The 121896-nt window shown below is 36.5% G+C and overlaps 5 protein-coding genes across 12 annotated transcripts; 2 read left to right on the top strand and 3 right to left on the bottom strand.

The window, feature by feature from the left end:
- Nucleotides 1–747: 747 nt before the first annotated feature.
- Nucleotides 748–29543, bottom strand: LOC763053 (protein tyrosine phosphatase type IVA 1). 3 transcript variants are annotated; one of them, XM_001198915.4, is made up of 5 exons: nt 29419–29543; nt 10376–11306; nt 9337–9429; nt 7847–8052; nt 748–7357 (listed from the first exon to the last, which is right to left on the bottom strand). In XM_001198915.4, the coding sequence occupies exons 2-5, from the start codon at nt 10499–10501 to the stop codon at nt 7243–7245; spliced, it is 540 nt and encodes a 179-aa protein (XP_001198915.2). In that variant the 5' UTR covers nt 10502–11306; nt 29419–29543; the 3' UTR covers nt 748–7242. The 3 variants fall into 3 exon arrangements, with proteins under 3 accessions (XP_001198915.2, XP_030830133.1, XP_011681572.1); XM_030974273.1 differs by lacking the exon at nt 29419–29543 and adding an exon at nt 13080–13285; XM_011683270.2 differs by lacking the exon at nt 29419–29543 and adding an exon at nt 13102–13285.
- Nucleotides 29544–34868: 5325 nt separating this feature from the next.
- LOC115919897 (uncharacterized protein DDB_G0271670-like) lies at nt 34869–35516 on the bottom strand (the record flags this gene model as incomplete). Its single annotated transcript, XM_030974505.1, has 1 exon — nt 34869–35516. A coding segment is annotated over one exon (648 nt), but the record flags the coding sequence as incomplete, so codon positions are not given.
- Nucleotides 35517–35629: 113 nt separating this feature from the next.
- LOC577418 (mRNA-capping enzyme) lies at nt 35630–54487 on the top strand. The gene is made up of 16 exons (XM_030974652.1): nt 35630–35704; nt 37313–37420; nt 37741–37954; nt 39026–39187; nt 40854–40993; nt 41505–41596; nt 42682–42776; nt 43794–43895; nt 46516–46642; nt 48314–48385; nt 49510–49674; nt 51213–51284; nt 51854–51954; nt 52739–52805; nt 53206–53332; nt 53984–54487. Exons 2-16 carry the CDS (start codon nt 37363–37365, stop codon nt 54229–54231), a joined length of 1842 nt encoding a protein of 613 aa, XP_030830512.1. The 5' UTR covers nt 35630–35704; nt 37313–37362; the 3' UTR covers nt 54232–54487.
- Nucleotides 54488–57448: 2961 nt separating this feature from the next.
- On the bottom strand, nt 57449–66467 carry LOC581293 (protein adenylyltransferase SelO). Its single transcript, XM_030974575.1, has 10 exons — nt 66063–66467; nt 64005–64252; nt 63418–63482; nt 62330–62485; nt 61392–61547; nt 60981–61123; nt 60336–60549; nt 59589–59715; nt 58815–59037; nt 57449–58034 (listed from the first exon to the last, which is right to left on the bottom strand). The coding sequence occupies exons 1-10, from the start codon at nt 66346–66348 to the stop codon at nt 57832–57834; spliced, it is 1821 nt and encodes a 606-aa protein (XP_030830435.1). The 5' UTR covers nt 66349–66467; the 3' UTR covers nt 57449–57831.
- Nucleotides 66468–68100: 1633 nt separating this feature from the next.
- LOC577353 (dyslexia-associated protein KIAA0319-like protein) lies at nt 68101–116361 on the top strand. 6 transcript variants are annotated; one of them, XM_030974637.1, is made up of 26 exons: nt 68101–68169; nt 77760–78131; nt 78553–78825; nt 83858–84014; nt 85982–86130; nt 87647–87673; nt 90552–90631; nt 91194–91296; nt 92334–92537; nt 93826–94034; nt 94729–94909; nt 96089–96227; nt 97355–97419; nt 98062–98216; nt 98375–98498; nt 99511–99643; nt 100400–100548; nt 101381–101532; nt 101910–102048; nt 102817–102887; nt 103442–103530; nt 104055–104197; nt 104909–105031; nt 105575–105665; nt 109422–109513; nt 114831–116361. In XM_030974637.1, exons 2-26 carry the CDS (start codon nt 77939–77941, stop codon nt 114998–115000), a joined length of 3411 nt encoding a protein of 1136 aa, XP_030830497.1. In that variant the 5' UTR covers nt 68101–68169; nt 77760–77938; the 3' UTR covers nt 115001–116361. The 6 variants fall into 6 exon arrangements, with proteins under 6 accessions (XP_030830497.1, XP_030830498.1, XP_030830500.1 ...); XM_030974638.1 differs by having other exon boundaries at nt 77756–78131; nt 83858–84013; nt 85984–86130; XM_030974640.1 differs by having other exon boundaries at nt 77756–78131; nt 92334–92384.
- Nucleotides 116362–121896: the final 5535 nt, after the last annotated feature.

The following is a 121896-nucleotide window of genomic DNA, read 5'->3' as shown; positions in this document are numbered from 1 at the left end:
GTTGTTATTATTAATATCATTATCACTGTGTGACCAGTCCCTACATATTGACACATAAACAGGTGATAATGGATGGTAACTATCTGATTTGAGAAACTGGAGGAAAGAACAACACCACGAAACGTACATGTACATCATTTGGGGGAAAGCCTACAATATCATGTATGGTTTGTTTCTAATACAGTTAGGTCAATTAAACTTGAGAGGTTTTATTCATTATCAAACATTGTGATTCTGTGCATACACAGAAAGGGCAATTTTTTCCAGGCCATCTACGGAGCTGTGATTTTTTTTTTGGTGACAAGACCAAAGATTCTAATCATTCTATCAAGAGTTTGAAAATAAGGGATGTTTAGATCTAAAAGATCCATCTCGAAAGACCGGCTGTGTAGAGATGAAGGTGAACTGTTCACCACAACATTTTGGACATGAAAGTTTTGTTGATTTCTTAGCAAGAAACTTTCACAAATGAAGAGAGATTAATCCATAGTTTTACAGCATAAAACACTGTAGGTAATACATTGATCATAGAGTGTGATTAAAAGCCTCACTGAAATGCTTTTAAACAAAATTTCACTCGGGATTGATTTTGTCAAGCAAAATAGTGGAGGTGGTGGGAGGTCAATTTTTTTTTTTTTACAGGATTGCATAAAATTACCGTGGTCTGAAAAATTAACATCCCACAAGAACTCTGAAGAATTAAAACCAACACGACACAAACAACACAAATACATTAACAACAAGAAATTCTCTTTTTTTCCTGTTTTTATTCTCTCAGATGTCCTCATTACTCACATAACATTAATAAAAATCACTTTGTTGAAACAGTCAGATATGGTATCACACAACTAAGTATTTGTTTTACTTCATGACCCTTCAGAGTGCACTTTATTAAGACTGTTTCCAGAGATAAAAATAAGTGAGTAAATTCCACCCCACAAAATGAAAAATAAAAACAAATCATTATATGATACCAAAAATTATATAATCAACATTCACAAATCTGAATTGAAATTCATAAATACTTATTGAATTAACATTTACAATCTGGGCCCAATTATCAATGAATTGGGCATAATGAAAGTGGGAAAAAATACTTCTCTCTCCTAAAGGCATAATTTTGTTAATTGACTGAAGAAAAAAAGTATACAGCACAAATTTGAAGTTGAGCTTCAACAGATGAGATGCTTATACCAGTGCATTTCTTACTTCGGTCAAAACAACCAACAGTTCCATAATTACCATGCTATTCCAGTGCAGACAATAAACATGCAGAATTTAAAAGAAACCTACGAAAACACGTTATACATAGCGCAAGAACAAACTGTTTAATAGTAAAATGCACATTTTGGCAAAGAAAAATCTGCAATTCCAAAATGATGTGTTCAGTAGCCATGTTATATTATCAGACTAGGAATATATTGAGAAAAGCAGACCAATGAATTCGAAACAGAAAGTGTTGATAACACTATATCAATCAGAGTATTGTAATTAGCAACCAAAATGTATGTATGCCATGAAGAACATGGAGAAAGTTAGAATTAAGCTATTAAATGAAAGGAAATATGACACATTTCTAGAGTCAATTATAGTGTCAAAAATTTGGGTTTGTGTTTGTGGCAGTTACCATTCATTTACATTCTTCCAGAAGCCGGTCTGATGCACCAAGAATACTCGATCATTTCCATGAAGTTCTTTTCTTCAATAAATTCAAACTGGCTTCTGGACATTTTGAGGCTCTTGGTTGGCCAGATGCAAACCATTCATAATACCTTGCTCCTAACGTGCAGCACATATCAAATCAAATCTTGTAAGGTTACCCCCCCAAAAAAATGGTTTTAAAAAGAGAGAACAGAGCACAATTCGTTGGTTATAATACTGTATCACAAGAAAATACATACAAGATGATAAAATAAAAATGACAATTTCTAGAGGAGATGAGGCGACGATTTGATCAAAATGTGTGTATAGTGGTGAAAAATGAAATGTAGAAATTATATAGTGAGAAATTCTAACATGTCTTCATACTTGTCTAGCCACTTAAAGCATGGTAAATGTAAATGAAACTACGGCATTGTGGTTTTTTAGCAACTAGTTTTCTAATCAAAGCTTCTGGCAGACTTGAGTTAAGATGGTCCATGATAATTGTGCAAGAGTTGGACATGGGTGTGAGAGTTGGTTGACCTAGGTCAGTGAGCAAGGCTTTGTGTACCCTCGTGAAGTGTTATCACTATGCATCTTGCTTCACTATCATCCTAAGATTAATAGAAACCATTCATTTGGTGAATGAACTAAAAACTTTCATTTGAAACATCAACATTTAAAGCATCTGGATTGCCTATCAAGGCAAAGCAACATTTCATCATTTCTATGCATTCTGATTAACAAGCGTATTACACAAGGGGAAAGCTGTAAGAAAAAACAGTTTCTAGAATAAATACATCAATGATTTTACATTCTTTCCTTTCTAAATATAATTATTAAACACATTTGAATGCCGCATTTTGATAGACACCTTTCGTACATTACATCTTGCTAGTCTGCATAAGACCAATCACAGCAGATGAACATAGTTCTGTTTATTCAATGAATGTGTAGCATTGTCTCTGTATTGCTTTTCAATCATTTCTTTGTTCGTGCATTGTTTCTACATGCAACAACAGCTTTATGGCTCAGGCTTCACTCTAAAGAACAACTTAGAAGGACGATACTAATAGTGATGCTCAATTTCAGAAGCAGAAGGGCACTGGAATTACTAACGTTATCACACACAGTAGGTTAATCATATTCAGCACCCATTCAACTTTTTCTTGTGGCACAGTTTAGCTTTATTTGTTTTTGGAGGGGGGGGGGGAGTTTCTTGTGATAATCATTTATACCCTCCATCAACAAAACTAGGATGATGATAAGGCATATATCTCTTTACATCTTAGAAATGAAAGCCCGCTTTAATAGTCTTTCAAGATCTGAAGGAAAATTTCTAACAAAATTGCATTATCTATGAAGTCAATGACTAGCTCATCAGAAAACAGACGGGACTACTCTTTAGACAGTTGTGATCCGGCGTTACTGAAATCACAGAAGCTTGCGGTGTGTTTTAATTCATCACTTCTAGGTCGTTTTTCTTGAAGACTCCAGAGTGAAGCCTTATTAAAGACAAATGCACCACGTGAGAAAGGTGAAAGAGAATAATCAAAATTACGACTACAAGACATATTATTTGCGCACACACATTTACACAAGATATACAGACATAAATACTTCATTCTTTCTTTATGTTTATGATACTACGTTTTTTTTGTATTTCGCACCAACAATCTGTGAGGTATAAAGTAAATTCATTGTCTCTCTTTGTTGTTGATGCTTCGCCCATGGCTAGTTGAGAGAGATAGTTGCATCACCAGAAGTTGCTACTGATCAATTGGCCAGTTATAATTTCAAGCAGCTCTAGAAGTTCCCGCACATAGATATTGTACATGAGAGGAACTAGTGGGAGCTACATGGTTTCACCTTCATGTATGACCAAGCACCAAGTGTCACAACTATTTCTCTCAACATGCTATGTGCCTATGACTTTGCCGTGCTGTACATCATGGTGCGAGCTCTCAGTCTACAGTGCAGCATATCTTCTTGTAATACAGTTATACAAGTCCATTTCCAATATATATATCTATTCTGAAAATACACACATAAAACGAGAAATAGAAAAACATTGTAGAACAAGATCTACTGCCTTTGGATTAAAAATACAGAAAATGGCATCAATTTCATTCCTTCAAAATTTCTGATTTCCTTTAAGTCACAAAGGACATGATATGCTGTTAAATAGGGGGAGCCAAAACACAGGATTTAGTCTTTCAGTATTAAATGGCTGAGGAAACATAATATGTGAATGGTGATACTTTAAGTGCAATTTGAATGTTTGATGTGAGCCAACAAATTTGATGGGTTTCTTTTCTCCATCTCCCACAAATTCTCAAATTCATTTCCTCCCAAAATACATCCCATCCCCCAAAAAAAGTTTTTGTTAAGACCGATGTCTACTGACTAGCACGTGGAGTTGTGGACAGAGGGTTGGATTTGATATTGAAAGTTTGATAGATATATTACTTGTCCTAAGAATAGCCCCCCCCCCCCCCTCCTACTCCCTTAGAATTTTGCTATGTGAGGATAATGAGGAGGAAGAATGTTGCATGAAATGTCCATTATTAAGACATTCCCAAGGAGAATGTTTTTAAAATATTTTCATCTACAATTCCAGAATACATTTTCCAATGCCATGCATGGCATACTGTTTAGATAATACCTGTTTACAAAATGAATGTCTTTCATTTATCACCATTCAAATATCTTCCTAAACATTCCACCAGAATTTCATGCAAACTTTAAACAATCAGTGTACATTCAAGATAATATGTAGTCACGCCGAGCTGGGTATCAAAAAAATGTTCAAATCATCAATCAATATCAATAAAAGCCACGATACTGGAACCCAAAAATGCAATGCTTATATAAGAAAAGATAAGATATTAAACAACGTTGATTAATGTCATCAAGGTATAAAGCTTCAAAAATCACTACTGCTAATCAAATGACAATAGTATCATAGATGCACAATTTTTAGATTCTATCAAATTATCCGTGTACATTGAAATTTCACACTCCCAATTGACAAATTGGAATCATCACCTCAGCAAGACAAAAATTCCATGAAATAAAAACAGAATCCCACGGCACCAAAGCCACTCCAAATTATCGATTTTAAGATGCCCCTTCACTCACACTTCATTTTTTCCCTTCACTTTAGCTACAGAAGGTCACAACAATGAAACCTGTAGGAAAGCCTATCAATGCTGCCTCCTTCTGCCTGTTAACAGAACAAATGTGTCTTAAGATACATGAAATGTCAATATATCTTGTCATTATTGGAGATACTTTGTTCAATCTAAACAATTTCTTCTCATTAGAACATCAATGTTGCACTCCTTAACCTTACTCATGCCATGTTAGCTGGACTTCCCAAGTCCTGCCTATTCCGATGCATTGCAATTATTGTTCATGTGTGACCAAAAAAGTCATTAGAATTACAGATTTCAAATGAGACATGAAAATGAGAGGGGGAAAAAAGAAACCCCTCAATCGTTGCACAACAACTCACAAACAAACCAAATAATCATCAACAATGCATATCAATTTATCATTAACTTACATACATATCCAAACAAACACACACATTTTGTTTTTTTTGTCTGAGTAGAAATTCAAAAATAGAAGAATTCAATGTCTCTGTGTGGCTTCCGCGTTGGGTAACACAGTGTGTGCTTGCAGACAAGAAACAATGCTTTCTATTTTCCATGTGTATTAGATACCTTGGAACACAAAGCAGATAGATGCAAGACTTGGTCTCGTGTACTGATGGAAGGCATTACTTTTACCGCAATCAAACTTTCACGTAAAGCCTAGCCAAAATTGCCACGTAAAGCCACTTTTCAATACAGGATTGAACACTGCCAGTATCCAGTAGCAATTACAGCATCTAGGTGCAGTTACAGGCGCTACATATTGCTTACTGCTAGAACTAACAAGAATTTCAAAATGTTCACATTTTTACCATGTTGTTGTTGTTGTTGGTTATAATGGCATTTTCCATCGTCGTTGATTTTCGCCATATATAAACTGGCTCTGTGGGGGTGTTTATGTCCCTTTACAAGGCCTTGCAGTGCACTGCCATTACCTGGAAACTACAAAGCTTTACAATTAATTGGCAGATTAAGTGGCTCTGGTGTAGACTAATGACCATACAGGATGTTTACAGTGCCCATAACTTGTTTTTAAATGGCCCTACATGGCCTTTACGACTAGACTTTACATGAAAAACTGACCGTAGCATTTGTTCATTAGTTTGAATGGGCGGGAAGAGAGGTTACGCCCTCCTAATGAATAATGGGCGTGGCCTTCATAAGTGGGTGTGGCCTTGTTTGTTGTGATGTACTCAATAAGGTGTCAAAATGAAGGTTAACTCAAAGTAAGGTTTTGCTTCTCATTATTACCCATTTCAGCCTAAATATGAAAACTTTTGTCATCTTGATTTTGTGCTTCAGAGTACAGTTTTTTCACAAACATGTCTTCAAAGATATTAACATGAAATATTGTCAAATATAAGTTAGCATGTGCAAAATCATAATTACATTTTTTTTTTAAATTCATGAATAATCAAACAATTTTGGATCAAGGTATTTTTTTTAGTCTTTCTTGTGTCGAGACCATATTCAGTTTTATTACAATGAAGCTGAACCACTCTAATAATTTTTAAAGAACACACGAACATTAAAAAAATAATTATTATTGTTATATCTAACCTTTGTAATATGAATTCATAATGCTGTTATTTGAAGAAATTGAAATCAATACTACAGTCCATATCAATGTCTGAGATATTAAACAAAAATAAAAATAAAGCTCTAACCATCTTGATACTTAAGACTTGAAATGCCGATGAGATAAGATCTTAAATGTATTGTATGACACGCTCCCTTTAGATTCAATACCCAAGACGTGATTGAATACTTCTGATGTGATGCGATTGACAGTACCTTTTCCATCAAAATATTCTTGATTGATTCCGACTTTGTGGTGTTTTCTTTGTAATGCACCATTACATCATTAAAACAGTTCCTTTTGAACAGAAAATTTCAGTGAATTCATTCCTTGCAATGCCTTGCATGCCATTTATGACAATAATTTGTTTAGAAAGAATAATCAGAAATTTAATGTTCTGCACAATAAAATGAATTGCATTCCTGGGAGTAAAATTTAGGCTCTAGTAAAAATAGTTTTATTACACCTCTTGGAGGTTAGAAAATAAATTATCATCTTTCTTTTATCCTTAAAGGTAGAAATCCAGAAATTAATTATGCTGCAGACACCAATACACAATCAATTAATAATATATTTCATAAATGCCCGATATGCCTTTATTTTAATTTAAAGAATGCTTTGTAATGGGAATAATGGTGCATTACCTAATCATGCAAAATTCAATACGTGTTTCGATTTCTAAACCCACTACTATGTGTATTGCTAATTCCAAAATGATAACGTCATGCATGTGACCTACAACTACAAATATATGGTTATTAACAGAATATCATTAGTACAGCAAGTTGTCCAGTGGAGGATTGGATGAAGGATGGATGAAGGACTAAATGAGGAGGAGGATGAAGTGGAGATGGAAGGGTCTGTTTACATCAGGCAGCAGCTTTCCCCCTTGCTACCATTCTTGGCTTTCATGCGGAGACGGGGCTTGTAGCGCTCCAGGAAGTGGAGCTGTTTGGCATTGATGGCACCGCGACGCTTCCTGTAAGAGGAACATAAGAACAACATTGCACTCATATATCAAGATCTTTCCACATAAAAACAAAATATTCCCCTTCTATGATTAGTGTTGTATTATTTAACATAACTCTAGTAAATTGTATCTTAATCTTTTACTGCATTTTTATCAAATTTGAACTTGGATAAAATGTCCAATTCTTCAAAAGCACATTTTTAATACATGGCACACTCACACTGCTATATTTCATAAAGTTGTTAAACTGGTTCGGTTATTTCCTGGTTTAACCACTGTATGTTGCTACATAACACAGGTAGAAAACTCTTCAAACTTGCATTATAATTTTCAGCTCCATTAGGCACCCCATCCTCATTTTATCTATCTCTTCGTTAATATATATTTTTTTTTTAAGTATATCACTCAAGAAATTTGTTTTTCTATTTGACGACTGTCTGTTACTATGTTCATTGCTTTTTGGAAGATAAATGAAAACAGCCATGGTCTTAAACTTACTCTCGTACGAACTCTACAGCGTCCTCGTATGTCATGCCAGCTTCCATCAGCGCCAGTGCAACCATAAGGGGAGCGCGGCCTAGTCCAGCCACGCAGTGCACGGCCACGCAGCTCTTGGGCGTTTCCTTGAAGCGCATCTTCAGGAGGGCCAGCCACTGATCAATGATCTCGGACGATGGGACGCCTCCGTCATCAAAGGGCATGTCCTGTGTGTCAAGAAGCAAGCAGGGAGACATATGAAAAATGTAGTTTCCCATCATGACGAACAGCAAATACTGTAAAACCAGAAACTATGTGGCATGATCCTTTGGTTAATTGTTAAGACAGAACATTTCATGGCAAAAAACTTTCGCAAATTGCAACATTTAAGTTTTGACAGTCACAATTTAATAATGCCATGGCATGACATTTTCGTGAATTTGAACCACTCACAAAATTCACAAACATGTCATACATGCGAAAACTTACCATTGATGGTAACTAACATGGAAACCTTGATTTTGATTGGCTGTTGAGCCCTGTTACCAACCATAGTAGTTGCCATTGATGGCAAAGTTACCATCAATGGTAAGATTTATGCATCAGGCGCAGATTTCACTGTAAAACATAAAGCTTTTTCTAATTGTGTGTATCATCTCTGTCATAACAAACATACAAATTCTGATGGCATTTTGAACACAATGCTTTCTTCCCTCCTAAATGAGGGAGTGGCAAGTTTGTATCAATACCCGGCGGAATATACATAATACAGAGTTTAAACCCTTGTCCTTTAAATTAAGAGTGCAAAACACAATCCACAGAAGGGGAAATACCCTTTGCTTTAATATTCCTCTTTATTTCCGTCTATCCTTCATGACAGTGAGTATACATCATACATGTAAAACGTGTCTCTTTCTCAAGCAGGAAATGACCTTCTGATAGTCATGGGTTATTGTGAGGCTATCAAGTGTTCTGCTGTTTGTCGAGTCCAGGAGTTAAAGGTGCGTGTGAACTCCTTAGTGTGAACCCTAGGTTCCGCGGTGTATGTTCCTGTGACAATTGCTCTGCAGTCTATACTTAAACTACCTAAATAGCTAAATTCAACTCTGGACCCGACACTATACCTGACTCTAAACCTAAAGTATAAAGCCAATCATAACCCTAGCCCTAACCCAATTGCTCTGCAGTTGATTCCTACAATACCCAAATACGTAATTTAGACTCTGGACCGAACACTATACCTAAACCCTAGACCTAAAGTAAAAAGCCAATCACTCTGCAGTTGATTCCTACACTTGATTCCTACACTAACCAAATTCCTGACTTCAACTCTATACCTAACCCTAAACCTTGAGTAAAACCTTATCACTTCCTTAACCCTAATGGTTATGTTTGACCAAATAGATCCCAGAGCACAGGTCAGCGGAGCAAATGTCGGAGCACCTGTCAACTGAGCTGAGCAAATGTTGGAGCACCGACTATTGAGCAAGCAGCACACCGGTATTACTCACCATGACCTCGATGTCTTCTTGCTTTAGGACAGCTGCGTCGTATGTAGGCTCACACACTCTAACCACTTCCTTGATCTGACGCTGTTTTAGCTCCTGTTAGGACAAAAATGGGGTAACAAATTTTGTTTAGTTCATGGCAGCAATTTTTTTATTTTGTAGGGGGTAAATTACCTTCAATTACATTTTCCCTCAAGTAATTTATGCTTCATGAGAGCCACTTTAAATCTCCCTTATTGTTTGTTTTGAATGTCATTCTTAAGATCGTACATTTCTGTCTCAAATAGATAAAGGGTTTACAGCCTCTCCAAAGTAACTAGGTTTCAGTCGGCATGACTTAAAAGCACCTCAAAACATCTCTAATTAAAAAAATCCATGTACCGCTACTAATTGCTGCACTCAGACAGAGTTTTTAAACTCTTCATTCCACATCCACAGTAAGCCACAGCCTTCAAATATTTGTTTTTAAAAGTCATCTGCACTTAGCAGACAAACATCTTGGCACCTCAACAATAAAAACATAATGAAGTCAATTAGCATCATATGTGGCATTTGAATGCACTTTAACATTTACAAATCAGCTCATGTTCTGTGTATCATGGATACTGTCTTGTACTATCTGATTTTTGAAAGCCTTGAAAGCCAACGACACACTATGATATGACTGATATCCATTTTTTCTTCTTCTGAGGAAACCACGATTGCAATAGATACATGGAACGATAATTTGAGGGAGGGTCAGAATAATGACTACACGTATGGAAAACAGCTACAGTTTGGTGCATTGCTAACTTTCTTGTCAAAGTAAAGGCAACATTAGCTTCAGGTGTAGACAATCACAAGACTAATCTGATGTTACAGCAATTCAGAGCTGAATACCTTGACATGAAATTTTTGTTTTTTAGGGCACCATTCAGAAGCTCAATCATTACGATTACATATGTGGATGATCACATTAGATTGCAAATTCTTCAAAAAAATCAGGTCACAGTCAAGTCATGTGGTAGACTCGGTCTTCTCCCAACTACCATGAAATATTTACCTGGATGAAATGCTCCACGCCATTCTTATCTGGGTTATGGATGATGAGGAATCTCATGTGCTTGTGTACAATCTCTACAGGAGCAGGACGTACGCTCCGGATAGAACTCATGTTGTGGTTCTTCATGGATGGACGACAATAGAAACAAATGTAAGATGCCCTTTCTCAGGTGGAGAAAGAATCTCTTCCGCTTTGTCTTAGCTCTGTCAGTCCAACTCCAGTCTTGATTTCTGAACTACCTCAAAATGGGTTCTATTCTTACTAGTCCAGGTGATTGGTTTGTTGGAAGGGGGCAGTGGGCAGTGATCCGTTCGACGATTATACCGGACTACTGATAGGAAATGAAGCTGGTTGGTGAGATGGAAAGAAGGGGAGACAACTCTGAGACAAAATTATGAAGAGGATTTTTTCGTACAAAAAATGAACTTAAGGCTACCGCAGAAAAAACAAGAGGTCCCGCGGCGATTACCGTGCAGGTCTTCTGACTCTCACACACCTTGGAGGCACCTGCCAGTGCAGTTTGCTCTCGACCTGAATCTTACCCCATTCGTGGGTCTGTCCGCGGCAGTGTCGGCAAGCACACGCCGAAGAAACGTGAACGCACCACATAGGCGTAGGAATTGCACGTGTAGTTCACACCCCTGATGTCGGGGGCTAAAAAAGTTCCAGAGACCGTGGGGATGAGATCCAACGAACAACTAGTCCAGCTGATAGCTCTCTCATGCAAAGAGCCTTGGTCTGCTTGACAGGTGAATGCAGTACTCGGAGTTTGATTTCGCTGTGAGCGAGCGAAAGAGGCAAGGACAAGTAGTACTAGTATTCCCCCAACAAGTCTTTCTTTGAGGCTGATACTTTATTTGTGTTGGCTTTGGCAGTATTCTCCAGTGTCCAAGACAGACGCCATAAATGCTTGATTTGAATTAGCTGAATCCTATAGACGGGAGAAAACGAAAGAATGAAAAAGAGGAAGTTAATTTACGAGAAGGCAACACGTTATTTGTTACCATATGTAAACAGTGTAGGTGTACATTGCGTGCCACTTCCAGGAAGCACAATGGTAAATATACATTGCCTGAAGTACTATATTGTAGTTTTGGAAGACCTGTTGAATTTTATTGGATGCAGACAAAGTACAAAGCCTCCTTTTAAAAATTAAGACAATAACAATTTGTTATTAAATAGAGCCAAGATATTTTTTTTTATTAAATACAGTTTATGTTGAATTTTCTTACACTGTATTTCGACAACGAAACTATATTCTTCTTTTTGTTTCATAACGAGAGCGAGTTCATGTGCTTTTCACATGATGATTAAATTTCATACTTGAAAATGTATAAGAAGTAAAACCTTCTTGTACATGTACTTACATAAATACAATATGAAGTTCATTCAATCATGAGGATTTATTTAACTCTCTAAATATCAAATTAAAATGAAACCTAATTTAGCCAACCCTGAGACTATGTTGCACAGTCTGCAGTATTAGTAAATTTAATATAATGGCAATGCATTATTAGTAATGCAACATTGCACAGTGGGTTTGGTAGATGACGTCATGAATGAATAAGCTGGAAAAAAGTGAAGGGAAAACTATAAAAGCTCCCGAAAGAGCCCCCCGAGCTAAACCGACATCCTGCCATGGGCGAACAGCGGGTCACGAATGAGAAGTTTCCAATTTCCTTTGCCAACCGCTCTTCCCTCTCCCTTTCTCGAGAAAACTATTAGAAACTGCCACACAGCAAGTTCTGAACTAATTTGTAATTTCTCATTGTACCTCAATAATTATCCCATAGGATGCTTCCAAATTCAAACTGAGAATGAGACTTTGAAAATATTGTGCCCTTTGGCACACTTCTGAGTTATTTTCAGACTATTTCATTCAGCAAAAATCATTGTTTTACCCAAATATAGAGGGATGAATTCCGGTTTAAGTAATTTAATTGGCTGGAAAACGGAAGATTTGCTTTTTACAAGTTCTGCCAACAAAAAATAGGGAATGACGTTCGAGGTAAATGCACATCCTGACCAATAGATGCAAAAACCAGTATTGGCATTCAATAAAATGATTGCGTAATCTGCACGTTGGGGTAAAAAACATGAAACCTCTCTAGCACACAACAAAAGGCTACAATTAAGGATGAACAAATGTATGCCTGATTTTTGTTATCCCAACCATGCAGATGTTGATAGGGCCATGCTTAATGTTCTGGGATTTAGTACTACTGGGAAGACTATCAACAAATCAATGTAATACTTCAAATGATGAGTAAAATCATTTAAACCATTATATACTATAGTAATATCACGTCTTGAACACACAGAGATATAATATAATATGTACTTATATAAATCAGTTTTTTTAAATAGTTTATAGAGTTATTTTGACTTTCACATAGTTACTTGTTTACATGTACATGTAGTTGTAAATTGTGGTTCAGCAAGTTGTTCACAATTAGACTGTTCTACTACTACTAGAGCTACTGTACATCTTGCTTGTGTACCGGTACATGTACACGTTAGCCTACATGTCAATGTAGGCTACATATGAACATAGTAACATACTAACACTAATACATTATAAAAAGTAATTTGGATACAGATGTAGGTTTATATGAAGGTTACAAATGAACATGTAATACAAGCACACCTAATCTGCAGACATAGACACAGAACACACACACACATACAATTTGACACCAATTACAATTTCCTAATTCCAAACCCACGAAAGCCATTATCTCCTTAGCCTCTTCCCTCCCTGAAGAGCTTCAGGAAACTTGACAAGATCAACAACAGCAGACTCTCACTGTTGCGCCACTTGTTAATAAAGCCCCTGCGCTCTACCATCCTTCAATGAACTCTCTGTGACCTCGTCCCGTCCTGCCTGTACAGAGTGAGATGGCAGTAATGGTCTACTCTTCCCCCCCTTTCCCTTCCAGAACAAAGGTAGATTATCCCCTGCGCACTAGTGTGCATGTACGTATGGTATGGAAGGGGTGAGCAACTGGGGTAATTCTAGGCATACACTGTACATACATGTACATGTACAATACAGCTGTAGTAGTGAGAGCACAGCAGGGTTACCTACGCAATACACATCACAGATTACAGAGTCTATCTACAAAGGAAATGTTCAAGTACATGACCCTTGTCTGTACAGTATACGTACATGAAGATTGTAGGGTCTATTGATTCTCTGAAGGGCAAGACAATGACGGGTCTGGCTGGCATAGAAACAAGTCAATAATCTAACTTGGTAACTCAGCCTACCTGTATCAAATCTGCTGTGTCATTTGCAAAAATCACATGAATTAATGGCATAACAATATAGCAACAACATACATCAGTGAGTGAACAGTAACAAATGTTCAATGCAATGGCTTCCAACTTTTCCAGTAGGCTTTAATACACAGTGTACTTTATGTACAATTCAATAATTTCCTGATGTGCAGTGTAACTTGTGTTGAGAGTCAGAAGGGTATTCACTCTATGTACAAATACATGAGCAGAGCTGCCAACCTCCAGAACAGAAAATCAGTAATCACAAGGCTCAAAATCAGTAATTTGGGGTATAAATCAGTAATTTCTTATGCGGCGCTATGAATCTAAAAAAACGGCACGCCAACACTGCGCGGACGCATGATTATCTGAAATATTGGGTGATTTTACTCACACAAAGATGTTAAATATTGAATTTCAGGTCATCACAACACAGTTTATCATGAAAAATGGCTTCTATTCACAGCACTTGCTACGATAAATCATATTTAATTTATTTAAAAAAATAAAATTAAAAAAAAAATAAAAAAACTTTTTTTTTTTTTAAATCCGTAATTTGAGACAACATTCCGTAATGGTCGTTAATTTCCGTACCAATTACGGGAAATCCGTACTAGTTGGCAGCTCTGCATGAGATAAAGCCCTTATTGCTTTTAGTTTTAAAAGATAGACGAAATTCAAAAGCTTAAAAATGTGAAAGAGATACTTGTTGGCTAAAGTATCAGCAATAAGAATTATTGAAGTTCATTAAACTGGCTTTTTGGCTTCAATCAAATGCTCCAGATCGCAATGCATAATCCTGCATACAGAAGGAGAGATTAACTGCCATATTTCAATTCTGAATGCCCCCAGAATATGCACATACAGTCACTGTAAGAGGCTTACGTCTCAGTCGTCTTGCACTCCACTCCCACACATCTCCTTGGGCTTGGGCTTGGGTGCATGTGAATTTATGTGACTTGGTGATTACATGCACCATGCATGTAATGTGTGGTATCATACATCTTACAGATAAGACTTGCCTCCGACAATTGAAAAGGTCAACCTGCCTACTGGTATATTGGACCAAACATGAACATTATCAACATATGCTATTGACTGTATGTACACCCTCAGGTATCCAAGTTGGCTGGCCTTTACACAATAGACCTGTTCAAATTTGTTTCAATGTTGATGCATTCATGTGAAGCTGTAGTGTAGGCAAGTTCTTTCTTTTCCTTGCGCAGTGTGTTCTATTTTCCCAGACTCTTACCTGAGCTTTGCCAACAGCTTTGGCTACGTGGTCTGGCTCTGTCTGTCCATCAACCTCAAGATATTTTTTTTTTTAATATTTTTTTTTTTTTTACTTGATCATCAGTGAAATCAGAGATGGTGCTATGGGGGGTTGTCATATTCCCCACTCCCATGGAGTAATCATTGATCATCCAAAACATCTCATCATCTTCATCTTGCTACCTCCGAAAATATTTGATTTGCCTCAATGAATTTCATTTATCAACTATTGTTTTCAAATTAATTTTATTTGCAAAATAAGCTTCTCATCTTTTAAGGACCCCGACATACATGTAATTTTCTCTCTTTCTTGTTCTCATTTGATATTTCCTGCTTCTCCTTCCCCTCTCTCGCTCTCTCTCTCTACATCGAGCACAGAGATCACTTATGCCTCGCTGTAAATAGCATTGTACTGGAACATGGACACTTGCATTACATTACTGTTTGAAGTTTAGGGAAGTCCCCCCAATCTATTGCAAATTTACAATCTCTTATAAAGACAGTTCTGACTAGTAATACAATGATATCAGTCTCAAAGCAACAAAGACAAAGCTCAGTCCATTCACAAAGGAATCAATCATAAATAATGAAAAGATATTGATGTATACATGTAGGAACATGTAATACAATTAGATGAAAACTTTATGCAATTCACTTTTGGCCTTCAGTGAGATCAAGCATAGTCTAATTCATCTCTCCCATGTCTCGTATTTCACAACGATTATCCACCGAAGTCCGAAACCTTGACCAAACAATGGCAGATGTGCGTAAAAGAGAAACTGTGCGTGCTGTACATTATCCAACGCTCAAGCCTTCATACTGTCGTGTGGCATGATTAGACCAGCAACAGAAATCAGGTCAATTTGGCATCGCAGATCAAAGCTTTCAAGTACATACTGTAAAAGCAAACAAGAGGGGGGGAGCTCGCTACCAAATGACAAGTCAATTACCCTCTCTCGAGCCGCTGTGATGAGCGGAGCCCAACTGCGCTTGCTTTCAAGAGAAGCGTGCGCATTTTTTGTTTTTGACCTTCTGTGAGGAAACTGCATGCACAGAAGAGGGTAAAAGCCAACTGTCTTAAAATAATGATGGCATCCTAAAATCAATGTGAACTAGGTTCTACCTTAACCAACTTGAACAACTTCATATTACTATTACATTATGAAATTCAGTCAACATTATCATGATTTACAATCAACAAATTTCAACAAATTTGATTGAATATCCAACTCAAAAGACAAACCCAAACAAACAAACAAACAAGGTATCTCCAAGACTTATACTACTATGAGTTCTAACTTCTATAGGCCTATGTGTAGGGCCTACAAGTTCCAAAGTTCCAGTACCATTGTATACATGTACATGTAGGTCTACTTTAATTAATGTGATACATGTATACATGTACTTTATATACCACTCACCTTTTTCCCCTCAAAGTACATTGTTCATGTACGAGAAAATGGGGGGGGGGGGGGGCAAATTTGCCCTCTGAAATACATGTACCCCTGGTAGGAGATAATTTGAAATACAACCATCTTGATTGTTTAATATCAAAGTATCCCATCTTCTTCTTCAGGCTGAATTATTGTTTTCACTGATTTCAAAAGCTCCCGGATAAAAAGAAAACCCTTATAAAAGGGCTGATGGGAACTTGATACAAGTTATTTTTGAATAACTTTTGTAAAATTTGCATAAGACAACATACTCGTACATACTGTACACAAATTTAGCAAACAAAAGGTGTACATGATGTATGCCAAGGAACACATTTGAGTACTGAAGTAATGTTAGTGAGCACAGCCCAAGTTCTATGACCTTCACCAACACAAGGCAATTAACATTGAGAGAATGCATGGCATGGGCTTCTCATCTGACCAGGCTGATTGGAGTGGATGGTTGACCTTTGACCTAAAAACCATAATAAAACCCTTATAACACAACACAACACAAGGTGCTGGCTGCTCTGCCAACTATTCCATGCAATAACATTTCAGCATTGGAATGAAGGGCTGCCAATGGATGAGATTATATCCATTTACACAGGCTTTGTCAATACATAAAACAGTTTGAACAACAGCCATAAATCAAAGGCTCACTCAAGCCAAAGATGAAACACTGGAAGAGAGATTAAACAGGGAAGTGCCAAATGCCAGACAATACTGTGACATTTACTGTACATGTACAGTGTACATGTAATGCTAGAAAGAGGAGAAAAACAAAATCGTCTTTGTAAAAGGTATTGAATCTACATGTACATTGTTCTTTCTTTCACATACCACACAAGCCTACAGTTTGTACATACATGTATTATACTACTGTACTCATTGCATTTTGATATCACTGTTTGTTTGTTGTTTTGGGGGATAGGGCTTATAATTTTGATTTCAGCAATGTCCCATAAATACAGGGAAATGATTCCCTGCAAAAAAAGTATTTTCATGGCAAAGACAGACTTGTGGAGAAACTAAATTTTTTCCCTCCCATATTGACACAATACATGTTATTAACAAGGAAGCACATTACAATACATGCATTTCTTGCCAATTTTCAGAATAGAAGGAACTTTATCTTGGAATCGCAGCAAGAATCACCTTACATGTAGCAAATTGTGCCAAGGGTAACCATATCGTCGGCCGGGTGGGAGAAGGGCGTTAGCGCGCGAGCGACTCGAAAACTACTTTTCAAATTATTCTTATCTAAAGATTAGTTTTATATTCAAACTGCTTTCCATCCCGAAAATTGATTTAAAACATAAAAGACTAATAAAAATGTTGTAGTAGAACACGGCCACAATTTTTTTCTCGGAAATAAGTCAGTTTTATAAAAGTTTGAGGCGATTAAGTGCTAACGCCCTTCTGCTTAAAGTTTCACTATTGACCTGAAATTCGAGCTAACGCCCTTCTGCCAGCCAGGCGACGATATGTACTGGTACTTTTGGATTTCAAAATCATCATGAAATATAAAAAATTGGCGATAAAAAATAACCACTAACCACCTATTACAATCTACCCTCTTAAGATTCATGCAATACACTGTATGCACATGTGCAATACAGTAAATTTTTATAAATCTCCCTTTTTGTTTAATCTTGCAATGGTGTACTGTTGTGCAATAAATCTGACTAGCACCATCGAAGTTGACCCAGCCTATGTTGCACATGACATGTACTAGGCCTGCGCCTGCACATGTACATGAAGCATGTGAGATAATTGATTCACACATTGTGCAATTTTTATTTCCGAAAAAAAGCGTTAGTCATACTTTATCTGCAGAACCCTCCAGGGACAGTTGACTCATTTAAATAAAGTAAACATTCAACTGCACAAACTATCTTCCCCACTTGACAATTGTTTTAAAAGAACACTGGCTTAGAAATTATACTGGCAAATTTCCCCATTTCTTCAAATTCAGGAAACAGAACCTCATTTTGTTACACTTCCAATGCCCTTGCTTGCTGTGGTTCAATTTTAACTCGGTCTTGAAGAGTGTTACTCTTACACGTTGCTGTTGTGTGCTGTCATGGTGATAAGGCTTACATGTACACCCGACCTACAAAAAATTGAGGTTCAATTTTCAAAGGGTTGGACAAAAAAAAAAAGACATCTGTATCCAGTAAAAGAAGCCACGTCAGATTTCATTTCAAGAAGTGTGCCATCATGTCTCCAATTTATAAACAAAATATTAGAAACTCATCAAATCTGGGTACTTTATCTTCCAGCCCATCAGATTTGACATTTGCTTTTTAACAACGCCCTGTAGATTGTACAAAAATACACTCGGATTTGGGGAATCATGTGGCATGTCATGTGAGCATGCACAGCATCATGTAATCATTTTGCATCTTGACCACATGACTACCTACAAATGTACGCATGACATTATCAAATCAATCTAAAGCAAAATAGAGGAAACCTAAAAATAAATAGAGGAAACCTGAAATAATACTACAGGTACATGTAGATAAGAATTTGTGAATTATATAGTCGGAAAGAGTAACATTTTTTAATATTCTACATCATTTTTAATGGTCCATGCACATCTACTGTCTCTATTTACATGTATGTAGCTTTCATTGATGTTTGTTAAACAGATTATCCTTGTTGTCACCCCCATGAACACACAAAAACAGGCTTCCTAATTTCCTTGCTCGAGCTTCGTACCATATATGAGTCATCTACAAAGAATAGAACATCTCTGTGAGACTCTCCATATTATGTACACCAATCACAATTCAGTATAACACCCAGCCTTTGGTCTACATGACTTGTAACATACACTAAGTAGCCTAAATGTACATACAACTCTAAATGTAGTATATATCCCAGTCTCAATTACTGCAAGGGAAGATTTTTCACCCACTTGCAACTAATAAAATTCTTTTTCTTTGGGTTATGTTCATGCACAGCATACTTACTACATATGCACTTTAATTACAACCCTGTAATTACATGTCATTTAAACAAGTGGATCAGCACTGTAGTACATGTAGTTCACTCGTACTTGAATGTTCTAAAACAGTCCTACGGATTCCTACTAGCTAGTTTAATAAAATAAATCAAGTTCTCCCAACAACAAAAAACACATTTTAAAATACATATGCTACATTTAATCTTCATTTTAAATTAAAAAATGAAAATAAAGACAGAATACTGAAAAGAGAATAAATGACCTGTCTGATATTGGTACCCCCCCCCCCTCCCCTCAACAACAGGGTGTGAGCTCTTTGATTGGTCAGGTGGCTGGTCAATAATGCAATCAACATGTACCCTGTACATGGACAATTCATGACTCAACTAGGAAAAGTGGGCCCTCTTCTCTACTGAATGATTTACATGCATATGATTCACCAAATATGGTATATAATGAGCACATTATAGACCTACACATGAAGAGGCCTACTGCCTTCATTTACCGCACATTAATGTTAATCAGGAGGGAATATTTATTCCTTTTTTTTTGTAATGGGGGGCTTGTTTGTAGGCTTGTAGTTATAGGCAAACAACCAGGGGACCAACAGCTTCAATATTTAAAAGTCCTCTCTGAAGGACAATGAGGATTCAAGTTTTACAAGACCATTTTTCTACCACTGAGCTATCATGCCTCCCTGTATGCAATTAGTACAATAAATAATATTTCTTCATTTAATAAAAAATATTTCTTCATTTAATTATAATAATAATCTGTTTTTTTATATAGCGCTCAATACACTGATCCAACGATACAGATATATTATTTAATGAGCAGAAAGGTGATCTTACCTTGCCAAATTAATTATTTCCAGACTTCTACTTGTACTAGCCTTTAACAATATGCAACGAATCCAGTAGTACACATATCACATGTTGTTTGTTTTGTGCAATGAATTGTAACTGTACAAATAAAGTCCTACACAATATACATTTGTAAATGGGTGAAACATGTATGTAAATGTACATTATGTACAGTGTACATGTACATGTATCTACAGTATGCATGTACAATGTACTGGCAACTTCTGATGAATTTCATGCCACTTGATTGAGTAGTTACTCATTGTCTATCTACCGTAATTAACGTTGTATTAAAGGTAAAGACCAGTAATGGTCATGCGATTGCATTGTGAAAGAAACGTTGTGGAATCGATCAGAAAAGGTTGATCATCTAGCATCTAGCATCTGCAAGGTTCTGGAATCATCAAAATGATAAGAAATTTGGCCCATTCTTCGTAAAGTTACAAGCACTATACACAGAAAGATGTATATGGGACTACCCTATCTCTCTCACACGACCATGAGAGAGATAAATTTACCAAATATATGAATTAGTAGGCGGTTTCCCGGCAAATTTTTTATCATCATGTATTAGTCAAAACATATTCTTTCACATGATCGGTAATGAGAGCTTCCATTTCATTTTTTGAAATTGGGGCGTTACCAATACTGGTCTTTACCTTTAACAGCACTTTTTTTGCCGCCGAAAAAAAATTGAAAGTCGGGGTGCGTCTTATACACGGTAAACACAACAAAATAATAATTAAAGTTTCGATTAATGCCCCTCCACCTGGCGCTATACCTGGCAATGTCTCCCAGCTCAGTAATCGGTGTGTTGACTCAACATTCGGAAACTAGAACAACACTCAAATTTGTCCGTCATCTTGGTTAGAAAGTTACACAGACTGTAGGCTAAGGCTACATCAGATAAGGCATTAACTTAAACATGTAAATGGCATTTCTTGACAGATTTACCTGAATTTCATTTCATACTACAAATTGAAAATGAACATAGAATACAATTGGCATCATTCCATATAAAAATTAGGAAATAGTGGTAGATTTTAGCACATGAGGAAGTTTGTCCCTGTCAATAACATTATTGGCTAACTCCCTGTACATTTATAATACAAATTGTAAGTGTCCTTACAAAAAAAAGAGGTCAATCTTTGCCCTCATATTGAGGAGAGCAGTAATATGCTCTACGATCTACCAAGCCCAACAAAGGCTGTGAATTGTGTGTAGGACCACACATTCAGATAAGCATCTGAATACACTGTACACACACAATCTACAATATCAATGGGACTTTAGTTTGGTCTCACTTCATTGCTGCTCACAAGAGGAAGTTCAAAATGTATTTTTATAAAACTATTTTCTTGCTACATACATGTGCATGTACTGTACATGTACAGGCCTTAAATTAATCGACGGCCATCGACGGCCAGGCCGTCGATGCCCCTATGACTGGCCGCGGTGCCCTCCCAAAAAAAGATAAATTCACGGCCAAAAAGGCCGTGCCCTTTTTTTCAAACTGGCCGACGTGCCTTTTTTCCAACTGGACGTGCCCTTTTTTTTTTAAATTTGCGCACATAAAACCACCAATTGCGCTTAAAACTAGACGGCAAGGCGCAAGTGTTTTCCGTGAAAATGCGCCCATAAATTATTAGAACAGAAAAAATACACGAATCACGAACAGTTTGCCGCCCACGAGCTCTCTTCTAGCTTCGTATTTAGTGCTTTAATAAGGCGCAAGTGCCGTGAAAATGCGCCCTTTGTTATTATATAGGCAATGCGCTAGCGCACGTACGTTCATGCGATCGCATGATATGCATATGGTGCATGTTGTTGACGCACGCACGTACGTACGTACAAATCAAAGGCCAGGGTGCATGCAGGATCAAGAAAACAAATCGTCAAATGGAGAAATAAACAAGCATTCAAATAGTCATTAGAGATCTGTCGAGGTTTGTTTGTAGGTCTAGTTTATTATTTTATCTCAAATAGAATTTAGAATTATCTTATTAATAAGTTAAGAACACCTACGATGTTCTCGATCGTAATTACTCTCATTTTGCCACCAGCCGACCTCGCTTCAAAAAGCTACCCCGCCAGCCTCCCAAGACGAACGTTTCGAGTCCCGGTAAAATTACGCGCTGCGAGTCTCCGAGGGTGCATCGGTTTCGCTGGCAAACTTCCAGCCCGACAGCTTCCCACCAAAAGTGGCGAGAGTGTGTGTGCGAGGAACGATTTTGGTTTCGTGAATGCACGTTACGCAACTGAGCTGAGCGTGTCATTTTCAGCTGTCGAATGTCTATAAGGACATTTTTACATCTTATTTCATTAGTTAGGCCTATCTAGACCTTTCTATACAACAGTTAAAAAGATAATTTCTTCAAATTTGCTCCTACTACCGAGAGAGTGGCGGAAGGTTTGTGTGTGAGGTGCGATTTTGATTTGGGATACCCGGCCCGGTAAACTTGCCAAGTCCTTCTGACTTTCGATGTTTGTGAAATTGACAATTTATTTATTCATTTGCTCATCAATATTTTTAGTTACTTTAGAATACTGTTTAATGTGCAAGTTTAATGTTCTTAATCAATCTTTCCTGTTCATATTGTTAAGATTAAAAAGTTATTAAATTGATCGTTCGATCTATTCACATTATGAAATTAACAACCCTCTTTGAACTTATGATTAGATAAGGGGCCTATCTGTTTTTGGAAAATTGCCCCTTGCTCTGGTAAATTCCTGTGGCAAAGGGCGACTTAAAAAAAAATTGCCCCTTGCTCCTGGCTGCTAAATCTAAGGCTTGCGGGCCGCCGCCTTGTTTGTATGTACCGTAGACCTCTATACATTCTGTGAAGAAGCTGGTGCTAAAAGTCATGGGAAATTGATCCCACACAAGTTTCATAAAATACACATGACATCTAACAAAAGTAGAAACAATTTTTTTGGCCTCATACTCGATGCCCTTTTTGTAAAATATTTTGGCCTCGATGCCCTTTTTGTAAAAATATTTTGGCCTTGGTGCCCTTAAAAATATGAGGTACTCGAGGCCAAACTGGCCTTGCCCTAAAAATGACGAAATTTAAGGCCTGCATGTACATGTATAAATTCAATCAGAGTAAATTTGTAATCGTATCAAACACTTGTCTGAGGTCCAAGCAGGGCATTGATTTTTGATACTTTCCACAATTCAAGGTTCAGTTCATTGGGGATAGTTATGAAAATATAATTTCATAAGAGGTCACATGTACTGTAGAGTAGTATTCAGACTCTCAGTGTTAATAAATTTTATTACTATGCAATTTGCATGTACAATCATGTATTTTTTTTAGCAGAATAATATTTGGGAAGGTCATAAGGTCATAAGATGGGAATGAAATACATTTCAAGAACATGTCTATCTGAACTATTTTCATAAATTATACACATGAATATTGAATATGAGAGAGAATTATGAACACATTTCACTTACAGTGTACAGTGTATGTAGTTTTGCAACAAAATATTTTTCTTCTTCTATGAATGCACTTCATGATGTCAATTGATCTACACTTCCAACTTTAGTTATTATGATAACGAGCACTGTTTCAGACATGTAAAGTACTTGTCCAATGCCATGCTCATTAATGAGCTGTACATGTACAGGAAGCATAATAATGACGCATTTAAAGATCCAAGTTCCAGAAAAACATACTCTAATCCATGCATAAAATGTATGAAATATGTGTATGTTTAATTCAGTATCATTCCCTGATGGATAAAGCGAACAAAATACAAATACTAAGCCAGAAAACGTCTCCTGACAACAAAGATGAGACAGCTATTCCATTTCCAGTTTTCCACCCACACAAGATCCTAAAAATAAGTTCTCCATGCAAAAAGGTTTCGGGGTATCAATATGAATGGTTGTAAAAAGCTTTGGGTACTTGCAGATCTACAGTATGTGAGAGTTGAATTGATGGGATACATCTGAAGCTTTGGGCAAATACAAAGTCTGACAATATGATGCCATCTGTCCAGACTACTAACATCCATTTGCTATGATTCTCCCAAATGCCGCATACAAAATCCCCTTCCTTGCATGAAGAACGTTTTGGTTATTGTTTGAATAAAATGGACCAATTTGGTTGCTATACAGTAGCAATGGTTGCTTTATTGCAGTAGAGACATGTATGGTAAGCCCACGTACAAGTAGTGCTTATTATTAATGCATCAACTTCCTCTCATTTAAATGTCATTGAGCTTACGCTCGGCTCTGACTTGCTGTTCATCCTATTAATGGTTCCATCAGGTCTAGTATGTACAGTAGAATCCATTAAAGAGAAATCCATCCTTGATAGAATACTACTTTGAAGAAAATCAGAGAAGTAGACCAAAAATTGAAACATACAAAATATGTAAAAACAAATCTGAAAGAAAAGATATTTATGAAAAAGTGGTTACCTTTTACAAAGTGTTTCTGATTGATTATTTCTTCTAAAATATTTTTCCATGTAAATCTGTGATATTTTAAAAATGAACTACAATTTGTTACTGATATGATCTTTAAATGCATGTTCTTATCATATTTTGAATGACCTAGAATATCATTTTGAAATTCTGCATGTATCTCTTCTTGTATACATGTACATGAGCTACAGTAGGATGTCGATGCAGACAGAAAAGTGAAAGCACTTCCACATAATAACATAACAAAAAAAAAACCCATCCCCCCCCCCCCACACACACACAAATAATAATAATGATAATGATAATAATTTTTTTTTAAATAACATTACAAAATATGTAAAAAAACGACATATGCTATTGCTCACTACATGTACAGTAGGTTCCAAGTTGGTAACAGATTCTATGAAGCAAAAACCTATCAATTTCTGACACAATTGACACATTGCTTTTAAATTAAATGTTGACGGCATAAAACCCTTCTATTTGATAAACGTGACAATCGTAACAGGCCGATTTATATTTCATTTGTAACTATTTTCGGTGAAAGATTCACCTTCCACAAGGGATGAAAATAACAAACAAACAATGCATGTTGATGGCACTTGCAAAGGTCACTCCTACATGTTAAGGTCACTCCTACATGTACATTAAAAGTCACCAGTATCAAAGCACAAAGCAAGTAACTCAAGCCTCATTGAACTTTCATCAATAATTTCCTGTTTGTGAAACCTGAGTTGGGCTGTTCCTTGTTGTTACCATGCTCTTACCTCCCTTCAAGTCAGCTGCCTTGAACTAAATGGCAGCTTGTCTGTTTTACTCTGGGGCACACCATCAAGAAACAATTCATGTATATGTACACTGCACAATTTGAATGGGATAATTTCACTATGCCTCAAACCACCACTGTAGTGTAAATAACGTGGAATTACAATGTACAAAGGGAAAGCAATGCATGAAGCAAGAACAGGCTACGATTTTGTAGTTTTAAAAAAGAGCATTAATATGGAAGCCATGTACATGTACATGTACAGTGTAAATGAAAGGAGTCTCAGTCTACAGAACTCCCAAACCAGAAAATTTGTATTCATAACTGAATGATTTGGTACAGCAAAAGTCATTAGGTACTACTGATTGTCTTCTCCTCACAAATGAACACATGTGGACTAATACTTGTATTTTTACATTGTAGTTTTAGCTAAATTCACATTTTTCCTTAGAATTTATTATGACACATCTTTTGAGAGAATTCTCAAAATATCGTTGACAGATCTCAGTCAAATTTCATTTGCATTCCAAAAAAAAATGTGAATCTCAACGGTCTAATGTTGTCTAACATTTAATGTTCTATTTATCGAGACAATGCCCTCTAATTTGCTCAAAACCCAAATTCAATATGAGACTACCATGTTGTACAATATTTCTTTCTAGGCCTAGAATTTGTTCCATTAAATTTAAGTTTCCATTAGACCCTTAAAAAATCATCTGTAAACTCCGATACAGATTATGCAATATTTGGGCTCCTAATATTGTTGTGCATTGGCTATCATGTACATGTACTTAGCACTTGTTTGCAGACTTCCAGAAGAGTCACACACTGACTTGTAAAACAAAATTTAGGACACACTCTTTAGACTTTACCGTATTTGCCGGCGTAAAGGCCGCACCGCCGCATAGGCCGCACCCCCAACTTTGACATTTCGTAGAGAGAAAAAAAAGAAGAAAAAAAAGAAAAAAAAAAAAACGGACCAAAGAAAATAATCATAATTTTCTCGTAGAACTCTACTTTTCCTACAAACTAATACCAAAATTATCAATCATTTTATAAATTTACAAGAATTTTACCTAAAAAATGATCGTAATTTAGCAAATCTTCATCGATTTTTAGGCAGATTAGCACATTCATTGGACACTAGAGGGCGCTTCGCATGCATACAGAAACATGAATGGCCTGCCATAACCAAGCTGTGGCCATAATGTTATCCGGTCTTACCCCTATCGTACCGCCAAATGGAGAAAATAAACAAGCTTTTGTATTGTTATTAGTGATCTACCGAGGTTAGTTTGTCGCTTTAATTAATTAGATAGTCTCAATTTTAATTCAGAATTATCTTACTGAAAAGTTAAGAACACCGACGATTGCGCTGTGAATCTCCGAAGCTGCGTTGGATTTGTTGCAACTCCCAGCCCGGTAGCTCCCCACCAAAGAGTGTGTGAGCGAGGTATGATTTTGGTTACCGGGCCATGTGCTGTCTAAGCCAAGGACATTTTTACAAGTACGATTTGTAGTACGAGTTTCTGGTCAGTTTTCTTCTTATTTCTTTGGTTGCACAACGATTAAAAAGATAACTTCTTCAAATTTGCTGCTGACGTGGTTCAGACTAGATCTTGTTTGATGTGTTTTCAAGTCAATTTTGTTAATATATCTTTTTGTATGAAGTTGCCTACAAATAATGGACGTGCTGTTTTGACTTGCGATTTTTACTGTTTCGGCGTACACGCCGCACCCCGACTTTTTGATATTTTCTCTTCCAAAAATACTGCGGCCTTTACGCCGGCAAATACGGTACATCAATTCTTAAAACTCTCAGACACCCAACGTACTAAACTCACTACCAAGACCACTAAAAATTGGCACATAAGTGACACCTTAATAGCAGCAAAATCCATTCAATTCAATTCACCGATGTTGGAAAAAATACTTTGAAAATATAAATCAGAAATCTATCATAAATCCTGGTCAACTGCCGTTTGGTATTCCTTGTCACCTTGTGTGTATTTCTTGGTTGCCACAAGTGCTGAGTGAATCACCATGTAAAATTATTTTGTTTGTACAAAAATTTGGTGGTAAAAAAAAACTTGACTTGATCCATATCTTACTCAAGCCCATGTGTTGGACATAGCCTAGGCCTACTAAAGTAAAGAAGAAGATCTAGTGCTGTTTCTTCCTAGACTACCCCAACGATTCTTTCATGTTGTATCGTGGCGAAGAGAAAGTGCGCATGCGCGGTAGCGGCGCAGCAAACTAATGCGTGCATACTTTCTCTTCGCCATGTTGAATTGACGATACAACATGAAATAATCGTTGAAGGATGAAGAATCACCCCCTTTTTCCCCATCGAAGACTTCTTCAAATTATAATTCAAAGTGGCCAGCGAGATGCCCAGAGGAGTCGAGCAACCTAGCAAGTCAAAATTGTAATTAGGCCTACTCCCTTTGTATATGTTGAGATAATGTCACCAACCCGCTGTTTGAATCGTTTTCCTATGCGGCCTCTGAAGCTCCGGCGCCTTTGTCGGAGCTTCCTGGAGTTAGGCCAACGCCAAATGTACAACTAGATCTAGATCTAGATCTAGTAGTCTAGGGTGTCTGATCGCGCACCCAATGTTGTGTGCTAAAACCCTTCCCATAGAGATTGTACGCTTCCCTATGTGGTCTACGTGCATTGCGCGACCATCCAAAATTGGTCAATGATTTTATGAAAAAATTTGAAATTCAAACCTTTATAACAAATGATCCTGAAGGTGAAACTCAATAAATGAGGTGTCATATGAAAGAGCAGGTTTTTCTCCATATTCCCCATCGGGGGCCACCCCCAGAATTCTAAAAATATCTTGGTCAAAATAGCGATTGAAATGTTGTTTGCATCCTAGCTCCAAAATTTGCCACTTTCCTGAGCTGCCGCCCCGCGGCTTAAGCAGGGCTAGACGTAAGGATAATATCCAGATGCTTTTTTTTTTTGCTAGCCCCAAGGGATCATTTGTTATAACAGTTTGAAAATACCCTCCCACATTTTTGGAATCAGCTAATTAGGGAGGCGTGAGCTCCGCTCAGTCCAAACCATGGTTACATCGCGTAACATGTGCGCTTATAGTGAATGAAAGTATGGATGGCCGTTCCCACTATAAACCCCGGAAGTGAATACACGTTGTAGTCAATGGCAATATCGCGGAGACATCTCCGCGATATTGCCATTGACTATAACGTGCATTCACTTCCGGGTTTTTTGTGCGACGAACGCTAACCATACTAGTCAATGGCACGTGCCGCGGAGACAGCGTAGCTCAAGCTTGCAAGTCGCGCATTGGCTGAGCAACTTGCGTACGATATGCATACGCTTGCATATCGCGCGATACAGCTGTTTGGCTAAATTTAGCAAAACAACATAACTCTGCATGTACGTCTTTTTCGTCGATTCTGAGCAAAATGCTATGAATATTTCAGCGTTTTGAAGGGGCTGTATCTTTTGATAGAAACATCGGCGAGACTTGAAATTTGAAATGTATTATTCTGATTACATTTTTAATTCAAATATCAAACAAAAATGGTGAAAAACGATCCCAAATTGAAAATTGAAAAATCGTTCAGACACCCTACTACTAGATCTAGTACAAAGTCGAAAGTTGACTGGGCCAAAAATACTCTGGTTGGTACGGTATCTATTCTAGGGGAATGCATAGGGTCTGTACATTGTACATTCACTAAGAGCATCCTTTTGCTCGTTTTTGACTTTGGGCGGTCATCTCTAACGTTTAGTCAGTGTTGAATGAATCATACAGTCACACAGGATTGCATGTGGATTTTGTAGGAAACACCGGTACAAACCGGTGCTACCGTACTGCATTATCACACAGTAACTTACACTTACAAACGGCATTCATTCAAAATCAATCGAAACCACACATCCCGCATGGCAACGGATTTTATCATTTTATACACCACATTACAAAATAAAATCATCTGCAATTTTTCATAATGACCGTAAAGAATACAAACAAGAATACTCACTTCCGCAGGCTTACACATCAGGCGATAAATAGTGAACCAAACAGGGAGAAAAAAAGTACCAGAAATAATATCCTCTGACTGTGTCTCGTTGACTAAATATCTTCGAATGCGCGCGCGCCCGCGCGGGGTGCGCTGAATTGAAGCTAAGTTCCGTGAAGGGTGTAGCTAGCTGTGTGTGCTGTACTTTGCGCTGCTATATCCCATCCCGTAGAGCTACAGAAGAAAGAAGAAATCAACCCAACAAAGGCTTGTAATAATTGTGGTTGAAAACAGAACAATGAATAAACAGAATGGTGATATACAAAGACGCCCCCCCCCCCACTTTTTCAAGCACCCGAAAAGTGCCCCTTTTACTTTGTAATTAGTGCCCTTTTTTTTACATAGGAATAGTGCCCCTTTTCCTTCGACAAGTTCACTTTTTCCTTTGCAATAAGTGTCCATTTTCCATTCTCATAAGTGCCCTTTTTAATCTCTAGTAAGTGCCCCTTTTCAGGTACCTACGAGAAGTGCCTCTTTTCACTTTTGATTAGTGCCTTCATCACCTTTGATTATTGCCCTAATCAAATCTGAGAGGCGCTTCTTTTACTTTGACAAGTGCCCCTTTGCCTTTGTAATAAGTGCCCCTTCCCCTTTTAATAACTACCCCCATTTTAACTCGGATAAGTGTACCTTATATTTTCACATGTGCCCCTTTTCCTAATGATAAGTGCCCCATTAAAAAAGAGCCCCTTCCCCTTCTTATAAGTGCCCCTTCTCTGGTAAATGACCCTTTTCAGGTACGAGAAGTTACTCCTTTTCCCTTCAGATAAGTGCACCCTTAACCTCCGATAAATTTGATCGGTGCCCATTTTCTTTCAACTAATGCACATTTTCCTTTCCAATAAGTGCCCCTTTTTCTAATGATAAATGCCCCATTAAAAAAGAGCCCCTTCCCCTTCCCCTTCTCATTAGTACCCCTTCTCTGGTAAATGACCCTCTTCATGTACGAGATAATACTTCTTTTCCCTTCAGATAAGTGCCCCCTTAACCTCCGATAAATGCCCCTTTAAACTCTGATCGGTGCCCATTTTCTTTCAACTAATGCACATTTTCCTTTATTATAAGTGCCCCTTTTTCATTCACATAAGTGCCCCCTTTTCATATCTGGTCATTGCCCCTTTTCATGTGCGATAAATGCCTCGTTTCATCTTTGATAATTTCCCTTTTAACAATGATACGTACCCCTTTTCCTTTCTAATAAGGGACCTATCTCCTTTTCATAAATGCCCCTTTTCCGTCGACAAATGCCCATTTCCTATTTTCATGACTGACTTTTCATCCCTGGTGAGTGCCTCTTTTTGAGAGTGTAAGAAGTACCCCATTTTCACCTCTGATAATTACTCTTTGTACTTTGACACATGCTCCTTTTCTTTTCTGATAAGTGTCCCCTTTTTTTCTCTTATCATTAAACTCGAACCAAATTTCAAGCGACTAAGAGCAAATTCTCCCAAATCTCGCCTCGCCACATTCGCCCGCATTTATAGATGATATAAATGATCCTGTTACTTATCAACAGGGGCGTCGATCCCGGGGGGACGGGGGGACACGTCCCCCCCCCCCTCAATTTGTCTTTTTTTTTCTTGGTGCCCCCCACACTTTGGAAGTTGCTATAAGAACTAGCTATTATTATCATTTCAGTAATGCACTGACATTTTAAGTGTATATTTTATTTGAAAAATTAAAACGATAACACAGAAAACATTTTGAAATGCATAATTAGTACTTGCCATTTGTATTTCATTGGTAGATTATGATATACAGGGTCTGAATTACAATTATATTTCGAGTTGTCACTGCCATGTAGGTCAAAGCCGTTGCACTTTATAAAAGTAGCCTTGATTTATTTGATGTATGTGTGTGTTTTTTAAACAAACATGATCGGTAATAATACTGATTAGAAGAAATCTTAAATGTTATGAATAAATCAATAATAATTACTAGTAATACATGATGATCAGTATCTATATCTATATAGTTCAATATTTAAGTAAAGGGATTATATTTATATACTTTCAGTTTGAATTCAGTTTATTCGAAACAAACTTTAACCAAGCGTTATGGTAAGGATTGCTAACAAACATGACAAACTATATTCTTAAACTCGAATCATAATATATGGCCCGCAACTTCCGAGTTATTTCTGATCGAATGTTTTGAGCTTGCTACAAAATGGTGTTCAATTCAATTCAATTCAAATGAACATTAACAGCGCCTGTTAAAACAGGCGCTGATCCTTGGGTGGGCGACGCTCCCGCCCCCAAGTTTTTTTAAAAACAGTAACCACAAATTTACCTTTTTGAGTAAAAAAAAATAAAAATAAAACGATTTTAACTCAATACCCCCTCCCCACCCCCCCCCCCCCCGGTGGAATCTATGATGATTTTCAGTAAAATATTATTAGAAAGTACGGTGCACTAATAGCCTAAATCGCGCAAAAATTAAATTTCCTATTAAAGTGCCTACTCTATTAGGAACTACTCAAAATTAATCACGGACAGGCGCGTACGCAGGGGGGGGGGGGGGGGGGGGGGGGGGGGTTGGGGGTTGAACCCCCCTTTGGTATTTTTTATATGTGTAAACCCCCCTAAAACAAACCTAAACCCCCCCCCCCCCCCTTATTTTTTTTTTTTTTTTAATTTAAAAAAAATAAAAATGGCTGACCTAAAAAAGGTGACCTTCCACCCCCCCCCCAAACGAAGAAAAATGTCAATTTTTTAAATTTCGAGACAAAAAAAAAAGCTTACCCCCCCCCCCCCCCTTGAAAAAATCCCGCGTACGCCCCTGATCACGGATATCATATTATTAAGATACTAAACCCTACTGAGTCACACATTTTTGAAAAATTGTAATTTTAGTCACTTTATGTGTTGGAACAAAATAATGTGAAATTAAGTTGTCCGCCACCGGGTCCGCCACTATAGGCCTACATCACGGAGACAGCTATTACCGATTCATTTGAAGAGCCTATACCCATATGATTACAATTTTCATAAATTCATGACTTCCTTATCTATGATTTTCTCCGATCTCTTAAAAACATTTCACCGGTCTACTTCACTTATTTTTCTGTTTTCCTCTACAGTACTATAGTTTGCAATGAAGGTTGGATTTTCCTTTGACATTCGAAGATAAGGTAGCGCAGATTAGAGAACGCGCGCTCACCAAGGGGAATTTATCGCATTGCATTGTATTGCATACTTGGGGGTGCAACCAAAGACGTTTAAATATAATTCATGTCGTCATTATCCCGGTTGTCACATCTTTCAAGCTTCTTCAACTTTCATTTCCTTACATCATTTTTTGACGAAAATCCCTATATTTTACCTGTGGGATAATTCTAGCTAATAAATCAATATGATATTCAGTGGCGGATTCAGGATCTAGCGCCCGGGGAGCGCGCAAGTCTGAACAAATTTTTTTTAGGGGGCGACCGCTCCCACCGCCCCCCTGTAGTAGGAGTCTCTCTCGAAGTCGTCACATAGGATACAAACTCACAGTTCGTAGGGAAAAAATTGACGGCCGATTGACATTCCGACTTCAAACTTCTGCATATAGTATACGAGGATCGAGCAAGAATGCCGACACAGCTGCCCCGACACAGCAACGTTTCTATGCGTATCTTTCTTGCTCCCTTGACGAGACGACTCCACCCAACAACCCCCTCTCTCTCCTACTACCACCCTCCTCCCTAAGGCTCTTTACCCCTCTCCCTCCTCTCTTTCACCCCGTTTCTTTTGTTTTCCTTTGTTTTTATTTTTTTCCCTTTTCTCCTTTTTTTCCTTTTTTTTCTTCTCCTTGATTTAATCTGCTTCCTTTTTTTCTTTCTTCTCTTTTGTTCTTCTCTTACCCTTCCTATCTTTTCCTTTCTTTCCTTTCTTTTCCTTTTCTTTTTTTTTTTTCTTTCCCTTTTCCTCCTTTTTTCTCTTTTTTCCCGACGGCAGCTCAATTTTACCTACAATATCCTGACCCCACCTTTAGCCACGCCCCTTTGTGCATTTCCATGTAGGCACCACAGCTAGTTAAGGTAAGTATAATAATTCTGCACATAAGGTGATATATAGGGCCAGATTCTTCCCTGGTTTTATGTCTAAATAGCCCCAACTTGCTCCAAAATTTAGAAAAAAGCCAAAGGAAAAATACAAAAGGTATGTGGAATATTTAAGTCTGACATAATTATTATATGATACAAATGGCAAATTTTCTCGCTCTGACGGGCCACTTTGAGCGGCTAAGAATGCAATATTTTTATACTGCACAATTAATTCAAATTTGTCTCAATTTTGGGTGTACGCTCTTACAGTTACAAGCCCTTCCCCGATTATAGCTACTATTTGCTAAGTTTGTTCAACATAATGTCACCCACCCCCCCCCCCGTTAATTTCCAGGCGCAGTTGCCTTGTAAGAGTGTTTTTTTTTTTAAGGGGGTGTGTTTCTTGAATTCATATTTGACTAATAATTGTGCCTCGCTTAAATTCATTTACAATTTGAACTTCTTTAGGGGTAATGGGGTAAAGATTCTTTAATTCTTTTTCGGGGACAGGGTTGGCAATTTCCGGGGGGAGGGGGGGAGATAGTATGAACTACTCGGAATCTGACTGGGAAATACCGGGGAAATATTCATATTTATACCAATATTATCAGTACAGTGGATAATAAGCGATCATGCACTGATGGCAATAAACACTTATTTTGATGAGCAAGATACAACACGATCGAATCTATTAACCAACTCAAGAGCAATTTCAATACCCCAAATTATTGTACATCCTTCTGAAATCATATTTGGATCATATTCGCACATTAAGGTGACACACAATGCTATTGAAATTGCCTGAGGTTGATTTAAACAAAAATATTCGCAACCGATTTCTTTTTGCAACCGCTTTCATACACTTTTGTATAATGGAGAGAGACCCTCGATAAAACAGATTAGTTTTATATTTGTTATGGGAGGGGGGGGGGCGGGGGAATATAGCTACCCCACCACCCATCATACACAATATAAAAGGTAAAACAAAGTTTTGGTATGGGGTCATGGATTTGGTTCAAATACATGTAGCTTGAAAGACCTAGCGTGCCCCCGGAGCGTGCCTTATCTTTTCAAGCAGTTGTATGAACCCCTTCCATCATGACTGTAAAGTTATCTTTTCGTTGTATTTTTGGTTCAATATTGATTCTCGGCTCAATAATGTAAACATTCCAAGTTTATATCTGATTCACTTATTTTATTTATTTTTTTATTTTTTAAAAATTTATTTATTTATTCATTTATTTAACTATTTATTTATTTATTAATTTTTAAAAAATTTATTTAAAATTTTTATTTTTTATTTATCCCCCCCCCCCCATTATTTCCCAGTATTTCGTGTTTTTGTAAAAAAAATTGTATAGGCGGTATTTACCGGTAAATACTAATATTTACCACCCGGTACTTCCCGCCCCCAGGAGCTCCATTTGAATGTTGACTGTTTTCGTCGAATTCCTAAATTGACAACTACATTCATAATAAAACCAAATATAAAATATTTGCGTTGGAAAAGCTTGGAATTAAGAAGAAGACTGAAAAGGAGAAGCAAAGAAGAAGAAGAAGAAGAAGAAGAAGAAGAAGAAGAAGAAGAAGAAGAAGAAGAAGAAGAAGAAGAAGAAGAAGGAGAATAAGATGAAGAAGAAGAAGAAGAAGAAGAAGAAGAAGAAGAAGAAGAAGAAGAAGGAGAATAAGATGAAGGAGAAGAAGAAGAAGAAGAAGAAGAAGAAGAAGAAGGAGAATAAGATGATGAAGAAGAAGAAGAAGAAGAAGAAGAAGAAGAAGAAGAAGAAGAAGGAGAATAAGATGATGAAGAAGAAGAAGAAGAAGAAGAAGAAGAAGAAGAAGAAGAAGAAGAAGAAGAAGAAGAAGAAGAAGGAGAATAAGATGAAGGAGAAGAAGAAGAAGAAGAAGAAGAAGAAGAAGAAGAAGAAGAAGAAGGAGAATAAAATGAAGAAGAAGAAGAAGAAGAAGAAGAAGAAGAAGAAGAAGAAGAAGAAGAAGAAGAAAATGATGAAGAAGAAAATGATGAAGAAGAAGAAAGGGGTAAAGGAAGAGAGGAGGAGGAGTGGCGGGGGAGTTGTGATTTCTATAGAGGAAAAAAGGGAATATTTTTTTACAAATTATATTTTTTTATGAAACTGAAAGATACCATACAAGTCAATGCGAGTTGAAATTTTAGTCTGCCGATAATTCAGAAAAACAAAGAAACAAATTTAGAAGGTAGGCATTACACTATAACATATTTATATGATAAGTGCTATTTAGGCGAAAATATTGACTTGCTGCATGTATAGAATTCTATATTTCATGTTTTGTTATTATTTATTTTTTAAATAGATTTTAATCTGGCCCTACAGTGGATCATGTGAGATGAGCTGAAGAGCTTTCACAAAAGGATATGTCCCATATGTTGGTAATTATGTTGGGTATTTTTATACAACGGGGGTGTATTTTTTGTGACGTATTCTGAAACTATATTGCCTATATTGTCAGTGAAAATTATGTTGATTGGCATATTAAATTGATGAGACAGTAAGTATCGGGACTTATGCATGCAGAATTAGACTCTAACTATTTCTGTGAATAGTGTGAATGTTGTACGCCCACCATGGCCGGCCATGCACCAGTCATCATCAGCATCAGACAGCGGCCGCTTTTGTCTTTTGAAAACTTGAACTGTTTGGGCATTGTTTCACGTAGCCATCATCATAAGTACAAGTTTACAAGGTCACACACATCTCAATGAAATGCATGTTAAACTTAATACAGCCACTTTACCTTTACCTTTACCCGAGATTCTGGAAGAATGCTGTGTTCTCAGCAGTCGGGCTTCCAGTTCAATTTCATTTTCTTCCTTCTCGTAGTTGGGTATCTTCTTGGTAAGTTTGTCTGGCTCAGTTCTGCGTCGGGTATTCTACTCATATGGGGAGCAGAAACGCTTGCTGCAAAGGGTTGTCTGCAAACTTGGATTTCCGGCAGTTTTGTGAAATGCTGCCCTGGCCCCGGTGCTCACTTTGAATCAAAAGCGAGATCGTACTGAATCCACTCCTACAATGCATGAAGTCTAATTGTAAACTCAAAACGGGATGGACCTCATACTAGCTTTAACGTGTAAACCAAAGAATTCATTTTTGAACTTTTAAAATACTCTACTATTACAACATAATATAACATGGACTATCAAATCATGAGGTTGAATCATTTACCATTTTGGTACATGATTATAATACTAAAATGAAAGAAATTTTGTAAACTTACATTTTAAATCTCTTTTCCCTCCTCATTCTCGAGAGACGACTGCTTAGTTACCTCCTCCTGATATCGAATAAAATCAAAAAGCGTGTATTGCGGACACTCTACCAGTGACTTCATTTAAAGCAGTTGCGCAATATCCAATGAGTGGCTGTCTATCTCTCATGTGCAGATAGCCTGCCGCTGACCTGTGTCACTGTTCAGTGACCTGTGTTAACAACCGTTCACAACGATAAACAAATGCGATGTAATCAGGCGTTGAGGTCTCTCTTTATTTTGAAAAAACATCATAAAATTAGAAAATGGCGAATTTTAGCTGAATACAGTTGGCCCAATCTGTAAAAGTAGGCTCAGATATCTGCAAAACCAATGAAATTTGGCGCTTGTTTACAACTGTGACTATATGGACCTGTGACTCTGGCGTGGAGATCCTCATTAAATTCATGCAAGGAATTCACATTATGAATTGATGATGATCATTACTGTTCCTAAGTTCACACACACGCGCTCACACCCCGGCCTACTCATTCTAATTTTTGTTTAATGATTGATAATCCTTTTTGTCATTTCATACAGCAAATCTATGAGAAATTCAAGTGAAATCTACTACTGAGACAAGCTCTGGTATGTTGGCTGTACCAGAACGTTGGTTGAACTGCCCTCGCAAGGGAACCTTGATTGCAGGTAATATATTAATACTACAGTCAAACCTGCTCTAACAACCACCTGTATAGAAAGACCACCTGTCTGTAAAGAGTCTTGGAGTTAGAACATGGTACAACATATTACTCTTGAAGTTAGGATATTGTACAACATAACTCCTGAAATTATAACGTGGTACAATGTACAACGTAACTCTTGAAATTATAATATGGTACAACATAACTCTTGAAATTATAATGTGGTACAACATAATACTTGAAAAGGACAAATAAAAAGGAAAGAAAATATAGTTATCATGACAAGAAAGGAAATGTATATTTCGATCTTCTTCTCTTTCACAGGAAAGTTCCTCCCTTTTAAGACTCCGCTTGGTCCAAAGTACAATGACAGCATTCCTGAAGAGAACCGTTTTGACACTTCCATGTTGTTTGCCTACATGAACTCCAGGCAGGTCAAACTTGGCTGGGTCTTTGACCTCACCAATACAAACAGGTTCTACGATAAGGATGAGATCGAGAAGAATGGAGCCAGACACATCAAGCTGCCATGTAGAGGGTCAGTCAATTTTGCCTAAGAAAAAAAAGTGTTGTATTGCCCTTTGCGACCGACCTAAAAATCTTGAAATCTACGGTCGGAAGTTTTTTTTTGTTTTACCGGTTTTTTGAAAAAAAATTGTATTAAAGCATTCAACACTGAGAAATATCAGCCCATAGAGGAAGTCAAAAAATAGAAAGAAAAAAATCCTGATCCACCGACTCATGTTTTGGCACCTAAAGGGCAATACAACATCTTTCTTTTGTTAGGGCTTATACAAATTAAAAACTCAGTTGTAGAATAGCATTTTCTATGCAATTAACTCATTGGAGTGGGAGTTAATTTCAAGAACAAACAGAAAGCTGAAATCAGACAATATAAGCGGAAGCTAAATGAACAAAGCAGGAAAAAAAATGGACTGTGATTGCCTGCCATTTTTTTTTCTGCACGCTTTGTTTCTTTAGCTTCTGCTTGTATTGCCTGATTTCGGCTTTCTGTTCGTTCTTGCGATATATTCCGATGGGTGCAAGACAAAATGTTATATTCAATTAGTTTGGATGGAACAAATGAAATTAAATGCATTTTTCAAATCTAATGAAAAGAGAGATGCAATTTAGATCAAAATCGGATGAAAATGAATGTAATCTTTTCTAATTGATATGTTGAATGCCCATCAAGGAGTTAGACCACTTTTCATCCAGATCTGCAATAAAGATACCATACTATTCAATCAGAAGAAAGGTGTCTTTACAGCTACCAAGCTTCATATAAAAGAAACAAAAAACTAAATCGTATTATATCACACCCAATCCCAATCCGAGAAGTGATTTGATTTAGTACCTTTTCCTTGCAGTTACAAATTGCTGCACACATCGCTCCAAATATTTTGGTCACCGAAACAATAAAACATTATCTTTAAAAAGACCAGTTGAGCCAATTTGATCCATTGTTCTCTAGCAAAGTAAATGGGATTTCAGATGCTCCTTGAACTGGTCAACAGATGAAACTGTCTTCACAATAACAGATAGCTGTTTCCACAAATACAGTCAAGTCAAGTCAAGTCAAATCCAATGATATTTTTCTTACCCCCAGACGTGGTGAATGCCCTTCCAAAGAACAGACATCCCTCTTCATCCAGATGTGTAGCACCAACTGCAAGAACCCTGATCAGATTATTGGTGTACACTGTACCCATGGTTACAACAGGACTGGTTTTCTTATCTGCGCTTACCTGGTAGAGACCTTGGACTGGAGGTGGGTTTTTTTTACTCATCCTGGGGGGTCTTTCACAAAGATCCTAAATTGAACTTATCACTAAGTTGGACTTATGCACTTGTCATTTGTAAGACGCACCTCTTGACCCCCAGGTATGGTGCGTCATTGTACCGATGTGAGTCGTACATTTTGATACCATGACGCACCTTCCGTCACAGAAAGTGACACACCATTACGTTCCATCGACGCACATTTGAGTCAAACATATGACACACCATTTCATGAAAATGACGAGCCAATGACGCACATTTGAGAAACACTTCTGCTTGGAGAAAGTGACGGTCCCATTGACACACCAAATGACGCAACGTGGTAAAGTGACTTACTATGACGCACATATGGGTCAGTATTGTGACGGACATTTTGCGGCCATGACGGTACTGTGCGTCGCGATTTTGGGGAACATGACGCAACCATGACGCACCATCCCCGGGGGTCAAAAGGTGCGTCTTACAAATGACACCTGCATTAACAATAATGGAAAGCTCTTAGCATCTTTGAAAATATTTTGTAAAAGTTATTTTAAAAGGCATAAAATGTTGATTCGTTCATATTTTCTATTTTCAAGGAGATGTCATTTTATTGATGTGGAATTTATGAAAAGTCTAAAATACTTTTGCTTTTGAATATATTTTATTTTAAGGCTTCAAATGGCTCTCCATAATTTTTAAGTCCTACTTAGAGTAAGTTCGACTTGGATCTTTGTGAAACACTCCCCTAGAAAAGATTTTTCCGTAGAGGCAGATGAATCGGCTATTCATCCTATTGGTTGATTGGAAAAGTTTGTTATTTTTCCTTGGTTTTTTTAATTCTGCAAACCAAATGGCCTGTAAATGTCTATATGAAAGTGTATGAATAGGTATTTCATAATGCAGCAAGTGAGATGATTTTTTATAAGTGTTGGTTATTGCCAATTCGATGATTTAAGTGTCTCTTTTCCAACAAATATTTTATTTACTGAATTAAATAATAGAAATGTTCTCATAATTATTGTGTTCTGATTTTTAACTTCCTTTTCCTTGCACATTTTTGTTATTTATAGCATTCTTTGTAGAATATGAAATGCCATAATTTCCGTTTGAACTTATAATCCTCTACCAATTCTAAAATTTATGTGAAGCTCAACAGAATCCTTGCTTTAGGTTAGTCATTCTGTCGTGATGGGGAAAAAAACAATAACAAAATCAGGATGAGACATCATTCTGCATTATGGGAGCAGGGGGGTGTTTCATAAAGCTGTTCGTAAAGTTACGCATGACTTTACGAACGACTTGTATATGAAAAGCCAAATGGGATGCTCAATCATTATTAACTGCATTAACTAAAGTTGAAATGTGTAGATATAGATTAACATTCTTGTTATAACAAACATTTTTAATGCAAAGTATATTTTTTGCCATAATTTAATTGAGGTTATTGAAAATATCAGAAAAAAATTTGGGTATCCTATCTGGCACTCCATACACAAGTCGTTTGTAAAGTCATGCGTAACTTTACGAACAGCTTTATGAAACACCCCTCAGTTCTGAGTCTGAATACAGATGACAAGAGATAACCAAACCAATAGGGACCTCCTTTGAAAATTGTTTTACTGTTTCATATTAATGAGACCCAGTATTAAAAGTTGTTGTTCTTTGCCCGACAGTGTGGATGCGGCAGTGAGTCTGTTTGCCCAGGGCAGGCCTCCAGGCATCTACAAAGGAGACTACATCCAAGAGCTTTTTGATCGCTATGGCGATGTCTCGGAAGCTCCTCCCCCTCCTGACCTGCCCGATTGGTGTGTTGGTGAGTTAAGCATGAAAAAAGTTAGTTTGGTTGTGCAGGTTTTTTCTCAGTATATAGCATGTGATATTGCTTCCATCTTTTAGGAATCAAGGAGAATTATAACAAAATAAAAACAGGTAAACACTCCACGTTCCAATAACCATTACAGTGCAGTGTAAGAATACTAGATGTAGTTAAAGGCTATGAGGTGTTGTGGTCGAGTGGATACGTCACCGGATTGTCGATCGAGTCCCGCCGAGGCACTAATGTTTTTTGGCAAGACATTGATCTACATTTGCCACTCTTAACCCAGGTGATGTAAATGGGTAGCTGGTAGGATTATTCCTTGAAATGCACTGTGCGCTAATAACGACTGCCGGAGCTAAAGCTAGGGGAATAATTTCCAAAGCTCTTTGGAAGCGCATAGAGATGTTATTTCATAACGTATTATGCGCTATACAAGAATTGAATATTATTATTATTATTATGAACAATTCCTTTTGAACTCCAGATATGTTTTCAAACTTTTCAGGAGCTGATGACAGAGATGACGATGAAATTGCAGCTTCTTCCAAGAAACAGGGAGGAGGAGGAGGCAGAAATAAAAACCAACAAGATAAGCAGGTTAGTTTAGAAACAAAAGAAGTAATCTGATTCCCCATCTAGACTTTAAAATCATTCATGTTATTAGATTGTATTCATAAAGGAAGAAAACTTTATAATGTATCACCGAAAAGGGAATTTTTGCTAATATAAGTAGTACCATGTCTTTATACAGTATTCCAAATATTACCTCTGTAAAGAGAATTTTGCAAAGCGACTTTCGAGAAGATAACTTGGTGCATCCATACGTGCTTTCTAAAATTAGGTCTTCCAGCCAGAACCCAAAGTTCAACTTGGGTTCCATTTGTGCTGATTTATGTTTTTCCTCATTTCCTTCATATTCCTTATCTGTAGGCCCATGGAAAACCAGTTAAAACAAATTGAGGTTGTTTTATACATTCTAGCTGTGCACAATTGTTTTTTGAATTGATTGGTACACTTTCAGCTTGGTTTTACTTTTTTTTCCCTACTTATTTATAGACAGCAAAATGTCAGTGATTATTTTTTTTGAACAAATCACTGTGATTCTTTAACAAAACACATATATATGAAATGGATCCAACAAAGATAAACATCGTGAGGAAGTAGCAGATCTCCTGATACATGTCGATTTAATCATCTCTTTTAAATACTATTTGTAGTGTCATTTCTCTGTACAACATATGCTTTACATTTGTGTTTGAAGATTTCTTATAATTGTTCTTTCAACCGTCTTTTTGTTTGTCAGGTCAATGTACTGTTCAATGCTATATTCATTCCACCTTAAAATTGTATTTTCTCTATTCTGCATCTCTACAATTATGTTGTATTTGTTTGAATCGTGTTATTTACTGTTATACATTTACAATTATATTATTCACATATCCTTACCAAGTTTTAGAATTTGTTAAGTATGTTAAAATTGACGTGTCCCGATTATAGTTTCTTGAGAATGTGACAAATCCAAAGCTTACATCAGAAGGCCCTAATTCAAACTGTCCAACTTTCATCCTTGAGTTACAAAAAACATCAAATTTACAAGGGGCATGAATAATTAAGTTGTTAACTGTATTTGAAAAAGTAGTGTTTTTACAAAGATTTGTTGTTTGTTTTGGTTGATACATTAGTTTGTGGAGGGAGTAAAAGGTGTGACAGTTGTGACAGATTTCCAGAAAGCCAACCATCTCAGAAGAAAAGTGGAGCAAATGGTCGGATGGAAAAGGTAAGGTTTACATTGCTGTTTTTTCAGTGAATTAAATCCTATTCCATGCTTTAAAACAAACTTTTGACTACTGACACTACTGACTACATATGCAGAGCTCCACACTTACCTTTTTTAAACCTGTCTATAGCCACCGCCAAATGGTCTTTGTAAACAGGTGGTCACTAAAGCAGGTTTGACTCTGACACTACTGACTACATATATTCAGAGCTCTACACTAACCCTTTTCAAATCTGTCTATAGCCACCGCCAAATGGTCTTTGTAAACAGGTGGTCACTAAAGCAGGTTTGACTCTGACACTACTGACTACATATATGCAGAGCTCTACACTAACCTTTTTCAAACCTGTCTATAGCGACCACCAAATGGAAACGCAAAAAGTGGTCTTTGTAGACAGGTTCCTTTAGTACATGTTTCAATGAGAAACCATTTCCAAGGTAAACAAAACATGTGATCTTTGTAGACAGGTGGTCGCTAAAGCAGGTTCGACTGAACTGACACTACTAACTACATATGTAGAGCTCTACACTAACCTTTTTCTTAGGGTCTGGAGCAAAGTACTTAATGGGGGGGGGGGGGGGGCTTGGTTTAGTATAAAAATTTTTACAATTTGGGCAGTCCAGTGTAAAACTTTGGAGATCTGTGTACAATGAATCTCTGATAAGGTTTAGGCATTAGTGCATATACCGTTTTCTGAGTTTGTGTCATTCAGTATAGATGTAAAATTGATTATTTGATGACAATTCTGTGCATCACAACAAGCCTGAGACAGGTGAAAATTGTAACTTCTCTTGTAGCCTTGTAGTTATTATATGTATTATATATCGGGATTTCTCCTAACAGTTTCTCACAAAACTTTGATTTCACTACAATTACTAAACGATCATGAGATAAGAGACTATCACCCTTGTGGAAGGCATGAAACATCCAACCCCAGAGCTTGGAAAAACAGACGTTATATTATGATGATGACAATTACATGTACAACCCTTTAAAACTGATGTTTGATTTTACAGACAAGAGTTCCCAGGCAGTCAACCTGTTTCCATGGATAGGAACAACATCAACTTCCTGAAGAAGAATTACTACTGGGTCAGCTGGAAAGCAGATGGGATAAGGTAAACCTCCGGGAATGTGGAAGAGAATGAAACTTTCATAGTGTAACATACCTGCCAACCCCTCCGAATAATCCAGAATATTCTGAGTAATATTTTGATTTTTCAAAATTTCTATTAAAAAAAAAAATTAATTTTATGTTTAAGCCAAGTTAAGCTTTTTATGCCTCCGCCACCGAAGGTGGTGCCGGAGGCATCATGTTTTCGGGTTGTCCGTCCGTACGTCCGTACGTCCGTACGTCCATCCGTCCGTACGTCCGTCCATACGTCCGTACGTCCATCCGTCCGTACGTCCGTCCGTACGTCCGTACGTCCGTCCCGTTTGACCGTTATCACAATATCTCAAGAACCATTTAAGATTTAAACTTAAGACTCTGGAATAGTATTTATCACCATAGGAAGACGATCTGATTAGATTTTGGAGTACGTAGGTCAAAGGTCACAGGTCACAGAGGTCAACTTATGAAATTCCTTGTATTGAGTTTGTTAGCGCGATATCTCAAGAACCATTTGAGATTTAAACTTCAAACTTAAGGATAGTATGTATCACCATAGGAAGACGATCTGATTAGATTTTGGAGCACGTATGTCAAAGGTCAAGGGTCACAGAGGTCAACTTATGAAATTCCATACATTGAGATTGTTATCATGATATCTCAAGAACCACTGGAGATTTAAACTTCAAACTTAGTGATAGTGTGTATCACTATAGGAAAACAATCTGATTACATTTTGGAGCACGTAGGTCAAAGGTCAAGGGTCATAGAGGTCAACTTATGAAATTCCATACATTGAGATTGTTATCATGATATCTCAAGAACCACTGGAGATGTAAAAACTTCAAACTTAAGGATAGTATGTATCACCATAGGAAGACGATCTGATTAGATTTTGGAGCACGTAGGTCAAAGGTCAAGGGTCACAGAGGTCAACTTATGAAATTCCATACATTGAGATTGTTATCATAATATCTCAAGAACCACTGGAGATTTAAACTTCAAACTTAATGATAGTGTGTATCACCATAGGAAGACAATCTGATTAGATTTTGGAGTAGTAGGTCAAAGGTCAAGGGTCACAGAGGTCAACTTATGAAATTCCATACATTGAGATCGTTATCGCGATATCTCAAGAACCACTGGAGAATTTTCACTTCAAACTTAATGATAGTATGTATCACCATATCATAATATCTCAAGAACCACTGGAGATTTAAACTTCAAACTTAATGATAGTGTGTATCACAATAGGAAGACAATCTGATTAGATTTTGGAGCACGTAAGTCAAAGGTCAAGGGTCACAGAGGTCAACTTATGAAATTCCATACATTGAGATTGTTATCATGATATCTCAAGAACCACTGGAGATTTAAACTGCAAACTTGTTTAAATTGCTCTATGGCGGAGGCATCATTTTCGACTGCGCGCAGTCAAAATTCCATCTAGTTTTATTATGTGCCAGGATTTGAGAGTTCCTGTGTTGCATGTGTGGAATGGCTGCATGATTGAGCAGCGAATTTGTATTAATTTTTTTTTTACAGATTTACTGCATATTGCCAATTACACTTCCGCTTCAAGTCCGATTTCTTATTTTTGAAAGCATACCGTGCTAAAAATTCCTAATTCTTTTTTTTCAAATGTTGGCAGGTATGGTGTAAGCAGAAAAAGTATTGAGTACTGAAAGTTAGCAAAACTTTGGACAGTCATGAAAGTTCTCTTGAACAAGTAAAAATCATGTCATGAAATCAATTACTTATTTTGATTTTATGACTAGATTCATTCCGGTGGTTTTTTTTTCTTTACAGAATAAAGATTGACTCTTTGCGCTCCATAAATCCTTTCTGAATTAATGAATATAAGCTGTAGTATTGGCACACACATGAAAACATAAAGAACCATGAGAATTATTTTCTTTTTACACTTTCTGGGGACATGATGTTTATTATTTATTTATACTGTTGAGGGGAGATTTATCTTTTTGATAGAGCTTTAGTACTTCCATGAATGATGGGCATTAGTAGTTTGAGCAAAAGCATTTATGAGCGAGAAGCAAAGAACAACAAAAGAGAAAAAACCCACATCAGTCAAGCTACTTCATGTATGTTCTTTTTAGGTGACGGTATGTATTTGTTGTCTATTGTGACTCTTTCATGAACAAGCGGCATTTTCAGTAGAAGCTTAGAAAATGCTTAAAGGCATTGTTTATCAATGTTAAATCTGAGATGCATGGCCCTATCTGTTCTTTAGTGTCTGTGATATGGTGAAATATTGAAGCCCTAACAATATTGCGCTTCAAAATGATCATGAAGTGCCTCAAAAAAGTAAAAATCTTTGAGTGACCGGTTTTTCCACAATAGACTGTAGTGTTATAAAAAACGTTAGGAAAACAAATGTTTAAATTTTGATTTCTAATCATAAATAACTTGATAATCAGACAGGCGATCGGCTTGTAAAAGTCATGGGGTCCTGACTGACCTAAAGGTTTATAATCATCATTGCAGCATGAGCTAAATCCAGGATTTTGTTTCAGAATCTGAGACAAAGATACCCAATCCCTTTAAGAAGTTGTAGAGAAACTAAACTACCAAAAATTAACCCAATTCATCCATTTTCCCTTTTCAAGGTACATGATGTTAATAGATGGTCCAGGAGAGGTGTATCTCTTTGATAGAGATCACGTTGTCTTCTCAGCTCCTCATCTCTCATTCCCAAATCGTAAGGGACCTCACAGAGATACCCTTGTAGATGGGGTGAGTATGTTATTATTATTATTATCATTATTACTTATACCATGCTTTTCCATTAAAGACCGTCAATACTACTGGGCCAGAAGGGATTAGACCACACAGCGAGGTCACTGACAGGTGGCTATCTCATTAACTCAGCTCTCAACTAACATAAGAAAAAGAGGATCATGGGGGACCAACAGGCACTGATTGGGGAAGTTTTCTATATAGAGGGAGCAAGTAGCTACAAGTAGGACAGTGGGGCTTTAAGGCCCAAGGCACTTACCATGAATAAAAATAAAAATAACATAAACACCTTAAAACTACAAACTGCAAAAAAGATGTGTTTTTAAGGCCTTTCTGAAGGTAATAACTGATGGAGACTGCCTAATTCTAAGTGGTAGATCATTCCAGTATTTTGGAGCAGATACAGTAAATGTCCTATCACCTGCTAATGTGCGGGTAACTGAATATGTGGTACGGAGAGGATCCCTGGCTGACCTCAATGCCTTGGCAGGTGTATATAAATTCAAACAGTTATCTAGATATTGTGGAGCTTGATTATTTTGTATTTTCAAGATAAAGAAGAGTAATTAAAAAATTATTCTTTTTTCAAAGGAAGCCAGTGTAATGATCTCAAGAGTGACTGAGATGGATGGTCCCTGAAATATCAATCGGGCTGCCCAATTTTGTAGCCGTATCACTCATATCGGTTTAGCAAGACATCAATCTACATTTGCCTCTCTCAACCCATGTCATTTGAATCGATACCAGTAGGCAAAGTTTCTAAAATGCCATGGCACCTTAACAAGGCAGCCAGGCTACAGCTAGCTAATAATTTTCAAAGCTCTTTGGAAGTGCATAGAGATGTGTATGTATAACGTGATGTGAGGTTTACAGGAGTGGATGATTTTGATTGTTCAGCATTATTTCTTTATTCTTAAGGGTAAATACATACATGAACTGTAACGGTCAAGCACATGACACAACGGTGCAAGTGTAATATTTTCCCTAGTTGATAGGATTTTATTTAATTTTTTTTCATTGAATAAACATTTTATTTGATTTCTTTTGTATTACAGATGAAAATCGGACAGATTTTTTCCAGATCTTATTTCAAAATACCATGCGTGTAGATTTCAATTAAAATAAGAACTTCTATGTGCTGTGTATTCACAGAAACTATTCCATGGGTGCTTTGATGATGCTCAGGGCGATTATACAGCTTCATGCTTTTACAGTATCAGTTAGTTAAAAATTCAAAATTCAATTTTATTTCACATCTCTTTAAAATCACATCAAAAGATATACAAACAAATCAGTATAAATTAAATAATATAAATATAAAAACATTCATTGACATGGTACTATGGAAGAGAGATGGAGGGTGATGGATGCGAGGGATCAACAAAGGCCATTGGCCTGTCAAGGCTGATCCCCTATATTACCACCCTTCAAGAGAAATACATTATACAATATATAAAACATAAAAAACAATCAAACAAACAGAAAATATAACAGAGCATAATCACATAAAAAACACAACATAACTATTTACATAAATCACATGAAAGGCAATTAGATCAAATAAAACTACTCATTATTAAGAAGATAATTGAGAAAGTTAGCTTTCCTCATATCTGTAAATGCAGGGGTATCTCATTTGTATCACCACTGTTTAACTATATTCTACAGGAGATGATTATCGACACAGTGGACGGCAAATCCGTAGCAAGATATCTCATCTATGACATCATCAAATATTGGGTGAGTTGAAGTTTGATCCAAAATTCCATATTTCTCTTGCCTAGTCATGGTAGATTAAATGGCTCTTTTGAACAGCAATCACAAAATTAAAGGTAAAGACCAGTATTGGAAATGCCCCAATTTCAAAAAATGAAATGGAAGCTCTTATTACCAATCATGTAAAAGAATATGTTTTGAATAATACATGATGATAACAATTTTGCCAGGAAACCGCCTACTAATTGATATATTTGGTAAATTAGTTTATCTATTGGGATGTGAGAGATAAAGCACATGTCACGCACGTGTGCGTAGTCCCATATACATCTTACAGTGCTTGTAACTTTATGAAGACTGGGCCAAATTTCTTATAATTTTGATGATTCCAGATTCCAGAACCTTGCAGTACATCTATGCTAGATGATCAACCTTTTCTGATCGATTCCACGTTTCTTTCACAATGCAATCGCATGACCATAACTGATCTTTATCTTTAAGTTAGTTCTATGGCAGATGAATTTAATATTTTTTTTCTTCTCCAAACAAACGTCAGAAAATTCAACACAATCATAAACAGTGACAGTCAATACTGATGTCAGTCATTCAGATGAAGTAGTACCCCAATCAGAAATTAAATGGGCATTGATTAAATTGAAGTTGAATTGAAATTGATTTGAATATGATTTGGATTGCATTAGAGAATATTTGAATGGACTTTATCTACATTTTGAATTTTAATTGACTTCATTGGACAGATGAAATGGAACTTGATTTAGATTATATGAAATTGGATTACCTGTATATTGAACTAAACTGAACAAAACTAAATTGGAACTGAATTAAACTGAATTGAATCAAACTGAACTGATTAACTGACGCGATGTCACAAAAATGTATAAAATGTGTATTTCGCCAATTTTAATAATAATAATAATAATAATAATATCGAATATTTAGGAGCGCTAAAAACACTAAGTACCATAGCGCTTCCAAATACAAATATATGAAAAGAGGACAAAAATGTACAGTCTCACAGGAAGTATATCACATAGATCATTGGGGGAAAAGGTGAGTTTTGAGGAATCTTTTGAAGGTGGCAAGACAGATACTTCAAACAAATTATTTTGATCATCATTATCGTGCAGGGCAAACCAGTAGGTGGATGCGACTTTGGTTGGAGGAGACGATGTATCCAAGATGAGATCATAGCACCTAGAGAGGTTGAGTTGCAGAAAGGCTCCATCGATAGGATGCGAGAACCTTTCGGCATCAGAGAGAAACCCTTCTGGGATATAACCTCGTCTAAGAAGGTAGGTCGGTTAGGTGACATTGGGTTAGCAGAGCAAAGAGCTGTGTGTTAAATTGTTTTTCAGTTTTTGTCTCGACTGCGTAGCAAAAAGCGAGACATAGGCGCCGCTTTTTCGGTGACGGCGACGGCGGCGGCGTCAACATTAAAAACTTAACCTAAGTTTAAGATTTTGAATTTTTAGGATAATTTTGAAAGTATAAGTTCTCATTCAACCTCACGTTAAGTTTTTGAATTTTTAATATAATTTTGAAAGTATAAGTCCTTATTTAATGAATTATCAAGTATCCCCAATTATGTAAGTAAAATTTCAGGTCACTAAGTTAAGGTCAAAGGTCATTTCAGGTCAACAAACTGAGACTCTTTTGTGGCATCAACATCAAGATTTTGAATTTTTAGCATAATTTCAAAAGTGTTTGTTCATATTCCATGAAACTTGTACACAAGGATTATCAAGTATCACAAAGCTTATGACACAAATTCCAGGTCACAAAGTCTAAGTCAAATGTCATTTTAGGTCAGTATGTGAGGATTAATAAATCAATTTTTGTTATTTTTTCATATTCCATTAAAGTTATTAATCTTGGTACAGATCATAGTAAATAATTCTTCCGATGACTCTTGGCCAATATTCACTTCAAAATGCTGATTATATTCAGAGGATTTCATGGGGGGGGGGGGGGCATGCTAATGGGCCACCCTGCCTATGAATAATGTCCCAACCTCAATTTTTCATCATATTGAATTGCGTAATGCAGGCGAGACCGCCGAGAGCATTTTCCCTTTTTTTTACCTATACCATTTCAGAGTTTTCTAAAGGTCTATTTATAAACAAATTGCTTTTCCTCCTCAAATTGGCAATCATTATTTCTTTTTTCCACTCTTCCATAGTTTACCTTTAATGAAATTGTGAGTGAAAAACAAAGGTGTATCTTGGTATAATCTACAAGCCTTTAGATTTGGTGATGCTGCCTCAAGTTTTCAGTCTTTTATAGGGTCAAAGGTCATATTTGTATAGATGTCTTGTGTGCACCCTAGTGTGCTGTCCTACGTACTGCCACATTTCTTTCAAATGTTGTATGGAGGTGTGTCGTAGTAAAATCTAGACATCTTAAGTGTTTGGTGATGCTGCTATTAGTCTTGACAATGGGTCGAGCCACTAGTGGCGATCTCTACGTCATCCTTTTGTTTCATGGAGGGGAGAGGGGAGAGGTGATCTTTGTCCCTCCTTCGAACATAAGGATGACACAAAAATCACTGCCAGTGCTGTGGGATACATTCGCACTGCGCGGCAATGGAGATTTGCATTATTTCTAGTTAATATTATTATTTTAGCTCTGTCATTAATTAAACTGTTCTCCTGAGAAGCCACGCAAAATGACAATCACTTTTTTCTATGAGATATAAATGATTCTGAGGTCAATACAGATGTAGTACATCTGAAGTAGTTACTTCAGAATATTCAATGTGTTATCTTGTAACCAGTTTGTTCTGGAATAACTTAGTCCAAATTTCTGTGTAATGGTTCTTACTACCTTTTAGATACTTGATGGAAGCTTCAGCCAAGAACTGATGCATGAGACAGATGGACTCATATTTCAACCGCACAAAGATGTAAGCGCAATTTTGATTGCTTTGTAAAAAGATCAATATAAATGACTTCAATTAAATTAGTTGTGGATCATATTCTGCTACCAGGAGTGCACTAAATGAAATTTTAAAGATTCAGTTCAATATTTTGTAAATGTTTTCATTCATATTGTTATGTACGTGCATGAGAAAAACATGATACTAAGTTAAAAATAAAAAAAAAATCATTGTTGGCCGTTTTCTATATTGTGAAGTATGTTCATGAAGTGCAATCAGAAAGCAACAACGATCCTATGGTTATCTACAACTTAATTTTGAGAATTTTTTCTTCTTTGTTTTTTGTTGCTATTGCTTCGTCTAAAGAAATGAGGGAGTGGGAGTAATAGCGCCATTTTTCTGGAAGATGCAATTGGCTCTCCATGTTTCAGGGTTGCCAGTTTTCAGGCAATAGAATGAACTGATGAATTCAGGCCCTGGCAAGTTATTTTCAGACCATAGTTTAGGATTTTTTGTGTACAAAATAGCTCATTCTAGGTGATTTTCAGGCCCTCTGATCAATTCTAACTGGCATCCCTGATGTTTATTTTACACAGCCGTACATACCAGGACGATGTGACTTGATACTGAAGTGGAAGCCACCCAGTCTAAACTCTGTTGACTTCAGAATCAAGGTGACCGTTGTCAAGAGAGAAGGGTAAGTACAGTAGATCTAGGAGGGCCGTTGCCATCAATTTTCTCCCTGTGAATGTTTTCTGCCATGACTTACATGAAGGCAAGCACATACCTCTCTGTTTTCTGTTTTCTCCATTATGATTTTTCTGTAATGGTCATTCAATGAATTAAAGCCCCATTGCACTAGTTTGGCCAGGAAGGATTAGATCTCCCTGCATCGTCACTGACAGGTGGTTATCTCATCAACTCAGCTCTCAATTAATATAAGAAAGAGAGGATCATAGGGGACCAATGGTCACCAATTAGGCATTGTTTGCTATATAGAGGGCGCAAGTAGCTATAAGTAGTGCAGCTGAGCCCTTAAGTGATTTTTTGTTTTTTTGTTGAAATCAGAATCTACAGAAACATCTAAAGACTATCTTTCATACCCTTTTTAAACCTTACAGTGATGGTTTTATCAAAAAGAAGGGTATAGAATAGCAGATTTAAAGCAATTTTGATACCACTTTACTTTTTTTTTCAGGTAAGATAAATAATAGTAATATACCGGAACCTGGTTCATGTTGTAGAACTTTAAAGACAATATGGCACCAGAGCTCATTTAAGTCATGTATGCACAGTTGCATCAAAGAGAAATAGTTTGAGAACACTCAAGTTTGTCTTTACAACTCAAAAGCACCCTAATATACATAGGCTAGACTGGCGATGTGTGCATAAGATCCCATATAAAGACATTTTGTTTGGCTATAGCTATGTTTTATTTTCATGGATGACCCTGGAGCCTGTGTCTTTATCCTTGCATTCAGGTGCATCCCAGAGACGCTTGGTCTGCTCTTTGTCGGGGGTCAACAGCAACCCTTTGGACAAATGAAGGTCAGTCTTTAATACTCGGTCAAATCTATCATTCTTACTCCACTTCCATAGGTTTCCATTATGTTGTGCTTAGATAAGTTCATTATGATAGGAAAAGTGAAGTTCCGAAATTTATCTGGAACACTTCTCAAGCTACACATACAATATCGCATTTAAGTGTACTTTCCATTTTAAGTGTTCTTTAGATCAATTTAAACAAAGGTCATTAATTGATATAATGACAGTGATTTCAAATTAAGATTATTTTCACTTTTATAACTTTATCAGAACTCAGTATTACATTTGTTTCATCTTTGAATACTTAAAATTGGTAAGAATGAATTGCATTATATGCTAATTCTGAATATAATTTTTTTTTTAAAGTAAAAACCTGACAAATCTTCATTTTCCTTGAGCGCAGATCACCAAGGACCTGAAGCAGTATGACAATAAGATCATTGAGTGTTCCTACAACAACAAGAAAGGTTGGCAGTTTATGAGAGAGAGGACGGACAAGAGCTTTCCCAACGGCTACAAGACAGCCGTCGGTAGGTTACACTATGACTACTTCTCCCATTTGCTCCAGACCGTCACAATGATTTGATTGCTCCTAGCTTCATTTTGTCCGGGATATAGGGCTAGTTTTGGGGTTGCAGTTGGTTTTATTTTAGGGGTAGAGTTAAGCTACGGTCACAAAGGTTTGTACGAATCTCCCTGTTTTTCCATTGTCTTCCAGAATTTCCATTGTCTGAAAATCGTTCGTACGGCGTTCGTAACAGTACGTAATAGCATTTGTGACCGAGGCTTTAGGAATTGAGTTTGGAAAGGGGTTGAAGTTAAGAATTTGGTTATTGTAGGACATTGACTAGGTAGCAGTTGTTGCAAGGGCACGTTTTATACAACTTGTATTATCACATTTTTATTCCAATGAAGTACATCATGTCTAGGTGGTCAAAATTATCATGACAGATTCAGTACTTGCTCCTACCTCACTGTCTATTTTCAGAGCAATATTTGTTTTATTCGATTTTGCATATTTTTCTCCGAAGACAAGATGGGGAGACCCGATCTAGAAGAGTTTCTTTGATTGAGTGAGACTTTGGGAGAGTATTCAAGGGGCATATTTAAATGAGGGAAAGGATTGTTTCAGAGTTACAGAGCAGTACAAATGTAATACTATGTTGTCTCTTCATCCCCAGCCGTGTGTCAGAGTATACAAAATCCAGTCACCAAGGATTTCCTGATGAACTTCATCGACAAGGAAGCCATCAAACCTTCCAGCAACAAACGTCCTGCAGACAACAGCAGCAGCAGCAGTAGTAGTCCTCGGCCCCCTCCCGCCAAGCAGCAGAGGACAGACAGCCACCCACCTTCCTCCCTGGCCAGCGGACCAGGCAGGCCATCAAGCTCCCTCATGCCTCCTCCTCCAGCTCCACTCCATCACTGAGAGAGGGAATGTTTTTTTAAATTTCTTTGAGAAAAAGGACTCAATTTGACAATGAAGCTGGTTGATTTCTTGGCGGTGACGAGACAGGAACCATTATTCGGCCTCTCTCTGTACCATGAGATTTGCAAAGCCCGCAAGCTTGCTCATGCCTCGTCATGCGTTGGCTCTACGGTCATCAGAAAGGAGGGGGAAGGAAGGGAGAGAGAGATGAGAGAGAGAGATGAGAGAGAGAGATGAGAGAGAGAGAGACGAGAGAGAGAGACGAGAGAGAGATGAGAGAGAGAGAGACGAGAGAGAGAGAGACGAGAGAGAGATGAGAGAGAGAGATAAGAGAGAGAGAGACGAGAGAGAGATGAGAGAGAGAGAGACGAGAGAGAGATGAGAGAGAGAGATGAGAGAGAGAGAGACGAGAGAGAGATGAGAGAGAGAGAGATGAGAGAGAGAGAGATGAGAGAGAGATGAGAGAGAGAGAGAGATGAGAGAGAGAGAGATGAGAGAGAGAGATGAGAGAGAGAGATGAGAGAGAGAGAGATGAGAGAGAGAGAGACGAGAGAGAGATGAGAGAGAGAGAGATGAGAGAGAGAGAGATGAGAGAGAGAGAGATGAGAGAGAGAGACGAGAGAGAGATGAGATTGACAGAGAGAGACGAGCAGCGTGAAAGGGAGTTAGAGAGAGATTTGTTATAGTTTGGGAGAACATACTTTGTTTAGAGAGACTGGTCAAATGTAGCACCAACCAGGAATCATGAGCCGTTTTACTACAGGATTTACCAAGTCACTGTTTAGACTGTTGTCGTGACATAAGTGTAATTTCCTTTTACCAGCGATTCCTGTGCCAAAGGTAGAACAAACATATGCCGTCATTTTTTACCTTGAGGGAGAAAGGGAGTTGAAATCTTTGATATTTGCTTTCTTGGTTTTTTTTAATTCTTGCATAAGTTATCAGTTTGAGATGCTGTTCACCAGTTTGTAGATACTATCTATACATGAGCAGGATGAAGGTCATTTGTACAAAAACTTGTGAAAGTTACTAAAATCATTCATTTTTATAATCTGCACCAACAGTACATTCAGTTATTCGCAGGTGGAAATATTCTTTTCAAGAGGGCAAACAAAAAGGTGTCATGAAGCACCTCCCTTTCTTTGCCAGTGACAATTCTAAAACGCTCCAAGTGGGACTTTTCCATTTTCGACAGATCTGTGAATATTTGGGGTCATTTGTATCATGTGCTACCTACGAACTGGTCTGTTGAGATGCTTCATGCTATTGCCAACATACACTGTACATTCAACAGCAATGATCTTTATAAGGATTTATTACCTGTTCATTGTGCAATACTTCAATACTATATTTTGCATTTATATTTGGTGCAGTGCGTAGCTTGTGATAAATGTACATCAAGTTAATCAGAAGTTTTAAGGATAACTCTTTCGATGTTCTGAAATTAGATAAACTGCAAGATAGAAAGAAGTATGCATTTAAACAGTAAACAAGTTTGGCGCCACCACTTTTGGTTTGTTGATATGGATTCTGAAATATCTATGTTGACTATATGGACATGTTTGTACATTTCACCCAGCTTTAAGACAAGAAAAGATTTCAGAGCATTGTCAGAAAATAGAGCTTAAGAGTAAAGAAACCTTGCTGTAAATGTTCATGAATCTGTGCGCATATGCAACTCTAGTACTACATGTACTTGCAAAGTTTTTTTAATCATAACAAATTTTCTTATAAAGGTTCCAGAAGTCCATCCTGATATTAGCTGGTATTAATAAAAGGAGAAACGTAAAGAAACTGGACAAACATGAAGAATGTCATGAATTTTAGAAAGATGTCATAACCAACTTGCTATTAATATTGGCTTTCCTTGTAAATTTGAGCTTTTGTTAATTATCCCGCTATGTTTAAACCTAATCATGAAATATGGTACACACTAGAAAAGTGTTTTCACGTTTTCTGGTTCTCTCTTCTCTCCCTCATTCCTTTCTTGCTCTTCTCTTCCTCATTCCTTTCTTGCTCTTCTCTTCCTCATTCTTTTCACGTTCTTTCTTTTATCTCTACTTTCTTGACATTCTCTCCCACATCTCTTTTTCATTATATTTTGTTCTTCTATACCCCCCTCTCTCTTTTTCTCTCGCTTTCTCTCCCTCTACTCCTCTGTCTCTCTCGATCTCCTTCCCTCTCCCCCTGTCTCTCTCTCTCTACTCTCACTCTCTCTCTATATACATGTACATTGCAGCTTTGTCACAGGCTTGTTTGTTATAGCAACACTTTGGATGATGTATGCAGGAAAAAACAAAATGGATAACTATAACATTGGTACAAACATAGTTGGTTTTTTGGAAAAAAAGTAACAGAGGATTGGAATATGATATGTCATAAGTTTAGTGGAAATTTGATACAGGTATATTTGTACAGTAACAGAATTGTAAATAAAGTGATTTGTTCTATGAAGCTACCTATGGAATCTATAGGTGACATATTTATGAAACCAGGATTGAAAGTAAATGTTTCTTTCTGATGAATAAATATGCTGTGATTATTTTGATCTCACTGAATCGTGTTGTATTAGTCTGTGTATTTTCAAACTACACTGTATATGATTATGGGTATACTTTATGAGCAGTGACACTTCAAACGAAAAATCAATAATACACAAGAAAGGTTTTGTTATAAAAAGTTATTACCTTTAATCCATGATAAATATACATTGAAGGCACTCAACACATTTGATCCTCTCATACGGTTATTGTGTAATAATCTCTCTCTTTACTTTTTACCCTGTACTCCAGTAGTGCACTGAAGTTATTCAAAGTACATGTAAGTGGGTGCATGGGTCGTCATTTCCATGTCCAGAAAGTCATAAGTCGCTGACACCAGACTTGGTGGAAATACCAATAATGGGTATTCTAGTCTGCACACAGCAAACCTGTTGGGTCTTTGGGTGATGCAATTGTCAGATAAGGACTTAACCATATGGGGGAATATACAGAGCATTATATAAAGTTTGTTTGTCATAAAGGCTAATCCTAGTGATTGGCACCATCTGTTATTAGGTAAACACCTGAATGGTGACAAATCCCCTATAATAGCCCACTTTTATGTGTCTTTAAGTCCCCAGTGCACTACTTGTAGCTACTTGCGCCCTCTATGTAGCACACAATGCCTAATCGGTGACCATTGGTTTCCCAGGGTCCCCTTTTTCTTATGTTAATTGAGAGCTGATTTGATGAGATAACCACCTGTCGGTGACCATACAGGGAGGTGTAATCCCTCCTGGCCAAATTAGTGCAGAGGGGCTTTAAAAGAGAATACACAATCATTCTCTATCCACTTTTCTTTCTCTTTCTCTCTCTCTCTCTCTCTCTCTCTACCCCTCCCTCTCCCTCCCTCTCACTCTACCTCTTCCCCTACCCTATTACATGTACATTGTACGATAAAAACCTATATCTATACCGACACATACCCATCATATCTATTTCTCCCCCTTCTCTCTATCTATCTCTCTCCCTCTCTGTGTGTATCTCTCGCTCTCTCTCTCTCTCTCTCCTCCTCTCTCTTTCTCTTTCTCTCTCTCTCTCTCTTTACAACTCTTTTTCATCATGATGAACAGCTGACCCTAATATCTCTAGCCCAGTGTGGGGGTCTGTTGGCGTAGCCCCTTTCGTCTGCTTCGGGTTGATTTTCAAACGGTCTTTTCAGAATCTTCAGTAGATCCTTGACGGTCGTAAAGTCCCCCCTCCCTGCATCTTCAATGGCTGCTTGAGCCATCCAGTTTCTTAAAATATAGTTGGGGTTTACAGCTGTAAATAAAAAGAAGAAAGATCCAGTATGTTTATCCTGTAAATTTTGGTGACAAAATTTGATGAAATGCATGAACAGAAAGCTTTAAAGTCACTCCACAGTCCGAGTCCAATTTTGTGGCGGTATTCGAATATAAATAATTTTTGTTTACATTAATTTGGTAAATCTAGTGAAATATAAACAAAACTTTATTCCCCTTTGAAAATTAGAAAAAATGATATGCAGGTGGTGCCAGAGATATGAAATTTTAGAATTGTCATACAGTCAGTATAAGTACATTTATTTCCTTCCTTGTACCTTGCTATTGTGATAAATGTACATGGATAACATATCAAGAAGTGTTTGGCATGTTCAGACTTTAAATTTAGGTAGCATTATGATTCAACAAGATGAAGAGTAGTTATGAAACCTTACCAGTATTATTTTTTTTTTACCACAGGTCGGTTAGAGCTTCCCAGAGCTAAATCAATGACTGATCTCGTTAATTTTTTTCTTTCTTTTCGGTCAATATATAAAGTGTACTATCATTAAAGCCCATCTGCACTAGTTTGGACAAGAGGGATTATACCTTCCTGTGTGGTCACTGGCAGGTTGTTATCTCATCAAATCAGCTCTCACTTATATAAGAAAAAGGGGATCATGGGGAACAACGGGTACTGCTTAGGCATTGTTTTCTATATACAGGGAGCAAGCTAGATACAAGTAGTACAGTGGGGCTTTAAATAGATTCCAAAATTGTTTTGCAAACCGAAATATATCTTGGGAAAATATCAACTCACCATTCATCCTTGCTCTCCTCCTTAAGTCCTCTTCTTCATCTAAGGCTTCTTGTCTCTCCGCATACATCCTGGCCCATTCTTGAAACATCTCGTGTCTGCTCAGGTCTGTCAATGCCCACAGCTTGGTGGCAGCATCCTGTGTGGATGATCGTAACATTGCCATGGAGATGACCCCGAGCTGCCTGAAGGTCGTGGTGAAGTCAGAATGAGTGTCCTCCATCATCTGCATAGAAGATTGAAAGGAATAACAAAAACAATGTGATGATGATGGTGATGGCGACTGTTTGAAGGGTGAAAATGGTAATGATGATTGTCATTTATGTGATAATGATGGGCGACTGTTTGAAAGGCGACAAGATAATAAAAATAATTGCAAAGGTGATCGTTATGTAGGTGATGACAAGTTAATTAAAAGCTGCTGCAAATTCACACTATATGGTAACAAATATTCTCATTAGATGCCTTTGAAACTTAAACAAACTTGTGTGATGCATGCAAGCATAGCACCCTTTCACATAGATAAAAGGGCTATCTTCTAATCATTGGCGAAAATCAGCCAACGACGATGGAAAACGCCATAAAAACCAACAACAACAACTGTGTTACTATTAAGAGCATCCAGATGTATCGAAACGGTCTTATATTGACAAATTTTGTGTAGTGGTAATCTATTTAGATTTTGTAGAATCATGATAATGTCTCCCTATATCTATAGCCCAAAGTGCACAAAATGAATGCGGCAAGCTGGTTCTGATTAGTCTAGCTATTGCTTACCTGTAATAACATTGCCACTATATATTCATCTTGTTCCTCTGCTCCGATCAATCCAAGTTTCTTTCTGAACAGCTCCATAAATCTTGCCTTGTAGATGTCCACATAACCAGAAGTGATTATAGGTAACCTGAACAATATGACAGACAAGTCATTAAAAAAAGATATGGCCTGGTTGGATATATAAAATAATTCTAAATAATGAATTTGACGGAATGAATATACGCATGAGCATTAGTTTGGTAAATGATCCGACATGAAAATAAAGTAATTTTTATGCATTCGGGCAGGGGTATAGACAAGCAGTGACAAGAAATATTGCATTCTTGAGTAGGAGGAGTGCATGGGAGGGGCACTCTGGTATTAATATTACATCCCATTCATTAATCATAGAGGTATATATTCACAGTAGTACTTGTGACAGGGGACACTTGCTATGTACAGTGTAGTTCAATGAAAAGGGGCATTCTCGGTAGTATTTGGAAAAGTAGCAGGCTCTCTACCCTTCCATGTATGTGGTACCCCCACTGCTTGACAAGTCAAACATTTACTTTTTAAACCGAAAAAGACACTACATTGGTATCTGAATCTGAACTATTTTTTTCTACAACATTCATCTCAGCTCAATGGGCAAAAGATTCATTACGACAAGGATTCACCATCCCTAATTGTCACCTAATTGTCACAAAGCAAAACTAAAGTTAGAATCCATCACAAAGTAAATTGTAGAATGAGCAGGTTTAGCCATACTGTTTTCTCTGAGGCAATGTCAGTAGAGGAGCCAGAGCATCCGCTAACTTCCGCATGTTGAACAGTCCCACTTCAGGCTGCTTCTCGTAACTATAGCGACCCTCATCATCTGAGGTGTTTGGTATATACTGAGGATCGTAGGCATCCAAGAAACCAAACGGACCGTAGTCGATGGTGATGGATAGAAGACTGAAGTTGTCTGTATTCATTACACCTGAAATGTGTAAAGAGAAACAAATATGAATGAAAACGTGTATCAAAATAGTCATTTGAAAGATCAAAGAAATGACTGAAAATCAACAATACAGTTATATCGGGGATCGAACCACGACCTTTGAATTTCAAGTGAAGTGCTTAAACCACTCAACTACGACACAGAGTGAGAGAAAGGTTTGAAACTTGGCACAAATAAATAATTTAACTTAATATGAATACACCTGTGAAACTGATTAAATCAAAGTTGATATTGTAATTATTATAATCAAGTATACACTATTACAATCATATTATAAAAATCCTGCATTTATTATCCACAATTCACCTTTAGAGTGAGAGGTATGTAGGTTTAGCAGAGTCATCAATTTCTCTTATGAGGACACTGAAGAGGTATAAACTAATGGCAGATAAACACCAAACCATTCTTACCATGAGCGAAACCTATGGATTGCCATTTTGCTATCATGTATGCTGTCTTGTTGATGATTTCAGAATAGAAAGCGAGGTAGCGATCATCGTCTTCTGAATCGATCTCCTTGAAGTGGTGCTTGATGATAAAGTCTACCAGAGATCTGAATTAATTGGAAACAAAATGGTTTATTCTGAGGTCATTTTGAAATATGGATTGACTGGGTATAAAAATACACAACACAAAATTTGTACACTAAGATATAAACACAGCCAAATGGAATAATGATATTACGATGTTCACAAAAAAATATTAGGATCCTTATAATCTGTAATGTTAAAATAATATTACAGAATTTCACTTTTACTGGAAGCCCACTGTGACACAATGCCTATATATCAACACTTTCTACAACACTCTAAAATCCACACCTAAGTAAGTCGATTTCTCGATTCTTGGCTAGAATCTCCAGAGATCCTATTCGGAACCACGAGGGCGCCAGTCTCAGAACCACAGCTGCCTTCTCCTGTCTGGGGTTCCCGTCATAGAACTGGTCTCTCCATATCGGGTCCTCACTCACAACAAGACTGCAAGGGAGATTGAAGAATCTTGTAATAATATTTGTTGACCTACCGGTAACAGGCATTCTTATCCAGTCAACATTAAAAACGAAACATATGTGTGTATTGTATAATCATGTTAAGAAGACATAAAACCATTCCTCAAACCATATCAGACATTGACATAGTTAGGATTCAGCAGCACTTAATTGAAAGAAAAAAAATGATTTCACATTAAGCTGGCTTCTACAGAAATAATATCAGAGTCAATTTCCATGAACATGCCTGTGTAAGTTGGTTCTGCTCGCTATTTATAAGGACCGCTATTAATAAAAGACCGCGCTATTCATTTAGTGGCGCGTTGTGAATGGCGGTCCTTATGAATAGCGGTTCTTATGGATAGCGAGCTTGACCCGTGTAAGTATGAGTAGGTTGATTATTTTAGCCATACATTTACATCATTTTTACCTTTACTTACAGTGTATTCAAGCCATTTTTTAAAACTTCCCATCAAGAGTATTCTTTTTCTTCTTCTATATACCTCTCATCCTTTTCCCATCAATCTTCCCTGTCAATACCAGATTCTCTAAACCTCCGTTAACTCCTAAGAACTACTCGTATTTCTTTACAGGAGTATAATATTGAAAGCTGATTTTTTTTTTCTTATTCTAAATCCAATATACCAGTAGCCTATGCAACCCAAATATACAGAGCAAAACATTTTTGGAAATCGGTCCCCTTTGAATAAATGTTGAACACATCTTTCTACTTAGCATTTGCATGATGGTGTGTATATTATATATCTTTACCTTAAAGCTCTAGATGTTGATACTCCTAGATAGAACATAGCTTCTGAGCCTAGGAATTCCCTCACCGATGACCGAAGCACCGCTCGACCATCGCCACGTCTGGAATATGGTGTCTTACCAGAACCTTTCAGCTGCAGCTCCCATCTTTCTCCATTCCTAATTAATGAAAATAAATGATTAAAGATCGCGATTAAAAAACACTTTCTATGAGAGAGAGAGAGAGAGAGAGACAGAGAGAGAGAGAGAGAGAGACACAGAGAGAGAGAGAGAGTAGATTCTTGTAGTCTATACTGGCTTTGGTCTAGGATGGAACAAACAGCTAGGGAACTGTCATAGTTGATCTTTAATTGTCACATACTGTACATGTGTCATACACAGAATACATGGTAAGATAATATTGAATCATATAAATCTATCTTAATCATTATATTAGACCGGGGTGTCACAATCAGCCAATTATCAGTCACTGCTTTATATAATAACAATAATAATAACAATATTTATAAAGCGCAACATAACCATCTCTAGAGATGCTCAAGGTGCATACAAATAATTTCAATTAATATTCAACATACTTAAGATTAAAGAAATATTAAATGTTAATAACTTACATTAGATCACACAACTTCATGGTGCCATGGTACATATAATGTGACACAGTGTGATTATTTGTTTTGCATGCATTGTATAAAAAGAATAGTGAAATTTAACAATATGCATTAAGCATCAGGTGAGTTTTAAGCCCAGTTTTGAAAGTAGAAAGAGTGTTGGGCGTCTGAATAGAAAAAGGTAACTTATTCCACAAAGAAGGAGCTGCTGATGCAAATGCTCTATCCCCCAATTTCTTTTGGTACATATTTCTTTAAGCCTAACATTATATACCCATACATGCCAACATTTGAAAATCAGAAATCTGTACAAATTATGCTATTTAAAAAAAAAAGAGGAACAATCCTAACTCTCCTATTCAATACTACAGACAAATTTGTACAGGAAGAGGAACACCTGCATTAAAATGATAATTATCTTCTCCCAAAAAGAGGAATGTTCCTCTTTAATCTGAACAGTTGGCATGTATGTATACCTACCTATTGATATATTCACCAAGAAGATGAGCTCTCCCATCTCCCAGCTGTCCAGACCAGCCCCCAAACTAGATTGGATAGATACAAAAGAATTTTACACTTTAGTTCCAGTAATTCTGCGGTTAGACGCAAATGTTATCCAGCAAATTCTAGCCTAACTAATCATTGACTAAAGAGACCTATTAATGCCCAGTAACAGTAAACACTAACAAATGTTGGTTGCCATGAAGGCTACATTATGGAAGGAATGTTCGGTCTAGATCATTAAACTAAGATTTAAAACTAAGAGGTTTAATGTTTTCCCCATCCCTCGAATACATAGACGTATGGGCATATTTTTGTCTAAGGGCCATGAGAGCCTCTTGCCTCAAAAATATATATCAATATCTCAAATATTGTGAGCGAGCCAGCGAGCGAGAAAAAGAAAAAAAATTACACTACATGAAATGTTTAATCATATATCCCCCCTCGTAGCTACGCCATTGTCTTCGGTGATGAAAAAAGGAAGCAAACAGATTTGGATGCTTGAGGTATCAAGAGGATCTCAGGATCTCAAGAATTATGAAAGAAAAAGAAAAAAATGTTTTTACCTGATGTCCCCCATATCGATGGGCTAGAGGGATAGATCCATCAAGGAATGTGTTTCCAGCAACAAAAGCCACAAAAGGTTCAGTCTCTGTCACAGATGGGTGCAGGTCTAACAGACCGGTTAACACATCTTCTGAATAAGCCACAAGCTTCGCCTTGTACCTGAGTGGAGTTGGGAGGACCTGAGAGAAGATAACATTCTGTACCTGTCTCACATAGTTCTCCTTGATGGGGTCGATTGGGAACGTCTCTAAAAATTGAAGAGAGATTGAAGGGATAATTATACTTAATAATTTTTTTCTTCTCACTTAATAATAATTAAAAAAACAGAGACTATACTGATAGTTGCTTTACAAATATATTGCATGTATAACTCACATTGCTTTTGCTTACAATTATCAATACCATCATCAATACTATCATTGACATATCATAACTGATCATCACCAGCACCACCTTCACCATCAATAACTCATAACAAACCATGTATCTTATTTATTAATTACTAACTACATTACTGTTTAAAAATAAAAATCCTTTTATGACATTTTAACTGGAAATTGCCCAACTACTTTCACTGGATAGCTTGAAATTAAAACGGATACACAGAAAAAATTGCCAATCATTATTGCATCTTACTAGTTGATCTACATGTACATTTATATGATATTCTCGTTAGGGCCACTACACTCTCATAACATGGATTAAAATAAATTGCATGTCAAATGAAAGCTCATGATCTCAAGAAAGTGAAACGTGTCATACATCTTTTCCCCCAAAATAAATATGCACAATCAGACACTTACAATTGAATCTTGGTGCCTCCGAACAAACGAAACCGAACGCATACAAACTGGATGCTTCGATGATACGTATATAGCAATTGAAGCAATGCCACTTCTGGATTCACACAACGCCATTAACACAAGCTAGACGATCGATGGCAGCCATATTATCATCAATGTTAATGATTTAATTATCATTCATAAAATGAGTGAAATTAGGCCAGACAGTAACTTTATGACATTGTCAAAAAGATCCATGTTTACTCATGAAAACGCCAACTGAAATCCTAAAATGATTGTAATTTCTAATTAAAAACACGTATTTTACATGTTGACAATGTTTGATCGTGAGTGGGTAGATTCCACCGAGGTAATCATCGCGAATTAAGAACTTGTTTACTAGACAAGACAGCATGCAGAGATAGCAGTCGGAAGCCGGTGGAGAAGACATGTTATAGGAGTAATTTCGATCGAAAAAGGCTAAAATAGGTAATATTTACAACAAAGATTGTTGTGAAATTTGTTTCAAGAAGCCTCTACTGACCAATATACTACAAAAAAAAAAAACACTGAGCGATGTTTTATTTGATGTGATTTTGAGCATGAATGCATGACGGACAGGCAATAGCGATCGGAAATACATATTGTGTTAATTTTCAATGATTTCTTTCATCTGTATAATTTCTTCCGTCAGTTTTATAAGCAACATTATCCTTTCTTATTTCTTAGTTTCTCTTTATCTAATTCAAAGAACATACATCATTGCATAGAAATTTAAACAATCAAAACATGCAACAAACTTAGAGCAAATTAAGCCATATACTATAGTGCAGGTAACGAGCTTTTGTTTATGTTTTGGGGACATGCTACAATTGCCTACGTCACATTATTTTGGTCGTTTTATTGGGCGATAAAATGAATTATGAATTATTTTTTGTTTTTACGTCTTAATTATTTACAAATCTGAAATAATTTCTTCCAAATTCTTAAGGTCATAAGCTTTCAATTGATATAATAGCTATAGTTTACATAATAGAATGGCTGCTTTGATTGGAGAAAAAACAACACAGAAATCGTATCATCATCATCACCACTACCATCATCATCTTAATTCATCATCATCATCACCATCATCATCGTCAGCATCATCACCACCACCACCACCATGCCATCATCATAATCATCCATTATCATAATCATATGTCTATATCGTCGATCGATGATCGATTGATGATCATTATCATTTTATGAAAGTTTATATTAATATATACGCACCAAACAGCTGATGTTTACTGGGGAAACGCCATTGAGAAACACTGGAAAAAAGGGAGTTGAGACTTTTCTGCTTGTTCTGGTTGTAAATTGCTCCAGGTTCTAGATGGTTATGTTCTTCAGCTTCGAGTTCTAGTTCAAAGAGCTCATCTTCTTTAAGGCAAAACTGATCTGTTGATTCGAAGTACACCTGCTTGTTGCAATTTTGATGCCTAACTTTCTGATTACTGCAACATTTAATCGAACATAACAATAGTATACTTACTACAGTAATCAGATATCTCTTCATTTTGATTACTGACTGTATCTAACGCACGCGTACATACTAATGCACTTGCAATGGCCATAGACCAATCAATGGATCTATCAGTAGACTTACTCCACGTACATGTAGGCGGGCGCTTGGGTTATGGGGAAAATCCCCTCCTAAAGTAGTCTGATTTCAGACCCGCTTTTTCTCTTGCTATTATAGACACACGGATTCATTGTAGTGGCGGCAACTATTCAGTTACAATCCAAAATTATCAAGAATGTGATATTGATATACAATTAATTTCTGTAAAAATTCTTGTGCAAATCATGATGCCGAATATGATTCATGACCATGAAAATAATTATTTCAATAAGAAGGAGAGAAGAAATCAAGATGATAATGATGATGTTGAATATTTACTACACCGGCAGCGGCCTTTTGCCTTTCCTGCACACTCTACCACTATTATTCCACCCTGGCTATTTAGTCGAAGATGTCAAGATCCAAGATGATGAAAATGATGCAGATAGGCCTATTTATGCATGGTAGGCCTATGCTGAGGATGAAGAAGTTAAACTCAGGAGCGGGTTTATAATTGTGTAAAAGAGGGGACAATGTTATATTGTTTGATTTATATTTCTATTTTCTTACAAGGTACTGTATATCTTTTGTTCGTTTTTAGCCTGGGGGGGGGGGGGGAGGGGAAGTACTCAGATTTGGTTTGAACAGGGGTGTGCCGCTCAAGCCTCGAAACCCTTACCCATTTTAAAGGGTCGATTGGGGGGATTTTTCCAGAAGTAAAGCCCATTTCTCACTATTTTGAAAAAGTGGACCCGTGTTTAGGGATATTTTTGTTAAACATGGGACCGGCATGTTTAGAGATTTTTGTGAAAAAGTGACCCATTAGAACGGCACACCCCCGTATGTCTTGATATGTGAGAACTCCCACAACCTCCCCCCCCCCCCCTTGGATTTTTAGACTTGTTTACTAAATGTATGTAAAATACAGGTATCTAAGGGGGAGGGGCGCAGCATGTACAGTCTGGTTGTGGCCCCTTAATTTGCCAGTGGTAGTCCTATACTGTTTATGAGGTTCATTATACAAAATGCCTCAAATCCATTATTTGCATAAAATTTCTATTGGTTATATATTTACATGATATATTGTTTGTGCAAATTTGAGGGGGGGGGGGTTCAAATATTTGTTTTCCCTAGAAAGTAGTCTTTAGTTGTTATTTGTTAGTTTATGATTTTAAAAAAAGGGCTGATCAATGTTTGCTCTTTTAGGCAGTATCTTTTATATTTCATTTTAATGACATGGTTGCTGGGGGCACCTGCAAGCTCTTTATATATTTATAGGCCTTCACGGCCTTGGAGGCTCAGCACAAGGATGCAGGCGCAGATCCAGGATTTCTCAAGGGGCCCATTTTTTTTTTTTTTTTTTTGCTCCCGAAAATTTGAAATTTTGCACCCCCCCTTGAGCGCCAGGGGGGGGGCCATCCCCCCAAAACGCTTTTGTTTTTTCCCCAGGGCGGGGGGCCCGGGCCCCCCCCCCCTGGATCCGCCACTGCAAGGATACATAGCTACATTTTAGGTACCCGTCTGCAGGAGACTTAATTCACCCTCTCTAGACTATATATTTATCAATTTCGGGAAATGCTATTCACGGTCTTGGCCACTGGACCCGTGAAAAGATTGATTCTAAAACGCCAGTTTCATTAGACTACGGTAATTTCTGTGGCGAAATTTCTCAAAAACTCCTGTAAACTACAACTACTAAAGGATCTACATTAGTACAGCTGGTAGTGGTAGTGCACACGACGAACGAAAACAAGAACTGTTTCTGGCTTCTAGCAGGTAAATTTACTTACTTTAGTGTAATGAATGTGGATTGATACATTTTTGAAAACTATCCTGTTCAAATGTTACCATGAAAATTTGGAAAAGCCGCTGCGAAAAATGTATTTGTGTGTATTCATTGGCCCTATAAATTCTATCGTACACGTCATTGAGATGAATGTCATTTGGCTAGAGTCGCAAGTCTGCTCGTGATGCTATGATTGAGTGCATGCAGCATGCAGTTGCGTCCCCGGTATTTTTGTGAGGTGATCATACATGATGTACAGTATGTGAGAAGAAAGACCAGTGGCATTATTGTGTACATGAGTGATGAATGCATATTATTTTTTGCAGCTGTAGATCTGCTGCCAGAGTCAGAAGAATGTTGTAATACTGAGTGACAATAATGTCGATGACACATAACCTCGTCTGGTTATTCAGTGAAAAAGTCAAATGATGTCCATATGTCAATAAAGACGTGTGGTCATCAAAAATTGGATTTTGTAATTTTTAAGAAAAAGGGTTTTAAAAAGTTATGTTCTTAATCTTTCCGAATTGAATCGTTTATCAATATCCTGGCAATATCATTCTTATGCAATAAACGGTGGTATTTTTTGCTGGAATGGTTTTAGTCACATCAGGAAATCATCCTCATTCAATGCTAAACAACCAGATAGATTACCACCCAAGACGAAAATCCAATTGAAACCAATTGAACCCCAATTGAATTTTCAATTGGTTTTAATTGGGTCTCAAGAGGTTCTAATTTTAACAGGTTTCAATAGGACTTTAATAGGACTTCAGTTGGTTTCGATTAGTCCAGATTGGCCTTATCGGACAAATTGGCCTAGACCAATTATAATGTACATGTAGGTTGCATTATAATCCAAGGTGGCGGCCCGCATGTTTTGCCTCTGCTCTTAGACCAATATTATTTATTTCAAAGTCATGAAAAGGCACTAAATATCAAGAAACATGGTCTACAACATCTCCAAATGACAAAATAATCCCAGCCATGAATTTTTTTTTGAGCATTTGATAGCCAAAACTTGAAAATTTTCGTCATATAAAAAAAAAAAAAAAAAAAATCAGCCGATTTTTTGTCGCTCTTCCGATCCGATACCGATCAAAGGTGCGAGGGTGTCGCTCCGATTTTCCGATGTTGATATATTTGGATGCCCCTGTGGAAATATTATATGCACTAAAAAATTTAGCCCCTAAACTACTTCTGCTTTCGAGAAAAATTTAATATTAAACTTTACTGGTGCTCCCAGTAAATTTTAATACATTCCAAATAGCGCCTACGGCCGTACAAAGGTAGCTGCGACCATGAAAATCTTAGAATATGTAGTTGTGATATATAATTTCGGAAAGGGAACAACTAATCAGTAGATTTTAGACAAGAAACATTGTTTTATAGCTTAATTGACCTCGAGAGGGAGCTATATAACATAAAGAGTTTATTAATTACAATTTCATAACTTTAGACTCGATTTCAACCGCGACAACAATCACTGAATATTGTAGGACCGCATATGCGTCCAATATATTCATTTGAACCAAATTCATGACCCCATACAAACTTTGTATTACCTTTAACTACACTGTATATTGATGGTGTCCCTAAAGAATTTCAATCTGTAAGTGTATTCAGAAGGAATAAACATTTGAATTAATCATTGAATTACTTAATATGAGACTTATACTGTTTTCACACTGGCAATATTTTGCTTAACCCCGTACTATAGGTGGGGTTAAGGGGGGTCTTAGCCCCACCTATAGTACGGGGTTAAGCCTATTCCACCTTCTGTTCAGACTGGCTTTTACCAAAGTGGGCTAAAGTTGGCTAACCCCACCTATAGTACGGGGTTAACTAACCCTGCAAAATAGCAGGGCTAACTCCGCAATTGTGGTGCTAACTCCTGCTAACCCCGCAATTGCGGTGCCAAGCAAATGAATGAGAACAGAAACGAAAAATAGTCCGGTACTACGCAATGGAGCGTATCGCAGCTGGCCAGATGCGAAGTATGTCCAATCATAACATTCACGATATCCGGGGTTAACGATTTGCAGTGAGAACAGCGTGAATTTTCTTATTCCGGAATAGGCGCTAGTACGGGACTAAAAACAGCGTGTGTGAAAAGCCAAAAAAAATAGTCCGGGGCTAAGCAAAGTACGGGGTTAAGCAAAACCAGTGTGAAAAGAGTTTTATTGTGTGATCTTCTTGTTGAACAGGGTGACATGGCTGCCTCGGTTTGTGAACTTACCTTATTTTTTCTTGGATTTTGATGGAATATTGACTTTGTCGCACCTACATGTACAGTACTTTTTAGAGTATAAGGAGTAATGTACCTGTAAATTATTTCGGGAATATAAAGAAAATCCTTGTTAAGTTTGAAGTCAAATCATAGGAACATAAACATAGGGACTCTAAATTCAACATTTAGTGTACATACATGTACATGTACATGTACAGTGTATTTAGTTTTAATATTTGAAATTGTACTCATTAGGAGTCATAACTGCCAAAACTCATATTCCTGAACTACGACAATTCCCCCACCCATCCTTTGGGATAATTACTGCTTAACCATATTCAAGCTTATCTGGAGTGCAATGAAAATATCTATTTATTCTCATTAGTTTATCATCCATTACCAGTACAGCTGTAGGTGTTGTTTTTTTATAGAAAGAAAAAATAGAAAAATACTACTTTACTCTGAAAAGCATGATTTACAATTAATATTTCTTTGCCAAGTACTAAATATTCAGTTATTAATTTATACCAAAATAATTTGGCAGCGATCACTTACTTGCAGTCAAGAACATGCAATGTAAGATTTGATTGGTTCTGTTAGAATGTATTTCCAGCATTTAATACAATTTCTAAATGTTCTTTTGAATGTACTAAAATATTACTAGAAAAATATCCATATATGAAAACTTAAGAAGTGGGTCAAAAGTATATGTCATGTGTTTATGGGCATTTGCTTTGTTTTTCATGGATAACACAATATTAATGTATACTTGATTCTAGCCATTTTCCCATTGACATCATAACATGTACATGTGATACATGTGTATCGATGTCTGTCATTTAGGAAGTATTACAAAGGACTAAGAAAGAGAGAGAAACAGAGAAAAAAGAAAGACACAGAACTAAAGAGGGGAGAGAGAGATAGTACTGTGGAAATACACATGTACACAACTACATTGTGCATACCGGTACATGATTACATGATTACATGTACCCGAGCCAGACCTACATTAATGTACAGCCTACTGAGCCTACATGTAGACATAATGGTGGCTTATGAGATTCTCAGATCCTACAGCACATAGCATGATAATCTAATAATCTTGTATTAGTTATTTAATGGTGTTTGAAATGTCATATCTATTGTGTACTTGTAGCGTTGACAATGACACAACACTCTAGGTCAAACTTGTTAACCATTGGGTGAGTCATTCACTGAGCATAAAGCTTGTAGGCCTATAAGATGGTAAATATTGACCTTTTCTTCTAGTAGGAGATGCACAATGGTATGTTATTTTAAGCTTTGAAGGTGATCTTTATTTGTTTTATCAAGCTGAATAAAAACAAGGTGCGTCTAAAATATATTACAAATCCTCATATTTCATACCACTATCTCTACACAGAAGGTCATGATAGAACAATGATGCAATCATAGGTATACAGTACATGTACATGTACATGTAGGACAATCTATTAGTAATATAAATACAATAAATGTTTTGCAAATCACATATTTTCCTCAAACTTATGTAGCAAATACATGTAGGTAAATACCTCTTCAAACTTTAAGATGAAAGTTAATTGGATTCTTTGAATAGACTTTTTGCTTGTAACTTCCTTTACAAGGCATTCTAGACTTTTTATTATTCCTCACATAACGATTAGGATTAGACTGAAAATCCTTGTTATGGAGATGGAACAAAAATACAGCTAAGCCAATGCTTTGAGCTCCTTGTGTGTAGTGCTAGTGGCTTATGGTTCTATATCATGTCCGTGGTGTAGCCATGATGATTAGTTTTTCATGCATGAAGCTCTATTCAGGAGTCCAGGGGTTCCCAATAATTCATGTTTTTCTCATGCAGTTTGTGTTTATTTCCGTTCTTCTGATCCTTCTGTGTATCTGAAATATACATGTATGGGCAAAACATAAAGTTTTCAATGTCATTTTCTTTGCAAGAAGACCACTTCTTCATTCATTTTTTCCTCTCTTGTTCTCCTTCTTCTTCTCCTTCTTCTCCTTCTTCTCCTTCTTATTCTCCTTCGTTTCCTTCTTCTTTTCCTTCTTTTCCTTCTTCTCCTTGTTTTTGTTGTTGTTGTTATTCTTTCTCTTTCTCTTTCTCTTCCTTTTTTTTCTTCTTTCTTTTTTTCTTCTTCTTCTGCTTCCTCTTTCTCTTCTTTTATCCTTTTCTTTTTCTCCTTCTCTTCTTTCTCATTCTTTTCCTTCTCAGTTCTGCTCCTTTGTCATCTCCTTTTTATACTCTTCTTCTTCCAAACTTATCGACCCACTGAAACGACAAGTAAGGATGACACATTGACATACATGTAGGTCATATACATGTAAGTACAGTTATAACGGGAGGTGTTCCCATTTGAAAATCAGTGTTTATATACTTTTGAAAGAAATTAAAGCTACCGGTTCATGTATCTAAATACTGAAAATATTATTTCAAGGTATAACTACATATGTAGAGATGTAGTTCCTGTACAAAACAGTATTAAAACACTGAAAATTCTTTGGAAAACTATTTTAAAATCCTATTTTGAAATTTGCTTCATGTACACATGTCAGTTGCTGCCTTGTCTTTTTACAAAACATTTCAAAATAGGATTTTAAAATAGTTTTCCAAAGAGTATTCAGTGTTACCTTTTGTTTCCCTGCTATCATAATTTGTAGGGAATCTCAGCAGCTGACAATTTATCTCTTATGTAATCTCTGATAAATGATTTATTCTAAATTTAAACTGAATGCACATTTGAAATTCCGGGTACCTGGATTTGACATGAATAGGGTGTATCTTCTTTTGTACCATATTACAATTGAGATAACCCAATTTGTGCTATGTACAATGCACTACATGTTGTATCTTCCCATTACCCCACAGAAAATTGTTCAATGTCTACATGTAAAAGCTATAATGAAATCCACAGTTTCACTGACTGTACATGTAATGTCAAATTATCCTTGAATTCACCTTAACACATCATACATATGTATGTTAGTTTGTCAGGCATACCTCAGGTAAACTTTCATTATCCAGGGCATATTTGGTTCAATGAAAACATTGGAATAGAATTTGAATGCATTGTTGATACAGGTATATAGCGATATGTACTTTGATATTGCTGCTATCGTACCTGTTATAATTTGTACCGGTAATGCATTAATTTTTTTTTTTTTACCCATTGTAGCCCCATTGCTATTTATACAAACCTTCCTCTTTACATGGCCGGTATGCGTCTGTCTGAGTACATGTACTTGAGTCTTGGAGTCATAATAAGTGCATTTAGTTTCCATCCATTGATGCTTGAATTGCACCTGTGTGTCCTACATGTATAACTGCATTTATATCATGGGGCACTGGGCATACACTACTTTGTACTTTAGGATTGCAGTTAGTAGCTTTTACATGTAGTTTAGTCCTCCTGTTTGCAAGAAAATACAGATTTTGTACAGTTTTTGGTTTTAATTGGATGTACATGCATCATTCTGCGTAATTTCACAGATACTCATGCATACTGGGTATGATTTATTATGAAATAAACAAATATATAAATACATACAGAAATACACAAAATAATGGTAATTTCGAGGACCCATACATTGCAAAGGATGGATATTATATACATGAGGAATGCATAATAGCATTGACACGCAAGTAATGTTTGCCTATATATTTCCAATGAATTTAGCTTCCTGCTGATTTCTTGGATGAGAATTTTGGGAATCATAATGCACTCACTCTAATTGCTCTCTCTTTTGAGTGCAGAGACTAGAGAAAAACTAATGTATAAATGTGCATCCATATAATTGATCTGTTAATTTTAGAATGCTTCTGGTATTTGATGACCATAAGTCATAATGATCGATAATGGACTTTGGTTGATTATCAGTGTAGATAGGATTTTAATGGATTTATTATTACCAAAGCCATGACATTTGAACATGCATCATTAAACAAAAGTGAACAAGCGAAATTTGTGAATTGGTTGTGAGGATAAAGTTTCCTTCACACATTTATGCATATAATAGGCATGGAAGCATCAAGCTTCTCCACTTCTTTAATACAATATTTGTGAACACCCTGTACATGTATTTACATTTAAATGATGTACATGTACGTATTGAATCAAGGATTTACTGCATGTGGGCAACTTTTAGGCAAGTATTAGAATCCTTTTAATTTGTGGCAAGAAAAATTGTACAAAGTATTGTTTTTTAAGAGGTAGGCTACATGTATACTTGTAGGTATACAAAGACAAATGATAATGATAATGATGTTTTTTACCTAGAAATGATTGATAAATATTTAGAATGTCAAAAGCTTTAATGTGAAATTTCAGCTAATTTATTATTTTTTAAACAGAGAGAGAGAGAGAGAGAGAGAGAGAGCCGGATACATGTAGAAGAAAGAGACTAAGTTGTAGTTATACTGTAATATGCAGTTGATTGTATTTTGACATTTGAAGTGTGTGCATTGAACAACTCTATGTACATTTGTCGGTAGTACTCATAATGCAATAAAGAACAAAGAAGGGATAAAATGCCTGCATGCAGTAGTTATTTACTGTGTAATGTCTTATCTTGAGAGCCTAGAATATCCCCTAAAGAACCTTTGATATTTCAGACTTTTCGTAAATTGTTTGTTCTCAGAGCCCCAGAGACGTCATTTCTTGAGCTACAGTGTAAATGTAAATGATTGTTTAGTATTTCTTTTGGAGCTTGTTCTCATGGCGGTCTGATTGTACTTGTGATAGTTGTGGTCTATGGACTCTGTATGATATACACTCTTGCCTACTGCCTAAAAGGTTTTGGCACTTCGATTCGGGCAGGGGCATTGGAAGGAGTCCATTGACTGATCAGGAGCTACCTGTAGTTTCTTTGTTTCAGCGTCCATTGCAAAGTTTCCGGTCGCTATCGGGCAGGTGTCGGGCGGCTATCAGGCGCAACTCGAACTACGGTTATTGGAAAGCGGGTGCGGCTCGAAATGCTTCAGCTAAGCGTTTCAGGCTTTTGGCCATCCCGATGCCAAAACCTAATAGGCAGTTTCATGTACTGTATGTAGTGTCTTTAAGTTTATTGGCTTTTTTTCAAATCAACTACACTGGCAGAGGTTGAGTTGAAGGAGCACATGTATGCTTTCCTGGCTCAAAACCCAATCTGGCAAATATTAAATTAGAAAGGAGGGTGTTCTTCCTTTAGGTACATGTCAGAGAATTAATTTGTAATATAATGATACAAGGAATTAAAACATAAAAACACTTGTTATTCTCAGAGAATATTTTAGTTTAAAAAAACGGCCTAAATTGTGGTGACCCTTTAACTGTTTCATTTTTGGGTCGTCACACATTTTGTTCTCCCCCTTCCTCCAACCACCCCCTCCACCACCATACCCCCCCCCCCCCCCCACCACCCCCCCCCCCCCCCCCCCCCCCCCTCCACCCTCTGGATTCTGGATAACATCACTCTATACATATCGTGCTGAGCTGAGTGCCTTTTGAGTGCCAATTGAAATGCACTTTAGGCTGTTGTGTTGACTGAGAAATAATAATTATGTACTGTACAAGTAGTGTATACTGTATTGCTGTAGACAGATTTTCAAGGAAAAGTCTATCCTGATATAATCCACTTCAGAGATATATCGCTCACAATGTACCAATGGCCCCCAAATATCCACTGATCTTTTACATATTTTGTGTGCATTTTAGAATATAATCACTGCCAAAGTAATGGAGGCCGTGCTTCATGAATATCTTTTGTTTGCCTAGCTCTTGAATAGAATACTTCCACCTGTGTATCATCATGTATCATGGTGCGTAAATGAAAAATGATTACATAAATGTCATGAACATGTGTCCAGTACCGTAGTCATCTCCATGGGTTTTACAGTTTTGTACAAATGACATTTATCTGCCCATGCGCAAAGAGAATCTCCAACGTGGCTTATTAAAGGCTGCACAGGTGTAGCTTGGCAAATACTGGTTAACGCCATTTATGTCTTCTTTTAAACAACTGCACGTAAACGAATAGACTTGATTAACGGTAGTCAGCTACTTGATCTCTACATGCATGGTCAGCGTCAGCGAAACAGACTGAAGTTCCCCTCATGCCTCGGTTTCACATATTTGTTGCACTCGCGTGATTTCTGCGACTGTGTCGTCCGTAGTTGTATTATACCCGATTTGCCCCGGGTCAGGCCACGGGAAAGACACATAGTCTCGTCATATCTACACTCCCTTTGAAAAGAAAAGAAATTCCTTGTGAAAAAATTACACATGGCACATATTCCCTCCATGTGTTTGGAAAAATTTAGAAAAAATATTTAGTAAAAGTTTAGGAAATTTTTAAAGAAAGATAAGAAACATGAGCAAATTGTACACTGTGATTTAATTTGTGTGCACTACTTTCATTTTATTCCTGGGAAATGGATGAAATGATAAATTCATTTCATGAGGAGATACGTGTACATAATCTAGGGCACAGGTTAAGTGAAATATATTCTGCGGAGACATTTTTTTTTTACATTCTACATGTATATTATGAAAGGCTTGAAAATGATGCACAGACTTGCCAATCTGTGTTTTATTGATTTGATTGTTTACAACAACTCAAATCGTACTAACTCATCTATTTCTCAGACTTTTTTCTTGTCAGTTACTATACAAACCACATTTTTTATCAAGGTGAGCTTCCCCTTATGGTGTGCATTACCCTGCATTGTTATGAACACTGAAGTAGAGGTTACCTAAAAGTACATATACATGTATACATGTGCACATAGATAGTCAATGTTGAAATCATTTAGATGCTTCATGTACATGTATACATGTGCACATAGATAGTCAATGTTAAAATCATTTAGATGCTTCATGTCGGCCACTTATCCCTCCGTGCATGCACTGTACTTCACTCTTTTGGTTTAATATTCAATGCCGTTTATATTTGTATGCCTGGATGTTATTTATTATATTGAGATACAGTGTGTTCTCTGTCAATGTTAACATTAAATTTCTCACCATTTATTCTCCCCCTCTCTCTCTCTCTCTCTCTCCTCATTTTCATTCTTCAAATTCTACAATTTTTCCCATCTTCTTCATCATTTTCATCCTTCTCCTCCTTCTTCCCCTACTCCTCCTCTCCCTGTTCTCCTTTTCTTCTCCTCCTGATTCATCTCCTCGTAATTCATCATCATTATCTTTATTTCTTCTTCTTCTACTTCTTCTCCTTCTTCTCCTTCCTCTTCCTCTTCCTCTTCCTCTTCCCCCTCCTCCTCCTCTTCCTCCTCCTCCTCCTCCTCCCCCTCCCTCTCCCCCTCCCTCCCCTGTTTTGTTCTGTACCTTCTTGTACAGGCAGGCTTTAATTAGAATCAACCCTTCACTCTGGTTTCAACAAGACAAGAAGCTCAGCTTCACGCCGCCGACCTAACCATGTGCTGCAATATCTGAATAACATGAGGCAAACAAATCAAGCCATCTTCTAATAACTCATCGATTTAACGCAATCTGATCTTGGAACTCGATGCAGACTGAAAAATGAAATCTCTAGCTGTGTACGAACAGTGCTTGTGTAAATCACGAACAGTGGCAACGCAAAAGATGGAGGGTATAAGGAGAAAATGTTGTGGATGTTCATCAAGGGCTACTGGTTTGACCTTGGACTGGAGGTCATATTGGGGTCAAAAGGTCACAATTCTTGTATTCATGATGGTGCTATCGATTTTACCAAGTAAGTACAAAGATTTTTATTATATTTTTCTTCTAAAATGTATGTATTATTTGTGGTGTATGACTATGGGAGGTAATTTTAAACCCATTGCCAATAGGAACTGGGTGGCTCATGTATTAAAGCTTTTGGGATTGAGAGAATTCAGAAGTCATTTAAGGTTCAGTGTTTGAGATTTGTCTCTTTTTTTCTATGTTTTAAAATAGTAATGTATGTTGGAATCTATAGTTGGCACGCTTTAAATGAATAATCTATGTTGATTTTGATTAAATTTGTTAGTATGATTTTCTGCATTTGGAATTTTTCAAAAGATCATTAAAAAAAAGATATTTTCCACTCGATTCAAATCATGTGACATACTTTTTTAAACAAAAATATCTCTCCCTTTAACTTTTTTTTTTTTTATCTGTTTGTCTCCTCACAGATTCCATTGATGGGTCATGCATAGCAGGAGAAAAAAAGGAAGGCTATGTACCCAGCGATGTGAATACATTAAACACCTACAATCCCCATTCAGAGATTTACTCGTTGGATGAATGCATTGACTTTTGTTGCCGTTCAGATGCGTGTGATATGGCATGGATGGTAGAGGATAGCTGTTATTCTGTGCAATGCGTCAGTGAGGAAACGTGCCAGTTCCGAGAAAGCACAGAATTGCAGAGGGACTTCGTGGTAGTCAAAATTACCCACCAACTAGGTAATCAATTTCTTTGATATATTACTTCTCTTTTTGGAGTATGATTTTAAAAAGATTGTTCAAGTTCGCCCATCTCTATGACCCGTTCTCATTCACTTCGTTGGAGCGGTCTAACTAAGACCCGTTCCTCAGGAGCGGTTCTTAGGTGAGTGAGAACGGTCAAAGTGGTCCAGGAAGTGGACTTCTGGACCGCTCCAGAAGACCACCTCCGGAGGTGGTCTTGAGGAACGGGTCTTATTAAGAGCGGTTTGGACCGCTCTAACGTGCAATGTGAACGGAAGCGTACTTTGAGCGGAAGTGAGCTAGTGACGTTCCGTGCGAAACGTGTAGAACGGTACATAAGGTTTGTATTCCGCGCGCAAAAAAATTGACCTGCTGAACTGAGCTGCCATAGCAACAAGACCACTTTGACTCGTGGAGCTGTTTGAGCCATAAAAAACTGCTCGGAGTGTGAACGCTCACAAACCGCTCCTCAAGACCCGTTCCTCTGGAGCGGTCTAACTAAGACCACTTTCAAAGTGAGTGAGAACGGGGTCTATGAGCATTACCGATACAAACAATGGAAGCTCACAATGCAGTGCCGCCATCAGCGGCTATACCGCGCCAGTAGTATCCGGTGTGCACGCTGCCGCGCCATATCTGCTGGAGCTAGAGGCGATCGCAATGGGTGGTATGATCTGTCTAGCATATTGAGAAGATGAGGAAGACCAAAGGTGTTGTGGAAGGATATGGTAAAGACTAAAGAAGGAATGCAATAAGGTTGCTCTCAATTGTGAGGAGAAATGTGCAGAACAGGAAGAAATGGAGAGAATGTCATCACAGAATGAAAGTCAAAAGTCAGGTACCCCATGTAACTTGTAAAGTTGTAAAAAGGAAACTGCTGTCATGAATAATGATGATGAAATAGCAAAGAATTTCATTTCGTTTATTTCATTTCGTTTATTTCCATTTCCAACAAAATAAATAAAGTACATAGGATTGCATTGTACATAGTAAAACAATGAAACTTAACAATATATTTGTAATTGGTCCACAGTGTACAATAGGCATATAAAACAGGTTGGTCATGGAGGGGCCTCCTGAAAAGCTGGGCTTGTAGATTGCAGCCCCCTATAACTTATAGTTGCAAAAATAGTATATCAATAATAAAGGAACGCACAAATACATAAACCAATTAAACATAACATAGAAGGAGTGAAAGGGACAGGGAAAGAAGGGAGACAATGAGAGAGGGCAGGGCTCTTACCTACCTATCATGTATAACACACACAACACAACACGGGCCGACTGGAATACGAATGGCCGGTACAAAATGAATCAAAATATCCAAATGTATTTCATTGAATTAAATAAATTTAAAGAGAGAGAGCTAACGCTTGATAATTACACAAAAAATATTTCTTTAATTTGAATTTAAAAGAATTTAAACTGGGGGCATTCTTGATGCTAACATCGAGAGTGGTCCATAGCTTCGGGCCTGCGTAAGTGAATATGGATTTAGCAAGTATAGTTCTAGTTAATGGCAGATGAAATTCGTCAGATTGGCGCGTAGGGTATTTGTGTATTGTTTTATTTTTGATGAATATTACATTGAAGGCTGATGGTAGCCTATTATTATTTAACTGGTACATAACTGGTACATAAACATAAATTTAGGAGTATCATGGGTTCTAATTCAATGGAAATTTGTATAAAAAAAGAGCCCCTGTCTTTACTAAAATTGATACCAGTAATCAAGTGTTTTCTATGACAGTTATATCATACAGTTACATTATTTATATTCTAATATGAATTCTGTTGATTTAATGGGAAGTATTACCAGCAGTAGTGATTTTTACTTTGCAACCTACACCCGTATTAAGTGCAAACAAGCTGAAGTCCCACAATCTGCCTGCCTGCCTGGGAAATCACAGCTGTGAGATTGGCCATATGGCTCATGAAATTCGACCTTCCAACAGCGGTCTACCACCATTTCTATTTCGTGAAAGCTCTTGATGGACTTCAATCAATCATGTTCATGTGCTTGGGTGATAAGCTTACAATTGGCTTTATCTAAATTTATTTTAACACATCCGGTGTTACATGTGTGATTGAAATAGTTGGTGTGATTGGACATGTACATGAACATTAGTGCTTGTTCAAGTAATTTTGCCAAATTCGGCCCCCAACCTAATTCCTACAATATGTGTATTTTTATAGAAAGTTTGGATGTTGCATTAATTCCCATTCTTTTCTAAAGTGTGTGTCAAAATATTATATCTTATTCATTTTATCTTTGAAAGTAATTTTACAAGCGTTATAATAATTGCGATTTTCAATCTTTTCCATAAACCAATCAATTCAATTCAATCCAATCATGTTTGTTTATTACTGACACGTGATCGATATTGATTTTTCTATTTTCTTGAGGAATCAGTGATTTTAATCTCTCTTGTACATAATGTAAAAAAGCTGTCATATTTATACTCATATTTTATCTCAGAGTTCTATCAAATCATTGTATCCCCATGATACATGTAGTATCAACTCACAATGATTGGAAAAATGAAGACATACATGTACATCTGTACAAGTACATGTATTGTACGATGTAGATACATGTATTTATGATAATATTAATAATATTTGGTTCTTGTATAGTGCATATCACATTATATAACGTCTCTCGGAAATCTTTGGAAATTATTACCCTAGCTTTAGCTCTGGCAGCCATTATCACCGCACAGTGCTGTGCATGTCAAGGAATAATCCTACCTAGAACCCATTTACCTCACCTGGGTCGAGTCTGGCAAACGTAGATTAATGTCTTGCCAAAGGACATTAGTGCCGCGGTGGGACTCGCACCGCGAACCTTGTAATCGACAGTTCGGTGACAAATCCACTCGACCACGACACCTCTACCTTTATCTTCCTGCATCTCACAAATCGTATACATGTCATACTTGTACATGCACATGTACATCTGTACATGTACCTGTATCTGTTGTAGACCTGCACTATTATTGTACATCAGCTGGCATATTGGAAGTGGGCTATTATGTGATATACATGTATATCAAGATCAAATATTTGTTTGATATTTAGTTCGTTTGTAATCATTTATATTGTTCTCCCTGTACCATGAAGGATGTAAATATACTGGTATCAGGGAATGTTTACATTTCAGAACAAAATTTAAGCTTTGTTTAATACCACATGCTGCCTCACAAAGAATACTATTGACATTATTCATTAAAGCAAACTTCATTCTCTAGACAGTAAACAGTATGTTTGTACAAACAAGGACATGTACATGTACATGTACAGTGTAGGCATATGTTTACAATGTTTTCAATTCCCAAATTGATACCCATTTTTGTTGTTGGTGTATTCATGTTAAAGAAATCTTTTTTATAAGTCCACTATCAGCTGTTATATGTTATAAAAAACATTCCAAATTGCTAGATAGTAATATGATAAATTTTGGTTCTCCAGACATCCTAAATGTAGGTTGGTGTTTTTTGTTGTGCTGTAGACAATGATTCAGTTTACACTTCAAAACAAAGGAAAACTATGTTAACATACCCTACGTTTAGATCAAAGTTTTTTCTGTCAAAATGTGTGATATTAGAGAGAGCTACATGTACATGTACATGTACATGTATAGGGCTGAGCTTTTGTAACTTGCGAGCTTTCTCATTTTATGTCAGTCAGTTTGAAACAGTGGCTGATCTAAGGTGGGGGCATGGGGGCCCCGGGCCCCCATTCCAGACAACTAAAATAGGTTGTTTTAAAGATGATAATGACAATTTTACCTTTTAAAAAAGAAGAAGGGCCCCAACCCCTTGGAAGAAAAAGTAGCTATTTTATTTTTGTTTTACTCAAGGGGGGGGGGGGGGGGGGGGTGTTGCGTAAAAAATAAAAAAATAGTGCTTACTTCTCCGGGATTCTCTGAATAGATTATGTACCAACATCCAGAAGGGAATGTATCCCGGGCCATAACGACTGCCAGTATACCGTATTTGCCGGCGATAAGGCCGTACCGCCGCATAGGCCGCAACCCCAACTTTGACATTTCGTAGAGAAAAAAAAAAAAAAAGAATAATTGTAATTTTCTTGTAGAACTCTATTTTTCCTACAAACTAATACCAAAATTATCAATCATTTCATAAATTTACAGGAAGTTTACCTAAAAAAATGATCGTAATTTAGAAAATCTTCATCGAATTTTAGGCAGATTAGCACATTCATGGGACACTAAGAGGGCACTTCGCATGCATACAGAAACCTGAATGGCCATCTTTAGCTTGCATGCAGTGAGTCGGCACTAATAATGTTATCCGGTCTTACCCCTATCGTACTACCGTCAAATGGAGAAAATAAACAAGCTTTTGTATTGTTATTAGAGATCTACCGAGGTTAGTTTGTCACTTTAATTAATTAGATAGTCTCAATTATAATTTAGAATTATCTTACTGAAAAGTTAAGAACACCGACGATTGCGCGCTGTGAATCTCTGAAGGTGCGTTGGATTTGTTGGCAACTCCCAGCCCCAAAGCTCCCCACCACAGAGTGAGTGAGCGAGGTATGATTTTGGTTACTAACCCGTGCGCTGTCTAAGGACATTTTTACAAGTACGAATTTTAGTACGAGTTTCTGGTCAGTTTTCTTCTTATTTCTTTGGTTGCACAACGATTAAAAAGATAACTTCTTCAAATTTGCTGCTGACGTGGTTCAGACTAGATCTTGTCCGATGTGTTTTCAAGTAAATTTTGTTAATATATTTTTTTGTATGAAGTTGCCTACAAATAATGGACGTGCTGTTTTGACTTGCGATTTTTACTGTTTCGGCGTAAAGGCCGCACCCAAACTTTTTGATATTTTCTCTTCCAAAAATACTGCGGCCTTTACGCCGGCAAATACGGTAATGATATCTGCAAGAGGGACCAAACACGTGGAGGGAATATGTGCCATGTGTTTGTTTCACAAAGAATTTCTTAGCTTGACAGGATTTTGTCTTCTTCTCCCTCTCTGTGTTCTCATTTCCAAATAGATTATGTGCCAACGTCCAGTAGGGAGTGTATCCCGGGCTACGATGACTGCCAAGACAATGAGATGTGTAGGAGGGATCAGACGAATGGAAGGAATATGTGCGTGTGTCAAGTTGGTTACACACAAGATGTATATGGGGACTGTGTCTACGATGATAGTGAGTTGTAATTGCATCTAGAAAATCAAACCTGAAAGCAATAAGATTATTATGATTTGTAAGATAAAAATATTGTCAAAAAACCTGCATGTATTACACATACAGTGTACCGTATTTGCTGGCGTAAAGGCCCCAGTATTTTTGGAATGTCAAAGTTGGGGGTGCAGCCTATGCGGCGCTGCGGCCTTATCGCCGGCAAATACGGTAGGTGTCATGCAAACCACAAGGTCATAAATGCAAACAAAAAGTGATTACATGTAAAGCTGTTTATTGTACATTTGAATCTTAAAAGTGCTGGTTGGTATTTGAACATGGCCATGAAAGTAATCGAATTGGCTTATGATATAAAACAAACAAAAAAACATCTGTGAATTTTTGCAAGAAAAATAATTTTTCTTTTTTTTTTTAATTAAAAAAAAAAAAAAAAATTGTAATCATAAAAAGTACACTTCTTTTTTCAATGACGTAAATTAATATTCTACTCAGACCCTGGTACAAAACAACCATAATATCATAGCTTTCATCATAACCTGAAGAGTAATTATAAACTGATGCTTCTCAACACCTTTTGGATTAATTTTCTTTCTTATCACATATTTTCAAAAGTTAATTTAATAATCAAACTATTGAAAAGTCTCATAGTACCTGTAAACATTTACAGATCTGAAAGCAACAAGATTACTATGACTTGTAAGATAAAAAGATTCCCTTTTGTGGGGTAGTCACAAACCTATTAATTATTCTGATGGTACCTGTAAACACATACAGACTTTTGAAATACTATCCGATTGCAGTACGATGCACAGGTGATATTGATCAAATATACCATGCACTGAGAGGCTCCGGTTGAAATTATCGATTCTCTGGGTTAACTGGCATAGCCCTACAGGTACTTTCCTAAGGGTACAGTCCCAAAGAAAAATGGTCACTTTGTCAGTCACTGAAGTTCCCAGATTTTACCTGTGCCTCAAAAAAGAGTGCATGGTATATTTGATTTATATCTCTCTGAAAACTATTTGGGTATTCACAATGGCACAAAATACACTCGGCTACGCCTCATGAATTTTATTATACAAAATAATACACATATGTGAGTGCGTTATGGTCAATGCAGCACATGAGGGTATTCACTATGTTGCAATAAAATTCATGAGGCGTAGCCAAGTGTATTTTGTGCCATTGTGAATTCCCCAATAGCGCTGCATCACCACAACGTCACGAACGAAAACCTGTGTATTATTTGTTTTATAAAATGGGTCTACTATCAAATCTTAACAGGGCGATAACACTGTAAACCTGCAATCTTCATAACAAATGATGTGTCACACAGACGATTGCGGCAGCAGTGGACTTGTAAACAGACTGTGCAGTTCATGGTGCGATTTCTCGTAAACATGCATTGAATCAAACGCGGACGTGCATTATGCCTAATTGTTGCACCGTTTTTTGCAAGGTTGTTATCACCAAAATGCACTCCCTGTGTGCGTATGGTAAAAGTTAATGCACACACACATGATCCATTTTGATGCTTCTCATTGGCTACATTCTTGAACCCATTTTATATACACCATAGTGAATACCCTCATGCGTTGCATCGACCATAACGCACTCACACCTGTGTATTATTTGTATACTATCACATGAGTCATCTGTGGCCAATCCTTCCAAGATAATTTTTTTTATTTGGGATATTATTCTATTTAGTTTGTATGAAATACTTTGTGTGAAGTACTTAATTTAGAAACATACATACGAAAATTGACATTTATATAGCGCCTTTACATAAACATGCTCAAAGCACTTTACCTTATTAAATAAAACTGAATAATTACTTTGCTCTCCAAGCGCATACATGGGACTAGATCGTTTGAATATACCATTTGTTGATACAAGGTGTGCACCATCTCCTCATACCTATATTTCAAAATCGATTCAGAATTCCTTTGACAATAATTCTTCTCTTCTTGCAGGATACGACAGCAGACCGCAGACATCCCAGCCTCAGCATCAGCCAGGGAAGCTAGACAACCTTCAGCTGTGCAGCAGCGACAGTGATTGCAAACTAGACGAGTTCTGTTTCGGTCTGAAACTGTACGACGATGGCATATGTGCCTCAGGTAGGAACGAGCACATGGCATGCCAATGAAACCATGCATACATGATACGGGGAGTGTTTCACAAAGACTAAGATTGACTTTAAGTTGGACTTAACTATGGCAAGCCGTTCATGCCACTATTTGCTCTCACCATTTACTGGCATTGGTCTCTGAAGGGACGTATAAATCGTGGTCACAAATCTACAGAATTTACATTTTTTGATAGTTCATTATTGAAGGAAAAAATATCATCTAAAGATCATAATGGTGAAAGCAAACAGTGGCATGAACGGCCTGCCATAGTTAAGTCCAACTTAAAGTCGATCTTAGTCTTTGTGAAACACCCCCCACGGATAGTTTTGGTTGATCACAGCCTAGAAAAATCTAAATGCCTTGACCAAGGTGTGCTTTTATTTGAGGCTGGATAGTGATGATAATGTGTGCCCAGTGTAAGGAGACACATTTACATGCACTCAACAGGCCTGATAATTACCCAATTTATTCCCCCCCCCCCCTCGATTTTACCCCTATTTTCCCCTAATCTTCTTACTCAAAAGGGGGGAATGTCGTTAGATGCCAATTTTTTTCACTCAAGGGGGGGGGGGGGTGGTTGGTTTCTTTATAGAATCATTTTGTTAGACGTCCTTCTTACAATCTGCCTAGGTTTTCTTCATAACAAGATTCTGACAATAAGCTAGTATTCTTGGAAGGGGAAAATGGCAAGGAATATCCAAAATGAATAGTAAACATAGAAATACAGCTGGTAAGTTGATTGGATATATGTGTCATATTCATTCTTTTTCAAGTGCAATATCTTGAGATGAAATCAATGCCCCTCTAAAACAGGTCTCAAAGCTAAGATTGTATGTTTTTTTATGTTTGCATTTCTCATGGCAAATATATGCATTTATATGTACCTAAAGTGCCTGATTGTTGTCTATGTCTTCTGAATCTAATTTTTGTAATTTTCTCCTCTTTTTTTTTTATCATTCTCAAATTGAACTGAAAATTTGGGAGAGAATCCTCTTCATCATTTCATGAAAGTTTAAGAAAAAAAATAATAATAGCAAAAATATCACTCAAATCCATATTTCTCTGATTATTCCTGTTTTCCTGTAATTCCTGTAATTGTAAACGATTTTACACTGTAGTTATATATATAGGCCTATTGTATATGAGAAGACACATAATGTTACCAATGGTTAGTCTTTGAAATCTAGCACTATCAATTGGGGGATTCACTTCTACATGTACCGGTATGTACATTTACTAATTGAAATAAGTAACTTGGAATTGATATTTTCACTTTTATATGTATCAAAGCTGAATTACCAAAAGATTTTCATTAAAAATGAGCCTCAATTAAAATATTTTCCTCTGTAGGCTTTGGAAGATTTTGCATGACAGCATGTATTTATTTTTGATAAACCATAAATCATATCTGTGTGTCTTGAACAGTGTACAGTGTACGTGTAGTATCTTTTTATATGAATATTCAGTGTATGAAAAGAATATTTCCTTCATTTCTGAATTCTAGCTTCGCATTTAAAAAGAATACGTAAAGGTAATGATGATATCTATCTTTGATTGCATGACGCTTTAACTATGACTTTCTACTTGTGTTGCTTCTGTTGATGTTTGTGCCTTAAATTTGCTTCAACTCTCTGCATCATTGCATGGAAAATATGATTATCTTTATGAGTTTCCAGAGAGATGGTCAAGCAGGCTTATACAAGCCTGCATTTCATAATTAATGCATTTATTTATCCTCTAAATGATCTAGGTATCACTTTCAGTGCAATGAGACATACACATGCATCTTTTATACATGAAACTGCATTCAAACTTACATATTGAAATGTGCTGTGATATTCCAGTCACACCGATGGACTATTTCAACACACCAGCAATAGACTGTTCAGACAAAATATCACATGACTCAAAATAGCACATGGCTCAAAATAACAATTTTTTAAATTTTTTTTTTTTTGGAGGGGGGGGGGGGGTTAGGGGGTTTAGTTGGGGAGGATTTTTTGTTATCAGTGTGGCAGTGTGACTGTGGTTTCACATTTTTTTAGTTTGGACTTCAATTTTTATATATTGAAGGCGATGATAGATACTCACTACAAGTATTTTATTTAGAAACTTTTTTGCAGCACCACCAACATTTTGAACTACCGCCTGGCACCAGTGCTAAACCCTGTGAATTTCCCTCTGTTTATCATAAACCCTTATTTCTTTCTGATTATTTGCACATTATTCAGCAGTAGCGAAACCATAACTTTGTAACTTGCTTCCACTCCCAATCATATCCCTTCTCTGCGTGTTGAATATATATTCCGACATCATACGTGGCAGGTTTTTATTGACTTTATTGTGTCAGCTTTAACAAAATTGCGAACACTAGAAATCTGGAACTTCAAAGTACAAAGTTTTATTACTGATACACATTCATACAAAAATGTGGTTCTTTTGTAAAATTTTAGACACCGAAGTGCATGATCATCAGCAAAACCATATAAAAACGTGTTACTGTTTTGTTCTATATGACACTTATCATGTATTTATAAGCCCAACACGTTCAGAGTATATGAAGTATAATGTAGACCATATTTCATTTCATGTGCACCAAGTCAATTTTTTTTTAATATATTTTTTTTAGGAAAAGTGTCTCAAGAAATGTCTCAAGACGAAGTATTAAATGAGATAATATAAATGCATGCTGGGGAGTGTTTCACAAAAGTTGTCACAGTGACAAATGACAAGTTTTGTTATAAGCTACTGAAATCCTTGCTTCTGATTGGTTATCAGCATATTTGTCACTGATATTTGTCATTTGTCATTGAAAAAAGGCTTTGTGAAACAGGCCCCTGGTCTTTCACCTCAGTACTGAATCAAAGATTTTAAAACTTTCAATCAATAATTTGTATTGATTACCTCTTCCCCACCCCCTCCCCAAAATAAACAATAAATTTAATTATATTAGCGGCATTGTAGATTTTGTGTGTTTCAGGTTTTACAATTGGTATTATACGCTTGCATGTCTGCTGATAAAGCCATCTCCAATTTTAACAGCTCTAGGAAATCAAAATGTTTGGTGTTTTTTTTAATTGGATTGTCTTTGATATTTAAAGATTAAGAGCACGCACACACCATTCAGTTTTCTAAAGATTGCAAAGTACACAGCAGCTAAACCTTATTTTCTCTTAGACTTTGATAAGTGAAAGAATGACATACTGTACTTACAGTACGTAATACAGGTTTTATTACTATATCTTGCAGTATCACAACTCCACGCGTATGTCATTAAGCTATAGTGTAGTTGAGCTAGCTCAGATTCCCTTTCAAATTATTTGGCTATTTTCCAATTATTTTTTATCATTGAAGCGATAAAACAGATATTTGTTTTCATGACACAAAGGATGCTCTATCACAATGTAATCCTTTTAAACAATCTAGACAGAAGTAATTGCAGGCAAATATATGTATGTTGATATGCATGCAGAATTTAACCATTGCATTGGGCTGTAAAAAACAAAGAGTAGTGACATAAAAATCAATATGTTATTATTACTACCGTTACAATATTTAATTCAAAATTTTCTATTTTTTACACGATGCCTTCTCGTTGGTATTGTACCAGTCTGTAAATAAAGGTACAATAAATCATTTATCTATATAAATGGTAAATGTTATTGTTATGAAACCTGCATGTGAAACAAAATAAACTCTACCATCTCAATGCAGTTTCTGGCAGCTAAAATGAGAATGTCATTATGATAATCATGCTTTTCTATGTTTTTTTTATGAGCCCTTGCTTGCATTGCACTCACATTTACTGACGTGTTTGTTTTGTTTGATTGTTTGTTTGTTTTTATTTCTGCGTTTTCAAAATAGAACATAATCATATAATGTTCATAAAGTAACAGTTATTTCTTCATTTTACATCTTTATACATTTTTAAGAACATTAAATAAGATGCATATAAACACAAAGATAAATTACAGAAAACGCAGGAGACCGCCATCATAAGCGGTAAGCTTGAAATCGATGTTTGCATGTTTGCATGTTTGTTAAACCCCATTTTGATTATGTTTGTCTGAGTGACCGAGTTATTTGCTACAACCGTTTATAATGTAAAGCATATATAAAAAGTTGTTTAGTAGAAATATTCAGTAAATTAATATCTTGCTTACTGGTGTACAAAATATTGTTAATGAAGTTTAAAACAGCAATTAATACAATATTTAGTACAGATAAACTAATCAGTTGTCTCTGTATTTTTTCCCTTTTAACAAAATGCTGTACCGGTATTCAAATTTATGGACACACAATTTGTATACCATCTCCACTCGCAAACAAACAATGCTGAGCAAAATTCCATCCAGATTTTAAATTGTAATTCTGTGACTTGAACATCTGCTGTCTTTCTTCCATAACAGATACTTTGCGAAGTGTGGACTCCACGCAACCTCCTGTACCTGCACAGACGACAAGACCTGATCTCCTTTTAACTAGCACTGTAAGTACATGCATCAATAGATTACCGTTAATTATCATTTGGAAAACAGAGACATTTAAAACTCTTGTCAACCTTATGTGTAAAGATCAGTTAGCGTAAAGAAGGAAAGAAGAAAAATCATCATTATGTATGTTGACAGGTAAGTCTGTAACGTATGATGTTAATGTTATCAGTATCAAAAACATTCTTAATACTCTTGAAAATCAGTATTAATCTTTCAGCGATGTTTGCTTTTACATTCTATAACAAATTGATAAACAACTTGATGACTTTGATCAAATCTTAAAAACAGTCAAACCTGCTTTAGTGACCACCTGTCTGCAAAGACCACCTGTCTACAAAGGCTACATTTGTTGTTTCCCTTGATAATGGTTTCTCATTGAATCATGTACTAAAGGAACCGGTCTACAAAGACCACCTGCCTACAAAGGCCACTTTTTGTATTTCTCTTGGGTGGTCGCTGGTTTGACTGTACATGATTTTTACATGCACCTTTGACAGGCTTTTAATCAGGTTTTATGTTGTTCAGATATACATTTTCCGTTTATATTTTACTTTACAGACACCACCACAAACAGAAGTAGAAGAGGAAGTCACAGATAGTCTGATGACCCCATCTTTAGTAGAGGTGCCTGTCAAGAAGGATGGCAGTGATACAACCAATGGTATGTAAGCTGTGATAGTGCACCAGTCTTTGTCACTACATGTCACAGCAAATGGTTACATGAGAGAAACTATACTGAAATCCAACCGTTCCATACTCTCATGAACAATAAAAAACAATAGAATTGAAAGACATGTACAGAAGATTTAAAACCATATCCATCAACTTCTTGCATACATTTATATATGTTTCAAATTTTTGTCCCCGAAAGATATTCCATTGTCTTTTTTAATATTGATTATATTACTACAAAATGTTTGTAAATTACCTAAATGAAAATGATGATTTTCAATAGAGACGATGATAAAAGGTGAGGGGGGAGGAGGTGTTGCCTTGCAGTCCTTGTCATTCTTTGTCAGGAGTTCAAAATATGTTTGTGTATAAAGATTAAGTTAGATGGTTCTTAAAGCCCCACTGCACTACTTATAGCTACTTGCACCCTCTATAAAGAAAACAATGCCTAATCGGTGCATGTTGGTCCCCCATGATCCCTTTTTCTTATGTTAATTGAGAGCTGATTTGATGAGATAACCACTTGTCAGTGACCTTGCAGGGAGGTCTAATCCCCCTAGCCAAATTAGTGCAGAAGGGCTTTAATGGAGAGATCCAGTCTGATGTCAAGTAATTTTGAATGAAATTTGGAAAAATCACAGAAATAGCCCAACCTTTTGAGAAAAGGAAAGTTAATTTTCAATTTTTTTTTTAAAATAGAAAAATGTACATTTATTACATAAATTGTAAAAGACAAATGTAGAATACGTCAGAGAGGAAATCATTGAGTTGCGAATTGCGTAGTGATCTACAAAACTATTGAAATTTTAATTTTCTTATTCCTCATCAGAATTTTTTTCAAATTTCACTGATCTGCTTCTCTTGATTTTTCTGCAGTTTTTTAATCAATGTGTTGTCGGTGTCGGGATATTCTTCCAAAATAACATACACAGAATAAGAAAGCTAGCACTTCATTTCTCACCTGTACTAAAACTTGACCTTCTCACTATACCCCCCCCCCCTTCCCCCAATCTCTTCTTCTTGCAGGTACCGAGGTATCAAGTGGTGTAGCAGAGGGGTCTATGAACACCTCTGACGGTAACAAACAAACCTCTGATTCCGCCCCCTCCTTGCATGATCAAAACCCTGCCACAAACCCCCATGCAAGCGCCACTCTTTCATCTCCTGCAGTACCTGTCACCACTGCTACTCCTACTTCTACTACTTTAGGTAGCGGGGGAACACGCCCCTGTGAGTTTTGTTCCTCTTTTATGTAGCTACTTTTTCCTAATATTCTTTCCAAACATTCAGGGCTTTTTTTTCTATCTTCTAGCTTTTACCCCAAAAGTATTCTTATTTCTAATGTGATTAGTGAAGAAATGGAAATGGCAAAACATTTGTTTTGAAGTAATTTTGTCGTTGTTGTTGCATGTACATGGGTTCTACTCCCTGGTTCTACCGTACTTGTATTTACTTTCATATACCTGTACTGAGCTTAGCATGATGTGCCACTTACAAATATGTTTAAATATGCAAATAAAAAAAAATTGCAGCAGTTCCACCATGCATACAATTGGATGAAAAGTGATTGAATATGTTTAATGTTTGGCAGTGTACAATTATATATCAGTTTTTGCTTGTAAGAATATGCCACAAACCCTTGAACAAAAAGTTTTGTTATGAGGCGGTTCTTTTGGTAATACTTGTATGTATATTTAAATAACCTACAAGCATGTCCTGTTAGCCCACCCTTGTATTTTGTTAACATGACATAAAATATTAAAAGTTCTGAAATTTCCACAGGGCTAGATTTGAAAAACAGAATCAAAGATTGTAGAAACAGATTAATAAATGCCAACCTAAAATCTACTTTAGTTTAATATTCTAGGGTTTTGCCTGTAAGATTAGAGCTGATTTAAACCAATGAAATGCATGCATGCAGCCTGTGTATTCATTTAGTGTGTCTTTGATAGTGCATGAGTATTATTTTTATATTTTTTCCCCAGTGCATGCTACATCACATTTTCTATGCCTTGCATGAGACATAGAGTACATGTATGCCTAGTAGTGTGTTTTGTAAAGGTACAGAGATCACTGATCAAACCCACTTTGGCTTGGCGTCATGTATTTAGGGCCCATGTGGTTAGCAGTTTTATAAGCCTTTTACTGGCTAATATCTCTATTGTCTGATTATAAACAGGTATACATGGTCCTAAATACGGGAATGAAGTCACAACAGATAATATTGTAAACGTTATTTGAACAAAAGCCTTTGCATATCAATGAGTGAAACTTATACATGCCCAGTAATCTAATCTCCCACTGTCCATACGTGTACCGGTGGAAAAAAAATCATACATAGGTGCGGTGAGTCATTGTAGCTCTCGAACAGAGCTCCGGAAAACTTTTTAACTACTTCACACTTAGAAAGAGCTGTGGTGTAAAATAAAGTAATATATAGAACTTGTTATAAAACATCAAGTATACTATAGCAAATCTAGAAAGTATTTTTGACACTGATGTATACCTCCACACACAGTTGTTCAGCTGATAGTTTCGTTGGGTGAGAGCAAATCCCTTCAGCTGCCGGACGAGACTAGCGTGAGTCTGCACGCCTTTGTCCTCCAAGATGACCCTCCGGACGGTCAGCCTTACACGTACCAGTATCAGGTGGTCACTCAGCCGGAGGACAGCTCCGCAGAGATGACCTCCAATGGTCAAGCTGACCCACAAGTTACTATTTCAAATGTGAGTAATAAAGCCTTGCTGATTCCTCATTTTATTTTCTTCCCTTGCCCCCCCCCCTTTATATATCTGGTTTGGGATGCAAAAGCTAGGTAGCTGTCGTGTTAGAAGGTGTGGAGAACATAGCAGTTATTTTTGTCTGTCCATACCTACACATTAGAAGCCTGCTTCAAACATCTAGCACCTTACAACTCAATCTGTTTGTATCATGAAAGTTTCTAGAAACTAAGACAACTATATGGTATGATATAAACTCGGAACTGGTGTTCGAATGGCTTTTTGGAAGTATTATACCTGCACATGCAATGTACAAACTTTGATTCAAAGGTTATAGATAGATACATGTAGATTGACTGAGGAAAAATGGTGTTCAGGGCAGGAATTGCCTCCTACAACCCTACGACCAAACTCATGCAGACCAGAGTTAAAAATGAACAAGGGCTTAGGAAAAGGATCCTCTCAAACTATCATGATGGAATTTCTGAAAATAGATAAAGAATCCCTTTAAAAACCCTCTGTTAGTAGTTATAATGCATGAAATAACCAGACACAGTAGTCTCATCTGATTTTATATCTTTGGAATACACATATACATGCAGCCCTCAAAATTTAATGTCATTCACTATGCTGCCAATCGTGATCTCCACCTTATATCATTATTAACATCCCTTTCTCTCTCTTTCTCTTCTCCCTCTAGTTGATTGCCGGTTTTTACCAGTTCAAAGTGGCTGTGTCCGGATCCAGGTCAGAAGGTACAGGTCAGGTCAATGTGACGGTCAAGCCCCCACCCAGGATCAACCAGCCTCCAGTAGCCATCATACAACCAGCTATGCAGGTGGTACTGCTCCCCAACTCTGCTACCATACTAGATGGATCAGGTAGGTTTCAACACATAATAGTATACAAATATACACTGCCTTGAGAGGTTCTGGTTAAAACTATGCGCAAGAGGTGACTCCAATAGTACTATTTGCTGAGGGGCGCAGCCCCGAAGCAAATGGTACTCTTGGAGTCACCGAGGCACATAGTTTAACCAGAACCTCGAATAGAAGGCATGGTATATTTGTTTTATATCCTGCATCAAAAATTTATTTGAAAAAAAAAAAGAAAAAAAAAAAAACATTTTTGGGAAAATCAAATTTAGAACAAAAAAAATGTCAATTTTTATCTACAAAGATTTAAAATATGTTGTTTTCATTAAATTAAGATTTGAAAAAAAAATTGATTCAATTAAAAAAAAAAAAATTAACATTTTTTTTTCAACTCCCAAATAGTAAACCAAAATAGTACTCTCATATAGTACTTTCTAAAAATAGCTCAAATATTTTTGGTCATGTGACGAGCTCTCAACCAATCAAAAGCCAACAAATTTTTGATGCAGGATATAATAGTTATTAGATTAGAGTGGTAATAATATTGGTAGTGGTAGTACTTGTAGAAGTGGCAGTTGTAGCAGTATTACAGCTAGTGATGGCGTAGAAGTGTAGTAGTCGCGTGGTTTAAGCACTTGACTTGTAATTTGAAGGTCGTGGTTCGATCCCTGACACGGCACTAATGTCCTTTGGCAAGGCATTAATCTTCATTTGCCACACTCGACCCAGGGGAGGTAAATGGGTACCTGGCAGGAATTAATTCCTTGAAATGCTTTATGTGCTGCAATGGCAGCTAGGCTAAAGCTGGGGTAATAATAAATGCGCCTCGGAATAGAATTTCTAGATAGAAGGTGCAATAGAAATGCCTATTATTAGTAGTAGTAGTAGTATTGATATTGAATTTTAGTAGTGTTGGCAACCATGTTCATAGTTCTATTGATGATAATAATGGTGTTAATGGGAGTGATAATAGTTGCAGCAACATCACCGACAATAGTGATGGTGTAATTTGGAACAGTAGAGAGTATGTAATAGTAGTGGTGATAGTGTAGTGGTAGCGGTAACGATTGTAGTAGTGGTAGTGGTATTAATGGTAGTGGTTGTGGTAGCAGCAATAGCAGCAGTGGTCGTAATGGATGAAATTTCAATATTACTTTCATTCTGATGTTTTTTTCCTGTCTGCAGGGAGTACTGACGATGATGAGGACAGAATAGCAAGCTACAGCTGGAATCAGGTCCAAGGACCGCTGAATGATCATCAGATCAGCGGTGAACAGGATACGCTAGAACTCACTGATCTCAAACCAGGCGTCTATCTCATCAGGTAGTTATTCATTCTGTTATTAAGAAGGGGTGGTAGATAAAAGTAGGTCGATGCAGGGTAGAATAGTATACAAATTATACACAGCAGTGAGGGTGTGGAAAATCGTACTAATGCCCAAACAAAATGATGTGTAGTATTTGTTTTATAAGATTATGTTTTATTTTTATATAAAATGATGTTTTATTTTTATATAAAATGATGTTTTATTTTTATATAAAATGATGTTTTATTTTTATATATATAATGATGTTTTATTTTTATATAAAATGATGTTTTATTTTTATATAAAATGATGTTTTATAACATGATTTTACTAATGACCGGTCATTAGAATTGGATAATGACCGGACATTATCCAAACTACGCATTAGGCCATTAAAAAAAATATACATGTTTAGCGTCCCCGCCCGCTTTCTTTTTTGGGGCCGCCTCCTATTTAAAAAAAAATAAAAATTTTGGATTTTTTTTGGATTGAAAAACACTGCTAAAATGGATCAATTTCTGATTTAAAAAAAAAAAAAAAAAAATGTCGGCCGCCATCTTCCTATTTTTTCGAAAAAACAGGACGCTAAACATGTTTTTTTTTTTATTTGGCCTTAGGCAACATAGTGCCTGGTCACGTGTACACTTTCAACCAATCATTTGATTAGGATCCACGTCATCATTTTATAACAAACTACTGTATGACTGGAATCATAGTTGTTTTATCAGTTAGTTATACTGTTATTGGGAAGGGTGGATGATAAAAATACATGAAGATGTTTGCTTCCAGCAATAGCAAGCTACAGCTGGAATTGGGGTCCAAAAACCACTGGATGGTCATGAGATTAGTGTTAACTAGGATATTCTACAACTGACTGTTCTCAAACCAGATTGATACCTATTGAGCTACATAGCTATTATTGAGTAGGGGATGGTAGTGTGTTGGTGGACTAAGAAAGAGGGGGTGGAGAAAAGGAAGGACAGAAGACAAGTAGGAAGAGGACAGAGAGGAGAGAGAAAGGGGGAGGGAGAGAGAGAGGGGGAAGAAGGGAGAGAGAGAGAGACAGGGGAGGGAGAAAGGGAGAGAGAGAGTGTAAGATTTGATTGTAACAAAGATATAATATTTCTCTTTTGTCCCACTACAGGTTGACTGTCACAGATTTTGATGGAGCTTCCAATTCCACCGTAGCAAATGTTACTGTTAAAGAAGGTAATTTTATCATTTCTCATCTCTTCCTTTGTCTGCTTTGTATTTTATCTTCATTTCTCAATGTTTCATCTCTTTTGATATTCCTGTATATACTCCTATCCCTTTCTGTCTGTCAAAATCTCTTGTATTATTTGTAAAAAGTGGATACTACCCTTCCTGTTCACTATTTTCTATAATCTAATATTTGCTCTAGCAACCTTTTTTTCTCAGAGGTATAGGGTTAAAGTCAGGGTTTCAATATTGGGTTTAAATTATATGGTTAGGGTTTGGGTATAAAGATGTAGTTTTCATTCCAGCATTGCAGTTAGAAATTCAGTTTGTGTACGAAATTGACCCTGGAGCAGTTGTCACAGGAACATATCAAGGGTTCAGTGACACAAAGACTTAACTCCATTTTGGCCTTTTTGAGAAAAAATGGTTTATGTGTCACTGAGCACTTGGGCCTTAGGGAGTTGTTTCACTAGCCATTGACTTAAATGGGGTGTTGGGTGGAGTTAAGTCTTTGTGTTTTCTCGAAAGCCCACATTTTTCTGAACATTTTGATATCAAACATGGATTTACTTAATTCACTGAACCCTTGATATGTCATACAAACAAAGTTTTCTGTTTTTGTAACGCTCTTTACTTTTTACTTGTTATTAGAGGAGGACTATAAGCCCCATGCCCAAGCTGGGCCAGATGAAGAGATCAAGCTTCCAGTAGACTTCACCACACTGAATGGCTCTAAGAGCAGTGATGATCATGGTATTACCAGCTATGAGTGGACCAAGATGACCGATAGAGTGGCTGATATGACGGTAAGGGCCTATTCTACAAAATCCTTTTCCTGAACAGGTCTTCCAATATAGAACTTTTTATTTTTATGGTGATGACATCAGTGTCATTGTATGCCTAATCCTGTGATTTTTTTTTTGTAGTCACAGTCACTTTCATAATATTTGTTCACAAATTTTAGGGATCTTCAACCAAAATACTTCATCTAACTGGCCTTGAGGAAGGCACATATGTCTTCAAACTGACCGTCACAGATGTTAAAGGACAAAAAGATTCTGATTCAGCGACTGTCATTGTCAAACCAGGTCAGTAAACTTTCTTTTATATTTTTGCTGTTGTTGTTGTTTCTTTATATTTTGTGAAGGCATATCTGCTGAAATCGATCTCAAAGAGTGTGGTAAGTAATGAAATCTCTTTATTAAAATTAGATACATGTATGATTATTCAATTTAGATGGACAGAAGTAAGATATTTATAATGTAGGGTTTAGTGGCAAATGAAAGAGACGTACAGAAGTAAGGGCGGGGGGGGGGGGGGGGGGGGGGGGGGGGAGTGTGAGAAAGAAATGATAAAGGAATGAATACATTCAATTGTTGGATTTCCCCAAAGAAAAATGAATCTAGATACCCACACAATATGCATTGGAATTGTATCCAGGAACATTATATCACAATTCTTGCTGTTTTTCCTCATACATGTAGTTTGTATTCAAGTTCCATAAATCAATGCAAGAAAATCAAGGTAACATTGATTAACAAATTACCCTTTCTAGTTATTTCTGTAAGGGAGAAGTTTATTTGTAGGTCATTAAACTACCCAGGTATCATTGATTGAGAGGTTGTTCATTACACAGGAAATACCAGCTGTGTGAAATTCACACTAGCAGTATGTTCAACAATAACAAGCTTGGGATATGTACACTTATGGAATTAAGAAATCTACAAGGAAATTATTTCTGGGCCAAAATCTATAAACAAGGAGGAATGTAATTTACAATAAATCAATAGGAGGCTGCCAATTGCAGCTTTTGAGATGCTAGAGTTCAAAAGTTCATGTATAATCTATCCAAGTTCATTGTAAATGAACTCATCAAGATATTATTTTGTTGCGTTTATAAGTTAAAAGTGCTTCATTACGATTGTATTCTGCTTGATTAATAATGATTGCTTAACTGATGTATAAGCATTAATCATACATGTATTTAATTGACATATGTAAAAACAATTAGTAATAATTAATTGAGGCCGTTTTAGCTGTTGCTGAAAATAATTCAAATTTAATTTAATTTATCTTACCCTTTCTTGTTGACTTCATCAGAGCATAATACCCCACCTACCGCCGATGCTGGGCCTAACAAGGAGTTAACACTGCCTTCTGATGCCACGACGCTGGATGGGAGTGGCAGTACAGACGACCAGGGTATTGAGGTCTATCACTGGGAACAAGTCAGGTACCGTAGATGAATTTTTTGTTTTCCAGGCAATTTCTCGATGACATTTATAGCGCAGTGATGTCATCAAATAAAACTTCTCATGGATTCCTTCTATTGTAGGCCTTGTAAATGCCCCATTATTTTTTCTGTAGAACAGTTGCTTTGGCTCAAAATGGTCTTTTGCAGTGACATGTTATTGTTTACTTGGCTGGATCATGTGGAGATATGTGTGCAGTGCTTTGTAACTGCAATTTAAATATGCAAATGTATATCATATAATTATGGATTGGATTGAATTATATTGCATTTACATTTATTATGACTCCTTGTAGACACAGAAAGGAAGCCAAAGTACTTGTTTTGATATTCCATGTTAAGATCTTAAAAGAGAAGCTTGAGTTCTGGGAAAGGTGCAAAGTACATGACATTTTGCTCATTTACTCTGATGTAAACGAATGTGTTTCACTGAAAAGGATTGCTCTTATAGTACTCACATATGTATTTCAAATATGATTAAATCTTCCCAACTGAATACTTAAGTCTGATAACAAGTGTTTGTGTAACCCTTTATACCCATAACTTGGATCAACACATTTTTAATTTTTGGGAGATTTTTAAGGCTAATTTTAATGATTCCATTACCTCGAACATGTAAATACATAATTCTTTCTTTGTAAAACACAATTAAAGCAGTCATAATAAATGATTTCTTCACAATGCTATTGCAAAGCATATACTCAATTTTATCTGTAATCACTTTTTCTATCCACACAGTGGTCCTAGTGATGCTATATTGACCAACCCTGACCAGGCAACAGTAGATGTATCTGGACTAGAGGAAGGAGGTTATGTCTTTAGGTTGACCGTCCAAGATGGTCAAGGTGTATCAGGCACTGCTGACGTCACTGTTGCTGTAAAAAGAGGTACAGATATCATGAAAAGATTGATGGATAGGGGGATATATAGATAGATAAATATGTTGATGGATGTATAGAAAGATAAATAAGAAGATAAATAAGTAGGTAGGGAAAGGAAAATATTGCCATTGCGCATTTAAGAGCAGTGACTCACTGCTCGTAAATGCGCAATGGCCCTACTGAGCGTTTAAAGAGCAGTGCCCGGTCTAGTTAAGGACGTATATCCGTTCACACACAAAATGTCTTGCTCTCTAGATACGGGCTTTGTATCTGCAGCCTGCTTTGACCGGCGTATGAATCACGAATTAGTATCTGTCCAAACATCGTATAAACAACGTTCACAAAGGGAAATTTTCTTTAAAGCTGTTTAATTAAACTAATCAGCTCTAGATACAAGGAATTTTACCCCTGTGTGAAAAGGCGGCTAGATAGATAGATATACAGACAGACAGACAGACAGACAGACAGACAAACAAACAAACAGACAGAGATAGAGATAGATATAGATGGATGGACGGACGGACAGATAGAGATAGATAGATATACAGATACAATGTAGATAGATGGGCAGATTGATACAGAAATAGTTGTAGATGGATAGGTAGGTAGGTATGTTGGTTAGAGAGAGAGATAGGTTGATAGCTGTAGATACATAGATGGACTCAATTGGGGAATTGGTATTCAGATTCAGCGAAATGTAGAGAGGTCGAATATGGACATTCATATCGAGGGTTTTCACAATAATCATGACTATGCATGTATCTTACACAGTGGTTTGTTATTTAAAAGGTTAAGATTACTTTTCAACAAATGTCTTTTAATTTTATTGTTTGAACAGAGAGCAATCAAAAACCAATTGCGAAGATTGGACCAGATCAAGAGATAATACTGCCTTCAACGTCACTGGAGGTCGATGGGTCCCAGTCCACGGACGACAAGGGAATAGTATCCTATCTCTGGACAAGAAGTACTCAAAGTCCAGCTGCTGGGGTAAGGATAACAAATGGTGGTGGTGGTGATGAGGATGACGGTGGTGGTGATGATGATGATGATGATGGTGATGGTGATGATGATGGTGGTGATGGTGATGATGGGTATGATGATGGTGATAATGAAGATGATGATGATGAAGGTGATGATGACGGTGATGATGACGGTGATGATGATGGTGATGATGACGGTGATGATGACGGTGATGATGACGGTGATGGTGATGGTGAGGATGATGATGATGATGATGATGATGATGACGGTGAGGATGATGATGATGAGGGTGATGATGATGATGATGATGATGATGATGATTAACAAAATGGTTTCTGTAATATGCTTGTGTTCAATCATCCTTTTGTTTTTGTTTCATGCAGGTGGTTGTTGGGAACTCCAATCACGAACCAATCCTACGAGTGGTCGACCTTGTCCCCGGCCAGTATAAGTTCACTCTCAATGTGACTGATGCGAAGGGTGCCTTTGGCACAGATACTACCATAATTACAGTCGTGGAAGGTATGTGAACCACCGCATGTTATAGCAAATGCTGAAAATTGATGAAGTCGTGTATTATAAATTTTGTATAAGTTGTGTAATTTTATGTATGATCACCTCGAAGGAAAGTTTCTTTATAGGAAGAACACAATAAATTATATATTTATCTATCTAATGTTCCCATAAAAGCCCTCTAAAAACATGGCCAATGGTTTCAATTGTAAAAATTGTTGTGAAATTGTGCAGAAATGGAATGTGCTCATGATGGTAGTTTAGTCTGCATATATTATGGCATAATAGAAAGTGTAAATAAATTGTCATTGTTTCTTTCCATACAGATGTTAATATATTGCACAATCATTTCATGGCCAATTACAAGGGGTCTATAAAATACAAGCCATGCTGTTTTAATAGACTCCTCCACTATGTTTTACCACTGTGCCAATCTTAAATGATTTATTTAAATACTTATATAATCATTTGTAACATGTTTGGTTTGTATTATGTTATTGAATTTGTATATTGCTTATTCATTTGATTATGTTATATCATGTGGAAAATAAAGAAAAACCTTGAAAACCTTGAAACCTTGATATAAAAAGTCTGAAGCACTACGAATCACTTATTCAAGCAATCTTTGAAATTTAGTTATTCTCAAGTGAGCATGAGCAATGATAAAGAAAGATAATTGATGTTTTTCAAAACACATTGGAATATCATCGTACCATGGATAGTTATCTGATCAAGTGTTATTAACATATTTTCTTGTCTTTTGTTTCCCAACAATAGATCCACATATTCTCTCCCGGGTTCAGATTGTGTTTGATGAAGATATAAGACTATTTACAGAGCAAGATAAGGTAAAGATATCTTTCATAAATACGATTTCTTTATCTGTTAAGTATTGCTTATCGTTTTATAATTCTATGTGCACAGAGCAACAAGTGGCTCTATGGTTTGATGCACACAAACTCCTGGTAAGTTTTTTCCTCCAAACTGGAGTGGATTCTATACAACTTAGTGATATTTGTAAAATCAGGTTTATCTTCACAAACTATAGTTATATCCAACCGTCTGATCTTCTTGGCTTCTACATATGTACCGTTTTTAACTTTAAAGGTCAAATCTCTTTGTGTATACAGTATATTTATGTCTTTGTTTGTGCCATGTTTAATAATGAAAATTGTTGTTCTGGATTTTGCATTCATTCACAACTTTTTACAGTGATGATTAAATAATATGAAGTTCAATTCAACTCAAATATTTGGTGAAACACAGTTATGTTTCTGCAAGATAGCAACATTTGTAATGAAGAATGACAAATGTAACTGTAATTATTATTAAGAATACTACCAAGTGACTCTAAAGTTGATGTTAACTTCAACATGCTGCACTATATATCTTCAATTTACAGAATGACCTGATAATGCCCTTAGCTGTGATGTTAGGGGTCAACAATGGAGATGTGGTCATCCAAAGAATTACACTGACAGACAGTAACATGTAAGTTTTAATACCCTTGCAATTTTTTTGGGGGGCTCTGTAACCCTGATGGGGTTAAGATATTTTGATGATGTACCATCCTCATTTGTGCATGTGTGTATGTGTGTGTGCGTGTGTTTGTAGGGGTGAGCCCAAAAAGCAAAAAGTTAAAGATTGCTGCAAGGGGAGCGGATTCATTATCAAATCTCACTCCTCATGTATAAACCTGTACAGCTATTTCGAATTGCAAGTGTCTTGGTATTCATATGCTAGATTTAAGAAAATTTTACTATAGAATTATGGCACATTCTGTAATGCTTTTTGATAAAAAAGGCAAGTATGTGCTTGCAGATATGTAACCATATTGGGCTGTATGAAGGAAATGGTTCTGTAGTTGAGGACGAATGCCTTACCATAGCTCACTCATGTCAGAATTGTCTTGAAGTTGAACCCAGGACCTTCCGCTATGTAGACCACAACGCTCCCACTGAGCCATTATGCCTTCTTGGCTATGAAACAACCTTTATTGTTTCCCTCCTTTACAGGTTGAAGGCTGAGTTCCTAGCATTCAACAAGACATCTCACAAGCCCCTTCCAGGACCAGAGGTCTTACAGAGATTGAAGAGCAAATACATCATGTCACAATCAGCACTACTCAAACATAGCATCTTAGAATATGACACTGTTGGTAAGACAACACAAAATCATTATGATCCACAAATCTTTCAAGTTCTCAATTTGAATTGAGATTTCTTATCGGGATGGCGTCATTTCAAATAAATACAGTCAAACCTGCTTTAGTGACCACCTGTCTTCAAAGACCACATTTTTGTTTTCCTTAAATAATTTCTCTTTGGAACATGTGCTAAAAGAACCTGTCTACAAAGACCACTTTTTGTGTTTTCCTTTGGCGGTCGCTATAGACAGGTTTGACTGTATTTCCAAAATCTGCAGTAGCATCAGAATCACTTGTAGATGATATTCTAGTGAATACTCTTTAAACGATTTCCCTCCGTTTTGCCGGGGGAGGGGGGTCGTATTTATCCCTCAACTTTTATCAAAAATCTGTTAAAATTTCTTCAAAATACTATTGGAAAAGTTTGCACTAGTGTTGACCATAGAAATTGTTTTCTTTTAGCAATTAACAGGAATACATTTATCAGTATGTTTCCATCAAATTATTTGTAATGTTTGTATGAGGAGGAAAGGAATTTCTATATATGAACACACTTATTTTTGTTGCTCTAGGTTAATGGTTCTTCTTAAAGTCAGTAGATGCAGTAAAATTGGCAATAAATGACTGCATTTGGAATCTCTTTATCTACATACATTCACTAATCTAACTTTTTTCTTATTGGCATTCTGTCCCTATGTCTCCTTATTTTTTTGTCGCACACAGTTTGTCAGAAGAACTGTTCCAATCACGGTCATTGTGATCCGTACACAAAGCGTTGTGTGTGTGAGACATTCTGGATGGAGAATTTCATCCGGGTCAAATTTCAAGATGGAGAAAGTAATTGCGGTGAGTGAGAAGAATAAAAGGCTCAATGCATGTTTGCCAGATTCAAATCAAAGTCAATTTTCCTATGCACAAAATTTTTAATCTTGTAACTTGCACGTGTATCAAAATAATGTAACTAAGTTTTATAACTCTGTTTTTTGCAACTTCATTGTGTAAATGTGATGTACCGGTAATATGATAGTGCTTCCTTGTTTAAAGTAATTTTATTGTCATATTTTCCATAGTATCAATAGTGATATATTGACTGACATCTTTCTTTATTTAATTTTTTTCCTCAATCTTATAATCAAATATATGTTTTTTATTTTTAATGAATCAATATTTTTGTGTGCGTTTGACAGTAATAGACGTTTGATATTTATTTAATATTTATATTGTTGAATAAAGCTTTAGATTTTTCACAAAAGTGTCATATTCTGGTGCTGATATATTGTTTCTTCTCTCCCTCTCTTTCTCTCTCCCTCTACCCCCCTCCCACTCTTTCTCTCTCTTCCCCCTCGCTCTCTCTCTATCTCTCTTTCTGACTTTCTCTTCTCTCTGCAGACTGGAGTATTTTGTATGTAATCATCGTATGTTTTCTGGTGCTGGTAGCTCTGGGCGTCTTTATATGGTTTATAGCCTGCTGCTGTGCAAGGTAAGTTGAAAGCAGAAAACCAAAATTGCATTTTATGAGAGTTTGACGTCCTGTCGCCAATCAGTAAAGGTAAACAGCATTGCTGGTAGACATTGCAGCGATTACATAATATATTTCTTCCGCAACAGTATTATTCCAAACTTTGACTATAACCCAGGAGAGATCGGGTGCCCCCCCCCCCATATTTCCTTCCGAAAATTATCAATTTGTGATTTCATTTCACTTGATTGAAAAGCCCGAGAAAAGTATGAGAATCTTGATAATTACTGTTGACTTCTTTTAGGGGTGGGGGATAGGCCCCACACTTCAAATCCAGTTTTGCAGCTGTTTCGCTGACAATGTAAGTTAGAATAGTTCGATACAACATATTTTCGACCTAAAGTTCAAAGATTCTATTTGTGAGATTGATGCTGTAGGTAGAGAGAAAATTGATTTTCTTTTTTTTTTCTATACATATATAATTTTGGCATTTGGGGAATAGCAAGCTTTTATTTTTGTTTAGACTGTATATCATTTATGACACACTTTGTAACACAAACTTCTGAAGGGTTATATAGTGTATTGTCAAATGGTTGTACATGAGGACATGGGACTAAAAGAGAGTATTCCATTGTAGTTTTTTTATATTCATGTTTTGAGATTGCATTTTTGCTTCATTTTGATCAGTTTATTTCTAGTACATGCATGAAATTTGGATTATATTAACCCAAACGTGATATTGTTATGTGCTTGCATTGGGCTTTGGAGTTGTCTAATATGCTTGATTTAACAGCATCATATTTTGTTTTATTATTTTTTGTCCTTGTTGACTGCTCATAAGAATGCCAATATTATTTTTTCATCTGAATGCAGTAACTGTTCCGTAGATGATTTTGAATATAGAACACATTTCTCCGCTCATGGCATTGATGGAAGAATTATTACTTCTCTAATAAGAAAATTGATTTGAATAACATTAATTGGCGCGCTATCTAAGAAAATCAGCTAAATTTATTATCAAATTAAAAAACGTATTCTAACCTGAAACCAAGTACATAATTGTACATGTATCTTTAGTCTTTAACTTGTAATGTTTTGACACAGAATTTGATTTGACAAACCATTAAAAGTTCTGTTGAAAATCAACAAAAAGTTTTTGCTCAATATTTTTGATAAAAATTTTGAGGATATACATGTAATATTCAAGTTTGACCCATTATTGTACAACATTCTTCATATTCTTATGTAATATCTTTAGAAGGAAGAGATATTCAGACAATTCTTTGAGCGAATTCTTGAGGTACATGTATAGCAATTTTCCATCTCGCATCACTGGTCAAATACAAATGTATCTCTTTATTTAAGCAAACATCACCAATGTCTATGCATGGTGCGCATGTGTTTTCTGTTTTTGCATTTTGGTCAATGTAGTCAAAGAGAATGTGCTTGTACATTTTTCTTTATTTTTGTTTTTCTAGCATGCTTTTATTAGCCTATTTTGTGTTTATTTGTATTCAAAATTATATTGTTAATAAGTAGATAATCTAGCATTTTTATGTTTTACTTTTAATAACACATAAATAATTAAGATGGGAATAGAATTTCTTTTCCCATTTTACTGTGAGACCTAATATTTAAAGAGTTCATGCTTTGTGGAATATCTGAGGCATTATGTAATCAAGGTGGAGCACTTTAAAATGAGTCAATCATGAGCTTATTGTGTAAGTTCTAGATGAAAGATCAATGCTGATTGGCTGTTATTGAAGAGTACCGGTATATATATGCGACAAAGACTTGCTGTGGATCTCTTCAGTGTATATGCATTGCCCAGGAAAGCGGTGTAATGGATTAAGGCAATTTTAGATATTGAAAAAGTACTAACCTCTGTATGAAATAAAACATGTATGCATGATTTTCTGAGATTATGTCCTTTTAAAAATATGAGAACTCTATGACCAAATCCCTAGAGTGATATTTCTGTCTGCAGCTTGTATTTTACTACCATGGTTCCTGTAGATTTGACATTTAATTATTTTCTTTGTTTGCTTGCATGTGTTTTTTGTTGCATGGGCATCATGTATCGTTCTGCAGTGTATTGTAATATCTGCATGTGTTTTGCTTGTTGTTTTTTTCTTCTCAAATTCTAGTTGTATTTTGATGTACACAAAAGTATTTTGTATTTCTTGTCGCTTGTGTTAGGCTGAGGTTAACTAATATTGATAATTCCCATGTCTTGTAGGTTTTCTTTTTTCTGGACAAACTATATCATTGTTCATTTCACTACTCCTTTTCTTTACTCAGCTTTATTTTTGGTCTTTTTATGCTTCCTCTCCTCTCACTCTTTCCCTCCCTCCACCTCCCCCCTCTCTCTTTATCTCTCCCTTTCCCTCTTCCTTTCCCTCTACCTTTCACACTCTCTCTCTCTCTCTATTCTTCTCTCCCTCTCTCTCTATCCTTCTCTTCCTCTCTCTCTATCCTTCTCCCATTCTCCCTCCCCTTACATTCCTTATTTGTCCTCCACCCTTCTCTCTTCTTGCTCCTCCTTGTTCTTGTTGCTCTATTTGGGCATCTGCTTCACTAACGATGTGTATTAACATTCTAATGTCCTGAAATGTACAATGTACTTGAATATTAATTATATAGTCCAAAGCTATGTGTGTACTATTCTGTAATATTTACATGTTCATCGTGGCATATACTTTTCAGCTGTAAGTGGTTATCAGCCAGCCTTCATAACTTTGTTTACATCATGCAAATATTGCCATGTGGAAATCAGAACATAATGAAAAATTAGGAGTAATGTCAGTTGCAGCCAGGCTATTGAACAAAGTAAAGAAACTTCTCTGAAACTGATTTCAGACTTGCTTGATATCAAAATACAGATATCCAGTATTATACATGACTATCCAAGGATTAAGATAAGACTTTAAGAAAGAAGTCTGCTATTTCTAGTGGTAGGTAACCTGAGTGTTAAAGTCGAATCTCTGACTGATACAAGAGCTTGCTACTGGAGCTAGGTGTATAATTATTCATTATTTTGTACATGAATATGATAAATTCAGATGGGTAAGATACTTGTGAGTAGTACTAAACAAATTTGAAGGACCATGTTTTAGACTTCCCTCATTGAAAGAGCTTTTTTTAAAGGTAATATGTCCCATTTGCAGTCAACATCAAATTCTGTAGAACTTTGCAGGAATTATGAATATGTCACGTTTGTCCTATCTGTGGAATTTAAACATTAGCAGTGTCCTAGTATTCAAATTATGCAAGGAAACCTGTTTGCTTTCTAGACTTCACTGTCAGACACTATTGAGTGACTGACCGACTGACACAAAATGAGCTGTAAAAGGGTACATGAGCATTTGTGTACATCAATAACCCACTTCTTGTAAGGGCCAAAAGTAAACTGATTGAATCTTTGCATAGCACAAAACGAACACTATTCGGGACAAGAGTATTTTCTTAAAGGATTGCAATCCCTAAAGTCGATTCAACAACGGTCGTTATTTTCCCACAAAAAGACATTCTCAAGCCCTTCTGTTTTGAGGGAAGTTCTAATTTAGTATTATCTTTCGAATGCAGGCGGAATTCGACCTTTTCATTTTTTGGCCTGCAAATGGGACATACTGTAGTACCTTTAAGAAGAATCCATGTTAGAGACTCACTTTGGCTTGTTGTAATTTCCATGTAACACCTTCCTTGAACAAAATGTGCTTTGTTCATCGATGATGGAAGCGCAACTTTCGAGTTTTCTCTCGCCGTCTTTCTTTGCAGAAGAAAAAAGAGAGGTCGGAGGCGGCATCGCTACACGCTACTAGAAGACGAAGGCAATGACATGATGGAGATGCACCCCAAGCTGGGAAATGGTATGTAGCAGGTCTTTGTTCTGTGTTAACTTGTAGTGTACACTAGGTGTTTATTCTGTGTTGTGTGTTTTATTGGAGTCAATCACAGGTGCTTGATGGTGTAGGGGTATGGTAAAAATTCCAAGAAGACCAGGGGGTGTTTCACAAAGATCCTAAGTTGAACTTAACTCTAAGTTGGACTTAAACACTTTGGAGAGCCATTTGTAGCCTTAAAATAAAATGCATTCAAGAGCAAAAATTGAAGTATTTTAGACTTTTCATAAATTCCACATCACAAACATGAAATCTCCTTGACAATAGAAAATATGAATGATTTTTATCAACATTTTATGCCTTTTAAAATGACTTTAACAAATATTTTTCGAAGATGCTAATTAAATGGCTTTCAATAATTGTTAAGTCCAACTTAGAGATACTGTAAGTTAAACTTAGGATCTTTGTGAGACACCCCTCAGGAAGGCAATGACATGATGGAGATGCATGGGACATGGTTAGTAGCAGGTGTATTTCAGGTGTTGACTGGTGGTGTTCATTAGGTGCTTGGTGTATATTATGTGTTGGATTGGGGTCCATTACAGCTGCGTGGTGTATGTCATGTGTTGACTTGTGGCCGATATGCATTGGTGGAAGACCAAGTGAGCATTGACATGAGGAAGATGTGTCCCAAGATGGGAAGTGGTATGTAAAAGGTGTATATCAGGTGTTGACTCGCGGTTGGTGACAATTAGGTGCATAGTGTACATGAATGTTGTGTGTTGACTTAAAGGGATCGTTTAACAATGTTAAACCTGAGATACACGGCCCTACGTGTTATCAGTGTCTGTGATATGGTGTAATATTGAAGCCCTAAAAAAATTGCGCTTCAAAATGATCAAGAAGTGCCTCAAAAAAGAAAAAATCTTTGAGTGACCAGTTTTACCATACTTGTTTTCCCCAATAGAGTGTAGTGTTATGAAAACCGTCAGGCGAACGGTTTTCAAAATTCGTAATTCCAATCATAAATATCTTGATAATCAGACAGGCGATCGGCTTGTAAAAGTCATTGGGTTCCTGACTGACCTAAAGGTTTATAATTATCATTGCATCATGAGCTAAATCCAGAATTTTATTTCAGAATCTAAGACAAAGTTACCGGATCCCTTTAAGGAGCACATTGTCTGCTTACTGTATATCAGGCGTTGACTTGTGATGTACATTAAGGCACATATTCATACAAACTTAGTAAATCTAGTTGTCAATGTACTATTGAATTCACATTGTAGGTTCGATTCTTCCAATAAAATGCTAGATTTTGGATTTAAATGTACTTCCGATATTGCAATGGTAGTTTGAAGAATGACTGTTTAACACAAGGAAGAATTTATAGTGTAATTGTGTAGGTTTAGTAGGGAATGTCATAAACTTGTGTGAAAGAGATTGACCGTCACTATCTATAATGAGTAGTGCATCTACCTACATGTAATTATGTGTAACAATGAATTATTGAAATTTTCTGTTCTGAAAACAAGGAATTTATTTTTCACAGGAATAGTTGAGGTATACATGTACAAAGGATCATTCTATCATAAGTTTTTGGTGTAATCTTGTAAGTCACTCCTCCTTTACTAACCAATTCATTAGGTAACCATGGAAACGTTCTTGACAAACTAACAGGCAGAGGCAACTCATCAGAAGGACAAGGTACCTGTATTGGTCTAGATCCTGGTCTAAATCCTGGTCTAGATCTTGTACTTCATGGTTTTACCCAGCTAGCTTATCGTTCCTTCTCTCTCTCTCTCTCTCTCTCTTTTTCTTTACCTCATCATCTTTTCCTTACCTCATCATCTTTTCCTTATAGCTTTGTAGAGTTTCTCTCTCCCTATCTTGTGCTATTTCTCTTTAATATGCAGTCTCTCATTCTCCCTCTTTCTCCCACCTCTTTCTTTCTCTCTCTCTCTCCCTTTCTCTTTTGCAGTCTCTATTTCTTTCTATAGCAGTTTTTCTCTTGCAGTCTGTCACCCTCTCCCCACCCCCTTCCCCCCACCCCTCTCCCTCTCTCTATTGTCATTATTTTGCTTTGACTTCACCCTTCCTGTTCATTGTCTCTCTCCTTATCTCACCAATGTCTGTTTTATTTTCTCTGTTCTCTCTACCTTCATGCCCACATTTTATGTGTAGAAGTCTTATTCCTCTCTAGCTCTTTTCACATCTCTCTCTCTAACATGTACAGTGTATTTCATTTGAATTCTTAGGTCACTCTTTCCAATCCTTCCCTTTCTCCCTTTTCATCTGTTTTTGCCTCTTTGCTGTCTTTTCCTATTTTGTTGTGCTCATTGCATACCAGTAGCTCTTCCTTTATCTGACGTTTGTGTCCTGTCTTTGCCTCATCTCTTGGCCTTTCTTGGCTTTTCGTGTGGATCAAGTTCATAAAGCTGTTTTTTTCATTCAAAATTTTTCCAATGAAATGTGATCCTGCACTTTATAACCTCTAGCTCTTCTCCCTTCATTTTTATATCCAACTATTCTCTTCTCATCGGGCTTTCCTTCAAAGCATACAAACACCCTACATTATCATCTATCTAATTCTGATCATTCTGTTGTTCCTCTCGACTATGCTTACCTGAAAAGACCATGCAACGTGCAAGCTCCAAATTGCCTCACTGATTTTTGTTCAATGCAGTCAGTAGCCTCCCCCACCCCGCCCCCGATTCTGTGTCAAAACATATATGTAACAAGCAAAACATATTGATATTATCAGTACATAGCCAATTGTATAAACACTATATGCATGTATACATGTATAACCTTAGTCACCTTACAGCATCTACCAATGACTTTAGCAGCTCCAGTGCATGAGTACTTGATCCTCACCACAAATAGCTACCCCCCCCCCCCCTCTTATGATGGGAAATTAAACAATGATGCGCTAGTGTATAGCAAAATGACAACTGTGGTCAAGATCTTTAACTATTACGGCTAACTTGTCTTCAGTTCTGGAAATAATGGCATGTAGAAAGAAACTGGCTTGAAGTAATTCCAAATTATTTATTATAGAGTTTATGGGTTGCTTGAACCACCAAAATATAAATAAATTAATAATAATATGCTGGAAATTACATTCAGTACAAAGTGTAACTCACCTGATATACACACATGATGTTGTATGTTATGCATGTGGTTGGGATTGCAAGTTTGATTTCCATAATGTCTAAGCTCAATTACACAGCTACATGTATGATACATTTTCTACCAATACAAATAGATGGTGGATATCAGTTACTTATAATCATGAACATGCATTCAGTGAAAGGATTACCAGTGCTCCAGGTTACGTTTGAATGTGGATGGGCTTCTCGATTATAATCATCGAGAATCCAGATCATGTTTATTATTGGGAAGTGTATGAATGTATGAATGTCTGTATGGCTTTTGTTTGGTATGAATTGATGATCTATATTCCTGATTGCAACCTACTAGTAAGTGCTTCCATAATGTGCTCTGAGTATCAGTTTGCATATCTTTCCATTTGTCAAAGCATTTTTTTGTATAGTCAGAAACATATATTGGGAGAGTGATGCAAAATAGTGGTCTTTTGTTATGGATTGTTGACCAATAATGTGCTTCTCGTAAAATCACCCACGTTCAATCAGTGTTTGTGTATACATGTACATGAAGATTCTGTATTTCAAGACTTGTTGAAATGGTTACTAATCTTATCCATTCCTCTCATGTTGAATTGACCCTAATGTTAAAAAAAATGAAAATGACCTTGCAGCTTGCTACCAATGTGTTCAAGATTTTTTTTTTAATTCTTCAAGTTGTAGTATGTTTTATACCAAGATCTGGCACTCTATAGTCATTTTTCATGCAACGGCAGCCGCCCTGAAAGTTATTAAAAATTTAAGGAATAAAAAAACGTTATCTATTTTAAGAAAAACATACAGAAGCAAAACAAACAAAACGCCCCTCAAAAGAGAAAGAGAGAGAGAGAGAGAATCGCACATGTAAGTTGATGGTGTGAAGACATCACAAACCATGCAATTTCATTCACAGAATGTTTGAGCTGTACATCAGAGTATAAAGTTCACATGATTTCTTGATGTTTTTGAGCAGATTAGTTGTTGATGCTTCATTGCCCCCCCCCCCATTCCCTCAAAAACAAAACAAAAGGAAAGGAAAATGATAGTTGCCTTTATGGAAGCATTCACCTTGCAAATTGCATCTCACCTTTTGCTACATGTGGGTCCTTACGAATCTCTACATGTATTGTCAAAGAGATCAGCAGTGTATTGAAGACATGTCTATGATTGTTTACTAGTTTGTCAGGTGTAGCTCAGTGAATTAATTACATAAAACTGAGTCACTTTTATTCTTCATTACACCATAATGAACTTTTGTTTTATTTGTGTGACAACAGTGCAGTTGGTACATATATACAGTGTGAGTCAACAAAAAGTTTACACCTAGAAAATTGCTAATTATTTTAAAAATCATCTATGAATAGTAATCTATTATACATCTCATGAAAGAGTGTTTCATCCCAAATCATTTGGTATCATTTTTGTGTGGTATGTGTTCACGCTTGGATGAACAGGAGGCATTGTTTGCAAGAGTGCAAAAATCGACTTGCGCCAAAGTTGCTGATCTCAAGTGTAAATAAATCAATTGGAATTTGGGTATTAAATCATTTTTTTTAGATCCAAATAATATCCCTGACAAAATTAAACATGCCACACATATCAAATATCAAATATCAACCAACATTTGTGCGCGTGTGTGACTTTGCTTCTGCAAAAAGCATTTGCAATGCATTTCATTTGATACATTCAATTCATTCTCTCACTCCGCTAATCCCAACATAATACATGCTGTAGGCATCACTTTGGCGCAAGTCGAATTTTGCACTCTCGCAAACAATGCCTCCTGTTCATCCAAGCGTGAACACATACCACACAAAAATGATACCAAACGATTTGGAATAAAACACTCTTTCATAAGATGTATAAAAATTTATTGTTTATAGAGGATTTAAAAATAATTAGCAATTTTCTAGGTGTAAATTTTTTTTTGACTCGCACAGTAGATTGTATCGATTAGATATGGGATGAGGAATATTTTTGTATAACCCTTGTATTGTATTTTCTCTATGGATACATTAATTTCTTATTTGAAGACTGGCATTTGTCAAGGAAGATCAGGGGAGCAGTGCCACCAATTCAAAGAAGAAGAAATTGAGCCATGTTATATTGCTCTCTTTGAAGATATCACTCCGGTCCCATTTATTGTCATTCATGTAGTATACTTTAATAGTCTTACCCTTATTTTATTTTTTTCACAGGCAAGCAAAGTAGCAGCATCATGATATCGGAATCAGGAGAAGAAAGTGACGACGAGACCACAGTCTTCGACATCAAGCGGCAGGATCGGAACGGATCCAAGCCCGCCAATGGCTACGTTTCGGGCAAGCATCGATCGAACAGGACGCCCAACAGGACTGACAAACTCTAAAAGGGACAATCATTCTCCTGATGCGATGAAGTGTCATGCGTAAGGAGCCAAGGGCAGTTGCTCTGTCTTAAGCCTGGATCAGTGACTTGACTAAAATGGCAGATTGGATACCTTGATTTTATTTATGTTTTGAGAAAGCGAGTGAGGCGAGCAGCATTCTTGTGAAAGGACAAAGCCGTCCAGTGATGCAGAAAACTTTTGTAACAATCGACCTGATCGGTTGATTAAGAAGAAAGCGCTCTGATTGGTTGACTAAGAGGAAAGCGCTAAAACCACCGACTTCAAAATGAAGGCATTGGACTGAGGTGAATCCAACCTCTTTGATGGAAAGTCTGATTTTTTTTCACTCTCTATTTCTTTCTCTTCTTAAGACGGATAAAGAAATTTTAACTAATCTGTTTACAAATTGCCCTCAGAAGATATTTCCAACATCAACATGCAACCCATGTTTTGAACAAATGTGGATAGCAAAATGTCAGATATCCCCCCTTCTATCTCTCTCTCTCTCTCTCTCTTTCTTCTTCTTCTTCTTCTTCTTTTAGCACACTTCTTATTTCTTCTCAAAGTTCTCAGACACAGCTGATCATTATGTTTCATTTTTACTTCTCTTTTCCCCATGTGTGAATACATGTGATTAGATTGTTTGTGCAAGATGAGCTGAAATGTCTGCCATGGTTTTATGCATTTACAGTAAGCTGCATCAGATTTTGTTTTCAATATGACTTTTTGAATTACTGATTCATTGACTTAGGTTTAGTTTTAATGAACTATGTAAATGTCCTAAATAGATGACATGGGCTCGTTGTTTTGATTGCAATTAAACAGTTTTTTTTTCACAGTAGTTTCAATTTAATACAGTATACCTTATTTTTAAACTGCAAATGTTAGAAAAAACACTGATTTAGCCATCCCTACTGCCAAAAGTGAAATTTTGTGTCATTTTCATGATAAGCTAAAATATATCCTCACTTGTGGACATTAGCTGCATTTAAAGTGCAAGCAAAAACAGTTTATTTTTCTCACATTTGGGTGTTGTGCTGAAAGTTGCTAAGCAACTAACGCTAAACTCAACGAAAACCTCAAATAAAAAAAGCCCATCTCTGGAGTGCGGTTTTTTTATATTTCGGCAGAAATGTCACCGATTTTTGAAGTTTAAATTCTCGCTCTCAAAACATTGGTGCATCTAAGATCTTTCTGGTCTTTGGTCTTTGGTCTTGCTTCTGTGTGATTGCATGCAGAACAGCGACAAGTCACGCATGAGCACCAAGGCCAAATAACAAAAATGAAGTGTTTCTTGTCCCCGCCCCCCAAAAAAGCCTGTGATATACATTTTGTTTACATACCATAGCTTCTAAAGTGATACAAATCATTTGTTTTGTCATACATTGCATCAGTATACTCACATAGCACAATATCTGTGAATGAATAGGCTTGGCCAGCTATAATTAGCATGGCAGCCATCATGGAAAAAAAAATTGCAAAATAGTAAATAGGAATGCCCTGCCTCCTCCTTTTTTTTAAAGTCCAGAAGAGAAACACATTATTTTTGTTTTTGGCCTTATCACCGCCCCCCCCCCCCCTCCCCAAATAACAGAATGAGCAAACACCAACGTTTTTTAAATGGGTTTTTCAGTACTGGTAATGTAAATGGCAGTAAAAAGAAAAATGGTTTTGGGGCTGTGTAAATATGCCTTAGTGTCTCAGTACTTTTCATTATCTCCTTGATGGTTTATTATATATCAATGCAAAAACTGAATGAAAACAATCTTTGACTTGTAATAAAAGTTTGATTAAGTACATGTATGTACGTGTGAACTACTAGGTATGACGGGCAGAAAGTATTTGGACTATTTAATCAGCCAATTTTGAAAAAGGCAAAGAAAGTACTCATCACATGCTTAGTCAAGTACTATTGTATAGGTACTATTTTGTAGGTACTATTCTCATCATCTACTGTGACATATTCTAGAGCATTATTTTATTATTCTCCATCCCTTTGATTCTGACACCTTGATGGTTAGGAAAGAGATGTACCTGATTCAAATATATTGCACACATTCGCACGACATGAAATGAGAAGGATAGTTTACATACCTTAATTCTACCTTCTACTTAAACTACAGTTATACTGCTGTAAGTAAGGCTTTGAGTTCTGGTAAGGGCAAATTAAATTTCTCTGAGAATCTATAGAAAAGTTACAAATAGATCACACCTTCCAAATGAATTTGATTGAAAAATGATTAATGAAAGCTGAAAAGTAAGCCATGAAAGAACTCATATGGAGTTCCAGATGTGTACTTTGGGAGATTTTTCTTTTCTTCCCCAAGTGTATGGATATTGGCAAGTCTGTATAGCATTTGCTTGTCCTAAAGCTTATTTTATATATTGGGGTAATTTATAGTCTATGATCAACATTATCGAGCTGAATTTGGGGCAGATTCTCTCCCAATATTTCAGTGTTATTGACAGAATGCAGGATTACCTTATAATGCTGTAAGTTTTAATCTGATTCTTTATTTCAGTGCATGATTTTTAATGGAATCATAACATCAAATTATGTATCATCAATTTTCAACTCAATTACTGTATGAGACAACTCATGTGTTAAGCAGTATTTTTTATACAAAGTAGCCATTTTCACTCTAAAAGTGACGTGAAGAACTGTTCAGAATGATTTTTGCATGTTTTCATCGACAATGTTGGCTGTTTTTGGAATGTTTATCTTCTGGTTGAATGTGCAGTTTCCTTTTATGCATGCTTTATACTCCCAACTTCAACTTTGTTAGAAATTAGAATCATAATTAAAGAAATGCAGGTAGATTATATATATATTTATTGGATTGGAGACTCTCATCCTCTCTGTTCATAATTGGGGTAAATAAATTTGATTAATTTTCAACATTTAATGTGGAGTAGTATGGAGAGGAATCTGGATTTTACAAACAGGGTAGTAAAAAAGTACAAAATTTTGATCAATCTTAACAAAAGTTATTCATGTATTTCATTTCTAAAGATTTTGAATGGAACTTATCCAGGAAACTATTAATACATGGAAGGAAGGTCTAAAAAACTTACTTAAGGAAAAATGGAAAGAGCCGTAAATACTTGTTTATCTGTTTCATCAGAGCAAAGTGATCACATACATGTACTCTAATGCCCCTGTCATATTCTCTGCTTAGCTAATACAACTGCACTCCAGTCCTTAGCTGCAAAATATATGGAAAGTGAGTGTCAATATTGAGTAAACAATATCAAACAACTTTCCACTGGAATGTTTTACATATATATGTTCCATAAATAGCTCTGTACATGTGCAGTTGTTTAAATGGATATGAAATTTACATGAATGTGGTTTTAGAGACCCAAATGGCTGTGGTACAGGGTTGATGCTATCATATATGTCAAATACATGTACATGTATATAAATATATATATATATGTATATCAACAAAAATCTATTAATTATTTAAACATGAATTACTGCCTTGGAGCAATCTTACTGGAGAACTGTATCATCGTTTGGAGCTTGTTTATGTATTTTTCCTCCTACCTTTTCTCTTCTTTGTGCAATGAAATATGTTTTTATATAACTGTCCGTCTCATTACAAGGGCTTTATGGAGACTGTCTTATGTTTATATGAAAGCAGTCCTATATCATATATGTGTGTATGTGAATTCTTGTGTAATTATGGCATCAATATTTTCAAATTCATCTCTTTTTGTGAAAGCAACAAATAATTTGTCATTGATGTGAGGGTAGGCCTTATATGGTGCTTATTATGATATTGGATGGCTTATTTTATTTTTGGTTGTATATTTTATTGAAATATTATTTTGTTTTGGATTCATGTTTTTATTCAGGACATATTGTTAATGATTTACTTTGTTTCTTGCATTACTGTTGACTGTTTTATGCATTATTTATTCAAAGTCCATGCATTACAACTTTTTTTTATTTCACTTTATTTCATAGATATAAGTTTGATTTTATTTTAAGTGGAAATGGTTGCAAATAATATTATGCACTCATTTGTAGTTTGGTTGATAGATTGCGTATTCATGGATTCACAACATTTCTTGTATAATAGAGATATCTAAAAGTGATGCATTGCAATCACAGGTTACAAAAAATGAAGAAATGGGAAGAGGTCGTTTAAACTAAGCTTTATACAGTGCATATTATAGATATTTAAAATCGGTCATATGGACATAACTTGGCAGAATTGTATGAATTTAATGTATTTCTTTTGCTAACCTTAGGACATGTTGATAACATTATATTTGCAGTACATTTATGGTTTTGGATAATTATTGTCCTGTGTAGCAAGCGACATCTTTCCAATATCTGATTGTGTTGAATGAACCGAAAAAGTAACTGTATTCGTATGTATATCAGTGTAGGTATGTTATGTCAAGTATGTCTTTAATAGGATTGGGTGCTTCCATTTCAATAGTTTGAAATCTAGATGTTTTGTTTTATACTGTCGTCAAGTGTTTGTGTGTGTGTGTGTTTTTTTCTTTGTATGTAAGTATGATGTCTGTCACACTGTATGTACATTCCAAGGATCTGTCCTTAAAAAACAGCTGACTGTAAATATTTCTTTTCTTTGTTATATTGTAATTCAAAGAAAAAAATGAGGGATATACTATACTATTGCTTTTTGCATAACTCAAGAATGATAATGTGCAGTACAAATGAATATAATTTTCAGTACAAATGAATATAATTTTCGTGATAATCAGAGTTTTTTATTTTGGTGGGCAGCTTGGGTAGTACTAATCATTTTATTGTTGGAAATATGTATGTGGTGTAACAGAGTACAATCGCAAATATTTGATTTTATGACGTCATTATTGGTAACCATGCTTGTTGCTATGTAAAGTAGAATGCGGAGGTCAAACCAGTCAGAGCTCATGCATAGAGTACAGAAGTGTGATGTCATACTGGCCAAGTTGTCAAGGTTGCTGGTTCCAAACAATTTTGTGCTACACTCTGAATTTGCCCTGCTCCAGCTCGTTGCTTGAATGATGTCACGGTGAACCTCATGCAAATCTCTGTTGTTTAAATCCAGTAACCTGGACGACGCGCGAATATGGCGTTAGCACTTAACTGCTCTATTATTGCTCAGCAGTACTGCTCAGTACTGCTCATGTAATGTTTTAAAGTACTAATGCATTTTGTGCAAATTTAATGACAATGATATTGTTTTTAATTTTCTTTGGTGAGTACAAAAATTTCCAGAGCATCAGTCCTGATCATTTTGAAAAACTGTAGACATCCAAGAGTGAAAATACATATTTAATGAAAGTTTGGAATATGGAGAATTTGAAATGGTATATAATGGAATATTATTTTTAATGAATTCTATCCCAATTTGGCATGATTGAAATTATGGAAAAAATGCTTCATTAAAAACAGATATATGCAGCAAGTTTGAAAAGTATTGATATAATATTTGGATTTCAAGAACAAGAATATAAACATTGGCTAACAATATTATAATGGATTTAATATATTATCAAAGAATCTTTACAGAGTACCATGGTCACTTCAACTGTATGTTCTTTTTGTTCCTTCAATCCACTTATAAGTTTTTATAACCAGATCCCAAAGCTCGGTCTCGTGCAGTTTAGTCTTGCCACTATTGCATACTGATACTTGAATATAGTTTATGTTCATTAGATGTTGCTAGGTCAGGCCAACTTCCAGCAGACTAAAGAGTACCTGTTGTTCAGAAAGGATACACTATACAATTATACATTAATTAAAGTAATAACATTAATGGTCTATTTAGGATTGTGTATTCCAGATTGAGCTCCCTAGTCATGACTATATTTTGAAGAGCGTTGTGCCTAGGTCACACCCATTTTTTTCTTCATTTCGATGTCAGTTTGTTTCTCGATTTTGAAATACATGCGTTTCCACTCTATAATGCATTCTTGGTTCGAAGTATGCATGCGTTTTGATTTCAGTATCACTTCGAAACCGTCTCGATACCGGTTCGATGTAGATAAACGAAGTGGAAACGCAGCTGAAAATTTTAAATTATGAGCATTTCCATAATTTTCTATGCCTTTGCGTTTTCGATCCGTTTCCTCTTTAACAGATTGATGTCGACAACGAAATAGAAACGCATTGGTGTGACCTAGTTAAATCATATCAACGGAATCCATGAAACTTAGATGAGTATATGCACTTGTTCCTAATTCAAGTAAAACCTTGGCCTAGTATGTGTTTTGCTAATCTTTTCCAGTTTGGATGAACAACTGGCATCATTGTTTGTACGGTTTCTTTCATCTAATTCTCCATTGTAAAATGAACTTGGAAATGCAACGAAGGACAACACGATTCAGTATTTCATAACAAAATATATGAAATTGATAAACGATGCATCTGTCCATGTCTTGTTATTTTTAATCTTCACGTATATTATATTCATGTATGAAAAAATGTATATTCAACGGGAAATAAAATATTGATAATGAGCGGAACTGCAATCATTATGATAAACAAAGCACACAAAACAGACAAAGTTTGAATTTCTTTCTCTAATGCCAGTGGGCAGATTTTTATATCACTTTTCTCATGAATATCACACCACTGTAAATCAGAGAATCTCCAATATTATAAACAGATTTTGAGTTGAAATTCATTTCTGGCGGCTTGTGGTTGGTTTTATGGTACAGAGTCACAATTTATTCCACATTCCCGATTATGACATATCAACCTAGACAAAAGTACATTGTAATTATAAGTGATAAAAACAAAACAAACAAATGAAAACGCAAAACAAAAGCAAACCAATAAAAAGTGCTTTAGGAGGGGCACATATTGGGTAGAAGAGAATTTGAGGAAGAAGGGTACTGGTATTTATGATGGGTAGTTTAAAGAGATG

This window comes from Strongylocentrotus purpuratus, unplaced genomic scaffold, assembly GCF_000002235.5.
Source record: "Strongylocentrotus purpuratus isolate Spur 01 unplaced genomic scaffold, Spur_5.0 spur5_scaffold_7, whole genome shotgun sequence".
NCBI classification, from domain to species: Eukaryota; Metazoa; Echinodermata; class Echinoidea; order Camarodonta; family Strongylocentrotidae; genus Strongylocentrotus; species Strongylocentrotus purpuratus.
This window is presented reverse-complemented; position numbering and strand designations above follow the sequence as displayed.

Bases quoted from the DNA above. Each gene is read 5' to 3' on its own strand.
- LOC763053 (XM_001198915.4), bottom strand. From the start codon at position 10,501: ATGAAGAACCACAACATGAGTTCTATCCGGAGCGTACGTCCTGCTCCT. The intron at 8,053-9,336 runs GTGAGTAATACC...CTTGACACACAG, and splicing joins AAGAAGACATCGAGGTCATG to GACATGCCCTTTGATGACGG. The intron at 7,358-7,846 runs GTAAGTTTAAGA...TTCCTCTTACAG, and splicing joins GCTGTAGAGTTCGTACGAGA to GAAGCGTCGCGGTGCCATCA.
- LOC577418 (XM_030974652.1), top strand. From the start codon at position 37,363: ATGTTGGCTGTACCAGAACGTTGGTTGAACTGCCCTCGCAAGGGAACC. The intron at 43,896-46,515 runs GTAAACCTCCGG...TCCCTTTTCAAG, and splicing joins TGGAAAGCAGATGGGATAAG to GTACATGATGTTAATAGATG. The intron at 49,675-51,212 runs GTAGGTCGGTTA...ACTACCTTTTAG, and splicing joins ATATAACCTCGTCTAAGAAG to ATACTTGATGGAAGCTTCAG.
- LOC581293 (XM_030974575.1), bottom strand. From the start codon at position 66,348: ATGAAGAGATATCTGATTACTGTAGTAAGTATACTATTGTTATGTTCG. The intron at 62,486-63,417 runs GTAGGTATACAT...TTCATTAATTAG, and splicing joins CTTGGTGAATATATCAATAG to GAATGGAGAAAGATGGGAGC. The intron at 61,124-61,391 runs GTGTGGATTTTA...CAATTAATTCAG, and splicing joins CGAGAAATCGACTTACTTAG to ATCTCTGGTAGACTTTATCA.
- LOC577353 (XM_030974637.1), top strand. From the start codon at position 77,939: ATGAAATCTCTAGCTGTGTACGAACAGTGCTTGTGTAAATCACGAACA. The intron at 94,035-94,728 runs GTGAGTAATAAA...TTCTCCCTCTAG, and splicing joins CACAAGTTACTATTTCAAAT to TTGATTGCCGGTTTTTACCA. The intron at 99,644-100,399 runs GTACCGTAGATG...CTATCCACACAG, and splicing joins TATCACTGGGAACAAGTCAG to TGGTCCTAGTGATGCTATAT.